The sequence below is a fragment of the Syngnathus typhle genome, linkage group LG22, assembly GCF_033458585.1.
Source record: "Syngnathus typhle isolate RoL2023-S1 ecotype Sweden linkage group LG22, RoL_Styp_1.0, whole genome shotgun sequence".
In the NCBI taxonomy this organism is placed as follows: domain Eukaryota; kingdom Metazoa; phylum Chordata; class Actinopteri; order Syngnathiformes; family Syngnathidae; genus Syngnathus; species Syngnathus typhle.
In genome coordinates, this window is record NC_083759.1 from 4,976,891 (window position 1) to 5,088,871 (window position 111,981).

At 38.2% G+C, this 111,981-nt stretch overlaps 5 protein-coding genes across 14 annotated transcripts; 2 read left to right on the top strand and 3 right to left on the bottom strand.

Annotated features, from left to right (window-relative positions):
* Nucleotides 1–472: 472 nt before the first annotated feature.
* disp1 (dispatched homolog 1 (Drosophila)) lies at nt 473–29,910 on the bottom strand. 4 transcript variants are annotated; one of them, XM_061269916.1, is made up of 11 exons: nt 29,800–29,910; nt 28,316–28,392; nt 10,901–11,592; nt 7,893–7,922; nt 7,521–7,644; nt 6,641–6,768; nt 5,688–5,782; nt 5,452–5,549; nt 3,655–5,244; nt 2,895–3,158; nt 473–2,408 (listed from the first exon to the last, which is right to left on the bottom strand). In XM_061269916.1, the coding sequence occupies exons 3-11, from the start codon at nt 11,560–11,562 to the stop codon at nt 813–815; spliced, it is 4,587 nt and encodes a 1,528-aa protein (XP_061125900.1). In that variant the 5' UTR covers nt 11,563–11,592; nt 28,316–28,392; nt 29,800–29,910; the 3' UTR covers nt 473–812. The 4 variants fall into 4 exon arrangements, with proteins under 4 accessions (XP_061125900.1, XP_061125899.1, XP_061125902.1 ...); XM_061269915.1 differs by lacking the exons at nt 28,316–28,392; nt 29,800–29,910 and adding an exon at nt 24,597–24,758; XM_061269918.1 differs by lacking the exons at nt 28,316–28,392; nt 29,800–29,910 and adding an exon at nt 22,422–22,605.
* Nucleotides 29,911–30,619: 709 nt separating this feature from the next.
* Nucleotides 30,620–47,983, bottom strand: LOC133146324 (mucin-5B-like). 2 transcript variants are annotated; one of them, XM_061269913.1, is made up of 27 exons: nt 47,829–47,983; nt 43,204–43,307; nt 42,392–42,437; nt 42,258–42,296; nt 39,405–40,889; nt 39,176–39,328; nt 38,778–38,894; nt 38,606–38,650; nt 38,372–38,524; nt 38,008–38,178; nt 37,877–37,918; nt 37,456–37,698; nt 37,299–37,325; nt 37,048–37,185; nt 36,469–36,575; nt 36,345–36,403; nt 35,848–35,984; nt 35,566–35,781; nt 34,957–35,160; nt 34,727–34,882; nt 34,469–34,647; nt 33,576–33,740; nt 32,111–33,511; nt 31,984–32,025; nt 31,108–31,173; nt 30,962–31,028; nt 30,620–30,898 (listed from the first exon to the last, which is right to left on the bottom strand). In XM_061269913.1, the coding sequence occupies exons 2-27, from the start codon at nt 43,303–43,305 to the stop codon at nt 30,828–30,830; spliced, it is 5,631 nt and encodes a 1,876-aa protein (XP_061125897.1). In that variant the 5' UTR covers nt 43,306–43,307; nt 47,829–47,983; the 3' UTR covers nt 30,620–30,827. The 2 variants fall into 2 exon arrangements, with proteins under 2 accessions (XP_061125897.1, XP_061125896.1); XM_061269912.1 differs by having other exon boundaries at nt 38,724–38,894.
* Nucleotides 47,984–50,952: 2,969 nt separating this feature from the next.
* tnfrsf21 (tumor necrosis factor receptor superfamily, member 21) lies at nt 50,953–65,913 on the bottom strand. The gene is made up of 6 exons (XM_061271096.1): nt 65,560–65,913; nt 60,338–60,992; nt 58,914–59,450; nt 54,643–54,908; nt 52,640–52,883; nt 50,953–52,164 (listed from the first exon to the last, which is right to left on the bottom strand). The coding sequence occupies exons 1-6, from the start codon at nt 65,584–65,586 to the stop codon at nt 51,935–51,937; spliced, it is 1,959 nt and encodes a 652-aa protein (XP_061127080.1). The 5' UTR covers nt 65,587–65,913; the 3' UTR covers nt 50,953–51,934.
* Nucleotides 65,914–68,643: 2,730 nt separating this feature from the next.
* cd2ap (CD2-associated protein) lies at nt 68,644–84,899 on the top strand. 2 transcript variants are annotated; one of them, XM_061271098.1, is made up of 19 exons: nt 68,644–68,923; nt 71,488–71,645; nt 73,601–73,769; nt 74,521–74,621; nt 75,034–75,160; nt 75,485–75,657; nt 76,481–76,568; nt 76,685–76,779; nt 77,745–77,843; nt 78,249–78,302; nt 78,782–78,818; nt 79,321–79,383; nt 79,862–80,009; nt 80,102–80,211; nt 80,512–80,627; nt 80,793–80,876; nt 81,473–81,669; nt 81,955–82,018; nt 82,311–84,899. In XM_061271098.1, the coding sequence occupies exons 1-19, from the start codon at nt 68,920–68,922 to the stop codon at nt 82,350–82,352; spliced, it is 1,929 nt and encodes a 642-aa protein (XP_061127082.1). In that variant the 5' UTR covers nt 68,644–68,919; the 3' UTR covers nt 82,353–84,899. The 2 variants fall into 2 exon arrangements, with proteins under 2 accessions (XP_061127082.1, XP_061127083.1); XM_061271099.1 differs by lacking the exon at nt 68,644–68,923 and adding an exon at nt 72,235–72,371 and having other exon boundaries at nt 71,517–71,645.
* Nucleotides 84,900–93,621: 8,722 nt separating this feature from the next.
* Nucleotides 93,622–109,288, top strand: opn5 (opsin 5). Of its 5 annotated transcripts, none has more exons than XM_061270832.1 (8): nt 93,622–93,666; nt 93,829–93,874; nt 98,786–98,926; nt 100,234–100,353; nt 105,299–105,469; nt 105,541–105,875; nt 105,959–106,200; nt 107,138–109,288. In XM_061270832.1, the coding sequence occupies exons 3-8, from the start codon at nt 98,800–98,802 to the stop codon at nt 107,202–107,204; spliced, it is 1,062 nt and encodes a 353-aa protein (XP_061126816.1). In that variant the 5' UTR covers nt 93,622–93,666; nt 93,829–93,874; nt 98,786–98,799; the 3' UTR covers nt 107,205–109,288. The 5 variants fall into 5 exon arrangements, with proteins under 5 accessions (XP_061126816.1, XP_061126811.1, XP_061126815.1 ...); XM_061270827.1 differs by having other exon boundaries at nt 93,631–93,666; nt 93,829–93,863; XM_061270831.1 differs by having other exon boundaries at nt 93,640–93,666; nt 93,805–93,874.
* The last annotated feature ends 2,693 nt before the right edge of the window (nt 109,289–111,981 follow it).

Sequence of the window (111,981 nt, forward strand, 5' to 3'; positions counted from 1 at the left end):
GCAAATCACCAAACCTTATTCCAAATAGAGAATCCATTTCACCTCCTAAAGAGGAAACTGAAAGGAGAAATGTAAACACCAAAAAGTTAGCTTGACTTTTAAATCTAATATTGATGTGAAACCCAAATGTCTTCAGAATACAACGAAAGGAATGGCCGTTCCAATTTTTTTGAAGGGGACTTGAGCTCCCTATATATTTCTCATGTAGTAAATGACAACAAAATCCTATTTGCGCTATGAAAATCACTTTATGACCCATCATAACAATGTTGGGCTATCTGTGAAGGAATCTGATCTTGTGCAAATCAAAATAAAAGTAAACTGAAGCCTAACTTTGAATCCTGCCAATTACTTGAGGTCAGACACGCAGCAGGAAAGGCGCTGCTATTTCTGAGCCAATTATGAATATTTACTTATAAAATACTCATATTTTGTAGTTGGTGGCATCTGTTGATAAACAGGACAAATACGGTTAAGTGGGACATTTTAATTGTACAGAACAAAATCCATTGGAGACTTTCAATGCACACAAAACAGCTGACAAGCAATATTATATTAAATAGTGTGAAATGTGAGACCTATGTCGCATTTAATAACAAATATGTGCGGGGTTTTTTTCTGACTGTGCAAATGTCTGCAATATATTAACACATTGTTTAAAAAAAAAATCTGTGTTAAGATTGTTTTGAGAAAAAAAAAAAGGGCTGTAGGAAGAACAGTAAAAATAGAAAATTTTCCCATGTGGGCAAATGAAGAAATATTTAGCGAGTCGATGCTATTGTATAAAAATGTGAAAGTTGTATATTTTTATCCTAACATAAGCTTTCAGAAGAGCGACTGCTGCTTATTATAATAGGAGGCACACTTGTTTCACTTTTTGGCACATTGAACTCTGAAGCCGAGTTGCACTTGACCTTCAGCGCCCTGTTAAAACAGTAAACTTTCTTTGGCGAGCCAGAAGACGCCCGCTCTCGTTTGGAGTTCTGCTTGCACTTTTTCACACTTGCTTTTTCCTCCTGCTGCCTAGGGATCTTACACCAAACATCCTCTTGCGTTGTGGTTTCTGTGGCTATGCCGCACGCAGGCTTGCAAGCGCCTTCTCGCGTTTTCAGATGTCTGTCTGTGTGAGTTGAGCTGATAATTGGGTTTGGCACTTCTGGCCGATGATTGGGCTCTTGTACGTGACACTCGGAGCCGATAAAAGAGACAGGTTTTTGGGTGGTGTGCTGGGATCTATGTTCAGAAGGAGCCTCTGGGCTCGGAACGCAATATTTAAGATGGCAGCAGGGTGCGGGGGCTTGTCTGGGGTATACCAGCCTTCCTGGACCGCAGCGGTGCGAGTGGGGAGGGGGACAGGGGACGTAGTGCTTGCAGCAATCCACGTGTGTGCAGACTTGGTCCAGTTGGCTCGGACACGGGGACAGGAGGGGATGCGAGTCTTGGAGAGGCTGGGGACAGGAGTGGGGTGTCCACTGTGGAGGTGGCTCCCCACATGAGCAGTCTGTGTTTTGAGAGTACTGGCACTGAGACTGACTGTTGTGAGTGGCTTCAGGATTACATCTGCCAGCCTGCATCTTATTGTTATACTGGGTGTGGGAATACTGGTGAGGAGGGTGGACTCCATTGTGACGCTGAGTACAAACGTCCCGGTCCTCTTGAGGTTTGTCTTCAGCTTTATGACTTGAAGCCAGCGGTTCTAATTCATAATGTTCCGTCTCTCCGTCGCCGCTGTCTAGCTGGTATTTTGCCAAACCGGATGGAGAGCCTTCGGTGAGGTCCTCGGAGAAAGCCTGACACTGCAGCTTTTTGGGCAGTGGGATCTGGCCGCAGGTGCCCTGAGGTCCCAAACAGCGGCACATGCACTGAAAAAAGAAGGTGGCGAAGGCCCAGCTAATGCACATGATCAGCATCATGAAGGTGCCCAGCTGGGTGTAGGCTAACACGGTCGAGGGCATCATCATGGCCCCTGCGACGAAGGTGGTCAAGGCAGCCATAGCAATAGCGGAACCCATGCGGCCGAGGGAGAAGATCACCTTGCCTTCGCGGTCCGGTTCCGGAGCCAGCCTGTAGGCTACACCGTAATGGACGGCGAAGTCCACCGACAGTCCAACAGCCACTGAAATGGTGACCGACTCCAAGACGTTCAGCTCCCAACCGAGAAGCACCAGGGAGCCCACCGTGACAAAAATAGTCCCGGCAATGGATAGGATAGCGTATAAGCTGATGATGATGTTCCATGTGGTGAGTAGCATGACGCTGAAGGCTACAGCCACAGACAGCGCCATGGCAACCAGCGTGCCATCGGACAGACTGTCCTGAAGATCGAAGAATTCCAGGTTGCTGACAAACCAGCCGTGGTTGAGGCCTGCTGGGGCGTGGCGCAGCTCTTCCGTTATCCAGGCGTCCACCTGGATAACCAAAAGGTAACTATTACATTTGGTGTCATGGGAAAATTCCACAAATTACTACAGCAAGTAATACCGTATTTTCCGCACTATAAGGCGCACCAGATTATAAAGTGCACCTTCAATGTATGGCCCATTTTAAAACTTTGTCCATATATAAAGCGCACCGGATTATAAGACGCACTTTCATTAAATGGCCCATTTTAAAACTTTGTCCATATATAAAATATATACATTTGGCCCGCGGGCCGGACTTTGGACACGCCTGCTGTAGTGGCTCAATATTGGTCCATATATAAGGCGCACCTAGTTATAAGGCGCACTGTCGCTTTTGGTGCGCCTTATAGTGCGGAAAATACGGTAATTTGAATTCCCTTGAATTATGTCTTTGGGTATTTAACATTGTTTTACAATGACAATGGTGTCTAAAAGAGCAGAGACCATCATTTGAGGAAATATAACAATAATAGAATAAAAAGGTTCACTGACCTCACAGTAGAACTGATGCATCTTCTCATAGGCTAGTGTGAAGAGGAAGGTACTCTTGAACTCCAAAACAATGGCCTTGATGGTGTCGTTGATGTCAAATCGAGGTCCAGGGGTCTTGCTGTCCAGGTGGTAGTTGGTACTGCGATCAAGCTCCATAATGGCCCGCTTGATGCACAGCTCAAACACTTCCTGCTTGTAGGGGAAAGTGGATTGACTGCAACAGGGGTAGACGGATGCTTCTTCGCAGTCTTGGTTCTCCATCCACTGTTAAAAAAACACACATACATAGTATATGTATAATTAATAAAATATAATTAAAAGTTAAATTTGAAACTTTAAGATTTTTTAATACAGTACATTTTTGTCCAGTCCAGTTGTATTTATTTATTTATTTTTTTTAATTACAATTTTGATTGAACTTGCAATGTTAATGTAACAATACACACAGTGTGAACATTAACATTGCAAGTGCTCACAATAATACCGTAATTTTCGGACTATAAGCCGCACCAGATAAAACCCGTGATTCCGGGTTCAAAATTTGCAAAAATGTGACGGCTTATAGTCCGAAATTTACGGTATTAAATTAAATATTTTTTTTTTATTTTTTTTTTTTAGGAATGAAACCTCTCATTTTATATCTTAACTTGTCATGCCTAGTTATTTTACTGAATTTAAAAATTCTCTTAATAGAATAGAATGAACAATTAGGCAGCGGTATTACACATGTACCTAATAAACTAGCGCAAGGAGAACTGACCTGCTTGAAGGTCTCAATGAAGCAGCTGGTGAAGTCCTGCTCGTCTGACTGAAACACAAAACTCTGGTTCCGAAGCTTCTGGCAGAAATTGATGATCCAAAGCTGAGACGCTGGACTGGCGATATTAAAACTGCTGTCCAGCATCAACTTTCCCTTATTTTTGGGGTTCAGGGGGTCGCCGTTATCCACAGGTGTGACACCCCAGATGATGGTGATAGGCATGTGGAGGTCCTCTCCATGATGCACTCTCTCAAACATGAAAAGTTTCTTGTACTCTGCGTCGTAGCGCTCGAAAGGGTGAGAAGAACGGAACACCTGAAACTCAGCCAGCTCTAGTGAGGGAAGCTTCATCTTTGGGTTGACGCAAACAACATATGCCCCGCCCACTGTAAGTGCAAGAAACCAGAAGAGCCAGAGGTAACGAAGCTTGATGACAATACAGGGAAGGACTTTCTCAAAGAAGATTCGAGAGGCTTCAGAGACACTAAACAAGCATCTGCTAGCCTTTTGGCAAAGACCTGCCACAATCATTGGGATGCAGTACCCGCTTTGCTGGTGTTGGGGCTTCGAACATGGTAACACGTTTGGTAGGTAGCGCTCATGCAACACCACCACAGCTGGAAGCCACGTCACCATGAGGATATAATTAACCAAGATGGCCGTTCCGGCGTAGACGCCGAAGCAACGGATAGCGGTGATGTTGCTGACATAGTTAGCATAAAAAGCAGCAGCGGTGGTAAAGCTGGTGACGAACATAGACAAAGCGGCGTGCTGCAAAGTCACACTGACAGTTTCCGCCAGCTCGGCATCAGGCTTATCAATTTTGGTGTAATTCCATACATCGCAAAGCACAAAAGCGTCGTCCGCTCCGATTCCCACCAGGATGATCAGAGCCGTGAGATTCATGAAGGGAAAAAACTCAAAGTTGAAAACCATGCGGTAGAGGAAATAAGAGACAATGAGGGAGCTAATAATGGCTATTATTGTCATTAGCGTGATGAAAACGGACCGTGTGTACACACACATGACCAGTAGGACTATAACGATGGCTATAGCTGGGTACACCGTGTCCGTAAGTAGGTAGTCCTGAAAGAGGTCGTGTTTAATGCCAAACTCGATCCCGGTGACTGTGGTGATGCCGTCCGAGGAGTTCCAGTTCTCAAAATTATCGAGGTAAATATTCATCATAGACTCTCCTTTCTCTGTTGGCGAGAAGAGCATGCTATACATGAGCACGGGCGGGGGGGATTCCAGGCTCTTCGGACTGAGGAAATCCTTATCAACCAGGAAGTGCATCATTTGGTAGACGGCGTTATACTTGGTGCACTTCCGAGGCACATTGCCACACTTTAGCTGATCTTTGCGTTTCAGGGCCATGTCCCAGCAATCGGGTCCCAACGTGCCATTGTGGTAGTACTTAGCGCAAGAGCGCAGAATCTTCAACGTGTGCGATACGTCACGCTCGGTAATCATTTGACAGGATGATCTATTTGTGAGGGCTGCTATGTAGTTCCCAATAGTCCAGCTGGGGCAACATGAAGCATCGTTGGTGCGCTGGCAGAGACTCCAGTAGTCCCGATGAGAGCGCACCTATGGACAGAAGCAATCAGTATAGTAATAGAATACATGGCCGACAGGTTTACCGTATTTTCCGGACTATAAAGCGCACCTAAAAACCTAAATTTTTCCCAAAAGCAGACAGTGCGCCTTATAGTCCGGTGCGCCTTATAGTCCGAAAAATACGGTAATTATTTTAGTCTTGAAAAGGTATACAATATGCATGTTCTGCATTCATACCCTCGTGTTGTCCAGATTACACATGGATTTGATGGCTTGGATATTCCACAAATTCTTCCCCTCAGCAGATGAGAAAACCAGTCTGGAATAGCTGGAGCCTACATGAGGTACAGTATAAAGGAGAATTATATCAGGCAAATAATAATTAGGCAAAATAAAAAAAAAAATCCTGATTGAGACATTATACAATCAATGTTACATTGTAAACCAATTGGATAAATTTAAACCAACCTTACCAGGCACATCACAGAAAAACTCCTTACTGAAGTCCCACTCTGCATGCCGTTTTTCTCGATCAAAAAGGTCTTCGGGCCACTTGGGTTCTTGGTGACTAGAAAGCAACCAAAATGATTGGATGATTACAATATTATTTAATACAATTATTCTCTTCAAGGCTTAAAGGGAGACTTTGGAGAAGGAATTCAATATATATAAATTAAAAAAAAAATCTGAAAATTTAAATGTTATACAGAAATACCACTTTAAAATAAATCTTTAAAAATTATTAATTGAAAAAAATATGACAATTATAATTGAAAAAATATATATAAATAATTATTTGTAAAAATAATTTTAAAAAATTAGATAAAAATAAAAATTGTGACGGAATATATATAGTTCAATGTAACAGAGTAAAAGTGTTTTTTAACAAAAATTAAAAGGTAAAAAAATGCATTGCTTTAAAATTGACTCGTGAAATTTATCCAAGAAGTCCAAGAGTAAATGTAACACACTAAATTAAGTTAATTCCTACCCACCTCTGGGGGTGGGGGCAAGGGGACAGGGTTGACAGATATGGGATGAAGTAGGGAAGCTTACTGACAGACATAAGCACACAATTATGTCCACAGACAGAAACATTGAAAGAGGGAGAGGGTTTGATCACAAATTCCTTTTTTTGTCTGCAGGGGGATTCACAATGAACCATCTGGCTTCATACAAAGTGAGTGGTTACCCTCCTAGCCTCCTATCCAAAGCCAAACAAAACCTGATTTCTATTCAGTGCAAGTCTTGAGTTGCTATTAAGTGTGTTTGTGTCCTCTGCGAAAAGTCCCGCATGCAAATAGGTGACTCTGACTCTGACGTGACAAGACACATTTGGAATCAATCAGTTGCAGCTAGTCACATTGAAAATCTGTCCCCTAAATAAAAAAGTTTGATAATGATGTCTTGTGTTTAGTTCAGTTACTTTTTAGCCTGCTCGTCAGCATATTTGAAGGGATAGTTGGCCAGTGTCGCTTTGTAGCCAGTGTTCTTCACCATGTTGTTCCATGTGACCAATCGTTGACCGATGGCAGTTCCTCGAGGCTCAAAACCCTTTGAAGAAAAAATAAATACAAATAAAGCAATCATTGTTAATTAACAAGAGGTAACTGCTAATTGGGGCTCCCAAAATGTAATTTGTTTAGAATCAATTATTCTATCAATTATTTGGGGGAAATATTTTGCATGGAAGTGAATTACAAAACTCTTTTTTTTTCATTTACCATTGTTTTTTTTTGCTATTGTTTAGTGATTAAAAACAAGTAAATAAGTAAACAAAATCACACAAGAGGGATTAATGTACTCACCAAACTCTGTGAAACTGATTCAGTTACTGGTGCGGTTATTGTTGTCCATAATAAAAGTAGACGTTTACAAATGTTTGATTTCACACAAAAGCTTTTAATAAATTAAATTCAATATTAATCAACAACTGCTGTTGAGAGACTAACATTAGAGAATTTGGACCATTCTAAGGTAAAAAAAAAAAAAAAGATTCCAAACAATTACTCAATTATTAAAATAGTTGTCGATTATTTTGATGATCGATTAATCGTCCATTAATCAATTTAGACAACTCCACATTAGTATTGGTGGAAAAAAAAGTCACTGTGTAATTTGCCGTCATATAAGGCAGCAGTACAATAATGTGCGCAGTCATTTCAGTAAAATTGACACAAGTTTCCTGGCTAAGGCTCAATATGTAAAACGAAGCAGAACAAAGTGACCAAGACGATAAACAGACAGAAGTTCAGTAAACAATATGTCTGACCTTCAAATGAGCACTTTGTTTGGATGATACTCACCAAAAGAGGGTCAGAGAAATCAGGGAGGTCAGGAACAAGGACACCCACCAGGGCGCACACGACAATTAGTACTGTGCACACACCGAGAACCACCACCGGCCAATCAGCTATCAGCTCCGAATAACTGAAAAATGCAAGGACAGCCTAAATTGACCTTCGATTTTTGGAGTTGTGTGACTGAGAAATGATGAGATGCAGTCAGCTAAAGCCAGGTACAGACAGACACAACTCCCACGAGATAACTCATGACTCAGTATTGAGGAATGACAGCAGTGATGGATGGACGGGAAGAAAAGGGGGGGTGGGGGTGGAGGAGAGACATTTTTGCAATCCAGACCATCAACGGGAGACTTTGTTTTTGGCAGGCCTTACCTTTTGGGGAATCGAAAGGGCCAAGCAGGGCTGAAAAAAGAAAATGAGAAAGATAAATACCGTTTACATTTTGATGTCAAAGCGGCGGCCAATCCCCCCAAAAATATTTTAGGAGCGTTTGGAGGAGGCGAGAACTATTTATTTATGATGCCATGTGACCTTTGGCTCCCAGCAGAAGCAGCAGAACAAAGTGTGCAATGAAAACCATCAAACTATTTGTTCTGATAATATTGAACAAAATCCCCTTAAGTAAATTTTTCATTTTTTTCCAAAGACATGTCCAATTTTAACTGTCTCCTACATCTCCAACACGTATAAGTTGCTGCTTGTCTATGTTTTCCGGCGAAAAACAAAGAAAATACAGTGACGGACTACCAACTTCGTCATCTCTTCCTTTTCCTGGCGTCCGTCTTGTTTTCTTTTCTCTGTGTAACTTTCACTGTTTTTCTATTTACCTGTGGGAGTCTTTTTGGATCACTGGGCTAATTAATAAGGTAAACAGAGGCCTCTGGCCACTCACTCAACGCTGTGCTGACAGAGCACACAAAAAGTTTGGGGGGGGGGGGGGGGGTTCGAGGAGCGTGTGCGAGTATGGCGATGTGTGTGATGGGATCATTTTTGTCGCTGGCCGCATCATAGTCAGTTTCCTTCGGAGGGCCATTAGGACTATCAACCCAAATAAATGTATGAACGTCTAATATTAGTCAACACAACAAAGTAGTTGAATAACTAATTTTGAAATAAGAGACTAGTAAAAACTGTTTTTAAAAAGATGAATGATAATAAAACTTGCTAGCAACATCTCTATTCGAGAAGACAATTTGTAATTTTAGTATTGACACAAAGTCGATGCAGTATTTGTCTTGGCGGGCCAGACATAATTACACTGTGGGCCAAATTTGGCCCGCGGGCCACAGTTTGACAATTTGGCTTTATTCAAATGTGCATTATATGTGGTTAAAGACTTTGGTATTGAATGAAAGCAGGGATTCTAGATCCCAAAACATAAAAAAATAGTTTGTTAATAAGATTCTTATTTCGTTTTTACCCAAAAATCTTCAATCATGGTGGGGAAAAGAAAACCCACAAGGTCGTCACAACTTTCCTTTCTAAATATGGATTGACAAATGATAACAAAGACAATGAACAAAAAAGGCAATGAAAACTAAGTATATCATCGATTATTTTGTTGGATGATTTCAAAAGCACATATTTGTAACCTTATATAATATGTCCATGAACACAAGTCTGTGTGTTTTGGGGCCTGAAGGTAACTCCATTCACTGTCAGACAGGTGGACAAATATTCCATGAAACAGGCCTTCAAGTTAGGAGCAATTAGTGTCAGAAATAAGTCCTCCCCAGACCTGATGTGTGCTTTTCTGGAACGTTGCACATGATTAGTTTTTGAGCAAGCCATGAAATCGGCGACGTGCACCCATTTAATACGTCATTACAAGAGCAGGCGGAAAAACATGGCCCCGTGCCAGACAAGTAATTCTTCATTGCCAACAGTATGAAAGCCAGTCAAGAAAGAAAGTCATTACCCACCAGCAAAATTTGAATATTTTTGCAACAACACGTTTTTCGACGAGACTCACCATCATCAGGCGATTAGCTCGGTTTTGCTTTTTATCAAACTTAAAATCCGATTTAAAAAAAAATATCAATAAAAAAAAGTATTTAAATAAAAAGAATTATCAATAAAAAAATATTTAAAATAAATTATTTGAAAAAAAATCAGTCTGATACACTCGCAGCTTTTAAATCAACATCGATTTTAAGATTTCAGTGGAGATTTTATTTGTTGTCATTTTTAAATTCCACCCAGGGATGTATTAGATTACCCCGATCCAATCAAGCTTCTGTAATTCTAAAATTTAGTCACGAAAAAGTTTTGGTGAGTAAGAAAATCGGTTCAACATTAAAGGAGCCTGCCACATCTGCTCCCCATTCACCAGCGGAATGAAAAATAGGGGTGAGGGTAGGGGTGCATTTAAGGAGGTTAAAGAAGTACATGAAAGGAAAAGAAAACTAAACATGGAATAAATGTATGATGGAATGAACCACAGATGCTTGAATGTTGCCCACTCAGGGTTGACGACAAAAAAAATAAACTACTTCCAGAGTTACAGATTAGGGTGCTTCTCCTATTGAACCCCAATGAAGAATATTCCATGTTCACAAGTGTGAAATCAATGCTAATTTTTTTTTTAATAATGCTACCATAAAAACATCTAAGTAAATTTCCTCCCATCTTTGCAGCACTGGTAAATATAGGATTATGCAAATGATGATGCACGCCATTAAATAGTCCCAGTTTCAGATGCGGTGATGGGATGTGGTTTGAGGAAAAGTCAACTCCCTCCTCACTAAATATGGAACACTTGGAAAAAAAAAACCCGGAGAGGTTTGCCAACAAATGGCTTTAATACGAGCATACAGCTTTGACAGGGAAATGCATGGTTGCCGTGTGAGCATGTGTGGATGTACAGTGCCTTTTCATTGAGGCCTATCTAATGTGTGTTGAAACTGCCTATACTTAAAAGCAGGGATGCCAAACTTACTTGCATAGGAGGGTATTTTAGGTCACGGGTCTAGCAGGATACACTTTTAATGAACAAATTAAACCAAAATATTGTTGACCATAAATGGGACATATTATAATCCTCTAAACAAAAAATATATATATATTAACATGGTGTGTGTATATATACATATATATGTATATTTATTTAATTATTAAATGTATATATTAATTGATTGAATAATCGATTCTAAATTTTTTTTTTTTTTTTTTTAAATACATACCGTAATTTTCAGACTATAAGCCGCATCAGACTATAAGGCGCACCAGCTAAAACTTGTGATTCAGGGTTCGAAATTTGCGAAAAAAGTCACGGCTTATAGTCGGAAATTTATTGATTGAATAATTAATTCTCAAAATATTCAATGGTCACGTATTTACAGATATCATGAGTACAAAAAAAAAAAAAAAACGACATTTACCTAATTCCAGTAGAATGTGTTGAATTCTGGAGATGCTCCTGCCATGGCTGGTGACTGTGATGGTGTAGACAAAGTGGAGTGGTAGGGTGTGTAAGCTGAGGCCGGGGGTGTGAGTAAGTGCAAGCAGGTGGACAACCAGAGCAGGTCAGAGGGCTCCTGGCGTGAGGAACCAAGCCAAGCCCATGGCCCGGGCTTGGAATCTTGCAGAGAGGACACTCCTGCTGACCACAGGGGCAGCAAAAGGAGTGCAAGCGACACTGCTGGCAGCAGAACGGCGAAGACTGGAGACAAGGGGAGGAGGGGGATCGAGCAGATTTGGTTTGAGAATCTATGACAGCGGGGGAAGTTGAAGAGGCGGTCGGGTGGGGGAGCGTCCTGAGGTTTCCGTTCTGTTTGACAACTCCACCGTTTTGGGTTGGTCTGTTTGTTCTCTGGACGTGTGATCTTGGCTTCTTTTGCAGCTGTCTACATGCCGCATTCCTAACTGAGGTTTCTTCATCTCCTTCTGCTGAAAGGTCATCACCATTTGAGGCAGCTGTGACAGGCTCTTGCACATTGCTGTCTGGTATACTCGTGTCTGAAGGTACATTTTCACCCATACAGAGAGGATGTCCTTCACAGCAGGGGGCCAGAGGGTCATCAATCGTGTCGCTCAGGGCCATTGTCCTCTCCCAATGGGCCTGGCTCGATTACTGTCAGAAAAAAACAGAAGGGAAAAACATAAGCTGTTCGGATTCCCATGTATTTGAGCAGTTGCACCCCTTCTTTCAAAATGCTTTCCCTGAACCATAAAATGTGGGAATATATCAAAGCATGACTGATTTGTGGATTGACTGTCAGTCATTTTTCTGGGAGCATATTTCAGGTGTTGCTCCGCCAGTGCTTTGTTTACTCCACAGATGTCAAACCAAAGGCCCGGGGCCCAGATACGGCCCGCCACATCATTTCATTTGGCCCGCAAAGACAAATTGTGCATCGACTTCAAGTTTTGATACTAAAATTACAAATTGTCTTCACTTTTCAAAAATACAGATATTGCCAGCAACTTTTATTAGCATTCGTCTTTTTAAAATATTGGAACAGTTTTTACTAGTCTCTGATTTCAAAACTAGTTATTGATCAGTTTGTTGACGTTGACAGTCATAATGACCCTCCAAAGGATGTTCGTAAATTGAAAACTAGTTGAACTAGGATATGCTGTGAAGTGACATCTCGCCTCAGATTAAGATATTTTGGGGAGCTAATTTTGGGGTTATATGTCGACATTACGGAGAGCTTTAACCGCATGTTATAATAATTACTAATAGTACATAATTCAAAATGTATTTTTTTTTGTATTTGCAAAAAACAGCCACCTTCCAATACAGAGTGATATTAAAAGTTTTGAACTGAAGGTGGCTGGCGTGGAAAATCTTCGATGATTCAGACCCTAATTATAACTGCGGTGCTTTGAACAGGGCATGTCACTGCTGGATGTAACATCTTAAATAAATCTTTGCGTGTCAAAGAAAGGCACAATTATTTTTTTTTTAACCTGGCACGACCAAAAAAAAAAAACAGGAACGAGCTGTGGCTTACACTTGCTCAGAAGGTTAAAGGCTTGCAAGGCCACTCCCATGCCACTAACACATGTTGAGAGAAATATCTTGGTATCTCTTGTTCTTGTCATGATCATTTTCCCTTTTGCTATAGGCTACATTTTGAAACATGTATAAAATAAATAAATTTAAAAAAAAAAACAACGCTTTGTTGTGATTATTTCAGATGCAAAAAAAGACCAAAGACCCATATGGCCAGATCAAATAAATAAATAAATAAATAAATAAATAAATAATGAAATTAGTTGGGGGGGGGGGGACATTTTGTATAAAAACAACCCGACTTTTTTTTTTTTTTTTTTAACTATTAGATAACACACCATAACGTATCAGGCCGTTCAGTATTGAGTTTGACAACTAATCACCTTATCACATCCACCCTGGAAAAGAATGCTAAATAAATATATTGCCGTCTGACCGCCGAGCGATACATCAAGTTACCCTGACTTTCATGCCAGTCTCTAAATGGAGTAGTTATGGTCTATATGACAAATGCACTACATGACACCTCGACAGTGAGTGAGTATGAAATGAAATATGAGTGTGACAGTTGATCAGGTCAGGTTAAAGAAGCGGAGAATTTCAAACTTCTGTGCCTGAGGCCAGAAGAGCTGAGGGAAACCCAGATGAAGTCATTTGTCTGGCTACAGCTGTCAAGCGCCTGTAATGACTTTAAATAAGGGCTTAGACACAGTTCAGGCGATAAATGCTCTGGATTGAAAGAATTCAGCCTGCAAGTGTACCAATTGCCAGCATTGACAATAAGGACTAGCATGTTTTTTATTAGCACTGAGGAAAAGGAATGATCATGAATTATTTTGAAATATAGACTTGTCATTTTGAGCAGAGGAATGCTGCCTGGAGGAGTTTGCCATAGTGCATAACTTTATGGATGTAGCTCAATGTCTGATGTTATTCTCCTTTAAAGCACAAACTCTGGTTGCAGTGCGATTAAAATTCTATTTCATATAATGATCATAATTCGAAACGATCAATTATCTGATTGTAAAGGCTGTCCTTAGTTGACAAAAAACTGACCTGCCCCAATAAGGATGAGGCAGTGATTTGCGTTTTCTTTTCCTCTGACGCAACAGAAAGCCAAGCCAAGCATTTGGACCGATTCCCAAAAGTAAGTAGTTAAGAATGACGTAGCTGATGAGAAAGAATCTGGTTTTCGACAATATCTCATGTCAGGTTTTTGATTAATCGGTAGTCCAAGCGATTGAGACACCTTAATGGCGAGCGACAGTAACAGAAGTTAACGTACCTGGCGTTAGGGCTGCAAAATATATATACAAAAATGATCAATATTGCAATATTGGCCCTTGCAATATGCATATCGTAAAGACCTGCAGTAAGATTCTTATGGAATTTTATGCTTTTATCTCAATTTTACCAGCCAGATGCAAATTTAAATGTACATCACCATACATGTTTAATATTTCTTTAAATTAATCAGCCAAGAATACATTAATATTGCTTATTTTGGAACATGAAAATCTATTTCATTAAGCACTAAAAAATATTTTAGGAACATGTTATCACAATGATATCGTACCTGATGTCCTTTTAATTTAAGATGATATGCAGTAATTACCACGCCTCATGGTTAACTCCCCACTAGATATGTACATACAGCTTGACGTACTCTGACATGTCTCTAGTTGTCAGGAGAGACTATGGACATATTTGACCCCTGCAGTCGACCCCCAAAGGGTCGCCATTTACAGCTGGGCTGTTTAACATACCAATCTGGGCAACAACACTGACACTTTTAAGTTGTTGTTGCAACTTTTGGTTTGTCCCATCAGAGGTAAACATGCAAAATGTTCTTTTTTTTTGACACAATATTTTTGTTAAATTTAATTTAGGGCGGTCCTCATCTGATATTCCGTGTCGGTATCGGCTCCGACTTTTATGTGAGTATCGGATAGAACCGGATTCAGGCACAAGATCCTGTTCCTGTTTTTTTTGCCGTGTCGAGGCATTTTTCGGCTGGCGTAACTCAAATCAATGTACAGTCTAAATTGAGTTTTGCCAAGGCTTAAGATGCAAAAGATTGAAAGATATTTTGTTCTTTCTTATGACCCGACTCACAGTTTAAGTTGGTTAAAAACAGCTAAACACAATGTGTTATAAATGCAGCAAAACACGTAATCCTTTTAATCCGTAGGATTTCTTCCGCACCTTAGAGTTGAAATAAATAGCAAAGAAAAGAAAAAAAGGGGGGGGGGGGGGGGGTTCTGTATCAGATCAGTACCGGAAAGAGTACGCCTTAAAAATTATATTGGAAGCAAAAAATAAACTATATTTGTACACCACTAATTTAATTGAGGAGAACAGACATTTAGGAATAGTTCTTACACTCAAACTAAAATAGTGTGCAGGGAAGTACTGCTAACACAGCCACATTAACACAAACAACTTTTAGTATAACAAGACAACAACGCAAGGTTGGCCACATAACTATTCCATAGAGAAAGTGCGCGTGCACAATAAAGACACTGTTCCCAGATCTTAAATGCAGAACAATTAACTGGAAAGCCAGATAATATACTGTACGTGCTTTCTTTTTTTTTTTTTTTTTGAGAAAACTTAATGATCTTCAAACATCACTATGAAAAGATACCGCAATCTGGCATATACACTAAAATGAAATCACATCATCAGAATGTCTACAAAAGCCCGTGTGTATATTTACGTAACGTTTGGGTGATTGCCCGACTAGACAGCGGCACAAGACGCGAAAATCAACCCCACGCAAATGAAACCACCACCACCACTATTGCTTCACGACCTACCGTGCGCGGTGTCCGGGACGCTCCTCGCAACACGCGGCGACTAATTGGCGACAAGAAAAAAATAGAAGAAAAAAAAAAGTCTTTGCATGCAGCGCAAATATCCGCAGGCTGAATCAACAACTACAGCCCGGGAAGACAGAAGCATGTTAGACCAGCAGTGTGTCCACACACCACCTTTTTCCTCGGGAAGGAGTGAGGCAGGCTGGTAGGAGGCGGTGGGCTGGGACTGCCCGGACCGCAACTCACTGATAGGACCGCTGCAGTCTCGGTTTTAACCCGATCACTGCCACGCAAGGCATTCCAAATTGAGGGATTATTTAGGGGTGCTGCAAGAAATGATCCATTTTAGAATCAAGTCAAGTTTATTTATATAGCCCTAAATGACAAGCAGTCTCAAAGGGCTTCACATATCCAAAACAAATTGACAATTATCCTCAAAGATTCTCAAATTCTTTGGGAATCCATTTTATAATGATACATTGCATCTATGCAGCTATCACAGTGACAATGTTTTTTTTGGATATTTTTATAATTTAAAAAAAAAACAAAAAAAATAAAACATCATCACATGTATTCACTGTCAAAACTTTGCTGATGCACCTCTGGTAATAATTACAGCCTCAAGACCTTTTGATGCCACAAGCTTGGCAAATGATGAATGGGACAAAAAAAGGATAGCTGAAATAACCAACCGACTACAAACTAAACACCAAAGAATCATTCCTGATCAAAGTTATGAGACTTTTGGAATTGGCATTGTAGTAACCTTTTCACACATTAGCGCCTATAAATGTTCGAATCATGTTTTTTTGTTCCCCACAGTTAAAAGCCAGACAAGTTAACTTAGTTAGCCAAACAAAAGACTCATAAAGCATTAAAACATCCTTTAATTTCCCAACACTTGCAAACTGCATTACATAGTTGAATTTAATTTGGACAATTTGCACTCCTCAAATCCTTAACTCATGCTGGCTACTCAAATGCACACCTTCCAACAACAACAAAAAAAAAAATAGTATCTCATCTGCAGCAACCGTGTACTTTTCTAAAAGAAACCTCATGGACCATTCAAGTACATTTTTGGGCTGCAATATTTTCTCAGCGGGGGGAGACGTTTTATCACCAAGTATGCTCGGAAGGCAGAAGGCAGTACCTGGCTTTAATTCCAGCTGTCTGGCAGGATTAAGGAACAGTTCATATCGCAAACAGTAATCATCTGCAGTCGTGAGGCATCTGGCCTCCAGGCCAGTCAAAACCCAACAAGTCATTTACTGCTTTGTGATCATCTCTAATAATAACACTGATACTAAATGCATTGATGCATGGTGACGGGCTTTACCTTTCCCCCTTTACTGTGAGTATCGCATGTGGCAGCGTAAAACCAACACAGGGGTTTTCCTCCATGGAGCCCAAAACCGAAAACCACATCAAAGACCGTACTCTGCTTGGAAGGACAGAGGCCCAACAGGAAAACCCAGAGGCCCTTGAGACAACGGCACACAGCTAATCAAAGTGACTGCTGTAGCAGCACAAATATGAGAGAAAACGGTAAAACTGAGAAGGCAGGGAGTTTTTTTTTGTTTTATCATATTGATCTGATAGATTTAAAAAAATGAACTTAAGTACCGTATTTTACGCACTATAAGGTGCACCTAAAAACCTCCAATTTTCTCAAAAGCCGACAGTGCGCCTTATAATCAGGTGCGCCTTATATGGGGACCAATATTGACCCACTACAGCAGGCGTGTCCAAATATATGGATTTATATATGGACAAAGTTTTAAAATGGGCCATTCATTGAAGGTGCGTTTTATAATCCGGTGCGCCTTATAGTGCGGAAAATACGGAAGAAATCAAGGATTAGGGAACAAGAACAAAAAGATCAGTTGATCGCCAAGCAGCTCTGCTCAAATTGCTCCCTGGTTTTTGGAACGCTAAGATTGAGAAACGGAGGAAATTCTATCCCCTTGACACCCTCGCAGCGAGAACGGACGTCTCCCACCCAATTAGCGCTAACACCCCTGACATCTGCCAACAAGGACTCAAGGGGGATGACGAAAGTAGTTGGAGAATTAAAGGCTGTGTTACAACTACAGTTTGTAGAAGTAGTAAAACCAAGAGTTTTACACATTAGCAAAAAACAACATTTTTTTAGTTATAATGTTGTTACAAAGATTTCTGCACCAGCAGAATACATTTAACAGGCTGGCTGTAATATGCTGGCCGACCAATATTTGGCAAAAGGCACAAGCTGCTTTTTTTCTCCCTGGGATGAAACTCTGAATATGCAAGTAATGAAACTCATCTGGCCATGATGCAGTAAATGTGCACTTTAAAATAAATGCCAGTAGGTCGTTATTTTCACTATGACGTATGTACATGCACGCGTATACGGCACTTAACATATATGCGGGTTGTCTGTTTTTACAGACGATCATTAAATCATTAAATAACCCAAGAACGTTCTCCCTGAGTCATTTTTAAATTTTAATATTTTTAGAATCCGACATATTTTAGATAAATGAAAGGCCAAAATAATTTGGTTTTGAATTTCAATTGTAAACATGTATAAATATACACCTGATATAAATAATTAGAGTTGGGCTTAGAATGATTGTAAAATCCATTGATTTAGGGAACAAACAAATTAAAAGTTGTCCTCCTCAAATTTGGACGGGTTCAAAATGCCGTGAGATTTCATCTATCGTGCTGATACTGTGTGTGTTGGAAAGAGACATGCGTTCTCCAGATGGCCCATCCGTCTGGTTCTTATCATCAGATAAAAGCATGCGACAGACAAGAATAAAAACGGGCGAAGCAGTTGGCGTAGACTTGAAGAGACTGGCAGAGAAGCTTAGCGGCACTTTGAGTCAACATTCTTCTCTGATGTGTTGACTGGCACCTCAAAGGTGAGAATGACATCACGTGTGCATATGTTCACTCATAAATTGGCAGGTCTATGTTATGATTTAGACATAAAGGACCTAATTTGCTATTATTACAAGAGTCACTGTATATACGTAGATCAACGCAACTGCTAACTCAAAATTCTCAAAACTCAAAATTTAACATTTGGATGATTTGTACAGGTGGTATGAAAAGTACACATTGTTTAAAAACAGTTTTTTATCATTTGCAAAAAATATTTATGTGATCTATCAAATGTACGGATCAATTGTATATCACAAAAAAATGGCATTTCAGCAAGGGTGTGTAGACTTTTTATACCCACTGGATGAGTGTATTCGGCAATGAAAAACAGCTTGAACAAGGAATTGATTCGTATTTACTGAGTAAAAGATTGATAGCTCAAACGATTAGCAGTTTACGTTTTAAAATTGCAAATACGAATCCTCTGTGAGTGATTTAAAAAAAAAGAAAATAAAAAGAAAATCTCGCTCTCTTTACTTTCCAATATTTTGATTACGTAAAATGAAAATACATGGGAAAAAAAACAACTGATTGAGTAATTTCTTCCATTAACATCAATCTGAATTAAAACTTGTACCATGGCTCATAACATTTTACAAGTCATGGCATAAAACTGGGAAAGTTACAGACCTCACCACGCTCATTAGCTGAGCTCGTGTTTGAGCGGCATGCAAAATTAACGTTGAGCTGCTGTTATTTGGCAGTAAAACAACATGCATAGAAATTAGGAACATGTGACTTCAACAAAGTTTTTTTTGCTCAGTATTCAATACACCAAAATACATCGAAATCTATTGTCATATGTGGATTGCTTCTTTTTTAATAAAATGTCAACAAACGATGTGTGTGGGGCAAATGGACCCCTTCGGCTGCCCAACAACATGCCTGGCCTAAATTAACGTAACAAAGGACCCCTTCGGCTGCCTAAAAACATGCCTTTCTCATAAAACAAGACCATACAGCACGCTTTCGGGGTCAAGGTGATTCCCAAATTCACGACCCCAAAGTCTGCGTAAAATCCAGATTTAGGTGTACTTGTGTCTTTTACCTCCCCGTTCTTTACCGGCAGCCTGAACCAATTGCTTGTCTGGAGAAGAACATGATTCAATCAGAAATCCTCTTTCTGTTGTATTTCACAGGGAGACTAGTGTGGGAAGGACTGACCCGAAAGAAGATGGAGAAAGAGAGGTAGTATGCAAACAGAAGGTCCTTATCAAGTAGAAGAAAAGAAGCTGCAGACGGAAAGCATTGCAAATGAGGGGTACTCGCAAATCAAAATGCAAAGCTGGCAAGAAGAGCTCTTATTTTGCTTGAACAGAGAGTTTGAGTCTTGGGGTTTGATCAAACTACAAACATGGTAAGAGATACGGAAGTCGCACCAAATTTTCCGATGTCCTGTTAAACTGGATCATCACATCCAAACTTGGCTACCTGGTGGAAAAGTCTGGAAGCCCAAGATTAAAGATGATATCAATATTTAAGAAACACTATCCTATTCTACTGCTACTTTTAAGATGATATATTATTAATTTTCGAGGATGATGGCTAATTTATGTTTCACGTAAACACAACTGCTTAATTGCCAATTTCATATCGACCAATAGCGTAAACTGCACCTGTGCAGATGGATTAAATGACAACTACCAAAACAACTGTCAGTGAAGAAAAAAGAATTTCAAACTAGACTTTTGACTAGCATCGCTTTGAAAGAAAACGGTGATAAAAATCTGAGAGATCACATCCGCGTGTCAAATTTCTCTGCAGGCCTCTGAGGGAGGAGGGGGACTGGATGAAGTAGGGAAGGACAATTTTTTGTGTGGTTGAAAATGTTGGAGGAGGTATGAGATCACATCCTGCTGTCATAAACCTTTTGGATGTCTGACAGACTCAAACAGTGGTGGAAAAGGCGAAAGGGAGGGGGGGGGGGGAAATGAATGAGCAAGATGTGAGTATTAAGGATGGAAAGGTCATTAGGGTGACAAGAAGGGAGTCGTGGGATCTGTAAAAATGTTTTTCCTCAAGAAACATAGTGGCCAAGGTGTTGCCACATTTGCAGCTGCAATACAAAAGGAGAAAGAAAGCCTCCAGCTCATAAACAACCCAAATAAGGCTAAGCCGTGTATAGAAACTGGATGGATAGACCACAAAAAAATAAAGAACAGCTATGTCATGCCCCGTCATCTGTCTGGCTAAAACGTCGGCAATTCAGCCCACAAGAGCTCCACTTGGAACTTGAGAAACATGCAAGGGGCCGTCCACGTTTGCAAAATGGTATGATCATCTGTGGAGTAAAACCAGCAGGTCAACCACAACTCATCAAAGTAAATTGCTGTTTCTCTGATCCCATCAGACCTAATAAGAGAGAAAAAAAATAATAATCTGAAATGCAAATCTGAAAATGCAAGCAGGCATGTTGTCCAATTCAAAGTACTGACCACAATTTTAGGTCGAGTAAACATAGCCTTTGGCACATCATCGGTGTCTCAAATAAATATGACTTCATCATGATCATATTGACGAAACACAGATTATGGAAAACAATTCCACAGAGTTGCTGCTAGGAATGTAAATGCACAGTCACTTTTTGATTTGCTGTTTCTGCAGGTGTGTGTGTGTTGGACCAAGAAGCGTCTCTATGGATCTGCGATTAATCAATTAATATATTGAATTATCTGCACTTTTAGATCAAAAATTCACAACTGCTAAAGATGCATGTAAGTAAATAAAATGGTGGAAAATAGTTTCATTCCATTTTGCCAAAGTTGACTTTGTTAGTGGTCTCGATGTGGACATAAATATTTATCTATAGTGTAAAATGACTTTAAAAGATGACGGTGGTGGTGTTGGGGAAGGGTTAAAAAAAATGGGGGGGGGGGTTCAGTTATGCTGTGGCATTAATCTATGAAGTCATTAAAAAGGAGAGGGAAATTATTAGTGACAGGCTTAAAGAATTACCTCATGCTTTGGGCCTCACAGCCTCCCCTGAAACGAATAATAATAGTTGGGGCAGTGGTGCACACCAGTGAGTGACATCTGTAGTTTTGAGGTTGGTGTTGTTCCAATGTTTGAATTGAAAAACTGGCAGGATAGCAAAAGTGGAATTAAAATCGTTTTGTGACCAAATATAAAAGTCTTCACATTGGGTTGTAACCACTGCAAATATGCATGAGGGATGGGGGGGTGGGGGTGGGGGGGTTGTTCGAATAAAAAAAAAAAAAAGTGGTTATACAATGCAGCATTGTGTTCAGCTGGTTTAAAAAAATAAATTTAAAAAAAACATCAGTTTGTGGTTTTTAGATCATGGATTTTCTGGACATTTCAAGGGTACCTGTGCTGTGTTATTTCCGCAGTGGGAAAACGGCCATTGTGTTAAATAACTTCCAGGAATCTGATGGCAACATTCACAAGCATCTTGCCAAACAAGCTGTTTTCAACATTGTACAGCTTCACAGAGTAAGAAGAAAAAAAAGTTGCACGCCCATGTTAAATTTCAGATCATTAGGAATAATAATAGCATTGCGAGTAAAGTAGAGTAGCTTTGGATATTGTACCCGAATATTATTAGGAATGGTGAGTATGCCAATCAAAAAAGCCATTTGTCCATGACGGATATTGATTAATTAATAATTAGTGCTCAGTATATCTCTACGCCAAAAAGTAAACATGTCATGCCAATAAAAAGTTTTGAGATGGAAAACAGCCTCATTCAGAGATGCTCATCAATATTTGAGTTGTTTGGATTATTTTTGCATTTTGCCACAAAAAGTCTCAAACTACGTTATTGTCAAGATATTCTATTCGTTATTTTAACCTTGACAAGTAACCATGAGTGCAATGAGTACGATTGATTTCCTGATTTAAAAATGGCATTATACTGAGTCTGTGTTGAATTATATCTAACGACGTCAGTGGAAAACAAGGAATTCTTTGTTTTGTTCTTTTTTTTTTTTTTACCAAAAATGTAGCCCTGTTCTTTTCATGAATGGACTGTTGTCTATGCGTCACCCTCCACCCCAGGAGCTTGAGGCGTTCAATGACTCTTGATGACAAGTGATACGAAAAGCAGGCAACAAAATGTCTTAAGCGTGGCACATCGTGCTAATGTTGACAGATTTTAAAAATGCTAACGCCCAAAAATTAAGAATAGCACAAATTGCCAGTTATCGAAACGGGAACAAAGTTCATGCTTACTCTTCGGGAGAGATTTTTTCCTTTTATGATGGTGTAAATATTTCTCTTCATCCGTCCAACTCCTCATATTCCAATTATCCCAAAATCCAAAGTTTTGAGGGTGGGATTTTTTGGGAGATGCTCCATCTTTACACCAGCTTTGCATGTGCTGTGGTCAAACTCTCTTTTCCTTCTAAGATGGCCATTGTTGTAGGGGGCTGATAAATATTTACTCTTCCCAGCTTGGCAGGGAAATGAGTGGGAGGGGGAAAGGAACCTATTGTGACAAAAGGGGTCAGAGACGCTGAGGGTCTTTCCTTCCCCACTGGTATTCCAAAGTCCAATTCACAACTGGCCTAATACGGGGGATATACAGTAGAATGAATGAATGAAAATTTCTATTCAAGAGTGGCGACATCATAACTTCAAAACACGCAACCAACAGGAAATGATAGCGGAGCAATCTTCTGCTGGACGCCTTGATAAAATTCCCACTGAGCCATTAGTAAAAGATGCTAATGGTGATGCTAAGACTCTGGGACCCATTCCAGCTATCCATCTCTTCCTTCTTCTTAAAAATGATAAAAGCCAGGGCTTCCTTTTTTGCAAAACAAAAATGAAAGATACAGCCTGTCGAGGAATCTACACCAGCGATAAAAGCTTCTGTACGTCAGCACTTCCAAATACGAATGAATTTTTGCGCCACCATTTTGTGTTTACACCTCCTTATCTCATCAAGAAACAGCACATTGTCAAGAGATAAACTTAAAAGAAGCTGAAAGGTTTTATAAAGCAAACGCTGTGATTTGCCATTTAGCCAGAGGCAATTTCAGACAGACCTATATAAACATCCCAAACCATTCATTAGGCAAATAGAGCTTAGCGAAGAACCTGAGGCGGTTCTATAGTCATTTACAGGTCCACCTGATCAAAGTTAAAAAAAAAAGTGTTTTGTGTGATGAGATGGCAGTTGTACAGTGTGATCAAGGTTCCCATGCATGAGACAGTCAACACAGCTGTTTAACAGAAAGCTGCCGGGATCAGTCACTGGATAATACAGACTGAATCATGCTGCTTGAGTCAACAAGATTAAAGACATACAGATGGAAATAAAAGTTGCTTTTGTTTGTCTACCACGCAAAGTTTTCGACTTTAGAATCATCTATTAATAAGTAACTTGGTCTGGGACTTTTTTTTATCCCCAAAAAGATAGATCTCTTTTGTGAAACAGGAACTTTTTTCAAAGTCCTTCATAGCCGAGGTTTTGATTTAGGACGTGTCCAGAAATTGCTTCACTGTGTTCGATCTGAAACTCAGAGCGTTGTTCAAATGTGCCATTCGGTCGAAGTGTACCGACAAAAAAAAATGTCGTAGAACAATCTAGGGCGCTCTAATTGGGAACACTGTGTGCCAAAGCTGTCCAGATGGAAGCAGTTTAAGTCAACTATTGATTGGTTTAGAATGAAATTAATGGGAGGAAAAGGACGCTGTGCCCCTCTGAACAGATCAGAGTGAATCAGAGAAGTAGTTTTAAGTTCACTGAGAATAAATTTGAGTAGCTGGCATCCGGCAGAATCCTCTAAAATTCACTTTTCAAAAGACCCCCAAAAAATTGCAACCATTAAGACTCAGGTCATGGAGAGGAATCTATTCTCAAAACTTTAGACTGATCAATTTGTAGAAATGAAAAATTGGACCTCAGAGTTTCAAGGCTGCTCATGTGTTAACAACTCCAAACTCTATATAGAAACTGAAAAAATAGTAATAGAAAAACAAAAACAGTTTGTACCAGTCTCCCAGAAAATAAGAACGTGATCAAGGACAATCCAAACATTCCTAATTTGCAATTTTGTATCAGAGATTCAAATAATATACATAAATTAATCGACAAATAATCAATTAGCAAATAACTATTAATTCATGAATCGTTTGCGGTTGTCCAATTTTTCCGATTCCATATTTCCTGATTTTCGTCATCCTCCAATTTTTGCATTATTGTTGTTTATTATAAAAACACACACAAATCTTTCACAAAAGCCTAAAAAAACATGAAACCTTCACAGGAAGCCTTCGAGAAAGTCAAGCTACAATTCTTTAGCGCTACTTTGTTTCAGTGAAAAAAATGATCACCGACTCCAGTCAGTCGTTTGACAATAAAAGGATCAGCTAAAACGAGACTACTTGACAAATTCCTACCTTTCCACAATTCACTTCTGAAGACACAAACAATGTGTTGATTCAGTGGCGGAATTCTGTCCCGTAAGCCGTTATTTGCTTTCGCAGTAATGACACAAGGAGAGGAATTTGAGAAATGTCTGTGGAGAGCAGACTCATTTCCTTCAGACAGACAAGATGGCAATGAAGAGTCCTAAAGCTCCAATTACAGATCATTACACTGCAGTGGGTTGCAACCAACATTAAAACATTTTGGTCGATGTAAAAATAGGAGGTTACGGATATATGATTAAATAATAAAACAGTCAAATATTTCCATCTATGTGCTATCCAAAAACTCAACCAGTTAATGAAAAGGGGAAATAAAATTGAAAATAAAATCACAAAATAGTGAGATCTGCTGTCCAAATATCATTTAATTATTATTTTAGTTTTTTCTACAGAAAAACAGTCAAATATTTCCATCTATGTGCTATCCAAAATCTCAACCAGTTAATGAAAAAGGGAAATAAAATTGAAAATAGTGAGCTTTGCTGTCCAAATATGGTTTAATTATTATTTTTTTTTTACACAAATCAATACTAGTCAATAAATGAATCAATAAATGAAGAATGTGCAGCAGAGCAAAACAAGACAAGTAAGACGGTGTGACCTTGTGACTATTCTTGTGTGCTTGAGTTCAGTTACTATTTGTGTTCCCATGAGAGTGGAGACAAAGCACTTCCAGGTTACCCGCAGTCCTTCCTTCTCATTACCAAAGGTCATCTAGCTGTACACAATCATGACCTCTCCTGTCAAAGGTTACTTGAAGAAGGGAAGGACTCGTGAGGGGTGGGGAGTGTGATTTCTGCTCCACCTCTCACTTTCACTTACCCTAATCAGGAACGCACATGTCGGATTTACAGTTTCCTACCCAAATCAACCTTAAAGTCGAAATGTTCGGACGTGAGCTAGACCTTGGCTCATTTTTTTTAGCCAGTTTGGGTGTTTGGTCAAATATGATTTTTAATAGTGAATACAATTTGCAATTTTAGTAATGACACAAAGTTGATGCACAATTTGTCTTCGCGGGTCACATCAAATGATGTGGTGGGCCGTATCTGGGCCCCGGGCCCGGTCTTTTACACCATTGCTGTAGATGGTACAGCTTTTAGATCACAGCCAGCTCATTAGCTCCCACCTCCTGTTGCACTCACTCAAAGCAGACATCATTGGGTCTAAATTCAAAATAAAAACCCATACATTTCCTTGGATAGGGAAGAGCATATTATTTAGCTTATCGTCCGAAAAATGCGATTAACAATGCTAACGATGTATTAGTAGTTTTGTTTATTCCTTCAGTTTGTATCATACAGAAGCATTGATCACATCCAAGACCACTGTGGCTTTTTGACTTTCATAATTTTGGAAAATATTGAATATATTGAAAATATTGAACTAATATTTAACCAAATATTCAATTATAAATATTGAACGAAACCGAAAGGGTTGACACGTCGTTGCTGCAAAAAACTCTCAAGCCGTGCCGGCAGGTCTCGCCGCAGCTGTCACCATTTGTAAACTCGATACATGAACCGATACCACAAAGGAACAGGTGTCGCGTATTACTGCCGCCACCCTGCAGTCGATAGACTTGTCAAGAGTGCACCATTATAAAATATGCCAATCTGACTTTTAAATTTCCCAAGGAAGGGAGGGAGCTTTCCTGAGGAAATGGAAGAGGCACAGTGGAAGAAAACAAACGAATGCGCTTCAGGTGGACCAACTCCTAAAACAGATCAGAATCATTGGAATGTCTTTGAAAACGGACCATTTACATCCCCACTGTCTCTTCTGGCTATTGCTTTGTGTTGCTCAAATATTAACCGCAGATGGAAAATCTTGCATATTTGCCTTTGACATTTTAGGTTTTATTGTTTTTGGCTGGGATAGATATTATTTCAAACAATACATCTGCCTTTGAACTGAATAATGTCTACGTTACGCAATGTCTTTCTTTTTGAACGTAGCAACGTTTAATTCCAATCCAGAATAACTTGAATATAAACAATGTTAACAGTAGTCACACTATTCTCCCTACTTTTCAAACAGCCTGATCAACACACTGTGCAGTATGCGCTAAGGATACACATTAGCCCCGCCCCTTCCCAAACCTTAACTCGCCTCACCTCATCAGTTGTGATTTATGATTGTGCGAGAGAACAAGATTGTAAGTGAGTGGGTCGATTTACTAGATCTTTCCTTGCTTGTTAAGCTCTTCAGATAAATCCCCAAAGACATGGCGTGTTCCCCCCACAGAGCGCAGCCTCATTAGGATGTGTTGTACAAACACAGGAATGTTGACTGGCTGAGGGTGCAATAAGGGTCTTTCCTCCGAGGGACACATGTTTCTTGCTGCAGATTGACCCCGGACTTCTGTACCTTGTCAAAGTGCATTTGGCTCCATTGCCACCAAACTCCAACATTCTGCACTAAGTATTTGTTGAAAAAATGACGCGAACTTGTATTTCCAACAGAAGATATATTTAATGTAAAAGCCTAACAGTGATCACGACTAATAAATACATTTAAAATTTTTTTTTAAATCTTCACTAATGTTAAGAACTGGTGTAGTATGCATGGAAAACAGTTTATGTATTATTATTATTATTATTTATTTTTTTAAACTGGACTACAACAGTAATCAGAACTGGCTTGCCGATTCGGTAATACATACAGGGAAAATCACAAAATCAGAAAAAAAATTCTCCTTCAATATAATTATATTGAACTAAATGGTACTATTAACTCTTGGAAAGTAATCACAAAGATATTTATCAAATGTAAAGCAATGCCCTATATTGTAAAATGAGATAATACCAAATAGCATACCAAATTAAGGACGACAGATGTTCGATACCACTTTTTTTCAGACCGATACCAAGCACCAAGACACTAGAACTAAACATTCCCTCAAAAAGTGACATGGGATTTAAAAGAAACCTATTTATCACAAATAAACAAATCAAACTCAATATCAACTTCGGGTGAATTTAAAAACAAATGAGTGAATAAAATAGCTTTTTTTTTTTTTTTTTACTTGTTGGTGATTGGGTGATGCAAAGATAGTCGGTAGTTATTTGAAAATGGATAGTTCTTCTGTATCACCAAAGATGTTAGTCAAGGCTATTAGGCAAAACTAAAATGTTGAAATGTGAATTCTGGATCATTTCATCGCTGCCGAAAGTAAAGAGTTGATATCAGACATGTCTAACAGCACTGGTAGCATAAAGATCCATTTCGATATTTTCTTCTAAATGGCACCCGCAAGACAATTAGCATCAAATAATTGCAGTACAGTGCAGTTTGAATTATAGATCAGTTTAGCCTTAGCACCACAATGAGCAGGAAAAGGCAAAAGTACTGCTAATGGCACAATAAAATACAAAACAACCATTATTATTGATCATTTTCAGACAGGAAATGCTTATTATAGCTAGAAAAAAGTTATATTTACTCAAAATGTTTCCTTACCTTTTCAACTGCATCAAATAAAAAGCTTGCTTTCACTCAGCCAAGTTTTAAAAACAAATTTGAAGGTGATATACTCAACAAAACTGCTATTGTGGCAAAGCATTTACAACAGTGCCCCCAAGTGGCCGTCTTGTCAAATGTCAGCATGTGAACCAATGTATCCACCAAAAAACAATATATAATGCATCCTGGGCTGTTTAAGAGATTAATATTTTCGAAATACTTACTGTGAGCAGTCAGTTCTGTCCCAGTCTTATCTTGTTGACTGCAACACAATGGACACTCTGGTAGCTTCTAAAATATGCTATATAAAGAAAAGAACAAATTAATTAAGGTTTTGTGATTTATCTTACATACTATTGAGGATTTGGTGTCAAATATTTTTTTATCAAGTTAAGGTTTTATCTTGGAAAAAGTTTGCTTTCTCACTTTATTTTTATTACCATTACTTTCAAAATGACTCCTTCCACTTATTGTATTGACATCATCAGTATCATTGTAATTACTTAATTGCAAGTTATTGATAAAGTGTCTGTCATATTAAATTTAATGAAAACTAACAAGCAAGTCAACATTAATGCAGAGTTTTCAAAGCCCAAGATTATCCGTCCCGGTCACACTGAGCTTTGCATTTTCTAATAATGGTTCTTAACCATTATTAGAGGTCACAGAAGGTGATTGGGAATGTTCATATGATGTTGAGACGCTATAAAAAGAGGATTAGCGTGTTAATGCGTGTGAGAAAAACACTTTTAACAACATAATATGTCAGACTTGAGTGCTGTAGTTGGTAAATTAGGGCTGTGACTATTTCTAGTCAATTTTTCTATCAATTGTTCCATTAATTAATCGAATAATTGCTTATAATTTTCTTTTTATAAGTGGATTAAAAATTGTTTTCTCCAATTACTGTGTATTACCAATTTTGTTTATTGGCCAATCATTTTTGTTTATCTGGTATAACAGATCACATAAGAAAGATTGATGGTTGTTGTTTTCCCACAGTAAAAGCAGGTGCTTGGAAATGTCTTATTTTGATTAAACACAAAAGATAATTCCGTGTGCTTTCATGAACGGATATAGAAATCAGATATTAATTACTTTTGGACAATCATTAATTAAAAATGTCTCTAAATCATTACTTGATTTTTAAAATACAAGGCAATACATTTGTTAAATGATTTGTTGTCAATTAATCGATTGATTTTGAAACCCCTTGGTACTTTCTCGTTCACTAGAAAATCTTCACTCATAAATGCATGGTTTTATTGATTGCAAATTGCAATTAATTGCAAATTAAACACACAGTTAAATCTGTTCTCAATATACACGTTTTTCCATTGCACATGAGAAATCTGTCAATTTTAATTGCAACACTCCTGGAAAGTCATCTTTTGTTATGTTGCTATATTTTGCCAGGTTAAATAATGTTCTAGTAACCTGTTAAACAATGCAAATCCCACGCGATCGGCAATGCATGCTAATACTTCGTGCAAACTTGTACCACCGTGCGATCGACTTCATTCAGAAGATTTTCCGAAAGAGTCATGAAATGTTTTGCTCTTTATGCTAGCTTAATGTGCACCGTTAGCTTAGTGAAATGGACATCTGACCAAACAGCTGTCTGAACAATCATGTTTTTATTAAGAGCCAATTCACATATATAATGTAAAATCACGATGATGTCATAAGAGTGATGAGGAAATTCTACCTTGTCCTCCAGGAAAGTTGTTGCCGGATGGAGCCATTGATGAATTCCACTTTCCAGTCATTACAACACGCTGGGTGGGCTGGCAGCTGCGGAATTTTTAGTTGCACCATAAATGTCGCTATAGTCGCTGATTCATACGTTTACGTAGTCGCCATATTGGATAAGTCAAAGTGCTTGACAATCTTCTAGCAATCTAGCTGGTAGTGAAATTAATTTTCCTGTGATTAATAGAATTGAATTATGATTGAACCAGTCGATATGGATCAATATCTGGACATTTTCTTATAATACTGCAATAGGTGTAATATTTCGTTAGAGTTTTTAACTTCTTAACTTTTTTTTATTCTAACATTTTCAAAAGGTTGGTGTCATGGTCTCAATATTTTTTAATTCAGATTTGACAATCAAAACAAAAAAACAGTTCAAATAAAAAAGGCATAGCACAGATAAGGTTATTATTATTTAATAAAACTCTTAAAATAGCAGCTGGTGAAAATAATCTGTCTAAATATCAATTTACATTGTCTGAATCACAGAGGAATATATGTATTGTACTATAAATCAAATTATAACATATTTGAAATAAGAACTCACCTTTGATATTCCTAAAGGTCATTTGTCAACTTTAAAATTTGGCAAAATTTCCAAAACATGCAACTCTGTGTGCAAGCATTCCACATCCAGGCTTTTCAGTCATGCAGTAAATTCAAAAATTGTCCGTCAAGATACATCAGCATTATGTTTTGTGATTTCACATAGATATTACCTGATGACTAAGGACGAAAGGACGAAGGTCGAAGGATGGGCCGGCAACTCATCATTTCAATTCAGAATAAACACACAATTTTTATTTCTGCACTCAAACTTCGGTTAAGTTTAACAGTATAAACACATTGTACCTTAAGCAAGTTAGAGAGGCACTACACAAAAATGAAATATGTTCAGAGAACATTGCACTAAATCATACTGAGAGATAATTTTTCTTAATCTAAAGTTAACACGATTTTATGAGTCATTATTCATCTGATTCAGATATTGGAATATGACTCGGTGCCACTAGAGCTGCTTGTGTTTCCAGCCTCTGATACACGGTATACATCTGCAGGACAGACAACAAAGTGTTGATTAGTAAATTAAATTAAATAAAAATTCAATAACTTACATCTTTTCCCGCGTAGTTTTTGTAACCATTTCGGAGCACTTGACGTCGACACACCAGCACTTGTACTCTAATAGAAACAACAAAGGAAAGAAATTACAAATTATTATGTACTTTTGAAGTCCGTTAATGGTTTGCAAATCACTTACTGCAGTTTGATTGGAGCCAGAGCCTGAGCTTAGCGCTGGAAGCTTTTTGGAGAGAACAGCTCGGATCTATAATTATAATCAAATTCAACAATTTAGTACAGTGACTGTGTCAGTTATTTAACCAACATAGTAACATTAATTTTAGCATTACTTTTAATTAGTAATGGGAGAATGAAGCTTCAAATATGCTTCGTGAACCACTTGTATGTTTTTAAATACTCTAGATGGCACTGTTGGTTCAAAGGGGTTTACGAAATGGCAAGTCACTGTGATTTAACCCCAATGTTGAACACAAAGTGTAATCTCCAGGAGTCAACCGCTTTATGAAGCAAATTCGAAACTTCATTCTTTCCTTCATTACTTCAACATTGTCCTAATCTATCTTTGAATCTACTAGAATACCAAAAAGCTCTTAAAATTGTGATATTGCAACCTTTCCAATACTTCATCTACACCTACCATATTTCCCGCACTATAAGGCGCACCTAAAACCTTCCAATTTTCTCAAAAGCCGACAGTGCGCCTTATAATCCGGTGCACTTTATATATGGACCAACATGGATTCGTGGATGAGGACTAATTTATTAAAGTAAGATTTACGTGTTTATTTTGTGTGTTGTGTGATATTAACGTTTGAGCAGCGTTGAGTTATTGATATATTGTTATTGTTTTCACTATTTACTATATTGTGATTGCATTAATGTTTGAGCAACGTTGAGTTATTTATTCTATGCGCTTTATAATCCGGTGCGCTTTATATATGGACCAAGTTTTAAAATGGGCCATTCATTGAAGGTGCGCTTTATAATCCGGTGCGCCTTATAGTGCAGAAAATACGGTAATACAAGTAAACCTTTTTGATGTGTCTGAAATTACCTTTGAATCCAGCAATGTCCCAAACACTAAAATAAAGAAACCCTAAAAAATAGGAATTAAAAACAAGATCAACGTTACATCGCAAAAATATACTCAAGACGATGGAGAATGAAAATGGCAAAAATACCTGTAGAGAATTGAAGAAGGCAAACGCAATGTGGATTCCCTCATTTGTGGACGATATCATGGTTCCCACTCCTAAAGCCCACGTTAATCCAAATAAAGGTGTCAAAATGATCACACATCTGGCAACGACCAGCAGTGAGTGCTTTTCATCAGGACGAGTTACCTGTACTGTACCTCTTCTCAGCATTTTAAACATAATCACAATTACAATCACAAAATTTATAAAAACTACCGTCAAGGCCGGTATCACTAAAGCCAGCAGGGCTTTGGTTTTTGTCCAGTTCAGCCAACATGCATCGTTTTCTCGGATATATCCATTTCCAGGGGCTGTGGCAGCAACAGTAACAACAGCAATTATGAGAGGGCACACATAGCCAAAAAGAAAAGCAATGGCCGACATGGCTGATTTGGACATATGAGAGAAGACCATAATGGTTCGATAGAAAAGAAGGAGACCAGACGCAAGCATCCAAAAGAAGAGAGCCAGATAAAAAAAGTGCATAAAAAATGTGGCTGCCGTACATGGTCCCAGTGGAACTTGGTGGTCCTCATCTGGGTTTTCAAGGGGATTCTTGGCATAAAAAGCGGCAATTATGAAACAAATATCTGCAATCAGTAAAGACAGCGCCGTATTTACGATGCACACGTGGCGCATGAACGCAGTGCTGTTTTTCGTCAAGGCTTTCCAAACGTAGGCTTCGATGATGAGACATATGATGAGACTTGCGATAGATATGCCAACTCCGACGTACGTGATAACATCCAAAGCGATTCGTATTGATTCAGGGATATCCGTTGCCATTAGAATTGAGAAAGAGGTGAGATGGTTGCAATTGCAGGTCACCGTGTCGTTGATATCAGAAACTAACGTGCAACCCTCGTCGTCCCATGCTCCTAAATTCTCAATAAGGGTGAAGTTCCAAAAAACGCACTGTGGATTCCGTGTCAGCGAATCGTTCTGCTTTTTGAAACTCAAAGTAATATTCTGAATATTTGTGTTTACTCTGACAAGTGCCACAGCAGCATTAATGGTGGTATCAAAAGAAGCAGATGTGTTGGCGGTGTCTATGGACGTGTTGTTGAAGCTGGAATTCCGAGGTGGCAGGACATTATCGAGGGTGGAGAAAACAATCGTGGTGATGGTGAGATTGTTTCTGTCATTGCCTGGAATATCAATAACAACGCTATTATTGAATTCCGCCGTAAAGGAGTCATTGAACGTCGTCGTGTTGAGCAGGATTAATTCAGTTCTGATGGTAAACTCTCCAATTAATTCATCAGATATAATCTCCAGTGAATTAAGCAATTCTGAGCTGTCGTTGCGAGTGATATTTTCTCGCAGGAACTCCCAAGTTTCTCTTGCGCCGTCACCAATGATGATATCTACTGTTTCCAGCACATTCTGTAAAATATATTTTGTGGTGAGGTTCATTGTGTGATTACGTTTCATCGGATGGTCGTCATACCTCCATGACAGTTCGATTCACTTCATTAGAAACATTGGCAATGGCGCTCAGGATGCCAACAATAGCTGATATAGTTGCAGATGAATTCACAATCTGTTCTTTTTCCTCCTGGACAATTTGACTAAGATTTGCAGCAATTTGTGGTACTTCCTCTTCCTCTAAATCCTAGAAATGCAAGATTATAAATATTACATCACAGCAGAGTCATCAAATTTAGGATTTGCGAATTATCGGGCTATTTTTTTTTTTAAATGTGAGCATTCTAAATAGGCCTTTATGAAATCCATCAGGAGAAAAATTGCCACTACACATTAGTTTGAGGAAGCATCTCTATGTATCGAGAAGAGCCATTCGATCATAATTGTCAAACTCAAGCCAAATACGGCCCATTTAATGTGTCGCGGGAATACAAATTTTGCATTGATGTGTCATTACTAAAATTACACATTTTTGAAAATATTGAGATATTGCTTGCAAATTTTATTACCATTCATTTGTACCATTTAAAGCACTGCTATCAAACTCAAGGCCCGGGGGCCCAGATACGGGCCGCCACATCATTTTATGCGGCCCGCAAAGACAAATTGTGCATCAACTTGTGTCAATACTAAAATTACAAATTGTCTTTATTTTTAAAAAAAATAGCGATATTGCTTGCGATTTTTATTACCATTCATCTTCTTAAAATATTTGAACAGGTTTTACTAGTCTCTGATTTCAAAACTAGTTATTCATTAGTTTGTTTTGAAGCCTGTACTGTATCTAGAAGACGTTGACAATCTTATGGATTCTCCCTGAACGTTTACTTTGAAAATGGATTCCTACTCAGACTGTTAACCCCTTGCCCCACACAATGATAAGAAAAGTGGAATATGTTAAATGTGATCATCTACCTCAGAAACGACGACCAAGTCCTTGATTTCAGACACAATGCAAGTGTCTTCCAAAAGAATCCATTCTCCTGTATCCCTGCATTCTGCAGATCTGCTCCCCTCTTGACCAGAATCGCACGCTATGGTTGATATGTCATCTGCTCTTCCAGCCCCATACAACTCATCATTACATATAATATCTTGAGGGAGACAAAAATATGTACAGGTATATGACAAAAACAAAGTGATAAAGAAAAGGCTTGATTAGATCGATCTTACCTTCATTAAAAATGACCATTGTTGTTGTCTCTTCAAAGCCGACTGGATTGTTTACTCGACAAGTAAAGCGCAATTGGGATGGCAAATTTCCGCAGCCACTCAGAACATAGCGATGTGAAATGCAGTAGCTTTCCACTTCATCTACATCTGTCAAATCTGTGAAAATATAGAAATATCGCTTAGAAAAAGGGCAGTGCGTTATTATGGTAAATATTTCATTCCTGGCTTACCCGATTCTAAAACGCGGCTGCCCAGAAACCATCTGACAATAAAGTTGGACTGCACACAACATTTAAGTAGCTGTGTTCTCCCCTCTGTACACTTAAGATTGACTTTGCTTGGTACACGCACATTTGGAGCTTGTCTGATATTTATTGCTCGTCCGTTTTGCACAAAAGTCACAGCACTGCCAATTCTATTGCATTCATAAAGACCTGTTAAAAAAAAAATAAACATGTAGAACAGGGGTGTCAAACTCATTTTTTTGCGAGCTGCATTGTAGTCATAGCTTCTTTCGGAGGGCCATTATGACTGTCTACCCAAATAAATGTATGAGCACCTCATATTATATCCAGTAAAAGCTACAAAACAAACTGACAAATAATTCGTTTTCAAATCAGACGAGTAAAAACTGGTCAAATATTAAAAGAATATATATTATTAAAAGTGAAGACAATTTGCAATTTTAGTAATGACACAAATTTGATGCACAATTTGTCTTCGCGGGCCACATAAAATGATGTGGCGGGCCGTATCTGGCCCCCGGGCCTTGAGTTTTACACCTGTGATGTAGTCAGTCTTTATTTTACGTAATTCATCAAAAAATGTTGTTGGCTTACCAGCATCGGCAAGAATCACATTGCTAACTTTAACCACAGACGCTGTTGCAGATGAAGAAATTTTAATTCGTCCATTCTCTTTGAGTTCTTGTCCATTTAATTTCCATTTCGTTCCAATGATGTTTCCTAAATTAACGCTAGCAGGAGTGGGGCCACATGTCAATTCTATTGACCTTCCAGTATATGTCACGGGTGGAGTAATGAATCGAGTTGGACCTTAGGAAAACATACATGAGGCAGTTACAAGTTGGACAAAGTTACAACAACAATGGTGCAACTTACTCCTGTAAAATGCAACAAGGCCAAGGACTCTCGCGATTGGTCGCATTGCCTCAGGGAGGGCCTGATTCACCACAGAAAGATCTTCCGGGTCAAGTTGTGATGTTTGAACAATAAAATCTGCAATCACGCTTCCTGGCCTGTACAAACAATTATGAGCAACCAGAGGCGTAGCCAGGAATTTTTCCAGTAGGGGCGCACGCCCACAGGAAAAAAAATCTAACATCACCCACGCCGTTCGCTGATCGCTAAAACAACATACGGGTCCGGGAGGCAAACGGTGAATAGATAACATCGCGCACATAGAATAGCGCAAGCACATTCGCGCAAGACCGAAAGAAAAAAACGGCATGAAAATGAAGAATTGAAAAAGCTTGATTTTTTTCAACCGGGGCGCAGGGAGTCCTAACCGGGGCGCCGCCCCTGCTCGCCCCGGCTTGGCTACGCCTCTGTGAGCAACCATTGAGAACTTAATTTTTGACTCTTTGTGCCATGTTTACCTGAAACCTGTCACTAAAGTATCCACAAATCCTGTTAGTCCTCCATATTGGTCAAGTAGCTGTGAATGAATGTTAAAATTAAAATTGGACAACTACAAATACATGTTTTTAAAAAATGACCTACCACGGCCCTGATCTGTGACGCCAGATCCTTATAAGCAGAACTGTTTGGATCGCTCAGATCTGAAGTGTAAACTCTGTCAAACCGGATGGAGAAATCTAACTGGAACACTGTTGAGAGAGAAGTAAGAAAAAATGTAAAAAATGTAGATGAGTGAAGATTAGTGCATAATTAATACAAGATAAAAATAAAAACCAAGCTGGGTTTTTTTTTTGGACTATTTTCCCTCCGCCCCGCATACTTGAATCAATTATTGCCTTCTCATACAAATGTGAAATCAACATACACACATAGTCTATTATTTTATATGTAGCACTGGCTTCAATCTTTTTCTTACTAAGGATGCCAACTAGGTGCAATCATTTAATACACAACTAGTAACAACGCCACTGTAATAATTTTATGTCGTCTATGTACAAAATATAATAATAATAATAATAATAATAATAATAATAATAATAATAATAATAATAATAATAATAATAATAATAATAATAATAATAATAATAATAATAATAATAATAATAATAAATTCAGGACTAGGGTTAAATAATAAAATAATAATAATAATAATAAATATACCTGTTTCAGGAGTGGTTGTGGGTGGATCTGGAGGAGTTGTACTGGTGGTAGAAGTTATGGTTGAGGGTTTAGTCGTGGTAGCCTTAGTGGTCGTCATAGTCTTAGAGGTAGTTGTAGTTGTTGATACTGTCGTGTTTACTGCAGTGATTTGATGGAAATGTCTCAGTTTAAACATAAAATCAAATGAAATGGTTCTATTTCTTTTGTTTTTGCATAGTTAAAAACGTTGTTCCTGTGAAATTTGAATTTACCCGGTCTTGGCTTTCTTGTAGAAGCAGCTGATGGTGAAAAGGAAAATTGTTGATTAAGATAATTAACTAAGTACATAATGATTCTCAATGACATTCATTTCAATGGGATTAATAACACTTATTAACATGATATACTTTACGTATAATGGGTTCTTACTTGTTATTGTTGTTGGTGGTGGTTGAGTTGTAGTATTTTTTGCAGTTGTCGTTTTTCGAGTTGTAGTATTTGTCACAGTTGTCGGTAACTGAGTTGTCGTAGTGTTTGTTACAGTTTTCGTTCTTTGAGTTGTAGTATTTGTTAAAGTTGTCGGAGTTGTAGTATTTGCTACAGTTGTTGGTGCTTGGGTTGTTGTAGCATTTGTTACAGAAGTTGTTGATGAGGATGTTGTTACAGTTGTGTCTGTAAAAAGATTAAGATTATTGTAATAATTTAAACCAAAAAAATGTGATAAAGTTTTCTAATTAGCAAGGTTATTCAAAATAATTAAGTAAAATAAACACAAATAAACCAAAACATACTATGGTCTTGATGGAGGATTTTTTTATGTAAAAAAATAGTTGAAAGCCTTCACACTTACACAATGTTGTAGGAAAGGTTGTCGTGCTGGGACAAACAGTGTCTTTAAAGAAATAAAATGAACATAATAAATATAACCCTCAAAACCAAAATGATATATTTACATCTATTAAAGTGTTCCATATTGCTTACTGTGCTCATCAACAGATTGGCAATATTGTCCGCCAAGGGGAATGCCCTTGATGCATCCACATGTATTATTTGTGATGCTGTCACATGATCCTTGCAGGAGACACTGGTCACATGGCCAGCGATACTGATCCTCACATCTGCACTGGAAATCGCCATTGCTTGGACTGCAAACTAAAAATAACAACACTAAAGTTAAAGATCACCTTCATATTTTCTGTTGCAATTATATATTTACAAATTTCTATGATTTTCATGGGGCCGGACCAATTATTGACTTTGCATAATTTGCAAGGTCCGGAAAGTACGGTAATTTATTTCATACCACCTTTAACCCCTCTGACTTCTCCAAAACGTTTATATTTACCTGTTGTCATGTTGATATCTGAGATTTTTAAGTAGCTGGTGATGTCTATGGGATAATTGGTGTTTTTCAGAATGTTTCGGAGAGAGGTTATCCCGCTCAATTCTGTGATGTTAAGCTCAACAGAGATGAGGTATTCATGCTCAAATGGAGGAGCTGTAGGGTGAACACAATCAATAATCTTTGTAATTAATTGTTAAACTGTCATCTTAGCAAATATTGTCGAGTTACTCTTACAAGTTGTTGTGGGAGACGTTGTTGTTGGAGGACAAGCTGGAAAATCTGTAAAGAACAAGAGAAGTATTCAGATCAAATGTCAACCATTTGTGTTTGTGTATAGTTCAAAACATCTTACTGTATTGATCAACAGATTGGCAATATTGTCCAAAAGGAGGAATGGCATTAATACATCCACATGTGTTATTTGTGATGTTGTCACATGATCCATGCAGAAGACACTGGTCACATGACCAACGATACTGATCCTCACATCCGCACTGGAAATCGCCGTTGCTTGGACTGCAAACTAAAAATAAGATCACAGATGCTAAGGATCACAGTCATATTCTATGTTCCAATCATGTATTTACAAATTTCGATGATCTTCATGGGGCCGGACCTAATATCATTGACCTTGCATAGTTTGCTCGGCCACTTAATGTTGCTTAATATTGTCACTTTAATTATATTGAGTGATATTGTCACTTTAATTACTGTAATACTGTGAATTACTATAAAATAATTGAGCTAATTTATTCCATACCAGTAATAACCCGGCTCTCATCTCCCCAAAAAGTTTATATTTACCTGTGGTTATGTTGATATCGGAGATTCTTAAGTTGCTGTTGATGTCTATTGGATAACTGGTGTTTTTCAGAATGTTTCGGAGAGAGGTTATCGTGCTCAATTCTGTGACGTTAAGCTCAACAGAGATGAGGTATTCATAATCAAACGTTGGAGCTGTAGGGAGAACACAACAATCTTTGTCATCAGCTGTTAATTGTCATCCTAGCAAATATTGTCGAGTTACACTTACAAGTTGTTTTTGTCGTATTTGTTACAGTTGTTGGTGCTTGGGTTGTTGTCGCATTTGTTACAGTTGTCGATGATTGAGTTGTCGTAGTAGTTGTTACAGTGGTTGTTTTTGGAGTTGTAGTATTTGTTACAGTTGTTGGTGCTTGGGTTGTTGTAGCATTTGTTACAGTTGTCGTAGTAGTTGTTACAGTGGTCGTTTTTGGAGTTGTAGTATTTGTTACAGTTGTCGGTGATTGCGTTGTCGTCGTACTTGTTACAGTTGTTGGTGCTTGGGTTGTTGTTGCATTTGTTACAGCTCTCAGTGATTGAGTGGTAGTATTTGTTACAGTTGTTGGTGCTTGGGTTGTTGTAGCATTTGTTACAGTTGTCGATGATTGAGTTGTCGTAGTAGTTGTTACAGTGGTTGTTTTTGGAGTTGTAGTATTTGTTACAATTATTGGTGCCTGGGTTGTTGTAGCATTTGTTACAGTTGTCGTAGTAGTTGTTACAGTGGTCGTTTTTGGAGTTGTAGTATTTGTTACAGTTGTCGGTGATTGCGTTGTCGTCATACTTGTTACAGTTGTTGGTGCTTGGGTTGTTGTTGCATTTGTTACAGCTCTCAGTGATTGAGTGGTAGTATTTGTTACAGTTGTTGGTGCTTGGGTTGCTGTATATTTTGTTAAATTTTTTGGAGTTGTAGTATTTGTTACAGTTGTCGGTGATTGCATTGTCGTAGTAGTTGGAGTTGTAGTATTTGTTACAGTTGTTGGTGCTTGGGTTGTTGTTGCTTTTGTTACAGTTGTCAATGGTTGAGTTGTCATAGTATTTGTTACAGTTGTTGGTGCTTGGGTTGTTGTAGCATTAGTTACAATTGTAGGTGGTCCAGTTGTTGTATATTTTGTTACAGTAGTCGTTTCTGGAGTTGGAGTATTTGTTACAGTTGTCATAGTATTTGTTACAGTTGTTGGTGCTTGGGTTGTTGTAGCATTAGTTACAATTGTAGGTGGTCCAGTTGTTGGATATTTTGTTACAGTCGTCTCTTCTGGAATTTGAGTATTTGTTACAGTTGTCATAGTATTTGTTACAGTTGTTGGTGCTTGGGTTGTTGTAGCATTAGTTACAATTGTAGGTGGTCCAGTTGTTGGATATTTTGTTACAGTCGTCTCTTCTGGAGTTGGAGTATTTGTTACAGTTGTCGGTGATTGCGTTGTCATAATATTTGTTACAGTTGTCGGTACTTGGGTTGTTGTAGCATTTGTTACAGTCCTCGGTGATTGTGTTGTAGTACTTGTTACAGTTGTTGGAGCATGGGTTGTTGTTGCTTTTGTTACAGTTGTTGGTGCTTGGGTTGTTGTAGCATTAGTTACAATTGTAGGTGGTCCAGTTGTTGGATATTTTGTTACAGTCGTCTCTTCTGGAATTTGAGTATTTGTTACAGTTGTCATAGTATTTGTTACAGTTGTTGGTGCTTGGGTTGTTTCTGATGGGAAAGTTGTTTCAGTTGTGCCTGTAGAAAGATTAAGATTATTGTAATAATGTACACAATTTGTTTTTGAGGTTTTCTAATTAGCAAGGATAAATAATCAAAATAATAAAGTGAAATATAAAGAAAAATAAAAAATATCAAAAAGCACAATTGAACATATTTAACAACACGAGCTCTTACAAGCTGTGATGGAAATAAAGGTCGCTTTAGGATGTTGATAGTGACAAGGTGTGTCAAATGTTAGAAGTTTTATACATTGCTATAAAAGAGTGATTTGATGAATTTTGGTGACATAATCAAGCCAGAATGAGGTTTCACCTGCTTTTGGCTAAAAGTAGTGCTCTTCAGGTGGTATACCATTGATACACATGCAGGTATCCTTAACTAACTCATCACAGGCTTCAAATGTCTTACAGGTGTCAATTGCTCAAAAATAGTTCTCCTCGTAAAGAAAAAGAGGAATTAGAAGAAAAGAAAGTTGTGACAATAGTGTGGAGTAATTTATGACAAAAGGGTGTTTGCACATAGCACAGCTGAGAGAGGCAAATACGCAGGCTGTGTGCCATCATGATGGAGCGCCTCGGAAAAAGTGAGAGGCCACGGGGAGAGCGCATAAAAATATTATCTACTACAGTCAACATTTTTGAAATGAAAGAAACAAAAATCTGTCACATTTAAAAGAACTTCAAATCAATGTGTTTGCCATGACAACCATTTTCAGATATTTGTTTTGACGCTCTTCATCCCAGATGGAGTTTTATTATATCACCATCCAATGGAAAAACAATTAAAGCACTTCAGACAAATACCCAAATATGTACCGTATTTTTTGGACTATAAGTCTCGGGTTTTTTTTTTCATAGTTTGGGTGGGGGGGCCACTACTGAGGAGCGACTTATGTGGGAGGACGACGGGCCCCACGTACTACCGGCATCATTAACAAAGGACAAAGAGTTTGAAGGATTTAATGATTTGGAGTGACATAGAAGGTTTGAAAAATGCTACGTATATTCTGGAGCGACTTTTAGTCCGAGAAATACGGTATTGAAATAACATTCATAGTTACTAGTGACAACAGATGCCTTGCACGATAGATATAACCAGACAAACTTGAAATAAGACAAGATTGTGACTTGTATAACAGATATAATCTGTTTATCTGACATTGTTATCTCAGACATTCTTAAAAAAAAAAAGGGAGCAGCTGAGTCATTATTTTCTTTGTTTCTTTTTCACAAGAGCCTGTTAGTGAAGAACTATTTTATTTTTTTTACCCATGGCCAGCAGATGAACTGAATGACCCTGCTTTGGGTACAATATAGCCTGGCCTTGTTTCTTTCACACACACAAAAATAAAATTCCAAGACATGATTCGATTTGTGTGCTTACCTTCAGTGAACACATCATTCGTAGAGGCGCCGAACAGCTCTATAGAGGAAAAGACAAATGCTCTATAAATATACGTACAATCGTTTGAACCGTAGCATGCTATTTCTCCAAAATATATAGAAATAATGTCTCACGTCTTTTCTCCCTAATAAGGTGTTGTTCTCCAGAGTGTACCTGATGCTTAAAAGTAAAAGAACATGTATTTAATCCATGTTTGACATTTTCACACCACCTATAAAACATTATGACCAAAATTAAAATACAGTAGTGTTACTTGAAAACAATAATATAGTTTAGTCCTAAAACGTGTCTTAATAGTATTGTAAGCCACAGTCACATTATGCAGTTTTTTACATCCACAAGAAAATAGGTACCGTATTTTCCGGACTATAAGGCGCACCGGACTATAAGGCGCACCTTCAATGAGTGGCCCATTTTAAAACTTTGTCCTTATATAAGGCGCATCGGACTATAAGGCGCACCATTAATGCATCATGTCAGATTTTTAATCCAAATCAAATCATTCTCCATTTTATCTTTTTTATTTCAACTTCAGACACAACAAATGACTTTATAATCACAAAATAATGATCCACAGTCTTTTTGATTCATGATTCATAGTCTTCAGCGGGCCGCTTATGATTGATTTCATGACACAATGCTTCGGGCCAGTTTAAATTTAGGAATTTAGTCCATATATAAGGCGCACCGTACTATAAGGCGTACTGTTGGCTTTTGAGAAAATTTTAGGTTTTTAGATTCGCCTTATCGTCGAAAGAATACGGTACCCAAAATGCTTAATTCAAGAGCGTCGTCGTCGTGACAATAGAAAGCACAGCTTCCTGGTTAATGGTTACATCTATGCAAATATGGGGTAGCTATAATCCAAGGCGAACATAAAGAAAACCAAATGCAGATTGCAAATGCCTTAACATGGACAACCTACCAATGACTCCATGCTTAACGATTTGATGATGTTTCCTGTTTCCAAAATGCAGAACATTGCCAAGAGGAGAACAACCATCAAGCCATTCTTATGTATTGCCATTCCTATGAGAAAGAATTGCAAAAATATTTATAAAATCAAAACACTAAAAATGGAAACACATACAAATTAAAGCATCATGTAATTAATATAATCAAGTCTCTATTTTCACATTGGGTCTCTGGAATTCCTGTAAACTTGAACAACCAAATATATCAACCACCAATTTAGTAATTTAGTTGAGTTTCCTCGATAATCTATGTTATCAATAATTGTTGCGTTAAACTTTTGAGGTCACCCGACATTTTTTTCATTGTGCAGTAAACTCCTTAAAATAAGACTAGCATGTTAGCAACTAAGGAGCTTTTTCTTTTCTTGATTTAAACCGCTAAGTAATTAATTAACCTCAAGCTTTGGATTGGTTTTAAATGGATGCGGTAACTTATCATTAGTGTAATGGAATTGGCATGTTTGCAAGTGAATAAAGAAAAATACATTTAATAGGACTCACTGATTACTACTTGGGCAGAGCTGTCCATTGGGGGAAATTCTTTTTGTGAATGCTGAGACTCAAGTGCAAATCATTGTTCAAATATACAAAAAAAAAATGTCATCAAAGTTTTTAAATAGTTTGGCTTTTATGAGAGATATACACCAGATAAATCAATCTGATGTCGCTGATTTATTGTTTCTTTGAATTTAAATAACTTGGATAGTTTCGACTTTGGATAAATCACTGCACATTATTAAACATGACGAACATGACGAATTGTAGTCACACTGTGATCAAACCAAATCATCCATCCATCCATCCATCTTCTTCCGCTTATCCGGGGTCGGGTCGCGGGGGCAGCAGCTTCAGGAGGGACTCCCAGACTTCCCTCTCCCCAGCCACTTCATCTAGCTCATCCCGGGGGATCCCAAGGCGTTCCCAGGCCAGCTGAGAGACATAGTCTCTCCAGCGCGTCCTGGGTCGTCCCCGGGGTCTCCTACCGGTGGGACATGCCCGGAACACCTCCCCAGGGAGGCGTCCAGGAGGCATCCTGATGATATGCCCGAGCCACCTCATCTGGCTCCTCTCTACGTGGAGGAGCAGCGGCTCTACTCCGAGTCTCTCCCGGATGACCGAACTTCTCACCCTATCTCTAAGGGAGAGCCCGGACATCCTGCGGAGAAAACTCATTTCGTCCGCTTGTATCCGGGATCTCGTTCTTTCGGTCACGACCCATAGCTCGTGACCATAGGTGAGGGTAGGAGCGTAAATCGACCGGTAAATTGAGAGCTTTGCCTTTTGGCTCAGCTCTCTCTTTACCACGACGGACCGGTACAAAGTCCGCATTACTGCCGACGCTGCACCGATCCGCCTGTCGATCTCGCGCTCCATCCTCCCCTCACTCGTGAACAAGACCCCAAGATACTTAAACTCCTCCACTTGGGGCAGGATCTCATCCCCGATCCGGAGAGGGCATTCCACCCTTTTTCGATCGAGGACCATGGACTCGGATTTGGAGGTGCTGACCCTCATCCCGACCGCTTCACACTCGGCTGCGAACCGCTCCAGTGAGAGCTGGAGATCACGGCCTGAAGAAGCCAACAGCACCACGTCGTCTGCAAAAAGCAGAGACGCGATGCTGAGGTCCCCAAACCGGACACCCTCAACGCCTCGGCTGCGCCTAGAAATTCTGTCCATAAAAACTATGAACAGAATCGGTGACAAAGGGCAGCCTTGGCGGAGTCCAACCCTCACTGAGAACGAATCCGACTTACTGCCGGAAATGCGGACCAAACTCTGGCATCGATGATACAGGGACCGAACCGCCCTTATCAGTTGGCTCGGTACCCCGTACTCCCGAAGCACCCCCCAGAGAACCTCCCGAGGGACACGGTCGAACGCCTTCTCCAAGTCCACAAAACACATGTGGACTGGTTGGGCGAACTCCCATGCACCCTCGAGGATCCTGCTGAGGGTGAAGAGCTGGTCCACTGTTCCACGGCCAGGACGAAAGCCACACTGTTCCTCCTGAATCCGAGGTTCGACCTCCCGACGGACCCTCCTCTCCAGCACCCCTGAATAGACCTTCCCAGGGAGGCTGAGGAGTGTAATTCCCCTGTAATTGGAACACACCCTCCGGTCCCCCTTCTTAAAGAGGGGAACCACCACCCCAGTCTGCCAATCCAGAGGCACTGTCCCCGATGTCCACGCGATGCTGTAGAGACGTGTCAGCCATGACAGCCCCACAACATCCAGAGCCCTTAAGAAATCCGGGCGGATCTCATCCACCCCCGGGGCCTTGCCACCGAGGAGTTTTTTAACTACCTCAGTGACTTCAACCCCAGAGATTGGAGAGTCCGCCTCAGAGTCCCCAGGCCCTGCCTCCACAATGGAAGGCGTGTCGGTGGAATTGAGGAGGTCTTCGAAGTATTCTCCCCACCGACACACGACGTCCCTAGTCGAGGTCAGCAGCACGCCATCTCCACTGTAAACAGTGTTGACGTTGCACTGCTTCCCCCTCCTGAGACGCCGGATGGTGGACCAGAATTTCCTCGAAGCCGTCCGGAAGTCATTCTCCATGGCCTCGCCAAACTCCTCCCACGCCCGGGTTTTTGCCTCAGCAACCGCCGAAGCCGCGTTCCGCTTGGCCATCCGGTACCTGTCAGCTGCCTCGGGAGTCCCGCAGGCCAAAACGGCCCGATAGGACTCCTTCTTCAGCTTGACGGCATCCCTTACCGCCGGTGTCCACCAGCGGGTTCGGGGATTGCCGCCACGACAGGCACCAATGACCTTACGGCCGCAGCTCCGGTCGGCCGCCTCAACAATGGAGGCGCGGAACAAGGTCCACTCGGACTCAATGTCCCCCGCCTCCCCCGGGACCTGGGAAAAGCTCTGCCGGAGGTGGGAGTTGAAGCTCTTCCTGACAGGGGATTCCGCCAGACGTTCCCAGCAGACCCTCACAGAACGTTTGGGTCTGCCAGGTCGGACCGGCATCTTCCCCCACCATCGGAGCCAACCCACCACCAGGTGGTGATCAGTTGACAGCTCCGCCCCTCTCTTCGCCCGAGTGTCCAAAACATGCGGCCGCAAATCCGATGACACGACTACAAAGTCGATCATCGAACTGCGGCCTAGGGTGTCCTGGTGCCAAGTGCACACATGGACACCCTTATGTTTGAACATGGTGTTCATTATAGAAAATCCGTGTCGAGCACAGAATTCCAACAATAGAACACCGCTCGGGTTCAGATCGGGGGGGCCGTTCCTCCCAATCACGCCCTTCCAGGTCTCACTGTCATTGCCCACGTGAGCATTGAAGTCACCCAGTAGAACGATGGAGTCCCCAGAAGGAGCGCTCTCCAGCACCTCCTCAAGGGACTCCAAAAAGGGTGGGTACTCTGAACTGCCGTTTGGTGCATAGACACAAACAACAGTCAGGACCCGTCCCCCCACCCGAAGGCGGAGGGAGGCTACCCTCTCGTTCACCGGGGTGAACCCCAATGTGCAGGCGCCCAGCCGGGGGGCAATAAGTATACCCACACCTGCTCGACGCCTCTCACCGTGGGCAACTCCAGAGTGGAAGAGAGTCCAGCCCCTCTCGAGAGGGCTTGAACCGGAACCCAAACTGTGCGTGGAGGCAAGTCCGACTATATCTAGTCGGAACTTTTCTGCCTCGCACACCAGCTCGGGCTCCTTTCCAGCCAGAGAGGTGACATTCCATGTCCCAAGAGCCAGCTTCTGCAGCCGGGGATCAGACCGCCAAGGTCCCTGCCTTTGGCCGCCGCCCAGCTCGCACTGCACCCGACCCCTTTGGCCCCTCCCACAGGTGGTGAGCCCATGGGAAGGGGGACCCACATTTCCTTTTCGGGCTTTGCCCGGCCGGGCCCCATGGGCGCAGGCCCGGCCACCAGACGCTCGCCTTCGAGCCCCGCCTCCAGGCCTGGCTCCAGAGGGGGGCCCCGGTGACCCGCGTCCGGGCGAGGGAAATCTCAAACCAAATCATTACATTAAAAAACAAAAATGATTTTCAAAGTCTATTACGCTTATCCTGGTCAAAATTTCAAGAAGGGAATGAAGTATACAGCATATAATGGTCTATTGTGCATCACAAGGAATAGAGATACGCAAAAGCTCACACTTGCAGTAAGTACTTAAGAATCTTTCTAAATAAATTTAAGAGAACACATATTCACCTATAAATGAATCAGGCTTCTTTGATAAATTTGTCCGATTTGTTTTATTTCACTCAGTCTACAAAAAACTTATTATTATTATTTATCAGTTTTTTAAGATGCATGAGCCGTGTTGTTGTTGTTTCAAACAGCCCCAAACAAATTCTACTAAAATGTCATTTGAACAATTATTTTAATTTCAAATATCAAAAATGACATCATGTAACTAACTACTATACATAAACAAATAATCTAACACATTACCCAAATTTGATATACATAATGGGAAACTACAAGATTATGCTCTCAATAATTTCCCGTGTGTTATAAAATTGGTCATTCGTATAATCCACTCAATCATTTACTTGAAAAAAAAAAGGACAAAACTAAGTAGAAGAGGTATAAGTAATCCATTTTCTTACCTTGATTCACATTTCATTCCTCTCGTGCTGATGTTGGTGCTTTTGTCTATATGGTCAGCATATTTCATACTAAAAGCTGACAGCTTGTAAAACCCAACCAGTATACTGAACTATGGGAAACATGCTGCTTCAAATACTTCCTGAAATTTGTTATCGCGCACCCACATTTGCACACACGCGCACACACACGTGAATGTGACAGCAGTTTCCACTTTTCCTTCCTTGTGTGTATTTTCTATTACATGTGTGTGGTGATTCCCTTTCTTTGGAAAAAGAATGACAGAAATGTTTGTACAATTATCAGGTTGCGTCGATAATTATGACAAAGAAAGGATCTAATCAAATATAAATAATTATACTCAAACAGGTATAATTAAATAATCTTTGGAATGAATAGCCTGCAGCAAAATAATTGACGCACAAAGAAAACAAGGCATCACACATACTTTGTACTATACTATACTTTACTCTTATTCATTCATTGTATGTGCCTTTTTATTTTTACTTTTTGTATTGTTTACTATATTTTGTTTGTCTGTGGACCAATTGGGTCTAATATGTCTTCTCACCGTAGGATAGTAGGAAACGCAATTTCAATCACTTTGTATGTCTTGACATGTGAAGAAATTGACAATAAAGCAGACTTTGACTTTCATGCACATTTTACAATTTCTGTCCATTGTGAATGAAAGACCTCCCAGAGAGCAGCTTAATTATTTTTGGAGCAATGACTTGCAAAGCAACAGTCTTCTCAGGGTCATGAAATAAATATTATATGTGCAAAAAAAACTAGTGGAGGCATTAAAAAAACATTTCTAATTGAATAACTGTGGAACTTCATGTCAGATTTATTTGGTGCTCTATATCAAAACAGATTGCATATTTATAACTGCATGTTTTTTTTTTTCAACATTAAATAATAGGTATTACTGTACAACTGATATTAATTTTTGGGAGGCCGATACCGATTTTTGGCAATATCTGATGAAACCGATAAATATGTATACATTGGCAATATTGTAACATGATAATTTCAATTAATAATATGCACGAGAAGTGCAAATGACTTGTCTCCAATTATTTGGATCATAATTTTAACATATTTAATTAATTACAGTACAGTAAATTAATTAAATACAGTATCGTGATTATTTAGTTTCTGTTTAGCGCCATCTGCAAATGCAATCAACTTGTCAGTGCTGTTCTATAGATTTTTCCGCCATTCCTTCTGTTGCTGCCTTGCTCTTTCTTTCTTTTTTTGGGCATATTTTCTTCTTTTATTTTAAAATTAATTTATTCCAGGTAGCGGTCAACATAAACTAGACAACCACAATCTGAAAAGGAGTGGGAAGAAAACAACCTACTTAGTCCCATCACCACACCATTTTAAATAATAAACTTGAAAAACTTATTTAGTATTCCTGCAAGCTTTACTGTAACAATCATTAATTTTGCTTTAAACATAGACCAACAATATATTTGTAAATTTAAAAAAATTAAATCAGTGTGATAATCACAGCATCAATCGTAGTGGGGAGTAAGAATTAAGAGCAAATTTGGTAAGAGACAAAACAGAAACAAATCAAAATCACAAAACAGCACAGTTGTAAGTTGACTAAACTAACTCCAATACCTGGTTAAATAAATGAGCTGCATTTCAAAAGGGCAGAGCTGTCTGGTTAAACACCGCAGAGATCAGGTGAAACCAATGAGGGCACCAATAAGGTGTGGCAAAGTTGAGGCACAAAAAAATTCCCCATAGATTTACTATCTTCAAAATAAAAGGGTGAGCGGGAAATTAAATGGACATGACAGTTCAAATAGGCCCATTATCAGAATTTATTAAGCGGCTACATCGGGACAAAGTTGTAAAGTTTATAAATTGTTGTAGCAACAAAAATCTATGACGTGAAATTTGCTTCACATGTGAAACTCTGATATCTATACTCTGATATATATCTGATATCTATAGTCATCTTTGTTTTACTGACCATGAATGAAAAGAATTTCCACCTCTGTGTCAAGTGAAAAGAAAATCTCCCCGTGTTTAAATTGCATAACACCTACCCTGACACCTCTGACAATGCCAACAAAGACACAATAAACCCTGGAGTTTTCTTTTTTTTTGGCATTTCCGTACACGGGCGTAGTTAGAAAGGGGCGTTTGTGCCGTCGTGGGAGTGAACACAGGCCAATCGAAGCGGCTGCTCGACTTCTCTTTCAAATCAAATAAATCAGGCACGCAGTCTAACAAGCAAAATTGACTCAGGAAAGCTGGAAATCCAAAATAAATGAATAACTATTTATTAAATAACTTAAACAAAGCATAAACCCGGTTTATGCAAGTTCAACACAGATGCGTCTTTTGAATTACAGTATGACAAAGCGTGTTTTATTTTCCCAACATGGCCGCCGTATAGGTAACTAGTTATTAAAGGACACTCCCTCTACTCTCTTCTCTAAATACACGTCTGTTCTGTGAATTCACAAATGTCTTTTGTTAGAGGTAGTTTTGTGGCCGCAATGGTGTGTCTGGCCTTATTGTTAAGTTGTTAACTGGTGTAACCGGAGCCGTTTGCTCACCGGGGCTTTTAAGGTGAGAACAAAAAGACGTTTACATCATGCAAGACGGAGACAGAACAAGACGAAAGATTGTATGTCAAACATGAATTGGTTCGTTGAACAAACAAAGTGTTTCATACATTTCAAATACAATTATGAATACTTTCATTTTTGTGGGGGAAAATCTTGATTTAAATATTACTTGTGATTCGAATATTTATTGAGAAACCATAAGGTGGAGAAAGCAAATTTAAAAAAGACCATTTCAGTGGATTTGATTTCGGTAGCATTAGTAAGAAATGAAACCTATCATTGTTTTTCTTTGATATTTTTAAATGTTAAGTTTTAAATATTTTTTTTTAAATCATAATAGTGAACAAATTGTGATTTGTATGTATTGTTATTTTATATGTTATGGAAATATATTCAATAGTTTTTGTTTTTTAAATCAAGCAGTGTGGAAGAGCTACATTCCTAATTTGGGTCCTGATAAACCGCTTTAAACCATTACATCACATATAATTCCATAAATATTTCCTTGAAGCAATCACCATACACAATGTTATAACAAATATTGAGATTTTATTGAGCTATTTTAAAGTTACAAAGTAAACATAGTGGCTATGATTGTGAATAGTGAAATCATCCACTCAACTTCTTCTTTCCATACGTCAATATAAGTAACGAAAAAAAAATCTCATGCTCTATCCAAGTCACGACATCCTGCTTATCCTCTTTGTCTCTCTGCAAATTTCGAAGCAACATATGTTTGAGACTTTCAGTTCCAATATTGCTTCAACTGTCGTGGTGACTAGCAAAGTCTTTTTATTTGGTGTACTTTACAGTTCATTTTCGAGTCCTTGAGTATTTCTTTTAAATCCAAAGTCATACATAGACATATTTCAAGTAGAATTGAGTATGCATATTTTGTATTCCAGTTTGTAGCAGAACAGCTCTAGATAGCACTGCTGGTTTAAATAAAGACCTTTAAGAAATGGCAAGTTAGTGTGACTTTAGTCCAATATTGAACAGAGAGTGCCATCTAGTGGGGTAGAAAAAATACAACAGCTGGCAAATTTGAAGCATTCATTTTCCCATCACGTGAAAAAAATACATATCAGATCAGGCACATATGCTGGATAATATGTCAATAAATGTTTGTGATATATCTTTAAGAGCCTCTTTAAAAACAAGAACAATAGCAGTGTACTGAATTGTTTATAGCTAGGCATGTTCAACAAGTTCTTGATTCATGATGTAATGTTTGCTACATTGTAAAACTCAAAATATATTTAATAGAGTTTGCAAGAGTGTCACCAAGTATTGACTTTGATGGTGGATGAAGGAATAACAAAGAATGCACAATACAACAGAGAAGGAAGAGTAAAGGTCAAAATCATTAAAAGTAGATAACAGACTCGTTTCCAACCTTCTGGTACATAAATTTAAGATGATGGGTCATTGCATTGGATTAATGTTGTGCTCGATTTGAACGGTACCAGATTTTCATTGCACATATTTTATGACATCATCCTCTCCTCTGTCTACAAAAGGTCAGGGAGGTGGCTGTAGACCGAGTCTAACAGCGTCTGGCTGGCCTCCTGACTTTTGACTCCCGCAATCTCAAAAAGCTGGTCAAGCCTGTCCTCGGCAGCGGGGATCTCCTCGATAACGTGTAGCTCCTCGGGGTTCAGGATGTGCAGCATGTCGTCAAAGATGGGTTGGAGGTCGCACGGGTCAAGGCGGACTTGGCGAAGCACCGTGTCTTTTTTTTCTGTGGGAATGACGGAAGGGTAGAAAATTACACTCTGACTTCTCACTGATACAAATTGTACCATTAATAAACTAATAACTGGGTCAACATTTCTGTGATAGTATCGTACTGCCGTCTGTGTGTGTGTGTGTGTGGAAGTTGGTAGACTAGGGTGTGAAGTATCACACTCACGGAAGTTTAACTCACTGTCGCCGGCCTGCTGTTTCGAAAGCAACAGTCACTATCCAACAGCTGGTATTGTGAGTCACACCAGAAGTGTGTCATCCATTTGCAGAATAAATTGGAGGAATGTCTTATCTTTAGTACTTATAATATAATATAATATAATATAATATAATATAATATAATATAATATAATATAATATAATATAATATAATATAATATAATATAATATAATATAATATAATATAATATAATATAATATAATATAATATAATATAATATAATATAATACTCCTCGTGTTCCCCACTAACCTTTTGTGATGAACGAGCCATTCCGACTAAGAGCAGAGTCTTTGCTGGAAGTGGAGTCGCAACGGAGCAGCGGTTCTGACTCATCATGGAAGAACCCTTTGGTGCGGTCCACCGGCGACTGCTCCACACCTGCAGCGCTGCTGCCGGCGCCGGTGCCGGTGCTGCTGGGAGACTCCGGAGGCTTGTGAATAGGACTGAGGCTTTGGCTTACATTCACAGACGTCATCAGTTGGTTTAGATCAAACTGGGCAAAGACAGACAACATAATGTTTTGATGGTGTAAATTTGCGTTGTAAATTGATCATAGGTGAATTTTTGTCAATCTGGAAAATGTCACCATTCCATTGTTTCTAGTTATATCGTAGGAGAACATTCAACCTGCTACAATGAATGAAACATGGGCAATTTTCGATTAATTTTGTTACATTTCAACAGCAAATTTAAAGTATGATATTAATGTGATATTTCATAATCAGCTTCATGCTGTGACATTCAAGTTGTTCCAACAAAGGTCACTCGGATGATTAACTTGGCACAGCACGAGGAATTTCCATCATTTTCTAAAAAAAAAGTCCTGGCTGTCATTTTGTTTCGTAACTTCATTGTGATCGCTGTGGAAAGAACTGAAAGAACTTTATATTTATTTGCTTTAAGTTTATTTCACATTATACCAGGCACACTGCTGTTTTACCACAGCATAAATGCTAATTCGGCTTTATTGTAGGCTAATGAGGGGTTTGAGTTGTAATTGTCGGTGATTATGAGATCAGCGTATTGGCAATGACTGAGATGTGGAAACACAAAAATTTGGTTGAGGTAAAACAATTCCATTGGGATAGGTAAAAGAGTCATAATGGAAAATGATTCAACCTTTTTATGCTTTTAACTTGTAATCCTGCTACTTCGACAGTAAAACCCAAACTTGTTATTAATTCTGACGCTCAGTTGTCCGAGTGAGAATGCCATTGAAGCTGGGAGGTCAGTAGGAGTTATTTAACATATCACATTGGATTATTATTAATTCCATTGAAAGATCAATAGATTTTTCTGACTGGTCCCCATTTACAGTAAACTGAGAGTAAAGGCAGCTTTTTTTCTGACCTTGAAAAAAAAAATGTCACGGTATTTTCAGTAAGGGGGAACTATAACGCTTTTGATATGTGAGTTAAATTTGATTGTTTTTCATAGTAAGAACTAAAAATTGTAGTTCTACCACTAGCTAACAATGAATATATATTTGCTGAGCTGGGAATTTCTGTGGGTCTTCTAAAACCTGCATTAGAAATATCACACATCAACACACCTTCCTTGATTACCCCTTTGCGTAATAAAACTCAACGATAAATCATAAAAAAAAAACTCAAAGAATGTAGCGGTGCAAGATCATCCACTGATTATCAAGCAGCAATGAAAGATGAAATTATCTGCACTGAAAGACAGAAAGTTGATGAACAATACCATTAACTTTTAGGCTTTCACCTTGAATTATGTAAAGGATAAAGTTTTTTTTGTAGCCATGGTTGGGTTGTCAAGTATTGCAACAGTCTGAGACAAAAATGTTATATGCTTATTGGATATATATATATATATATATATATGGTTTAATTTATTTATTTGTTCATTTATTTATAGATAAATATGTATTTATTTATTTATTAACTCATCAGACAATTAATCGTTATCAGAATTTTACTCAGCTAAATATCGGAAATGGCATCGTCCTTAGCAGTCTAACCCTAAAAATGTTGGTTTAATTAATTAATTTATTTATTTATTTATAGATAAACATGTATTTATGTATTCATTAATTCATCAGACAATTAATCGTTATCGGAATTTTACTCAGCTAAATATCGGAAATGGCATCGTCCTTAGCGGTCGAGCCCTAATAAAAACAGAACTACAATTGTTGCAATTTGTTCAGAAGTATTCGAAATATAGATCAACTGTATTTGTCCCATAAAAGATTTCTCCCTACTCACTCTCCAATCTTTCAATCCTACCTGCGGGTTGTCCTCCATGACCAATCTGATCTTCTCCACCACGTCGATGCGCCGTTGTTTGTGCAAGGCGTTGATCAGCTTGGCTAGATTGGCGTCACTGTCCCGAATGGTCCAGTGTTGAAGCGCAGCGTATGCCCGCTCGTGATCTGCCGAGTAGCCACTGGAGAAGGCTGCCACTTCCCGCTCGGTGGCGTTGGCCAGTGACTGATAAATGTCAATCCACTGGGAGCCCACTTGAGCTGCAACCAGTTTTAAAATGTCCACTCCTAAGAAAAAAGTAAACAAACACATACAATATGCTATCAGTAAGGGATTGGCTGAACAATACTGTCGATCACAATTTAATTAACATTTTAAAGGAATCACAAATAGCTTCTGGATAAAATATACATAACCACTACAGAGTAATTAATGCCCTGAATAAATGTTTCAACCTTGAAATCTTTTGTGATCAATGATGTCTCATATTTTTGGGTTTGTACTTTTCACTAGTGGCATCATACTGTATTGACAGCTAACTTGAAATTGCAAGTCTTAACTGTGATTTTTTTATTCATCCACTTTGATAAGCATCAGGTTGATCCCTGATTGATGTCCACAGTGGCAAACATCCTAAATGCACAAATCCAGGATGATTTGAGCGGATTAAAAGGATAAACCACTGCTGGGGGATATGAGTCACCCATACACGCAAACAAAAAATACCACTGAGTGTGAATTGATAAAAATCCAGAGGTCATTGCAAAGAGATTGAAATATGCTCACAATGCCAAAATTCACCATTTTATCAAACAAATCTTTTGACCTACTTTTGTATTTTTTTGCACATTAAAACAAATATAAAATCCATCACTCATGGTAATGAGTGGATGGTGGACCCGCAGGACCTCGCGTGCCAGCCTTGTAGGTCAAATGCCTGCCGCCTCGTTGGCAATAACAGACAACGACAGCGGAGAAATCCCCTCGCTGCCTCACTGTCCGTGTTTGCTGGACGCAATCGGATGGCCTATTTAAGTCTCGTGATGATTCAGGGTGCCAGCCAGCAGATGCGTTTATGTCTTTGCATGAGGAAGTGGCAGGCATGCGTGTTTATGCATTTGCATCGACTAATATTTCTTCAAGCCCTGTCACATTTTATAAAGTCATATTTGGTTTTGTGTTAGGGATTTTATTTGTAGCTTATTTTATGAGTTTTTTTTCCTGTGTCACTGTATTTTAGACTTTACGTTATAGTCCGGAAAATACGGTAATCTTTTTTTTTTTTTTTTTTTTTACTTTAAATTAATGAAATATGTGAGTGGTTAAACCTTCGCTTGAAATAACAATGCTTTTAAAAACCATCAAACAAAGGCTGACCTGAGAACAGGCGCACCCTAGTACTGCAACTCACAGTAGATTCTAACACGCAGCTTCCCACTGGGCTAGAATGTGGAACTTGGCGTTATTAACGGTGTGGAGATTTAACAAGAGAGAAGGGTGGGCATTTTCCAACTTGCTTCGGAAATATAAGTTGCAAAATAAATTACTTTGACTAACTACCTGGGAGGTTGTTTTTTAGTAGATGTTGTTTTTCCATGGCATTTGTTTTCTAAATGCTTTTGCATTACATCACAGACATGAACTTACTATAATAGGATGGATAACACACACCAACTAGGATTGATAGCACACACAAAAAATATTATTTTTGTGTTTATTTGAGATTTTTTTCAAGTGTACAAGAAGTTTATTTGATTTTAAAATGTCATCATAATAAAAATGTGACTTTAGAGAGGTGGCTAACATTACTTACCCGTCGTCTCTCAATAAATGCTAAGCTCAGTCAGTACATGAGAGATGAGAAGTGTTTTGACTATTCTCGTAAATGGGCTTTAAAAACTTCAAGTGAAGCCAACCATGCACCTTGAAAGGATTAAAAAGCTGTTTTATTTATTGTTCCAAAGGCTAAATGGCAGTGTAAAATGTTTGTTGTGTTGTTATTCAAGTGCTTACGTTTTGGCATTTAAATACACACACATTGGCACCAGAATAGTCATTCCATCAGAACAACAAAAGGCCAAACACTGAAAATCACCCTTTAAATATTTTTGGTTTAATTAGGAAAGGAGTTGAACAATGCTCCAACAGTTCTCTATAGATTCATCGCTGCAGGGAATCACTTTGATTTGACGTATTAGGAGTGTCAAAAAAATTCGAGGACTTGTGTCATCAAGATGGTTGTGACAACAGGAGTGCATGACGGCATTGTAGAGAAGGTTAGCGACGTGCTTTATAGTGATTATTTCAAAACGGAAAACGTAGTTGGTCATATACCGTATTTTCCGCACTATAAGGCGCACCGGATTATAAAGCGCACCTTCAATGAATGGCCCATTTTGAAACTTTGTCCATATGTAAGGCGCACCGGATTATAAGGCGCACCTTCAATGAATGGCCCATTTTAAAACTTTGTCCATATATAAGACATATATATTTAGCCAGCGGTCCGGACTTTGGACACGCCTGCTGTAGTGGCTCAATATTGGTCCATATATAAGGCGCACCTGATTATAAGGCGCACTTTCGGCTTTTGAGAAAATTTGACGTTTTTAGGTGCGCCTTATAGTGCGGAAAATACGGTAGTTACATGCGGTTAGCTCAGGAGCTAGCTGGTGGCTAACGACATTTGTCAACAGCCTAATGGGATATATTCCAGCCAATGAAAGCTTTAAGTGGGTAAACTTATGTGGCTTGACCATAGAGGGATATGTGTTTTTCAATTTGTGATTCCTCGATTAATCGATCAAATAATCAATCGATAGGATAGTCGATTCTGAAAAAATTAGTTTGTGACAGCTCTACCTACTTTTATGTACTTGGCAATAGTTTAAGTTATTTAAATTTGGTACGGTTGTTAACAAAACTCTTCGTTGTGTATCAAAACTTTCATTTACACATTTGTGTGACAATAAAGGATGCTATTCTTTTTTATACTGCTTATTCTTGACTTAATTTTGGTGAAAGGCAGATTTGGCTAGTGCCCACCAATCACAAGGCACAGATGGAGACAGACAACCATTCACACTTATTACTCATGACCTATCCAGGTAATTGAGTTTTTATCATGTGTAGACAAGGTCGACCTGAGAGAATCTAGGACAATGCATTTTATAACTTTTTGCCCAACAACTTCTTAGCGTAACATTTTGATTGTGACATTCTTTTTCACTTGCTTCTATCAATTCTATGCATCTCTTTCTTTGTTGGGTTCCTATTTGATCTGTGCATGTACAAAAACAACAAAAGCCAATGTTTCTCAAACCAGATTATTCCAGTTCTCTGTGGTCAGCCACTGAGTAGAGACAGGAGGGTGATTCGTAGAGCGTGAGGACACACACACACATCTCGTTGTAAAGTTCAGTGTGTCTATCCTTCTCTCAGTGTGAAACGGAGCTCCCCACCTGTTACTTCTCACTGCTGTGTTTACAGATACGCACCAGAAAGCCAGGAGGGAGAAAAAAGTTGACATCGAGACAGGAGGGAATTGCAACAAGTGCAAAAAAACGATAGAGAGCCAAGTAGGAACCAGAGAAGAGGTTGATAAATAAATAAACAACACAGGAGGTTAAACTGAGAATGAAAGGAGAAAGAAAGCAATCAGTGAAATTTGAGTGTTGTGCAAGCCCGGTGCCCTCCATGGCAGCATTGATCAGTTCACCCTGTCTGAGAGGTTGTATAGTACTAGTGATGTAACTAGAAACATTATCTAGAGCAGGGGTGTCAAACTCATTTTTTTCGCGGGCCGCATTGTACTCATAGCTTCTTTCGGAGGGCCATTATGATTGTCGACCCAAATAAATGTATGAGCACCTCATATTCTACAGTAAAAGCTACAAAACAAACTGACAAATAACTCGTTTTCAAATCAGACGAGTAAAAACCGGTCAAATATTTTTAAAAAAATAGATATTATTAAAAGTGAAGACAATTTGCAATTCTAGTAATGACACCAATTTGATGCACAATTTGTCTTTGCGGGCCACATAAAATGATGTGGCGGGCCGTATCTGGCTCCCGGGCCTTGAGTTTGACACCTGTGACCTAGAGGCTTAAAATTATAAAAGTGTTGACTTTTAGGTGTTCAGTGGGAAAAATAAGATTGTGTTTTAAAAAGTAGGGTTCAGTCAAGAAAGTTGTTTTGGAGGTTGGCTGACATGAAACTTTGTAAGATATGTGCTTTCAGGAACGGTTGATAATACCGCTTGTGCAACAAATGATATCATCAGACTGACCTTGTCCGTTGGAATAATAGATCCACTTCTCTTTGACCTGTGCGGGGGGCAGAGATGGTTTCTTCTGAATTGCCCTTTCCACGATACTGCTGGGATCCTGCATGGGGCCTTTCTTAAGCACATGGGAACTCCGTTTCACACTGCACATCACGATCACAACCAGGACGAGCAGGAGCAGCAGGACTATCATCCAGGGGAGGTGCTCGTTGATATCGAAGTAATCGTGAGTGCTCGGCCGTGGGGATCCTCTTCGAGTGGGACGGTTATAATTGGAAACTTTGTCTTTGTTTGGCTGTATAGGAATCTTATTGATCCCCGTCCCTCCCCTGACCTCTGACCCCTCAAATCCTTCCATCATCCTCTTGTTAGGACCAAGCAAAGGGTCTGAATTGATTTGGTCCCGCGGATGGACCAGTTGTTTTGGGGCTATGGGAGGTGAAACCTGAGTGGGGTCAAGGATTGCTCGAAAGGTGCTTGTACGAATTTCCCCACCTTGGTTTTCCCTCAGTTGAATAGCAGCTGAACGGCCGTTGATGCCTGAGTTGAGATAGAGATGAAAATTAATGGATAATAGTGTACAGATGACTTGAAAGTGTCTTTGTTACAAATGTTGCACAATAAACTGATTAGCACTGCAGCATATATAAGTACAGTGATCCCTCGCTACTTCACGTTTCGTTTATCGCGGCTTCACTACATCGCCGATTTTTTTTTCCAAATTAAAAACCAATTAAAAGTCAAAATAAAACTTCTAAATTGGGGAAACGTGTGTCTAACCTTTAGGACAATGTAGTATTGCGCCAAATATTCGTTTACATTCCTTTGGAAGTCTGTTTTCGCGTGTTAGCCAATCGCAAATTAGCATCTTTCCGCTAACTTGTTAGCCTGCCCAGTACTCCTTGTTGGTGACCGTACTTTGCAGATTTCACTTATCGCAGGTGCTTTTGGGAACCAATTATCCGCGATAAACGAGGGATTACTGTACATATGGCCCAGTAAACCTTTCATTTTAATTTATTGTTTGCTAGGGACGGGCTGTTCACAATCAATTGTCCTTCCTGATTCCCATTCACTAGTGACGTAACTGAGAGTCATTGAGTCTGTCCCAAAACACACAAGGTTTATAGGTATAAGGTGGAGTCATACCCAGTATGTCTGTGTGATTCTCAGAAATGACTTAACAGAAGAGAAGGGTGAAGGGCAACGAAAACAAAAGGGGGAGAGAATTACTCATGTTCCCTGATCCGACACCTCATTGAGGTGAGGAAGAGTGAGGAAGAAGTTGACCTCCTCATGACCACAAATAGTAGCATTCCTGAAGTAAGTAGAAGCCACTGCTTTGTTGCCATGCCAAAGAATGTCCTTCCTTTCAAAAAAAGGGTCTTGGTTGAATGAGGCTTCATGATGACTAGACAAGCTCTCACCTTTGTGATCTAATGTTGATGAGGACGAAGCCAGAGTCACTAATTCCTGTCTTTGTGCAGATGGGATGGTTGTAGACATCGGTCCACAAAGATTATCAGTCTCTCTTGTTCCCACGATGAGTAGCGTCAACCCCTGAGCTTGGCAGTCCGCATGGGCTCGGCACTTGATTGCATTTGATTCGGCATTGGAGAAAGTTCCTTTGGTGCACGGCTTACATATAACATCTTCTGTTTCAGTACCTTTCTTTTTCACCCTTGTCCCAGGCGGGCACAACGAATGGGGCTTACACTCGGTGCTACCTTCTCCTATCTGGAAGGTGTTTGGAGGACAGGTACAAACGCGGTCCTGAGAGGTAGTGCAGGGTACCTTCTCAATCAGGCCTGCAGGACACGGAGCTCGACAATGATGGCATTGCGTAATGCCGTTTTCACCTCGTGTGAAAGTACCTTTGGGGCAGGGACTGCACTCCCTAACAGCAGTTTGGGAACAATGGGCAGACACATAGGTACCTGCCGGGCACTTGTCACAGACCAACTGAGAGCCAGAGTCTGGGTCTTTGTATTGATAATGGCGAGGGGATAGGAGGTGTAGTTCAACTGGGTGAGTTGTTGTCAAAACCCGAGCTGAGAGTTCAACCACCAATGTCCACAGTACCTGAGGAAGACAAGAAAGTATTTATGTTTAGTAAAAATGGACTACCGTATTTTTTGCACTATAAGGCACACCTAAAAACCTCAAATTTTCTCAAAAGCCGACAGTTCGCCTTATAATCAGATGCGCCTTATAAATGGCCCAATATTGAGCCACTACAGCAGGCGTGTCCAAAGTCCGGCCCGCGGGCCAAATGTATATATCTTATATATGGACAAAGTTTTAAAATGGGCCATTCATTGAAGGTGCGCCTTAAAATCCGGTGCACCTTATATATGGACAAAATTTTAAAATGGGCCTTTCATTGAAGGTGCGCCTTATAATCCGGTGCGCCTTATAGTGCGGAAAATACGGTATGTTTAGAGACAAATAAGGAAGTCGTGTGGAGTTTCATAGTTTTGCAATTCCCCAGGTTATTTAGAGCTAAAAGTAATCAAACCTGTTTAATTGAAATTGCAAATGTACTAGATGGAATGAGCAGACAAAAAAAACAATAGTTGGGAGCGAAAAAATGTGTTCTTCCAAGTAGGGTGTGAATTCTCAGATATATATCAAAGGAGATTAGCGAGGTGTGCTGGTATAAAAATGAAAAAGAGGACTGTCTGGTTTGAAATAATGAGCTAGCTGGAATTCTTTGCTGATGTCACGTGAAAGATTGCCATCTTAGTAAAAGCTTTTATGTATGGGTTCCAGGATGCACTCTTAAAGGACAAGATTGGTAGACTATCCTTTTGATATGAATACTTTAAATCTCTATACTGAAATATAAATAAGACGGGTAATTAAGGAAGCAGTCGGCTCTTTAGAGCAACAGTTATGTAGCGGTGTCTAACAAAATCATTTGGTCAGGGCATAATGGATGGTCCCACTGTGGTTTTGAAATTGCACATCCTGGCTTGCCATTAGTGTTCATATGAGTTTCAAGAACTGAAGATGTGCTGGTATCAAACAGGAAATCTTTTTCCACACATAGCTACTGCAGACAGAGCTGACACAGCAGTTGTTTTACAGGAATGGAGTAGAGCGCTTTAATCCACTCAGGGCATGCTGGCTCAGGCTAGTCCAACATGGTCGCAAGCCAGAAGGCACACGCGCCAGCCAGGCCCACCCAGAAAGACACATAGAAGTCAAGCAAACAAATCCCAAAAAATTCATCCTTGATCCAGTATCAATGCTTTGTCACACTTAGTCAGTTACTGGCTTCAATTTGCACAAGCTGGTTGAGCCATTTGGTGTTTTCATGCTCTCCCCAATGTCTGGGTTTTCTCAGGTACTTTTCCCCACAGTCTAAAACCCTGAGTACCGTAAATTTCTGACTATAAGCCGCGACTTTTTTCGCAAATTGTGAACCCGTAATCACGAGTTTTACCTGGTGCGGCTTTTAGTCTGGTGCGGCTTATAGTCAGAAAATTACGGTATATAACATGACACCATACTGCAACTATTTCTGTGTGGTCAGTAACATGACAATGCTACGCTAGAGCTTTCCAGGTTCCGATTGCTAGACAGCCTCTCTATCCCTCTGTCACCCATGAAGCTCAACCGTAGCAGACTGACATCTAATTCCGTCTGCGACTACAGTTAGAAGCACGTGAGGTGACATATGTTGTCAAGCATACCATAAAGGGAGTACAGTATGCAGTTGCAATCTGATAGAATATTGCTACTTTAGCTAGCATGGTAAGGGAGCCGACGTATGCGGAAAATAAGACACCAAAAGAGAAACGAAACAACCATGCAGGAAAATCAAGACCAAAAAGGAGAAGATGCGACAAATGCAATCAAAGCACGTACTTTTCCTGCTCATGTGTACAGTAGACAAACAGTCTGGAGCCTCTGCAGACGGAGAATCAGGTATCAAGTTAGGCCTCTGCATGCCTTTGTTCCTATCTCTCCATCTATGTTTTGCTTGTGTCTTTCACGACCCACATTAAAAAGCGCATTTTTAATCTGCTGATTCTGTGACTCACTACCAGGAAGAACATCTGAGGGTGTGGTTGCTGGTGAGGCAACAACTTGTTTACATCACTTGGGCAACACTGCAGCATCCCAGCACAATAAACACGCTCCTCAGACTCCTAAATTTTGGACTGCCAGAGCAACTGAGGACAGCAATTTGTAATTCTACTACCTCAAGCGCGAGCTATTAAACCGGTCTCAAGACACACTGAGAAATCAATAAACTTTCAACAAGGACTGCTTTGTCACGTTCAGTAGTGCAAAACATCTTTCCACATTGAAATGAATGGAGAAATCATTAATCTGTTCCAGCCTCCACAAAAACAAACAAAAAATCCTTTATAATGTTTTTTAATTGAACAAAAATAACACTATGTGATCTTGTAATTTTATTTCAAATACATAGACATAATATGTGAGAAAAAAATAATTACACAATACTTGCCACATTGCATCAACTAATAAAACTCTTGCGATTTATTAAAAAGAAATATATTCATGATATAGTAAGTTTGGAAAAAAATAGAATTAGACAGTACTAGTCACATTGCACCAACTAACTAGCCATTTTAATACCATAATACTCAAAATTGGTTTAAATTAATTTCTATGTGCTTTAATAAAATATTTCATGCTAGCCTGCCACACTTCTTAACTAAACACGAATCATGGCATCCAAATTCTAGGCCAAGAGAGAAAAAAAAATACGATTCTAAAATGACTCATGAACTAACCGTCTACAAATGCAATAAGTCTGTCAGCAGTCCAGCCAGGTTGTAAATCTGAATGACACTAATGTACAAATTGCGTAACTAATATTTGGCTCAATATTCTTGTATTCAACCAGTACAGCATTCTTAAATGTTTTAAAGTGGTTGTTTCGGGTTAAGTGAAAATCTGTTTTCTGTTTACATAATGAGGTGTTTGCATACATTTTTGGATGTGGGTGGCAGGAAAACATTGGGCAGCAATAACTACCTAATTAAAGCGGCGCTTAGTAACATGCACACATGTTCAGGATAGAGACACGTGCCCCCGACTTCCCTCCCTTGTTTGTTCACTGACTGAACCCCCCCCCCCTAAAGCACTTGTTCACATGAAGAAGCACCTGTTGTGTCGCCCCCGTGCAATCCTTGCACTGCAGTCGCAGCACATTTCAACTCAGACAGGAAAGAGACTGTTTGGATTCACTCAGTGTGAATTTATCACAGACAAAAGCTAATGATGATTGTTTGTGTGGATGTGTCACACTGCAGCTGATAAGTGATCATCCATTGTGCAAATAACTTCACAGAAAGTTTGTTGTTTGAACACATCCTCTTAGTTTGGTGGACTACAATTTAGGTGAAAAACTGGAATAAAAAAAATGACTATAAATTGAATTAAAATCAGCAATTAAATCTAGTTTAGAATTAAATTTATTAATTATAAATTATTATTAATAAATATGTATAATTTATTCAAGTCACAAACAAGTATAGAAAAATATTTTTTAATAAAAATAATTTTTAAAAAAATGGGTTGACTACAGACTGTTGAATAAACAGCCATCTGATGGCAATAACAAGTGACTACTTGCAAACTTGTCCTAAAATTTGGCGCCTCCAATGTGCGAAGATTCAGTGTTTACTTCTAACGCTACACTCTACTTCTCAGTCAATCCATCGTAATATTAAAACAACCGAAACCCGACTTTATGGCTCAGTCTGCATCAGATAGGAAGTGAATCAACAAAAAAAAACATGAGGTTTCCTGTTCTGTAAACCTTGCAGCTTTGTGAGACTGACGAGACCTCACTGACCTAAAATGAGTGTTTATTCAAGGCTACAGATCCAAAAATATAATTAGAACTTTATACAGTATTACTTCTAAGAAAATAAAATCATGAAAAGAGAACCGATTGAAGGCAGTTCTATTCATTTCAAACCCATAAACGTTTCGCTTCAAGATTAACCTTAAGTTCTACAGAAAATAATCAGGCCATCACGATAAAGACTCAGTAACTGGTATTTCCAGTAGTTACGTCAACACAAGTGCAGTGTAGCAAACAAACGTCCCACTGTTACCATTTTTCTGTTGCTTCGCCCACAGTTGAATAACTGGATACGGATGAGATGTTAATTTAGGGGGAATGAATGGTCATTGTAATGGAAAACTGTAAACATGAAGCTTAGTCTGGAAACAATGGAAATGCATATTGACGCAAGTATCGATAGTGAGTATCGGTATCACATTGATACCAATCCGGTAGTATCGATCCTTTACATTTATTCCTATGATTTCAGATATTTTCAAAGAAATGTATACAGTGATGGACATTTTAGAGTAATTCTGCTTTGTTTGGGGTTTTCTATCTAGCTGTTTAATATTATTTATGTGATAATAATTTGAATTTAACTGCAATTTAAAATAGCATATTTCAGTATCGTGGATACGGGCTCTGGTATTTACTTGGTAACTGTCGATACCAACATCTCAGCTGTACTGGAAACAGACAGGAAAGGATGTGGGAGACAAAAATAGGCGCTGCCCCTTTAAATTGAGAATCTGTTGAAGGAATCCTTAGGATAAGGAAGAAAACCGAGTGTATGAATCAAATGAATGCACTCACCACTGCAGAAATACACATGGCAGACATTGTGTTGTTGATGATGTACAGAACTCAGATGAGGTTCAAATAAACGCCCTTGTCCAAGTTGACAAGACAAACATCATCTTCATCCTATCCTCCTCAATGCACTATGGAGGAGCTTGTTCAGCTGCAGTGTTTTAAAGTCTGGGTCCTCAGATGGAGCGGTTTAAGGTAGTCAGGCATGAGGGCTTGTCTCACAAAGAATGCTGTGCTAATTCCCATCGCGGTGATGGATGAGGGCCTCACGGGCACCGCCGTTTCGCCCCGTGCACGCTTGTTGAGTGAGCAGTGCGGCGCCGCGTCCTCTCGCTGCGGAGCACAGCGGACACTCTGACACGGTGACGTCACCGGTGGGGCGTGGTTAAGGGTGCTAAGAGCACGTGGAGGCAGTTCTCTGAGCTTTGCGTTCACGGTATCGATTCAGCATTTAGTAGAATACCACATTTCAATTCAAAATAAATTCACAATTAAAATAATAAGTTGTACAGTTCTTGGTGTCATTTTTTTAGGTCATAAAATGTGCCATTTGAACTGGGGGGTGTACACTTTTTATAACCATTGCACACAACTAACACAAAAAGAGAAATAAAGAACAGTTTTACATCCAAATGGGTAAAGGTTGCATTATTGCACAGGTGTCAAACAAAAGGCCCAGGGGCCAGGTACGGCCCGTCACATCATTTCATGTGGCCCGGGAAGACAAATTGTGCATCAAATTCGTGTCATTACTAGAATTGCAAAATTGTCTTCACTTTTAATAATATATATATTTTGTTAATATTTGACCATTTTTTTCATCTGATTTGAAAATGAGTTATTTGTCAGTTTGTTTTGTAGCTTTTACTGTATATAATATGAGGTGCTCATACATTTATTTGGGTTGACAGTCATAATGGCCCTCCGGAAGAAGCTATGACTACAATACGGCCCACGAAAAAAAAAAGTTTGACACCCTTGCATTATTGCATTCAAGTCGAAAGCACAAGCAGTGTATATTATGAGAAACCACCTCCTAACCTTCACTAATCTGATATGTGTCAGTGGAGCAAACATGGTGGTTCCGTCATCTGTGCTGTGCAGTCTATCCAGTTAGCATCCTTCTACCCAGATTTCGAGACATGACGCGTGCAGTGTTTCAGCCTTTTGGATAGCCGCAGGCCTTGCTGCAAATAGCAGCAGCTGATAAGCGAGTCCATCTGCCCGGCACGTGGAACGAATGGGAGTAGACATGAAGCACAGGATGGTGAGGGTGGGTGGAGATAAAGGGATGAAGAGTAATTCTTTGCTTCTGCTCGTGAGGGAAAATCCGTATGAAAAGTAGGTCAAATTCAGCAGAAGTAAGGAATTAAAGCAACATCATCCAAGAGAAATACTGAATGTTATTACAGTGCGTGATAGGATTGGTTCATTGCACATCCTGACCAACACTTCTGCTTACTCATCCTGCAGAACAGAGTTGACATTCAGCTGGGCAAACTACTCCAATAGCTGCAGGGCACCACATATTCTCACACTGCAGTTAGTGAGTGATGGAGGTTGAGGTTTTAGAGAGCATAAATGAATGCAATCTTGGTTTGGTCTCTTTGTTACATTCCCTATGTCAAATATAAAATCAAACACATTGGATTTATTTAGAGTTTACGATCTTGTCCTGTGAATCTATAATTCCACTCAATAGAGCTGTGAATAATAATAATAATAATAATAATAATAATAATAATAATAATAATAATAATAATAATAATAATAATAATAATAATAAAAATAATAATAATTATTATTATCATTATTATTATTATTATTATTATTATTATTATAATGCTTTCCTACATATGCAAAAATGCAGAGAAACGATTTACATTCTACATTATGAAACAATTATTGTGCAAATATAATCATGTTAAAATATAGTTTGCAGAGCATTCTGGATAAAAAGTTGAATTCAAATTGTTTGGCTTCACATGTTCAGACTCTTAAAGTGAGAGTGCCACTGCCACCTACTGTCGTAAATGAACAACTACACTTTAGTTACACTGTGTGAAAAGGAATAATGTAATGACTGTTTTTTTCCTTTTTTTTTACTCTTCACATGCAGACAATGGGCAGAAGGTGGCGACAATGCCTCACTTACCTGGCCTGACCCTGGTTTCATTTTTTTAAATTTTGCTATTGAGAAGACACATTTCCCGGAAGTTGCCCCCACCCCAACACAAGACCCAATTTTCAGACTACATTCCCAAAATTCCAGAATCAGCTAAAACTGTTTAATTTGTTTGATCACAAGAGTGCATCTCTACAATTAATATGGGGAAGATGGGGAAATGGAGCTTCAAATTTGGTTCATGAACCAGTTACTGTATTTTCTGACTCTTCTAAATATGGCCTGTCAACCAGTGGTCCGCGGCCCATCAACTTTTTCTAGCCAATGGTGATTCCTGACTGCCTAATGACTTTTTTACGTGGTTCATGAGGCAAATCTGAAGCTTCATTTATCCATCAGTACCAATTAATAAAACGTGAGTTAATGCACATCTCAATAGAGGAGATGATTCATGATCGATTTTAACGTGGAACGATTTGGTTCACTTCTGTGGGATTCTGATTCGATTCGGTTTCAGTTCATTGAGTTTGTTGTTGTGATTTTACATAGGTATGAATGATCTTGTCACAACTGAAAAAGTGTCATTTCTTAAAGATAATAAAAATCTTGATATTGTACCTATTTTTTAAAGTGTGAATGATTGATTGATCGGAATGATTCAACGCACTTTCTGATTCAAATCGGTTTTTGTTACACCCCTAATGGTATACAGGAATATTTGCCTGTATTGATTTATTATAAAAAAGTATTTTTGTTTTTTTGTTCTGCCGGTAATTAATCTTGGGGGATATCCGGAATAGCTCACGTAGTGACAACCGATTCATTTGCTGAGAGGAGGAATTCGTAGCAAGGATCAAAATTCCAACATTCCTCTCGCGGGACTTCCCCTCCGGCTTTGAATCATCGCGATGTTTTGTTTTGTATTTTTTTTTTTTTTTTTTTTTTTAAGGCAGCCGGGTGCTAGCAACCCGATGGAGGCAAGTCCAAGAAAGGTGGAGACTCCTGCTCAACTTCCTGCACAATACTCTTGAAGCACCGCCAGGAGAGAAGAAGGGAGGCTTCTGCTTGGGCAAGGGCGAATGGATATCGGCTTTCTTTCCCCCCCTTAATTACTACCACATCGTAGTTGTTAACCGTTTATACGCCCATCTACCTGACTTGTAGCTCGCTAGTTAGCCGCGAGGCTGCTGAAAAGGAGACGTTTGATAATAGCAAAGGCGGTGGTGCGAAGGACAGGAATGGGTGAGTTTTCCATGATGTGGCGCTTGTGTTGTTTGCCTGTCTGTGCGTTTTTAAACGTTTCTTATGGTCACACTGTACAAAAGTAAAGCCCCATAAAGCATTCAAGTCTAATGTCCGGGGTCTTAAGTCATACTGTAAGCGTTTGACGAACGGTGGTTAAAGTAAGCAATCCACTTAGGTTAGCCTAGCCTAGGAGAATAGCAAGCTAGCAAAGTCAACGGAATAAAACGCCTACTCCTCGTCTGCATTTCTCGCAATGTTGACGTAAACAATCCCAAAAGTGTGTCTAAATCACGGACTGCACTCACAGAACGGGTTTTTATGTATGAACTTAAATAGTGTGATGTTGGCTGTCTGAGTTGAACTAACTGAACAATCAGGCAACTTAATTTAGTTGATGTTAAGATCCAGGTTTAAATTGACAGTCATAGAATGTTATTTTTTTTTTCGTTTCGGATATATTTGATATTTGTCTTACGTAGCTGAGTTGTTGTGTCCACACACCCCTTTTTTTTTTTTTTTTTTTTTTACACTAGACTGAGCAACTCTGCTTGTCAAAGTGATCTATTAAGTCGTTAGCGTAGCATTCCACTTGAAATTATATTTCACATGTCTTATGAAAGAAATAAAACGTGGAATGCTTTAAAGCACTGTTTTTGGCAATGCCAAGCTATTGTAAAAATGTATGAAGTGATTTTTGGTCATTATAAAATGAAAAATGTCCCCATCAGCTCATAAATTCAATTTTCACTAGTTGTTTTTGAGTTTCCTGTTATATCGGTCTAAATAAATGTACCTCTAGTTGTACATTGCTTTTAAAATGGAGATTAAACTGAAGAAATGAGGTTGATCTGAATAATTTAAATTATACAATGCTTTTGCTTTAAGTTCAGATTGTTGTTCTGACGTTTTATTCATTTTCATGTTCTGTCAGTTTATTACATGGATTTGCTTTACACCTAACATGGCCACTGAATATTGAAAATCTTCTGCACAGAATTATGCAACCTTCCTGCCGCATCTCTTGAGGCGGCTGTGTGACGAAGATGTGCATGTGGTTGTGTGCAGTTCTGTAACTCTGCTATGTTGCAAAACAGGTTTTAAACCTGTCATGGACAACAAAGGGTATTTTTAAGAGATTACTGCAATTCACGTGTGTTTTTATGAAAGGCTGTAAAAAATAAAGTAGCTTGGCTTGTGTTTATAAATAGCAGTACTTAAAAAAAATAGGTGCAGTACTACACAAGTGCACAGAATAAATAAAAAAATAAGATTTCCTGATGAGGGGATTTTTAAGAATTATTTTTTTGACATTCTTTAAAAACATTTCTAGTCATTTGTTGAAGATTAATTTAAAAAATGGAGATGTTTCAGCACTGCTATGTTTGTGAAATGTTTAGTATAAAAGTAAAATATAAAAAAAAAAAAAAAAAGATTTTCTTCTTAAATCCGTGGGAGACATTTTGTTGAAGTCACCCACGTCTTCAGTAGGCAATTTGTTTTTCTTTTCAAGCATGACCAAGCTTATATGTACAACCGAAACAACCCACACGTATGAAACAAAAGTGACATCAGCAACACAGAAATAAACAAATATAAAATGTGGCAAGAGGCGCTTGCGTACCAAATTTAGACTAGTTTGAAGTAGCCGCTGATTTTGTATTTTGAGGGGATCCGCTTTGTAATCGGTTTTGCAATTATTGTTCACTTCCTGTCAACGGACAAACACTTTTGAGACTTTGAACAAACAACATATATTTGAAAATGCATTTTAGGTTACGATTTTTTTTCAAAGAACATCGTTTGGTAGCTCACTCTAGTTTTTTTTCACCCCAGCTAGATTGTAGATAATGTACTTCTCATTGAGGTATGCTTTTCTTCAGTTGGCAAATGGCTGAGGGTCGTTTGAGCTGTGTTTGAACATGTCTGTGTAACTCTAGTCGTGTCTCTCTTTCTCTGTCTCTCTGAGCTGTGGTGGCTGCATACCTGTGATAAACAGTAGATACAGTTAGAAAATGAAAATATGACCATTGAATATGACTTAGGGATTTAATTCTATTTTCAATTGTGGTATAGTTGTATAAAACTAGATCAATTAGAAGTATTTCTTCAATAAATCTTTATTGAGAAGCTTAAGACAAAATTATGGTCATGGGAGAACATGAAATAGTTTTGAAAGCGTAGCTGTGCTCTCTGAACAATTGACTGTGCAATGTCAGATGTATTTAATGAGCGGGTTCAAGGAAAGAAACGTCATTGTAAGGCTTGCTAAATTTACACCATGGGGTTTGTGAAATGTACGTTTCCTGACAGACTGTATAATGTATGAAAACCAAACTGTGAGGCGCCTTGCAGACTTCCGGCTTTCACATAGTAAAGACCAAACAGAAAAAAATGAATGAAATAATAGATGATTTGACTCATTTAATACTTCAAGTGTTTATTTTTCATTTATTTACTTTCTATTTCATATTGTCTGCGTTTTATTATTGTGTCAGGCCCCTTCCAGCATTCTTACCTCTCTTCTTTTGTTTTCCTCTCTACGACCGTGGTGTCCGGAGCAGAGGTTGTAGTGGAGTATGACTACGAAGCACTCCATGAGGATGAGCTGACCTTGCGAAAGGGGGACTTGATCAAGAACGTATGCCGCATAGAAGAGGATGGCTGGATGGAGGGAGAACTCAACGGGAAAAGAGGACTCTTTCCTGACAACTTTGTGAAGGTAAAAAACAAATGCCAGATTGGATATTGCAAAAAACAAAAATCTATACAGATGAGCGACAAAGAATCACGTTTTAACCTCTATCAAAACAGCAAGCAGTAAAGGCCTGGAAAAACATTTCAAATGGAACAGTCAATACCCCTAAATGAAATGGCTGCAGGCTATTTTCTCCCCAAAAAGATGAACTACTGAACTGCACTCGATACACTTCCTGTGAACACTACTATATAGATCTGGTTTGTTTGATTTGTTTAGTTTATTTCAGTTAAGCTAATTGCTCCAAGTCTGCTTTAGTTTGCCCTATATTGTCCTCAGTGTTGCCTTGCCACGGACAGGGTGTATTTAGTTCAAAGATCAAGTTGTCAGCAATCCTTACCTGCACACTTCTAATGTAGGCAGGGGCATTTTATGACTTTATGATCATCTGACGTCAAGATTTTCCCGTCAGTGCCCAATGACTACGTCTGTCGCCGTCCAGGGAATGTTCATTCCCAGCCGTGTGTCTGCTGCTTTTCTCCAATCTGTAAATCCTTGATAGTGAAACAGGTAATCTGCTAAGAAGACTGGATCTGTCACTGCGTTTGGATAGATAATCCGCTAAGAAGCAGTACGGCCCGGTTCTTGAACTTTTGTGAGGCTACCGCCATCTGAGAGGTTGTTCTTCAATACTTGCGCCTTTTTGGGTTGGTTACTGCTGAACCACAAAAGGGGACATGAGATGAAATGGTAAGAGATTACAGTTTTCTCAACCAGTTTGAGTTCATATGCATCTTCTCAAAGTATTCTCAGGTAACGTGACCACGGTTCTCGGGCCGAGATCATGATTCATGTCACCGTGAGAACAGCTGTACTACAGTACATTACATCTAAAGAGGCCATAAACTGTTTAAGTCAGATGTGGCAATTATTTACGCACACACGTAAAGTCCAAGCAACACTTTGACTGTGTGTATGTATATATGTACAGCTGCACAGTTGGAAAGCACACGCATGCACAAGCAAACTTAACTTCCTATTTAATGGAAGTGCAAAGTCAGCATGAACCAGGAAGCGGATGGTAAGCCCAGTCATTGTTCGGCTAAATAGAATGTTCCTGCACTGACACTGCGGTTGACGCAGCTTCAATTTGAAAAGGAATTGATCTGACCCGTACGGTTCACAAGGAGTAACAGTCCGGAAATGTAACGTGTGTCTACAGTACATATTTTTCATTGCTGCTAACTTAACTATTGTTTTTTTTCCCCTTCCTAAAGCATGTCTTATATAATGTTGAACAAACTGATTTTTTTTTTTTTTTACACATTCATATTCCAAATATATTAATATATATTAAATATTCTGCATATATGGCCATTTGATTCAGCAGTTCAGAGAATGGATGATGAATAGATTTGGTTATTAAATTGACAGAATTTGAAATACAGCTGGGCATGAGAAAAGCGTTGAAATCAATTATCATCAATGTCTGATGTCACAGACATTCTTTAGAGTGATTGCAATCACAAAAGCATTTTAGCAAAGATTATTTGTGTCTGTTCTGACTGTTCAACAAGCTGGACGTGAGGCAAATTGTTTCTTTGTCTTTGTTAAGTGCTTTGTTAGAGCTGTAGCTTTTGTGAAATCCATTCATCCGTTTTTTGTGTGCTATATTAATAAAGTTGTGTTATATAGTATTGTCTCAGACTTAGACAAGAATTTTTTTTTTGTGGTAGAGTGATTTCAAAACTGGTTTTGTTTTACCTTCAAGCAAAAGTCTCATTTACTTTGAGAAACAGAAACACACTGAAGTTAATACTTCCGTGAATTCATATAATTTATAGTTTTCCCCGAAACAGACGACATGAAATTCCAAATGCAATACTTATCGTATTTGTGTTCTATCCAGTCCAACCCGGCGGCGCCTGGAAAGCGGACTTTAAACCGATGGTGATGTTCTATGCATTCTGTTTTCAAAGGAACTAAAACAGGAGGCCAAGGAAGTGAGACCCGAATCCAAAGGGCAAGCTGCTCAGCCTCTGAAGAGAGAGAAGTCTGTAGGAAATGTTGCCAACTTGGTTCAGAGGATGAGTACCATCGGGATTCCAACTGGGGGTTTCCAGCCACGACCATCATCTACCACAAAGAGTAAGAAATGGCTGCAAAATGATTCAGCATTTTTTTTTTTACATTTTTGTTGCAGATGTAATGTTAGATAATAATAATTAAAAAAAAAATCAAAAAATCGACAACTGACTTTACTTTCTGTGAACCTGGATGTTTTTTTTCAGGATTTGTACAGCCATGAAAAACTCATGGTTTAAAAGTTAAGGAAATTTAAAAAGCAGGGGATTAACTATTTAACGGTGCTTTCATTTTATGGTGTGAAAAATATACGTTTCTCAACATATTATTTATTATATATTAGCAAAAATACAATCGTAATCATTTAGTCCAAAAATCATTTTTGATTAACAAAAAAACAATAATAATAGATCAGGTTGGTACAGGTTTCACGCGCCCATGTTGTACTACTTATAAAACGGTGGCAGTTAACACATTCACTGCAATTGACAGCAAGAGATGCCAATTACGGTAAGCAGTGATTAAACTCAGCACCAACTTAATATAAATATAAATAGTAGATATATAATATAATAGTGTCCTTGCTGCTGCGCGCTCCCGCTGAAACATCCCACATGTAACAGTTCCCGTCTCCATTTTCTTAATCTTGCTTTTACTTCCTACATTTGACATGTTTACACTGCTTACATTCTCATACCGCCTCGGCTTTTTTTAATCCTAGAGGCCCTTGCACGTACGAACATGTAAAAAAGCAAACAGGTGAAGTTACGCAGCCGGTTTGTTTACTACCTCCCTGCCTATCGTCTTTTCACAGAGCTGAAGAAGAGACAGTGCAAAGTCTTGTTTGACTATCAGCCGCAGAACGAAGATGAACTGGAGTTAAAAATTGGAGATATTTTAGACGTCACCGAAGAGGTATTTTCAACATTTGATCTAGTTTCTAAGATGCAAGCCTGGCATATCAAATTGACTTTTTTTTCCGTCCGCTTTGTACGATAAGGCGGAAAGATAGAAAAAGAAAGGTGAATTCTTGTTTTGTTTGATTTACGGTTGAATGATTTAAACTGTTTGTCATGTATCAGGTTATATAACCTTGTAATGCGAAAATGCAGAGTGCACGACAGTGAGGAAACGGGGTGTTGGCATAAAATTTGTGTGGCATGTTTCCACTTACTGCAAAACAGGTTTGTTACACTTTGCAATTTCACGAATATGGAAGATTTTATAACCTTTAAATGTATGCAAAGTAAGAAACAAATTCTATAGTCGGGGAAAGGTAGCCAGCTTTTGTCATCAGTCATTTTAATTTGGTTATTCATGTGCCCAGGTTGAAGAGGGTTGGTGGAGCGGCGTCATCAACGGCAAGTCAGGACTCTTCCCTTCCAACTTTGTCAAAGAATTGGATGTTGCGAAAGAAGACGGAGAATCAAATGATACGACACCAGAGGAGGCTGGTAAGAATCAGAGCGCAAATGAAAAGACAAATGTAGGCGGTCATGGCGCACTACATTTAAAAAAAAAAGATGGAGCTGCTGTGGCCACAGGGAACACAAATGTAAAGTGAGTTTATTTAGTGGGATGTCAGTTGGGACGCAAGAATGGAGGCTGCATGTGAGTAAGACCTACACTAGATGGTGCTGTAAATATATATATATATATATTTCTTTGCTGCCTCATGTCAGGTGACTTGGAGTCCAGAGTATATTTGCCTCCAACCTGTAATATAATGAAGGCAAAATTTATATCTGGACTACTGACCTTTTGTATCTTCTCCACAGATGGTGTAGAAAACACCGTGACACCATCATCGCCAACACCTTCTTCAGGCAATGGAGCTATTGTCCAGCCCAAAAAAATCCAACGTATTGGTTTTGGCGATATTTTCAAAGAAGGGTCAGTGAAATCAAAGGTCCGAATCCCTAATTTGGAGCCGGAAGAAAAAAAGGAAAATGTAAGTTTGATTACATTCCTTAATGTTTTTTGTTTGTTTGTTCTTTTGTATGGGACTCCCACAATGAAGTTTAAAAAAAAAAAAGGCAGAACAATTCTATGAGGCCACGCTTTTTGTAAAGTGACGCCATGGTACCGTGAATGATGTATGACCTTCAGAATTGCTAAAAACTTGGAAAACAACCACAGTGGTAAATAATTATTGTAACTAGTGATTGATAGGGATTTTTTCAGGTACATAAAGATTCTGCTATTAGGCACGAATAGAACATTGTTTATTGATTTAATGGGATGATACATTAAAAAAATGATATACTAGGGATAAAATAACGTTTTAAAATTCTCCCTTTCTCTATCTCTCCTCTCTCCCTTCTTTTTTCTTCTCAACAGCCATTGCAATATCTTTCAACCACTAACTCAGCTTCTATAGTTCTGTGCTACTCACACACGCTCCCAACCCCAATAGCACATAGCGTTTAATATCTCCATTTGGCATTGAATAATTCCCATACAGTATTGCTGTATACTTCTCATCTGGCTTTTCACTCATTGTAGTCGGTAATATCGGCAGTTGCAATTGAAGGTTTCCTTTCGTGGTGCACAAAAAGAAACTTCAAATCAGTTCTCAGCTTTGTCTGTGCATTAATTCATTCATCTATTTTCTTTAACGCTTAACATCCCAAAGAAATTAAAATGATACCTTAACAAAAACAACTGTATTGTACTCCGATGAAAACTTTTTTCAAATTCCTTTAATTCCTTCCTTGTCCATTGATGTCCTATAAATCATTTCCATCTTTCATGTTTTGTTTGCTCCATTTCAGCCAATCCCTTCATTACCATCAGTCGCAAAGCCCGCCTTTCCCAACGTGATCGAAATGCATAAGGGCGAAGGAGATAGCAACTCTAAAGGTAAAATACATCCCTGAGGTTTTTTTGTTTTTTTTACCTGTTCTTTTGTATTCTGTTCTTATACCTGTTTTTTCCTTTTGTCCCTTCTGAATATCCTTCAATCTCTGTATTCAAAGCGAAAGAGTTCTGTAAGGTCATCTTCGCTTTTGAGGCCACAAATGAGGATGAACTGACTTTGCACGAGGATGACATCATCTCTATCATAAGCAAGGTAAGCTGTAGCTCAATGTCGGATTGCAGTAGCATACAAATGGCTTCATACAGTTGGAATTCCAATATTAGTTTGGTCTGATGTCTCTGCATGCTCACAAAACCAAAAAGATTAATGAAAGCAAACAGTGCATATCTGCGGTTCCCACACATACTAGAACTATATAATTAACATTTTGGCATGAATCATAAGAGTGACTTAATGACAAAATAAGCTTTCGGTTTGATAAGAGGTGCGCGTACGCGAACGTCATTGCATCGAGACAACAATTGATTTTGTGTCTGAATTACTCCTGTTTATTTGCACACTATGTTCTGCTTTGTTTCAAGTGTTATTAAATTCATTTAAATAAGTCCCGCTGGAGCTTATCACTGTTAGTTTATGAAGTATTATATGTACATGAAAGGATTTTTCTAAGTTTAATCTTTCATTTTTAATTGGCTTTGTTTTGTATTTTTTGTTTTTTTTGACAGGTATCGGGATATCTATTTAATTAGCGCACACTAGGAGGCTTTCATTATCACATTGGAATGACTTACCTCAAACCTTCGTTTTTAATTAGATTTAATTGATTTGAATCCTTCAATTTGAAATGTAATAATTGCATTGCAAATTGAGTAAAGAAAAGTTCCAAGCAATGTTTTTAAATTCAAATTTAACCAAATATTTTTCGTGGGTTCATTTCAGCTAATGAGATCATTTCAATAACCATTTTACTATATAATCTGAAGGGACAATAGTCACTAAATTTTCAGGTGACTTTTTAAGTTATTGGAATTGGCATTGCCCGGGGGTCAACCATACAATTCAGTCAACAAAAGCATTTCCGAAACCTGAATCATAGATTGAAGAAATGAACCAGGAAATGCCAACATCTGGTTTCCCAGCGCCTGCAGATTTCTGTCCTATCCCGACTGATGTGAGTTTTTGACATTTCCATCCCCTCGCTTGGTGGTTTGTGACAGGACACAGGAGAGCCCGGGTGGTGGCGAGGAGAGGTTGGTGGCAAAGGTGGTGTCTTTCCTGACAACTTTGTAACCATGCTGTCTGACACAGAAAAAGAGGTAAGGTTAGTTTAATGAAAATAGTTTCCCACTAAAAATGTGAAAGTCCTTTTTAACTGTTTTAGCAATACATAGCATGATTTTGTTAAACTGGAACTGCAGATATAACCAAAATGGACTACGATATATGTAATAATTGAAAAAAATAGGTATAGCCTCACAATCTAATAATGTCTAATTCAAACCGATGATATTGATCGGTTTTGACAATTCATAAATTCGTTCCTGTATCCACGTATACATCTGTATTACTTTTTTGCGTGTTATAACTTTTTACAGTATAGAATCTGAGTCTTTAAAAATTCTTTTTTTTTTTTTCTGCTTTATTGTGTATATTGTTCAAGCCATTACTTATGGAAGGATTTAATCTACCACAGCCAAAACATGTCTGCTGTTGTTTTTCAGGCTTTTCTATCTCGAGGGTCGCGCAAGTCCTCACTCAAGCAAGATTCTGAAGAGGTAGGAGGATACCAGCCACGTCCTTCACAAAAATTGCTTGGTGAAAGAATGATTATGGAGACATTGTGGCGTTAACAAATTTGTAAAATAATTGTTATTCCAAAAAGAAAAATCTTCAGTAAGAGCGGTAATCATAATAGTATGAATGAATATCATGAAAGTGTGATTGTGAGTTGTGTGTGATACAGTAAAATCCCCAGCTAGTGCCATTATGGAGAAAAGGACTTTAGTATTTGTTTGTAGTAACAATCTTTGTAGCAGTTAAACCCAAGCCACATGCAGCCCATTCCAATTAAAGCATCTTATGAGAATATCTTTATTCAGACCAAATTGAATCGAGTGGTCCTGCTGACTGTACGTCACTGTGTGATGGTATTTCTCTATTTAAGATAAGAATCTCTGTCTCTTATTGAGTACCAGTAAACTACTTGCTCTGGCCTACTTTTCACAGTTTTTATATTTTTTGAATATTATTTCAGAAACCAAAGAAGCCACCTCCACCGTCAAAACACATAGGTGAGAACCTCCGACTCCTTAAATGTTATTGGTTTTTGTTTTTATAAAGAGCTTACGGTTGGTATTTGTTGCGTGTTGCCAACATGTGTTTCCAGTTTTCAGGGTTAGGGCTAATGTGTTAATTAGCCATATGTTGCACTGTTCAAACGTCAGCACTCTCCAATATCTCCTCCCACTCTACAAGACTGAGAGATTTGTTGATCAGGCGTCGAGGAAAAATCCGATATATACCCCCCCCCCATTAAAATCCAATTTCTAATGAAACAAAAAAAATGACTATTTGAAGATATTTTGCTTTTTTTTCCCTCCACCTTTCGGGCTTTGCTTTCATTATCATGATTTTTTTTTTTTTTTCCCAGCACGGTTTTCCTCAATATTTACTTCCATAGCAATAGTTGATTAAAAAGAAAAAAATATAAATACATTACATACATTACAATTCCGTTTGTGATTTATTATTTACTTTAAAAAAATAAATAAATATTTTTTCACGCTTTAACAGCTCTCAAACCAGAGGTTCCCAGCGCTGACAAGAAGCCTCATGCCATCAGGCCAGAGGACAAAGGTACAAATTCCTTCATTCTCATTTTATGTATTAACTCGAGGGGTGGCGAGTTGGCAGGCAATCAGTGGGATAGTTTGCTGTAATCGTTTCTGGAAACCCAATTGCTATAATGGAGCGTAACTATGGAAATAATCAATGGTGACTTACCCACGTGTGCCTATCTTTAGCGGTGAACGCTGGATGTTAGTCTTTGTTTAATTAGGTGTGGCTGAAAATAATGATAACCTCAAACACTTGTGCAACAAGCTATTACGGTAAGGGTAATGGATTCATGTCGGGCCACAAAATGCTTGATTGACGCGGTTTATATTTACAATCAAATAATTTCATCAACCGTTATGGGTTTTGCTCGCATGATACCATCTCGACTGGTTGTTTCAGAATTCATTAGGCTGTTTTGGTATTTTACTTGCTCACATCCTTTCAGTGAGTTTCTCCACGATTAAGTACATCTCCAAATCTCTTGGCTCCATTTCAGTTGACAGGGTGATCCCAGAGCCAAAACCATCCAAGCCTGCCGCACCACTCCCACCCAAAAAGCCTGTCCCGCCTCCAGGCAAAGGCAGGCAAGGAAACCTCCCACTAAAGCGGTCAGACAAGCCTCTGACTCCATCACCAAATTTGAAGTATGTGTTTCTTCTGTTCTCCCAGGATCTGTGATATTATGATGTCTTGAGCCACTTCTAGCCTTCTGTATAATTATTTCTTTTCCTACCAGGCACAATGGGGAAATCCCTACATCTCGTCCAAAGCCTGACTTGGATTTATTGCTTCCCCCAAAACCCAAAACGCCCTCAGCGGACACAGGGGAGAAAAACTTCGAATCACGTATGAATTATTTAATTTTTCCCTCTCCAACAACTGGTTGCTTTTTCCTAATTTTTGCCTGCAGAGAGGCTTGAGATCACTAATCTCCAGACTCCACACTCAAGGCTTTACAGATGTACTGCTGCTTCTGAGTCTGTTCACCAAATTACATATACTTGTCAGCAGGCCAGCAACAAATTGTTTATTTTTGCGCCCTTAGTGGCTTCGGCAGCCTGCTGATGTGCAATCTTTCAAGGATGCAACAATAAAAAAAAAAGTGTTTTTCTCTGATCTTATTGACAAGTCTTTCTTTCTCAACAGCGCTAATTAGTTTTGACGAGGTTTCATCCAACTCAGAAAAGCTGTCTCATCCCACTGCTAACAGACCAAAGATTATCGGCCGGAGGTTGCCCGCCCAATTTGCTGGAGGACTATCGGTGAGCACCAACTAATTCTTGTTTTAATTTTAGTTTGCATTCATATTTGGCAAAATTAATCATGTTTGAAAAAATATCACGTTTTAAAATGCATACAATATATTGCTACTATTATTCTTATTAAACAATGATATTATTATATAATTAAACAAAACTTTCTTGCAGCCCAACAAGGAAATTAACCTGGACAAAGCTTTCAAGTTAGATGAGGAGGATGGTGCCAAAATAAAGCTTCTAGAACCCAGAAAGGTAATTTGGATTCCTTTTGAAACGACTTTTTATCATGGTCAACTTTTGATAACCATCAGAGGCCTGACTAAGTGTTTTTAAAATTAACTGACACAAATGCTCTCTTGAATCAGTTAAATATAATCAGGTTTTGGACCTGTCAATAAAAACAAGATAAATCAGTGCATTTTTACAAGCAATGCTTAGGGAAACAGCATAAAGTGTTGCTGTGCTCCATGTTTGTGGATCACACCCACAAAAAAAAAAATAATCATATCAAGTTAGTTGAAGCGTGTATGGTTGTGTGACAAGATAATAGCTTGCCGGTCATACACATGCGAGGAAGTCGATCCCATGTCGCATTAGCATTTCGCTTTATTGTGCTACCAATCACTGCAAGTGAAAGCTTTTGTTCACCCTGAAGATTTTCACAATGGGTTGTTGTCTGGCCGTATTAAGTAATAAATTCATCAGATTTATTCTTCATTCATTTTCCTTGCTGAAACTCTGGTTAAATGGTAGTATTCCTAAATATTCCCGTTACTGATTTTATACAGTAGTACATATTTTTTGTCTCTCACGCTCTATTCCTTTCTCTCCCTTGAACTCCCATTCAGCCTAATACACACAACTCGTCCCCTTTGCCGCCATTCCATAAACCCAGTGTGGAGGCCAAACCCAACCCAGCATCCACAAACTTAAGCTCAGACAACAGTTTTCTGGGCAGAGAAGATCCCAAATCCCAGATGGAAGAGCTTAGAAGTCAGATGAAGGATCTTCTGCTATCAGTGGAGCTGTTCAAGGCCCAGCAAATGTAATTATTACATAGAATAAGAACACATATTGTCTAATCTTGCGGAAATCAAAGACTACTAACGGTTGAAAAAACAAAGAGCTATTTAAACCATAGCTCCAAACACATTTTGTATTTATTAGCCTATATAGTTCTGCCTGCGTTCCAATGAATGGTCAATCTAAATTCGCAATTTGTTACACGAGTTACATGTATGTGAAAAAATGAGGTTGAAAATGTCCCTATTAAATTCCCAAACTCCATGTTTTGACTCATTTGCTAATTAACACTTGTGCATACTTCTAGGAAAGAAATAACAGAGCTTCGTGGAGAACTGGATGAGGAAAGGAAAAAGCGTGTAGCCCTGCAGGTAGTATTGATCTCCATAAAAACACATGCTGGGTTGTCTACATTTATTATGCCAAATATTGATGGATTCACTAATAGGCAAAAATGACATATATCACCTTGGATGATCATGATTAAACATGTATATCACTACTGTCCTTTGCGATACATTATATATCACCATTATAATTAGCATATCATGTTTCTTCCGTTAAGTCTATTCACAGCAAGATTTCTCCGAGCCACAGCGGGGGGCTAGAGAAAAATTAGTCTTAACCTTGTTTCTGAGTATTTTACATTCTGTGTCCTGTCAGATGGAGCTAAATAAGCTAAAGATGGCGATCCACTCAACGTGAAGCTGAGCTGAAGGTCCAGTTGCTAGCCTAATGACCAACTAGAGAGATGGTTTTGGGGTGGACGTCTGCAGGAGGCGGAAGACAACAGACAGCTGAATGGGCAGAAAGAGGGTGCAATTATTTCTATTACATCTACAAATTCAACTCCCCATATTTGTAAGATTTAATTTTTTTGCACATATATTTTGTTTTGTTTTCAAGCTAAATGTAATTAAATTACAGATGTGTATATAACTATTTTTTTGCCAACACAAAAAAAAAAAAAAAACCCGAGGCCTTACTTCAAACTACTGTGCATGTCTTCATCTCGCATGTCTTCTGTTCCCTCCTGCCCTTGACAGAGGGTCTCAGTACTACTGACTATATACAAAGCAGGGGATCTTTGTTTCTACACCTAATTTTCCACACGCTTATGTTTTAAGCGCAACGTTTTAAACCTTTCCTTTTAATTTCACTTTCTAACAAATCATTTCCCTTTCCTTTCGTCTTGGGGTTGTAGCTGAAATCCAATCATTCCTTGCAGTGTTCCAGAGGAAGCTCCCTCTCTTCTGTATTTGTTCTCCTTTTTTTTTTGTATGCATTTTCCAGCATTCCTATCCAGGGAAACACTACTGTGCCTGTAATATACTTGTAATAGGTGTTGTTATGGAAGCTTAACATTTACCACGACGGTGTCTGAAAAAAATTAGCATCTCGATATTGCGTGTCTATATTTTTTAAACTCTGCTGACATACTTTTGAGGGCCTCTCCTATAGTTGTTATCTTTAACATGAGACTGGGAATGTTGTCTAAAATTTAGCAGCAGCCTACATGAAAAACTAAATAGGAAAGTAAGGAACAGTTTATTGTCTCCTTCCGTTTCCAAAAGTTTTTCTGGTTAGTGCCTAAGGATGTTTATACAAAAATTGACCATTTCTGCAGCTTGCTTACTTGTTCTACTCGGGCCACCATCCCATCAAATTCCAGGTGGTCCATTCTACCTCTTCCTCTTATCTGTTCTATCTTTGTGTGTCAAACTGAACAAAATAAGTTGTTTTTGTGATTATAGTGCAAAGCCTGTTCATTGCCCATCAATTGTCCTTGTTTTTTTATGCAGGAGCTATTTAGGGCCACAGTGAAAAACATGAGGGGGAGAAAAAGTCCAATTTTCATGAGATTGAAGTTAATTTTAAAAGACCAAATTGAAAACGGCAATCTAGACCTTGCCTGAAATAAGTATTAAAAGGAAATATTTTTCCAAAACCCTCGCGGTTAGATGCTTTTTGGTCTGTAGTTTTAAATTGTGGTGTAACAAAACAACAGTTTAAAATTGAACTAAAGTTGAATTTGAATATATCCATAACAGCCACACAGGGTATACCTTCATGATCGTAATATTGCATTCCATTTATGTCTTACCTCCCAACCCACCAATGTGACTATCTTCATGAGGTGAGATTTTTTTTTTTTCTTGAGTGTATATATATTTTTGTTTTCAGGGTGGCCGTAATACTAATTCGTATTTTGGGTCAGGTCTTGTTCCAAGTAGTTTAGGAAAAGTGGCAAACTAGCAATAACAAGAAACAAAAATACGGTATTACATTTGCTGTAGGAAATTGTAATCCCCCTTGAATCTACATTTTCTGACTGTTGTACTGTTTCGTTGAAGGCAATCGTTCATAACTCGAGAATTTAAATCATAAGCAGGTAGTTTGCTCTGGGCACCACCAGTTTAAATGGCTAAGAATTATTTCGTTCATATGCATAGCATACTGACATACCGACAACCCCCCCCCCCCCCCATGCTACAAAATAATCTTTGTACAATTCTCCAAATTTTAATCCCAAACTTCTTCCCCCACTGCATGTCAAAAACTATTTGAGTTGTTATTGAGGTGGTTGTCAACGTGACCTCATAAGTATTGAACATTTTCCTACAGCAGTTGCTGAACATGTTAGCAAGCTGCCTGTTAGCAATGTTAGCATCAAGCTACATGCTAATGATGCTGAGAACCAATTTAAGAGGCAATCATCCCACACCTCTCTCAAAAAACTTTCTTTGGCCTTCTATTCTGATTATTGTCATTGCTGTGATTACTATTTTTTTATTATTATAAATCCCACCAGTGTCTTAAAGGAGTTACTTCCCAATCAAGCTTCTGTGTTTGTGTTGCTGATCAACTTGCACACTTAAAAGGGCGTTTAATGGTATTCAAGTTTGTTTTCTGTTTTCATGTGAATGCTTTGACAAAGATGTCAGTGTGTTCGACTTTTGTCTATGTGCCTGACATGTTATACAATCTCTCCCTATAGCCTTTCGAGGACGCGGCTGCTCTATTTGATAATCACATTGTGGGAAAAGAGGGATCAGGGATAGCTGTTGATGTAATATATGATCTGCGCTTTACTTTTATATACTGTACATTCCGGAGATTGACACCAAGAAACGATGAAATCTGCACATTTACAAGCTTAATTTTGAAATAATTTTGTTTACATACATGAGCTGTATCCTTGCATGAGCTGAGATTCTTTCAAAAAAATAAATATCTTTATTTACTGTCTAAGTGACATGTCTTCTGTATTTATACTCATCATGAAACCTCCCTGCCAAATTTCCATTCGCAGACGCAAGGCCCTGTGAGACTTGTTTCATGCTCGTCTTGTTCCTGGAAGATATTTTCAGAGGGGAGAGGTTGTTTCTGAGGAAATGCAGATAAGTACGAACAAAGTTTGTTTAGCCTTGTGTTTGTGTGGTAGAAAAAGGTATACAGTGATCCCTCGCTACTTCGCGTTTCGTTTATCGCGGCTTCACGACATCGCAGATTTTTTTTCCAAATTGAAAAAAACATTTTAACCCGTTCAGTCGAAAGAAAACTTCTAAATTGAGGAAACACGTGTGTATATGACCTACTCCTCCAAAAAAATGATCAATATTGATTGATTGATTGTTATTGTTGTGTAGAATATTTGAATTTGCAACTTATGCGTATTCAAGCCATAAAAAATATACCACTCGCTAATGAGGAGGGCCAGTATAGCCATGCCATCTTTTAAAAATGAAAATAAATAAATTGTAGGACCTTGAATTTGTTTCAGCCTGATTATAATTTCATGCAAAAGTTTCTTTTAATTACATCATCAAAAATACACGAATGCAACACATCCAATTTATATTTTAGTATCTCCCCATTACACAGGTTGTAAAAATGCAGTTGTTCTTATTAATTTATTGGTGAGTCGTAAAAGCAACAACATTCTTCCATTACTCTGTGATAAATATAACCAGCATTCCAATCTCAGCGCGTCAGAGGTTGTTGTCTTTCACAACGGAAATTGTCTCTCTGACTTATTTGGATTAAATCCAACGGCAACTACTTTTGTCAAATGATTTTTTTATTTCTACTTATCTAAATGGTCGAGCTCAGGCTTCCTTTGCACACTGTAGCTTGGTTTATGTCAGACTTGAAATATTTTATTCATATCAATACATATTACAGACATGACCAGATCAATATGGGACTTAAGATTTATTGATCTATACATTCCTTATGTAAGATTTATATATTATTTACACAAACCTGTTCTGGAATAACAATTCCAACAACCTGCAAATATGTTGACCCCATAAAGCTTATTAAAACTGATTTCATTACTTCCCTTCCCTCTCGCTGACGACTGATACCACAAAATCATCAACATCAAAAATGAATTGAGGACCTTTGTTATTTTTCAGTTAGGGACTAAAAGCGCTTCAGCACTTCAGGTTATTTTGTGATTTGAATACGCCACAACCTCTTTCAGTACAGATACAGTTTAAAATAAAAGCTTGTTAAGTTGTACAAAGCTAGTATAGTGATCCCTCGCTACTTTGATGCTAATAATTTGATTGATTGATTTATCTATTTATTTTTTATAGATAGGTCTTTGTATTTGGGGGAATTAAAAATGCTATGCAAAGAACGATTGGTTGACCGAAGTTAAGCCAAGACAACATAACATTTATTAGTCAAACAATGGGGAAATTGTAAAGGTTATAGGGAAAGAGTACACTGAAGAATGCCGGCATATTGAATTCTGAAGTTTTTTATTCCCACCCATGAAAATTCCAAGTTACGTCCCCATTTCAAGATATGAATGACCTTCATTGTGGTGATTCTAGGAAGACAATTTGGTTTTGCATCACAATTTTCAGGATCTTGTATTCACTCCCATTATACCCAGAAGCTCTCATCAGAACCATGTGAGCAAATGACGGGTTTCATCTGCTCGTGTTATTGCTTCAGGGGCATTACAGCTGTTTCTTCTTGTTGTTTTATTTGCTCTAAAGCAATTCACACTTTTAGTGCAGTGAAATGGAAAATAATTTACTTCAACAACAATAATAATCACTTTGACATGAAGGATGGGTAATTTTGTAGCAGCAGAACGGCAGTAATGTTGGACCACTTGTATTTTGCCGAAATGCCAACTTGAAAACTCATCTGCTCATGATGTATTGGGGGCAATAAATTAATAGCTAAGAATGAAAATCTGCAACCAACAATACAACCAAAAGGATCTTTGCATCTTCAGAGATCTTCATTTAAAAAATATATATATATTATTAAAGATTGTATACACCTACCAATGGTAGCAATATTTTATTGTACTTTGTGTGTACATTCGCTTGCTCGTATCGTCACTGGGAAGTCCTCAGACAGGCTTGCATGAAATAGAAATACTAGTATTTTACTAATGATGAATACCAACATGTCACAAGACATTACCGTATTTTCCGGACTATAAAGCGCACCGGACTATAAGGCGCACCTTCAATGAATGGCCCATTTTAAAACTTTGTCCTTATATAAGGCGCACCATTAATGCATCATGTCAGATTTTTAATCCAAATCAAATCATTCTCCATTTTATCTTTTTTATTTCAACTTCAGATGCAACAAATTATTTTATAATCACAACAATATTGATCCATAGTCTTTTTGATTCATGATTCATAGTCTTCAGCAGGCCACCTATGGTTGATTTCTTGACACAATGCTTCGGGCCAGTTTAAATTTAGAAATTTGGTCCATATATAAGGCGCACCGGACTATAAGGCGCACTGTCGGCTTTTGAGAAAATTTTGGGTTTTTAGGTGCGACTTATAGTCCGTAAAATATGGTAACTGCTTTTAATCAGCACAGTCAAAAGAATAATACCTTCAAGTGAAGATGGAAATGGATGTTACGACCGATATAATAAGTCAAATGCCATTTTTATTTACAACCATTTTTTTAACACTTACTCTTTTCTCTGTTGAAAAGAGCTTCAGGCAAAAGGCTGAGTCTAGACTTTCCAGAAATTCAATTTGATTGCTTGTTGTTTATGATGCCTTAAGGCAAGTGTGACCTACATGATGCACATCACTAATGGGACATTGTGATTTTGTAGAAATGAAGTCAGTTTGAAAATATGAACTCTGGTAGAGATTTGTAGGAATAAAACATTGCCATCAGTTGTTACACTCATCCACGTCAATGCACGATGCGCTCGTTCGTCTTCTTTCGTACTTCGCATCAGTGACAAAACCAGACGGCACCTGTGATAATAAGTCTCAGGTGTCAGGAAAAAAGATCAGGACCTCACAGATGAGAATCCTACGTAGATACCGTTGTTAGTGTAACCTCAGGAATGTTTCAGGTCGCAGCACATTCATTTTCATCCCCAGTGACATTTCAAAGCATGTTGGGTGCTATTTGATTATTGCTTTTTGTTTTTCCAGTTGTCGTCACATCACGATTGTGGGTATCATCCCATTTCTGGGACTGAGATGGATAAAAGCAGGTGGATTTTGTCTAATTCATATTCCACAAACAAAACAAATGTTTTGACTAGTTGGGCTGCACAACAAAGAAAATTTTGGGGTTGACTTGCCCTTCATGATTTTCAAATCTTTCCAACTGCTGAGATTGAGGTTCAATAGCCACCTTCATGTCAATCTCAGTTTCTTTATTTCACACTCCGGCTTGTCAGTTTCATCATTGAAAAGAAGAAATAAAATGAGTCAAATAACATCATGGGTAAATGATAGAAATTCGGAAACATTCACCCAGTTGTGGTTTTCTTAACTTTTCCACTGATGTAAGAGAAGATTCACTTATTTTTAAAATGGGACTGTCTGACACATTTTTTTTTCACACCCCGCAGATTTGGTCACACTTTCATCATGACATCCATTATGTCCACACTAGCTAAAACTCAAGGGATGGAGTGTAAAATAGCTTTTAGATTCTTTAAGTTGAATGACATGATATTTGCCTCCAGCCAATGTCATGGCAAGGACATCTGTCAAACCATGTCAAATTCAACAATGATTTCATCAATTCTTCCAAGATTCTCTCCTGCCTTTCAGCAAAGACAATTGCTGTCTTCTCGAATCAAGTTGGTCAAACGTGTTGTGTTGATGGGCAAAGTAAAGCCAGTAGGCCAGTGTGGGCTATTCGACAAAGTTCCTGTTGAGATTTTTTTTTTTTGTTAAATCTTCTCTTTCTAAATGAAAGAAAATGTCAACAATTTATCTGTCTCAAGCAACAGAATAGATGGCCAATTAATAGATAAATAGTTGTTGTGCTTGTGAGGGACTGGATGGGGGGATCTTGTTTTCATCTGTCTTATCTTGTTTGTCTCCAATACCTAAGACAATTAGGTCACGTTAGTTACTTGGGTCTATAGAGAATCTGATGACTCATTCTCGATTATCTGGTGCCAATAGACAGTAATTCAATATAGATGCTGTTAATTTACATTTTTTACATAGGCATCAAAGTCAACATGTACAAATGCAAAATTCCATAAAAAAATACATATATGTGCTAATTCCTGAAGCTCTATTATATTCACAATCTGCCCTATAGTTGTGTAACACCAGCAACATGTGCGACAGCAAACGCCGTGCTTCAGCATATGTTTACTGTGTTTGGCAGAGGTCAGGTTGACTTCAGATTTTACAATATACAATATAGGAATTTTGCTATTCTTGAGCCCTTCCCCCTTTTCTAGTTTCGGATGATCTTGTTCTTGCATCGTGATTCCCTTCTCTCAAAGTACCGTATTGGCCCGAATATGAGACGATCCTGATTATAAGACGACACCCTCTTTTTTAAGACTCAAGTTTGAAAAAAGACTTTTTGAACACCAAATTTAATTTTTATACAGAAAATAATTACAGTACATCTGAAACAAATGATTATAACAATATATTCGAGAGAAAGTTATTTTGCCTCATTCAAATCATTATTGCTATTTTTTATTTTTCTTCTACGTGCTACCGCTATTTTTATTTTTATTCTTCGTGACAGGGGGTTCGCTTTGGCCTGGGGAGGTAAGTTCAGCATTTGCTTTAAGGATATCTGGCGCCGTCTAGCGTTGCGAATCGGTATGTCTAGACCCCGAATGTAAGACGACCCCCACTTTTTCAGTCTTATTTCAATGCAAAAAACACCGTCTTATATTCATGCCAATACGGTATATTGAGCTACTTTGTGGTTTCTACTTTTGTGTATCTTAAGGCTATTGTCAATTTCGATTCAGTAGAGCCTTGAATTCCCATTTCGTGACACACAGTGTGTTGGATGGAAAGATGAATAGACTATATTGGGAACATTGTTTGAGAAGTTAACGACAAAAATAATGCTTCTGTAGATGAAGCCATGCTGTGCATTTTTCGATCATAGAAAGCTTTGATTGTGACAAGTTTATTGTTTTATAACTAGGCAACTAGTTCCGGGAAAAAAAAAAAAAGGGCGTCACAAGTTCTGTACTTTTAAAATCATAGGTGTTATGGTAGTCAGCTGCAAGTAACACTTTAGAAGTGCAACCACAGGTTGATCTCACATTTGTCATTAGCTCAAGTGCTATTTTCATGAGTCAAAATGCAATTTAACGTATCTGGCCGCAGGCGTTGTTAAATTAGCAATTGCGGTTTTCATTCGGATTCCTGATGTGGTGGGTCGAACAGCTGCTGTTCTGGAGGGAGTCTCAAGAGACATCCGAAGTTTCCAATAACACCAAAATAACTTGCTAATTCCTAGCTCAATGTTCTTCTCTTAGAATGGTTGTTATGGTGACATTTGCATGAGACACAGACCGTCCCCAAAAACTAAAGTGCACTTAAAATTCGTTTTTTTCAATGATAGAACGTCAGAGACTTTAAGTGAGGTCAACTGGGAACGCTTATACTAAATAGCTGAAAGTCTCATTTTATTTCTATAGCTTTATTTCTGTAGCTCCCCCAGAATCATGGTGGTATTTATTGTACATACATACATCTCAAAGCACAGTTTCATTTTATTGTGGCAAACCATGTTTGTCTTTTAAAGGGAAACTTGAGAGACAAAGTAGCTGAAATCAGCATTAATAACAGATGTGGTTCCATTAAAGGAGTCTGGAATAACAATGCTTATGAAACAGTATAAATAAAACATGGAGGAGAAACCACTCAATTACTCCACATAGAAGGAAAACTGTAAAAGTTGGTCTCATCCATCAATTGTTCTCATAGATAAATCAGATGGGATCTTATCAGGTATTAAATTGGCAATTAGGGTTTGTTTGATTGGAGATACCAATATGATGATCGTTTGGCTCGTGTGAAAATGGCTTCGTCATTCCAGGTATGGATGAGTCTGCTGCCATTTTGTCATTCTTCTACTCACTAATGCTTGTGATGTTCAACAGCCTCACATCACCACAGAATGAATCATAGTCTCTTATTTTATTTTTTCCTGTGGGAACAAATTCACAGTTTTCTTGCCATCCTTTGACTATATAATAGCTTTTTCGATGACCAATTCTGTGGCCGTATTTCAAACTTTTACAGAAGATACAGAAGTTCGTAGGTGACGCTTGACTGAACCTGAACTCCATTTAAGATGTGAAAGGCAGCTGTTGCGCAAAAGAGGCCATCACAGTAAAACGCTTTCACGCATGATGCGTCAGAGGTAAAGTGACGGCAAGTAATAACAAACATGTTGAGAAAATGCTTCAGTGATGTAACACTTTGCTGTCATGAGTTTTATCTTGCACCACTGTGAGCTGGCCCCAACGCTTACCAGATCGAGAGCCATCAATTGATTGCTCTTTAACATTAACACCACTTCTTCAGTATGATGTAGTCCATAGCACCCCCAAAGTAAATCCTTTAATCCTGTCACAAGGATTAGAATATTCATTTTCATAGGATCAGCAATGCTGAATTAAATGGCCTTTTTGTAAATTATGTTTGGGCTATTGCTTGAATATATCGGAAATTACCATCTGTTTCTTCCGGATCGTGACAAAAGAAATGACAAAAAAAAGTTACTGAATGAAAACTAATGAAAAAATATTTTGTAATTTTATTGTGCATAGGTCTCAGCCAAAAATGATTACAGCAATGTATTGTGCCTTTTGTTTCATGACGGCATGCCATTTGGATTATTACGCAATCCCTTGGAAAATAGGTTCGTTTTTTTGAAGACATTTTAGCTTGTCTTAATCTTTTGGTTAAAAATGCTTTTTAATCTTTGTCACATTTTATCCATTTTTATATGCAATAATTTTAGTCAGTGAAAATATAAGCCTTAGTCTAATTTTAGTCACATTTTTCACCATGTTTGACATTCACCAGCCCTGCATGTTCACAAAATAACAGTAGCAAAACGATATCAGCTAAGCTATCGTTAACCTGACGTTAGCCAGCATTTCATTCGTGCCAAGTATTACGCATAAAATTTTAAACTTCCTATGACATTTATCACAGCTGATTTTTGAGTACCCAGTACATTATATGCATAATAAGACTGCAACAAACAGAATTATATGTATATTTTTCTGTTCTCCATTGATGTTGAGGAGTTGTGGCACACAAATCATCCTCTGTAATTCAATAATTCAGTTTCTGTCCATCTGTAAGATGTCACCGCACGTGTCCTCGATTTCGCTTGTAAAACTGTCCAAGCATATCCCATCAAAGCTAATTTTTTATTTAGCTCTAGGTGTCATGCTCACTGACCCAGACTCAAGAAGCAGAAATACTAGCAAAAGATGTTGAATGAAGTTCACGGCACTCTTTAAACTGGACAAAGATGTTTTCAAAAATGAATTGGGTATTCATCTTTGATCAAAAGCGTACACACATTAGTTTTATTTAAAAAGTTCAACATTATTTTACATATGAATTTGCCTTTCTGTGGTTGATACTTTGCCACCTGGGAGTGCAGTCTGGAAACACGACAATCCATCCATTACATTAATTAAAAAAAAATCATTAGTCCTACTTATGGTCACGGGAAAGCTGAAGCCAATCCCAGTTGACCGGACGAGAGGTGGAGTCCACCCATGACTAGTTGCAGTTTCTCTTCCCTGTTAATTGATTCGACAATCAGAGATATAGCCAAATATGTCCATTTACAATCTTGTATGAGAGGGTGAAAAATCATTTTTGTGGATCACAAAGCTGATGTACAAAATTTTGCTTTCAAATTTGAAGTGTGCTAATTTTGGCTGAATCATAAAGAGGGCACCCGACTTGTTTACTGACAGCTAAACTGTTCGGTTGCCGCTGTGCAGGTTGATGTATGACGTCAAAATGGAGTTGTGTAACACAACTAGGCCCCCAAGAACCCCCACACTAGAGATTTTATCTTCTCTTCTTTTGTAATCCAACTAAAAGGATTGAACTGGTATTGATTGTTTCCCCAGGTCCCACCATGTAAAGATGACATGTTTTATAATGCACTCAGTTTAGTGGAAGAATAACAAATTCAAGGTCATAAGATATTAACCTGTGAAATGAGGATGTGGAGGCTAAAGTTGAACTACATAATAATGCAGCCCAGGTTGCCTCAGCCTTTTGTATCTCATGTATTGCATTTTGAGATTGTACTGAATCAATTACTTTTTTTTAATATTCATTGATTATGCTGCCTTTCCATAAAAATAAATATTTGCATTACAGTATTTTTTTGTGTGAGAATGGACGGATAAATGTTAATGTGTACACATGAATGAATGACGGACAGAAGCTTGTGTAAGTCAAGATAAAAGATTTTTTTAAATTGGGTGTTTACATCATTACATGCTATGGGGGGCACTTTTTCATCAGTGCATGTAAGACTAATCACTTCCTAATAAGATTTAAAGCCAATGTATTATTTGTCATATGAAAAAAATGCTATTGACTGCTATGGACTTTTACTTTGGAAGAACCAACCAGAAGTAGCTTAGTCTCCACTCAGGAACTTTGCAGCTGATACGTCAAAGCACACACACAGATTGTGAAGAGTTGATGCTGTGGCAGGGTCAGAGACGATAGTAAGTATAGTTCAGCAAAAAGCAAATGCTGCATCACGGGATTATTTGACTTTTTCTTTCTTTTTTCTTTTATTATCTTCCCATTGTCACTTTTTTCTTCAAGCACTTGCTTCCAACGTGAAACAATTTCTTTTTCAGCTTTTTTTTTTTTACCCACTAAAGCTCGGCGGGAGTGACTGATGACCGATCATCAAAAGGTGAGAACAAGGTAATAATAACTCAAATGTTCATTAATCAATGTCTTTTTTATTTTATCTGGAGTAGTTACTGGTTATGAAGCTCCCCTTGTCACGTATGTATACACGACCTGTTTCATAATCCAACAAGTAAAGTTATGATGTAAAAATGATCAAGTAAATATCGTGTCACAAGAAATGTTTGCATATAATTAGATCCATGAACTAAAAGTAATAAATGTACAAAAATAATATGCCTCAAATTGGATTGATTATTTTGCGGTAGTCTTGAACACTAAAATGTGCCCAAATGCTTCTGAGCCACTGAAGATTAGTAAATAATATTTGTCATATTTTTATTTTTTAAACTCTTGACTGCACTCATTTTTTTATGGTAGTGCATAAAAACTTTTATATCAAACTTTTCTCATTTACATACTTCTCAACCTGCATCAACACCTATTGTAACGGAATCTGATTTCATGATAAGTTTATTTTATTTTGATGGGAAAAGGTCAAGGCTGCCATACCTATTACTACATGACTCCTAAAATTCAACACTATTGACCTGCTGTCACTGCCAGCCCAACTTTCCAGTGGCCATTTAACCTCGGCCTCATCAATATTTTGAAGCCCACTCTACCGCAAATATTTTTTATAGACCATGGTAATCTGCAGTTTTTCTCAAAAATCAATTCCGTGGTTGCTATGGAATCCTGGCAGCATAATTTAAATGACCCGTTAAATTGACGGTTACAATAATTGAAGAATTTATAACTCATTAATATTTTCATGTTTTGATACAATGTAATCACAGTATGGAAATGAGAAGGTGATGAATATCATTAACATATTAAAAGGAATAACAAGAACTGTCAAAATGATGATCCTGATAGTTCTAATGTTGAGGTCAGCTCTTTTGTACATTATTTATTCTGTTTCAGTAAGTTGCCAGAAGAGTCAATTTGATGTGCAATAAGTACTGCATTGCGGTGGGTAACCGCCCCAAAACTGCTCAATTGTCCTCAACGGTAAACAACGTCTTTTATTAAAGATCAGAGACATAGCTCTGTATGTATAATTTTCCTTGATGTGGTAGTAGACCACAGCTTCTTCGTTTCTCCAGAGCCTGTAGTATGTCCAGTGCCCTGGGGAAGATAAAATCTCATATTGTGCTTGAAGTATATGCCACCTCACATAAAACATGTTCAGAAAGACTAAGTAATAAATAATTTATTGAGCTGATCAAAGAAGCGCTTTGGGTTTGTTATTGTTGTGTTTTAGTTGAGATATTTACTACTGATGAAAAGCAGTGCCAGTAGCTTCTTTTTTTTCTTTTTTTTTTTATATTTGTCTGGAAGGATTAAATTTTGCAATGATGAGTTAGAGTTGATAATCATTTGTTTATATTTGCTTCTAGTATGTGTTTATGTGAGGAAATAGCACAAGGAAGATTATTGTGAACGTATCTTGAACTCACCAATGAAAGGCATTGATCAGGTTATAAACAACATCATGCTTGCTTTTGACGGCAAATAAAACTGACAAAGCAGTCTTTGTCGAGGACACATGGGCAACCAGTGCGTCTGGCACGGTAAAAAATTCCCCACAACTCAGACTTAAAAAAAAATCTTCTTCAGAGTTTTCAGCTATATATATATAAAGTAGTATTTTGAAGATAACCATTAACAATAAATAATAGGACATGTATTTTCTATGGTGATGCAATGCTAGGAGGGGCAAAGCGTGCGTGTGTGCGTGCGTGTGTTGGTGTGTGTGTGTTTGTGTGTGTGTGAACAGGAAGAAAACCAGTTGGGGGGCACGCTAGCATGTTGTGCACAGACCTTATCATTATTATTCGTCTGACAATATTGAATATATATAATAATAATATAAAAATATTCAATAGTGGCAGCTCTTTAGTTACTAGCTGACGCACAAACGATTGGATCGTCTGATCAGTATTTGTAACTAGTGTCACGTTTTTTTTTTCCCGATCCACTTAAAATAAATTGTTTATTTATTAATAATTTATTAATAATTTTATTAAATAAATTCCACTTATCGAGCGTCCCCATTAAAGAATGATTAGCAGAATCTATTTGATAAAACTGTCCAACTCTATTGACAGGATTGTGAAGTACTGCACTTGATGAAACCTTCGGGTATTGTAAGGAGGTGAGGATGAATTGAAAAACATATGGCCACCAGTCAATTATGGGCAAGATAATCATTCGCATTCATGATTAGTGTGAACTGAATCGTGGTGCTTGATAAGAAGTCGTACAAGCGAACCACACCGTCAATAAATCAAATTCCTGTTGTTATATATAATCCATAAATATTTTAAGTCAGATGTTATTGCAGTTGATTTGTTATTTCACCACCGTGCATTCCCACGCCTCGCACGATATTAAGTAAACACATTTCTTGATGTCGTTTCTGATACTACAATATCCGGCGTGAATCGAATGCATTAGACAAACCTCACTTGCATTCGATAGATTCCTAGAACATTATCTCAATAGAATTGATTGTCTGAATTTACCGTTGCAGAATACATATTTGCTTTCCATCGTTATTCACCATCACAATCAAAAGTCACAATCAGTTTTCAAACTGTAATGCAAATTTCCCCTGTACTCTATCTGGTGAGATTAATGAAAATGTAATAAACAACATTGCATTATAGTTTTGAAATAACACAAGACTTTGTTACATTGTAATTCATTCAATTTGATTTTTCACACGAACAATCTAACATGCAACCTTGCCTGTTGCTCATTAAGGATGGGAAAATAATTGGTGGTTAGATCCATCGCGATGTAGACGTAAATGATTCGGAGTCAATGTGGCTAAATGCTAAAGTTGTGTCTCCTCGCTCCGAGAGGTCCGCAAAATAATTTGCAATACAATAATAGCGGTACATCATTACATATGTGGACCGAGTTAGCATAACAAGTAGTGACTAATTCACTTCAACCTTGACCTCAATTATAGGCCGGTAAAAAAACTGAGTCTTCCATTCTTGACACTTACCTGTTTCTAATTAACTTCTTCATCTGCGGAATTCTGTTTTTGAGCATTCCTGAACTTTCTCAGGCTTTTATTTATTATTTATTGGAACTTTATAAATAGACACATTTGTTAAGATTCAAGAGTTTTTTTATTCGCCATGTTTGAGCGTGCCAAACAAGGAATTTGATTTTGGTAAATCACACCCTCTGTTCAACATTTAGGTGACTAACAACACTCAGGATGTGTGAAAAATGGCAATATTCTCAAACATCCCCTGATCATAAACGGCAAAGGGCAAAGACAAACTCAAAACTCCAGCTAGGGGAAATGAGAAACCTTGAGAAGAGACCACAGATGGGAAGGTCCCTTATCCAGGATGACCAGGCTGCAATGGATGCAGAGAGGACACATAGTACAAACAGTGTAGACAAATTCAAAAAAGGTGTGGAGAGCAGCCCGGGGGAAGAAGCTGTCTCTGTGTCTGCTGGTTTTGGCGTACCGAGCTCTATAACGCCGTCCGGAGGGGAGTAGTTCAAACAGACTGCAACCTGGGTGAGAAGGGTCTGTAGAGATATTCCTTGCACGTTTCCTGGTCCTGGACAGGTACAAGTCTTGGATAGATGGGAGGTTGATTCCAATGATCTTTTCTGCAGTCCTGATTGTCCGTTGCAGTCTGTGCTTGTCTTGTTTGGAGGCCGATCCAAACCAGAGAGTGATGGAGGTGCAGAGGTTCAAATCCATTGAGTTTTTACAAAGTTGGTCAATCTAGCACTCAGTCCCTTGTTTTTCCTCTTAGTTAAGTTTTCTTTTCTGTATCCAAACATCAATTTTCAGGCAGGCTACCAGAACCCTCCAATTTGTGCAAACATGATTTGCACTCTTCATCTTCTTCTGCTTCTCAGTGACATTGAAAATGGTTCAACAAATTGCTTGTCAATTTCTTCTTGATTCGGTTAGATTACAAAGACAAATTGCGATAGTGCGTGTCTTTCACTCAAAATGGCAAATTTCATTTGCTGCAGGTTCAGAATGAATTAGCATATAAATGTCATGAGTGTCATTGGATAAATTCCAATGACATCAAGACTCCAGAGGCTTCTTGGCTTATTGTTTTTCCTCTGAATTTGTGCATATTTTGTAATATATTAATTGCCAAATGGTGTTCTAAAGTCACGATTACACAATTAATTGCATCAAAAACACATCGGGCCATAAAAATAAAGTAATTAAAAAAAAGCAATGAGAACTGCAAAAAAACAAAACAATTTCATGTAATGTATGTTTTGGAAAAGAAATTACTCCTGATATTCAAATAAATTGTTCTGTGTGCCACTTTCTATAGGTTTCAGAGGTTAGGCAATCTCACCAGTTGTTTATTGAGAAGTCATGATGATGAGATTCCTGATATAAAATCTCAGACGGAGAGAGCTGGGGTGCAAAATCTCAAAAGTCATTCTTGTGACAGCGGGAGAGTTCAAAAAGTGCACTATCAATCAACTGGTAAAGACCAACTTCGGAAGTTAGTGAGGCACACGCTGTTTGATTACAAAAAGTTTCCTAGCTTCGGAGAAAATACAAGTTATTTATAAAACTCGTATTGTGTATTCTGCCGGAAGACAGATGCCACATATGGAGGGAGAGATTTGTGAGGAATTGTGTCTACAGCCGGGGGACGACTAACGGGTGTGATCAGACATCATATAAATGTGGAATTAATATACTGTAATTTTCCGACTATAAGCCGCACCGGACTATAAACCGCACCAGCTAAAACTCGTGATTCCGGGTTCAGAATTTGCGAAAAAAGTCACGGCTTATAGTCCGAAATTTACGGTATATGTATTTTACAATAATTTCGTAAGGACCTGTTGTGCAGTCTGTTTTTTATGCAAATAAGCAATTTGGGATTTTCCTTCTCTTTACAGAAATCCCCTCGCTGATGGCAGTGATGACGAATGAGACACACCCATCATATGTGCCCCATTACCTCCTCCGTGGTGATCCTTTTGCCTCCAGACTCTCAAAAGAAGCAGACATTGTTGCAGCGTTTTATATCTGCATTATAGGTCAGTTTTAAAGGTTCTTGATGACGCACAACAAAACAGTTATCTGCACTCAGAAAGCACAAATAATAGCGCTTGTATGGAGGTGGCCTCACAAAGACATCATTTGTTAGCTTTGCTATTGAAGAATTCCAGGAAGAAAGGATAACCATCATTCTATATTGCTTATAATGAATGGGAATTGTGGGACTGATTAACTATAAAGGTTTGCATGTGCAAAAATGGACACATACATGAATATGCATGCACACAGATGTGGAAGCTGATCTACTAAAGCAGGCTTAACCAGGATTCCTTCTGACAAATGCAATTTGCATATACCCCTCCCATAATGTATCCATATTTTGACGCAAGTTATCAAACCTGAGACAAATTCCTGTGGTAATTCTGCACGTTTAGAGGAACTGGTCCGTGTGTGTACTGTGTGTTGTACAAATACTTGAAACAAGAATATTGTTATATATTCTTAGTTCTAGATTTTGTTTTTTTTTGCGCAACCTGTTTAAGAATTTAGTTTTATTTTTGCACCGCTAGTTACGCCGAGTTAGACAGGCATGGATGCACACTCAAATTGAATATGTAAAGGAATTTAAACCACAAATAGTAGACATATTGTTCTTCATTGGTTTTGGTGGCGTGCCACTGTTGTGTTAATGACAACTCGATTTGCTATCACAAACGGAGCAGGAAAGCAAACCATAGCACAATTTATCATATTCATTATTTCTTATTTATTTTAATATATATATATTTCCAATTAAAGAAAGCTGCTTTACTTGTAGATTCAACTGGGCTCATTATTCCTCTTATTTTCTGCAGTCCTCACAATGTACTTGTTTTGACTTGTCAACTCTTTCACCAACTATACCTCAGATTCGCCTAAAATGAAATTTAACCCAATTTATCAGCCAATTAGCATCACAGTTCTCAGCCAATCAGTTCACAAAAACAACTAGTAAAAAAAATCAGCCTCTCAATTGAAGGACTCCTTTTTGCGAGTTGTTTCTAAAGGAAAAAGCAATTTAGTACTGAACTGTATTTGTTCTTAATACTTTTTTTTTTCTAATTGGCAGCCTCTTACAGTAGCTTCGTTGTTTTCCCAACTCCTCTTTGCTGCCGTATACTGGAATTTCCCCATGTGGGACTAATGCAAGAATGTCAAGTCAAATGGACATTTCACAGTGTTCCTCTGACCTGAGATACATTCTTGGAATGTGGGAGGAAGAAAACCACACAGAATTTCACAAGCCCAGATTCAAACCATAATGTCATTGTTAATTATGTATTTAACACATTGCTCTCTCTTACAGGTATTCTGTCCGCAACAGGGAATGGCTATGTCTTGTATATGACGATCAAACGCAAAACTAAATTGAAGCCTCCAGAGCTTATGACTTTGAATTTAGCCATCTTCGACTTTGGAATATCAGGTACTTTTTTTAATCATTTTAAAAATCAACCCACAAATATTAACATTCCTAGATCATTTTATCCTCGATTTTGATTTAGTGTAAATCAGGATTACTGCCTATTCCAACTATTATACAACAAAAACATATTTTATTAAAAATCTAATCATGTTTTAAACGTGCTGGGATGTTTTTTTTTTTTTTTGGTGTTTGGCGACGTGTCCGATGAACCACATACAGAGTTCTGTTCTGTGGTTCAGCAGTCACCGATTGCTTGGTAATGAAATTCCGACTCCCGAAGGGAAAATGTTATTCAAGGCTTCTTTGGACGTGCTCACGGGCTCATGACAACTATTTAACTGAATGAATTTTTAACTAATTGTCATTTGTTTTTCCATCTTACCAATTATATTGTTGACCTGATAACATCATGGCAGTTTGTTCATTCTGAAATAGTATGTCTGCATATGTCTCCTGACAGCCAGACAGTTATGCAAAATATATATAATCATTATGCATATACTCTTGAAAATTATTTTCTCCTTTGCATTAATAAACTTTGAAAGGCTCATCTGAATACAACTTAATAAAATGGAAACAAGTAAAAAACAATTTCACTGTAGCGTGAAGAGCTTTCAAGGATTGAACATCTCAAATGGAGATGGAACCAATACTATCAGTCAATCAAACAATCATAATGAGCATGTAAACATTTTGTATTTTATAGCAACAACTTTAAGCATGTTGACTTCTACGAGACGCATAAAATGACAGCGTGATTGATTTAGAATACGGGCTTTGAGATTGACCTTTGGGCTTTCACATGCTCTAATTTCTTAATTTGTTAATTTCTTGGAACGACTGTATTTCTTACAGCTCAATTGTGCATTAGAAACCAAAAAGAATTAGTTGGGCTGTTTTCCTAACTGCCCCATTTGTGTTTTGTTCCAGGTACTGAAATGTTACGGTTGTTAAAATACCATCCGAATCTAGGTCATGTTTTGTCGTCTGTAGCCTTGACTTAAGTTCTTTGTCATTCTGGTCTGGTGGGAATCATGTGGCATGATTCAGATGCTGCTTGTTTGCTTGATAAAATAAAATTAAAAAACACTACGCAAATACTAGAATAGATAGAATATGGCTCTTACTGAATTGCCTGCTATTTTGCTATTCAAAGTTGTCTATCCGCTTTAACGGGGTTCCAAACAGACTTTTGAGAAAATCGTAATCATCTGGTGTTGTCGATTTTTGGGTTAGCTTAGCAATTAGCATGACTTTTCTGTTTTTCCCCGTCATCTATTCATAACGATACTTGTCAGAAACGTATCTTATTTAACACAAATGTTTAACCCTAGTAACCAGTTGAAGCTCATTGCTAGCTATCTTGTTTGTCATAAGTGGCACTGAGCGTACCACCACCTCTTTTAATCCCCATACATTCGTCGTGCTTTGTGCTTAATCCAAATATCAGAAACGATGGTGCAAAACGTCTTATTTTTAGCCTTGTTCTACTTTTCAGGCCCTCACACGTTTTACAGGGTTTTAAATAAATGCAGGATGGCCAGCAAGATAAGAATCTACAAGAGGAGATGTTCTTGTGTACAGTTTGTTTATATTGTCACAGTTTGTCTTTTAGCGTGGGTTGTTTGCTTGGCTTTGTTCGTGGCACACGGAGATGTGTACTCTATGTGTTGGTTCTGATCAACTTCAGCTTGTGCCTGGCTTGGTGGTTTAAGAACATTAGATATTGATTTTAAGTGGGAGTAAACTGTGGATCTGGTGTCTTCAGAAAAACAAGGCCAGATTATTGCGGCTGACACCCTCCTGAGTGAACGTAATGTTGTTTACTGCTATTCTGCTCTTCTCTTAGTTGAGTTGCTTCTCATTTAAAAGGCCACGCCTAATAATAAATTATATGTTGTGTTCTTTTTCTTCATTCATTCACAGTTTTTCGTCTGCTAGTCTTCGTTCGTCTTCTTTACGGCACTTGCCTCCACCGTTCTAAGTCTTCCTCCATTTGCTTTTTACCGCAGATCACAATGTCATCGACAAACATCTCAGTCCATGGGGATTCCAGTCCGACCTCATTTGTAAGGCCTCGATTGCTATCGCAACAGGGGAAGAGGCTTAGAGCTGATCCCTGATACAGTCTTACCTCCATTTTATATTTTTGTCACATAACAGCTTTCTATCTGCTGCTGTAAAGGAGATGTCATTTTTTTATGTGTGGTTATGGGGCATTTGCAGGAACAGTAACCTCTAAAGCATTGTCAGTTTTAATTAAAAGTAAGGGGAAAAAAAAGCACCGCTATTGTATTGTGTTACGGATAGAGCAAATTAAATAGTTTCAGAAGTACAACATTCGTTCTTCCATGCATATCGCATGATCCACATAGACAGCTTCTGTATAAAAAGGTTTGTGGATATGTTTGTAAAAAGGGCTGTTCATTGTGGGGCGTGACGAGAAATCATCCTGCTGTTAGGGTGAACTACACAACTTGAGGCAATGGTCTGCTGTGCAGACACAATAAAAATCTTTCTCAACAAGAGCCTTATTGAGTTTCAGCGAGAAGCAGTGCATGGCACCAAGACCTGATAATCGCAGCTATTACTTTAATTTGCACATCCTTGTTATTTTGCACATTGATTAATTGAGTTGTGTTTCACTCGCTCGTCTTTGATGCCATGGCTTCGGTTCCTACTCAATAATAGTGTGACTGATTGGTCATGACGTGACATCTCAGCAAGGAAAAAGGATTTTGCAATTTTGTCGACTGGAGTTATGCATCGAATACGTTTAGCAATGTACACGGCTTTATAATTTTCAATGGTCTTTGTTTGCCTCATCTGTTGGTTGGCCTGATGTTTTGGATGCAAAAGCCTGAAGCACCGGTGTCCAAGATATGGATATTTTATTTCAGTAAGAAAAAGTTTTCTTCTACTTTCTGCTTAGTGTCAAGGGTCAGCCTTCTACAGATGGAAATAAAAGAATGCGATCATGGGTTTGCCTCACAGCTACATTCCACATTTTTTCTAGATATGCAAAGACATAATCAAATTTACATCTTAAATTGTAGCTGTTTCTCTTGGAGAAAAAATAACATTTTATTTCAGTTAAGAAAACGTTTTCTACTTTCTGCTTCGTGTCAAGGTCAAGGGTCAGCCTTCTACAGATTGAAATAAAAGAATGCGATCATGGGTTTGCCTCACAGCTACATTCCAAATTTTTTCTAGATATGCAAAGACATAATCAAATTTGCATCTTAAATTGTAGCAATGTTTCTCTTGGGGAATAAAGAACATTTTATTTCAGTTAAGAAAAAGTTTTCTACTTTCTGCTTAGTGTCAAGGTCAAGGGTCAGCCTTCTACAGATTGAAATAAAAGAATACGATCATGGGTTCGCCTCACAGCTACATTCCAAGTAGTCCCTGCTCTCGAAAAAATGTCTTCAATATTTCGCCTTGTGACTGATACAGTCACATTAACAATCTAAATGATCTTTATTTTTTTTCACCGTAGAATGAACCCTGATAAATATCAGAATGTTCCTGCAACATGTGCTTTATGAAACAAGTTTTTTCTTGACAATGACCGCTATCTAAGCATGTATGAGTCTTCTTGGAATTGCTTTGTTGAAAGCGCGCCTCACAAAGACATCTTCCAACATAATTCTTAATAATATAATAATTCTTGATATAATGGCTCCATCTGTATTTTATTGTTTTTAATGTCTATTATTATTTGACTATATATATTTTACACCACGTTGGTTTCCATGTGGATGGCAAAGGAAAAATGTTTCCATATAATTTAATAATAATAATAATAAAACACAGTTTGAATTGACCGCAGCCCAGTCAAACTTGCCTTCTTCCGACAGGAAAGTTGTTCTGCTACTACATTTGTCTTGATTCACAATTAGTTAGGGAAGTAAATGATTCCATCCCTTGCTTACAGATATGCCTTGCAACTCAAAGTGTTATTAGCCATAAAAATGAATCCCGATCTACAATCATAAATGGATGTGAGCAGAATTATTGTCTCTCATTTGGGACTACAAGTGCTGCTTGGCCCGCCCTTGTGTACGCAATTTTGTAGTTTCTTTCAACATCCCCAACTTTTGTTTATCGGCTATACATTGAGTAAATTTATTGTGCTAAATAGATGAATAATCTCCATCATGGGATGGTAACATAAGTCTCTGCGTGTCACACGGCTGCAACATTCTGCTATCTAATTACCGTAGCGGAGATTGCAGATCGAAATAGATCATGTCACATGCAAACAGGAGACCGGAGATTTTTCATTTGGAATGATTTCAATCAGAAAAATAAAAAGTCTGTGTGTTACCCCGTTTAATGATTTTAAAACAAAGCAATTTTAAACAAACCAAAGTTAATTGAGAGACAAAACCTTCATGGTGTGAAAGATATGACTGCTACGTGCTTGATGGGAAAATAAATGTGCAAATAATTTGCAGATTTTAATGTTGATATGCAAATTAAAAGTTGGTCTTATCTTTTGGGTGTTTATCCACATGAAAGCTGTAAAATTTAAATGTCTGTTGAGTAAACAAGATCTCTACCACCTGTCAAATATATGGTTTACCTTATCTTTTAATGTAAAAGTAATTTAGATTTTGCAATCGTGGGAGGGCAGGAAAATATTCATTCTGCCACTTGATGTGAAACCATCATTACCTTGTCATTCCTATCAAATCACATTAGTATTGTTACTCTAAATCTAAACATGAATGAGTCTGAGGAAATAACAAATAAAAAATACTAATCTTATTTTCCATACTTTTTACTCCTTACCCTTCTTCTTTTTCTCTTTTGCATACCACCATTACCCTTGACAAAACTATCACACATTTTTTTTTTTCCTCATTACTCCTTATCGTTTGTGTGTCACCCTTTATTTTTCTTTTTACACCCTTTACATCCCACTTCCCCTGTCCTTTAGTGACAGGAAAGCCCTTTTTTGTTGTTTCTAGTTTCTCCCACCGTTGGTTGTTCGGTTGGGACGGCTGTCAGTTCTACGGCTGGGCAGGCTTTTTCTTCGGATGTGGGAGCCTCACCACCATGACTATGGTCAGCCTGGATAGATACCTCAAGATCTGCCATCTCAGATACGGTAGGCTATTGATATATTTTTTAAACTTGCCGAGATAACCAATAACTAATTGTACCTCGTTTAATGTACAGGGACTTGGTTGAAAAGGCAACACGCCTTTCTCTGCTTAATCTTTGTCTGGATATATGCCGCCTTTTGGGCCACCATGCCCCTGGTAGGCTGGGGAAGTTATGCCCCGGAACCATTCGGGACCTCCTGCACCTTGAATTGGTGGTTGGCGCAATCCTCTGTGGCCGGCCAAAGTTTTGTAATGTCTATTCTCTTCTTCTGTCTTATCCTTCCAACTGTAATTATGGTCTTTTCCTATGTGAGGATTATCTATAAAGTCAAATCATCCGCAAAAGAAATCTCACACTGTGATGCCCGAATCAATAACAATCAAAACCTTGAGATAAAACTTACAAAGGTATGTGAAAGACACACATTTGTAACATTATTCTAAGGATGAGTTCCAGTGCGTCTAAATGACTTGTATGTGTTCAAACCTAGGTGGCCATGTTGATCTGTGCAGGATTTTTGATTGCCTGGATCCCATATGCGATTGTGTCAGTGGTGTCGGCATTTGGGGAGCCGGACTCGGTGCCCATACCCGTGTCTGTCATTCCTACTCTGCTTGCCAAATCCTCGGCAATGTACAATCCAATCATCTACCAGTTAGTGGGCCTGAAAAACTCCTGTTCACCTTTCTGCTTAAAGGCCCTGGGGAAACGCAGGCCTTTTCGAAAGCCCAGGTAAGGCAATGTCTTTGGTCACAAAATCTCGCTTTTCTCATTCAAGGCATCGTCGGTTAATTGGCGATTCTAAATTTTCTCAATGTATGGTGAGAAATGCCTTTTTGCATTGGCATGAGTTACTTGTGCCCTATAAAATTGAGTACCGTATTTTCAGCACTATAAGGCGCACCGGATTATAATGCGCACCTTCAATGAATGGCCCATTTTAGAACTTTGTCCATATGTAAGGCGCACAGATTATAAAGCGCACCTCCAATGAATGGCCCATTTTAAAACTTTGTCCATATATAAGATATATACATTTGGCCTGCGGGCCGGACTTTGGACACGCCTGCTGTAGTGGCTTAATATTGGTCCATATGTAAGGCGCACCTGATTATAAGGCGCACTGTCGGCTTTTGAGAAAATTGGAGGTTTTAAGGTGCGCCATATAGTGTGGAAAATATGGTAGTTACAGTCTACAGTTTTCCCTGGATGTATGACGGACTTGTATTTGCTGTGATGATGGATACAAACGTGTGGCTTTGGATTTTTTGACACCATGGAAACAAGATTTCATCCTGGCTGTATCTTGTAGAATGACAATAACCTGTTTGATTTGATGCTCAAATGCCTATTGAAGAACAGATAAGGAGTCAAAACGAGTATTTAAGTGGGCTGGGAAAAAGAGGTCCCTGGTTTTTAATCAACGTTAGATAGACATGAAACAGATTTATGAGCTATAAAATATGGCGTAATACAGATTCTATCCACAGATTACGTCCCCATTTTTCTTCTATATGAATAAGTCATGAAAAGGAATGTGGCCCAAATTAAAAAAAATAAATAAAAAATATTTTTTAACTTGTTCAGTCCCATTGACGGGTATAGACGTCATATATATACCAACTGGGTCGGCAGTGAATCAATGAATGTCTGTCTCTTGTGCTTGCAGATTCTACACAATTTCTGGCTCAATGAAGGACACACGAGCACCCAAAGAAACTCAGGTTGAAATGTGAGACAGACAGAACGTCTGGGCTGCTTGCAACAGTTTGTCTTCTCCCCGTCCGTTTTCACTTTGCCCATTCACACGCTGCCTATCGTCAACAATGTCATTATCAAGCTCTTATCATTATCCCTAAATTACGATTACCGTAGATTTCTGACTATAAGCCGCAACTTTTTTCGCAAATTTTGAACCTGGAATCACGAGTTTTAGCTAGTGTGGTTTATAGCCCAGTGCCGTTTATAGCCCGGTGCGGCTTATAGTCCGAAGATTACGGTACATCTGGCTCGTTTACACCTGCAACACAACCTCGGTGTCCTTCCTCCAGCTTCTCTTCCATCACAAAAAAAAAAATTCCAAGGAGGTGATATTGTGAAATGTCTTGACTCAGTTTTGCAGTATTTTAAGCAAACAAATACTGACTCAGGATTAAAGATATTTTGGAAAGGTTCATTGAAAGTTAGAAGTTAAGTATGGACTAAGCAAATGTTACACTAATGATTATTGCTGGAATCATAACAACAAAAGTAAAACAATAAATACAGTACATGGTGTCTGAGTCCACATCCAATTTGTTATACTGGATCAAAATTTTGGGTGTAACTGTTTTTTTCAGTCTTCTGCACTTCTACACATGTGGCTTGTGTATCAAATAATGTTTGAACTAGCACTTTATTCCATCTGGTTGTGTTTTTTGCATTTGAAGAGGATCTGCGTCCGAGAGGTGAGTTGGAAACTGTCACAATGCAGAACTGGTGAGAATTCAGAGTTAAGTCCCACCAAAAGCCTCACTAAAACATATGAGTGCACTTTATTTGCAAAAATTATTTTGTATGCATTAGAAACGGTTTAGTTTCACAAATACTTTTGTAAATTGTCCCGGTAATTTTCATATGAAACTGTTCTCTTTCATGATTTGAGGGTTGTTGTTTTTTAATGATTCCATATGCTTATCTGCTTTCTTGTGTTTACCATTTCAGCAAAAAAATATATAATAATGCAAGCATTGTAATTTATTAATGATGACTCAGTACAAAACAAATGGGAATCCCTCAAAATTTGGGATTTGGTTCAGCAATTTACAACAAAGCGTCCCATATTTTCCGCACTTTAATTTAATTTAGCCTTTAATTTTCTCAAAAACCGAAAGTGCGCCTTTAAGGTACGACTTTTGTGTGGACCGTATTACGAAATCTGTAAACGGTTTAATATGTAGGCGTAATATGTAGACCCGATGAATCAATCAGAGGATTACATTTTACATAAATCGGGGCGGTAAACCAATCAGAGGACTGTACGCAATACGTAGATTACGTACCTCCGCCGCCATTGACAAATAAATACTATCGAATTCATTTGCGCCCTATGTGTAGATTAAATTCATCAAAGCCCCCGCAATTGAGTCTGCACCTTTTAACCCGATGCGCCTTATGGTACGGAAAATACGGTACTACTTTTCTAAAAGTGATATGAGGATTAAACTGCGCGTATGGAACATTTAGAAAAAATCAAAACAAAATTTAGTGAGGTAATAGAAGGCTTTTGTACGTTCCCCTTTTTGCGCGTGACAACACCTAGCACTAAGCACACGCTTCAATCTCAAGTGTTTGGCCATCTTCCAGTATCTTTAACACATGACTGAGCCTTTTGTTGTAATGTTTTGTTGTCTTGTTGTAAAACATAAACATAATTGGTGATGTGTCATTAATACACATCTTTCATGTTAAATGTCATAGAACACAAATGTTAGTTTTGTTGTTTTTTGTGGTAGCTGTGTAGGAATGATGTTGCACTTTTCTGTAACATCACAACAGGATGAATATGAATTACAAAATAATTCTTTACTTGCAGCCAAAGTCTCATTAGCTCTTTTGTGCTCTGACCTGTATTCAAGTTTCAGTAACACCATTTATTTTGTTTTTTCCAGAAAATATGCAAATTCTGCTTTTTATTTTTACATCACAGCAGCATTAACTAGAATTTATTTGACTTTGTGACATCAGTGTCCTTCAAGTTGTTTAAAAGTTTTGATCTCAAAGTATATTGTACAAATGTTATATGTTTTTACTGAAGAAAGATATTCTTTACTGACTACTACATGAGCGTCAGCTTTTTCTTTCCCAAATGTCTGTTATTGTGCTATACACCAAGGGAGAATTGAAATATAAAAACAGACGTCAATCACAAGTGCGAACAATCAATAAAATAAACAATAAAAATGTACACGTAAACATAGCATCCCCTAGTGGCCAACATGCATACATCAGCATTAGTCGGTATTGGTTTTTATTTACTATTCATTAATTCTTTCATCATCCGTACTACTTATCCTCATTTGATTTGAATTAATGTTATTCTAGTTTATTCTGATTTTACCTTCTTACTATTTTCTCATTCTTTCAAGTTACATTCAAAGTTGACTTTGAGGATTCAAGTAATTTTCCTTTCCTCATATTTCAAGGATGCAGATGAGATTAAATGAGTTATTTTTGTCCAACCATCACAAATCTCCACGATATGTCACAAAGTATGATAATAATGTCCTATTAACGCAGTAAGTCCTAAAATAAAGATAAGCAATGCCACAAGAGTAAATGAATATGAAAGGGAGATAAGATGATGGTCATGCTTTTAATTTCTGCAGGATTTCATAGAAGAAGCTTGAATAACACATGATAATCAGAAGGCAATTTTGTTCATGACAAAAGAAGAGCGGGATCAACAATAAAATGTTCGAATAGACATGAGGCTGTGATGACACTTTGAAGTTGTTGAGTTTTAGTGGTTTACTAAATACTATGTTTTGAACAAAATATATATATATATTTTTTTACATAATCTTCCAGGCCTGTTGGTTCCTGTCTATGTGAGGTAGGAGGTGACAAAATGTCCTCGCAAACTTTGAAACAACACATTTCCTTATTACAAAACATGTGTTTGTGACCCATGCTGCGGGATTATACATGCTCTTTGGTTCTTTCTTGTTTTGCTCACTAAAAAACAAAAGTTCAAATTCAGGGCACTCTATGTTTGGGTCAATTCAACCATCTTGTTTATTTTCACAAAAGATAGAAATGAGATTTTTTATTTATTTATTTATTTAATATGAGAGGTTTTTTTTCATAAAATAGGTTAAATGAACCCACACCACGTTCAGTCCTTTTTTTTGACCCATGATTGTGTTTATTTTTGACCCAACTGTTCATTCACTGCAAGATGCATCACCAATAATACACAGTACAGCCGTTTTCAAATAACCAACAAAGACAAGAGGAAATTAAATAATAATAACAACAACAATAAAAACGGCAATGCTGCCCTATACTAGGCGATGATTATATAAAATTTTTAAAATCAGTGTACGTTTTTGTTTGTCAAATCAAAATAATATCCGAATTTGCTTTGAAAGGCAACAGGCTTTCCTTCCAATGATTTAAAAATATTTAAGGTCATATTTTGACATGAAGGATTTATTCAATAAACAAAATTTGCACGTACATACTGTACCATGTTCTTTTGTTATATAAATTCTAAATGGAGATGAGAGCCAGTAAAGAGACATCTTGGCTGGCAAAGGCGACTTTATGAGTGCGCAAAAGAATCAGCAGGTGTTCTTTGCATGGACGTTTACAGTATGTGACGAGTTTCTCACATTTGTGCAGATTTTTAAGCGTCCAGTGACGTCCACTCCTTACTCTTGTCTGCATAGCTGCATGAGTGTGGATCTTACTCAGTACGGTACTGTTTTCAATTTTCAGGTTGAAGATGAAGACGATTGGACTGGCCGCGGCCGCGGTCGTTCTATCATTTACCGCCTGGGTGCTTTATGGTGAGCAAATCTGATTTACTAAAAATGTTTAATTGAACTTTGCCTTTATTAGCTAAAGCAGGGGTGTCAAACTCTTTTTTTTTTTTCCCGAGGGCCATTATGACTGTCAACCCAAATAAATCTATGAGCACCTCATATTATATAAAGTAAAAGCTACAAAGCAAATTGACAAATAATTCGTTTTCATATCAGACAAGCAAAAATTGGTCAAATATTTAAAAAAGATATTAAAAGTGAAGACAATTTGCAATTCTAGTGATGACACACGAATTTCATGCAGAATTTGTTCAATAAAAGCACCTGAACAGGATAAGCGGTGTCTAAAATGGATGGATCCACTCCCTGCTACTTGATGCAATCCTGAAATGAAACAATAGGGGGCTAAATAAAAGCCAATTACTTTTACGTAATGGGCAACATGAAATTTTTAGAACACACTTTTTTTTTATTGGATGTTTTTGTCTCTATTGTTAAATAAACCATCTGGATTCAGATTTTGTTACAATATCAGTTAACAACAAAGTGTGTTCTGGAAATGGCATTTTATGTTATTGCTGCTTTCGAAGACATTAAAATTTGACAGGCAATCATGGCATCTGGTCAACTAAATATTGCATTATTGCATTCTGTATTTAGTTTTAGGTTCGGGTATTGATTTGTTTTTGCTTTGGATTTCTTGCTGAGGAGCTTTGCTTTTGATTGCTTGGTTTGTTAATCTGTAGCGCCTCCTTGAGGGCAAATGTTCCAGTTTTGCAAGCCTGATGGCCTTTTATTAAAACAATAAAATAATAATCAAATAAAAATAAGAAATATTTGTAAATGATTAAAAATAATAAAATCAATTTAATAAAAAATAAAACAATACAAAATTAAAGACTCAGACTCCTTTGTTCATCAATTCCATTTAACCTTTCATTTGTATTCACATTTAATCAATTTTTTTTTTGTTTTGACTTCCTAC

Coding starts and splice junctions, on each gene's coding strand:
- disp1 (XM_061269916.1), bottom strand. CDS start 11,562: ATGGCCCTGAGCGACACGATTGATGACCCTCTGGCCCCCTGCTGTGAA. Junction 6,769..7,520: donor ATTTCTCTGACCCTCTTTTG/GTGAGTATCATC, acceptor TTTTCTTCAAAG/GGTTTTGAGCCTCGAGGAAC. Junction 5,550..5,687: donor GTTTTTCTGTGATGTGCCTG/GTAAGGTTGGTT, acceptor TACCTCATGTAG/GCTCCAGCTATTCCAGACTG.
- LOC133146324 (XM_061269912.1), bottom strand. CDS start 43,305: ATGGCAATACATAAGAATGGCTTGATGGTTGTTCTCCTCTTGGCAATG. Junction 37,919..38,007: donor CCAATCTGTTGATGAGCACA/GTAAGCAATATG, acceptor ATTTCTTTAAAG/ACACTGTTTGTCCCAGCACG. Junction 36,404..36,468: donor CGTCACAGATCAGGGCCGTG/GTAGGTCATTTT, acceptor ATTCATTCACAG/CTACTTGACCAATATGGAGG.
- tnfrsf21 (XM_061271096.1), bottom strand. CDS start 65,586: ATGTCTGCCATGTGTATTTCTGCAGTG. Junction 59,451..60,337: donor ATCAACATTAGATCACAAAG/GTGAGAGCTTGT, acceptor ATCTCAACTCAG/GCATCAACGGCCGTTCAGCT. Junction 54,909..58,913: donor CTATTATTCCAACGGACAAG/GTCAGTCTGATG, acceptor CTTTTTTCTTAG/GAGTGGACATTTTAAAACTG.
- cd2ap (XM_061271098.1), top strand. Junction 78,819..79,320: donor TCCACCGTCAAAACACATAG/GTGAGAACCTCC, acceptor ACGCTTTAACAG/CTCTCAAACCAGAGGTTCCC. Junction 80,010..80,101: donor ACTCCATCACCAAATTTGAA/GTATGTGTTTCT, acceptor TTTTCCTACCAG/GCACAATGGGGAAATCCCTA.
- opn5 (XM_061270827.1), top strand. CDS start 93,641: ATGCTGTGGCAGGGTCAGAGACGATA. Junction 93,667..93,828: donor TGGCAGGGTCAGAGACGATA/GTAAGTATAGTT, acceptor TACCCACTAAAG/CTCGGCGGGAGTGACTGATG. Junction 93,864..98,785: donor TGATGACCGATCATCAAAAG/GTGAGAACAAGG, acceptor TTCTCTTTACAG/AAATCCCCTCGCTGATGGCA.